Here is a 144,179-nt window from a genome sequence, read left to right as displayed (position 1 = left end):
CCAGCAGGAACTGCTGCCTGGTTTTGAATCCTCCCATGAGGCTGCTGCTGGTCTTCTCCATGGGTCAGAGAAGCAGGTGACAAGCTCCACCAATCATAGCTCAGCACATGCCCCTCTGACCTTTTGTGGTGTCTCATGGGACTTACTCATCTCCCAGTAATGCACTGCACTTATTCAGTACATTCAGAGGGTCCCTGGCACCTCTCTCAAAGTTTAGGGGGGCGGAGCAAAACACCCCCTTGACCCCCCTATTCCAGCACCTATGTTTGCAACCAAACTAACTGGTGCAGACCTGCATTCGACTTTAGCTGCTACTTTGCATGTGCTCAAATTTGGGGCTTTTTATTTAACTAATTTTACACCTGCAATTTGGGGCACAATTGGGGTAAAATTCTTAGTCAAACTCACAACATGTAATAGATCCTAGTTAGAATGACTATTATATATTTCCTTCCAAAATATTTTTCTTTAAGCGTTTAATAAAATATGGGTATTGACTACCCTACCCAAGAGTAATACGTAGCTGCATATATTTGTATAAAACATCACAGTGATATCAAATATTATTCATATCCATTAAAATAGTGGGCGTTGTATTAAGGGGGTTGGGTATGATATCCCGGCAGTCGGGATGCCTGCTGTCAAAATGGCGACAGCGTCATCCCGATGCTCGGAATCCCGACGGGTCCGGTAAGTATACTAATGCTCCCCCTTTCTCCCCCTAACCCTCTTTTCTTGCACCCCAAACCTCCCCACCCTGCACCCTCCCCATTAGTGCCTAACCCTCCCCTCTTGATGCCTAACCGTCCCCCCTTAGGGCCTAACCCCCCCAGTGGTTCCTAACCCCCCCAGAGGTACCTAACCCTAACCTCCCCCCCAAAGCCTAACCCCACGGTGGTGCCTAATGCTAACCCTCCCCCCATGGCTAACAGCTAAGGGCGCTCCGCTTACCTTCGATCGGGATGCTGTCTGTCAGGATTCCAGCATTGGTGTGTAGGCTGGCTGTCTGCATTTTGACTACATCCCGTATTATCCGTGAGGTCACAGCTTTCATTAATTGAATGATTACATTTTAATTCCTAAAGGGTGGCAAAGAAGACGCAACCAAACAATCATCTCACACTCCCCGTGTGGGAGGCACTTAGTCTGATTCTGAGTGGAATGCAATGTGGCTGTATTTGCGTAGTGCCGCTGAAGCCAGGTTTACTACCTTACGCTAATGCAAGAATCTGAACGGCTAATGGGAGTATCCGTATAGCTTCACGCGGGAAGTCACACCGCCCACTGTTTCTCCAACCACAGCTGCAACCATCATCACTAGTTTTGCCACTTGCATCCATCAGACACAGGCTTCCCTTCGCTGTACAAGCATCTCAGAATAGCACGTAAATCTAGCTGCATTCTCACGACATGCCCACGAGGCAGATCTTTTTCATGCTACTGCCCACCTGCCACCCTGAAACATCCATTTCATGCAAAGAGAGAATTAGCCAAGATTAGTTTGACTCAGAATTGACAGGAGATGCTCAAAAATGCGTCAGTTGATTTCTGTTCATACTCAGTATGCTAGACCAGGCTATTTGCAGCCATATAAAGAGCTATAGATCTATTATCTGCTATCTTTGACGAAGTCGGGCACTAAATCTTGAGAGGGAATCGGAGCATCAGCCTACAGTGTGCGAGCTGTTGCCAGTTCCAATCCCGCATCACAAGAGGATTGAAACACCAGGTTACGGTGTGGAAGCTGCTGGCAGCACTGTCCCCTTTCACTACCACAAGGCACTTATGGAGATTAACAGGATAGCACATCACCAGACTCCTATCTAGAAACGTGATAATTAACTATCCTGCAGAGGGATCTACAACATATGGGCACTGCCATCAACTTGGCAAACCTGTATTACAAAGGACTACTGGTCATGGCCTCTCTGCGGACAGGGAACGGCCAGAGCACTACAGAACATGAACCACGCAAGGGGCTGATTTTTCAGTTGCACACGAAGTGGCTATAAATGCCCACATACTAGATGTTTTGGAAAGACAGTTCTGACAGTTCCGAATAGGTTGGAGTCGAGATACGCAAAAATGCGTAAATCACATTAACACATACGTTGTATACAAAAACTCACCTTTGCGAGTGGACAAAGATCCTTCCGACTCAGAATCAACGGCAAATGTGAGTAATGCGGCTGCATTAAAGTTTTCCAATGTGCACATTCAACATCTACCACTGAAAATATCAACCACTTCACTAAGATCTTCTCCCCTCTGGGGTTTTACAACAAGTTATAGTTCTGGACAGGGAGGTCTATTCATGAAGCAGAGAAGAGCCCTGTTTAGCTGAAATAGGGCTCTTCTCTGCTTCGTGCAACTCATGGAGCAAGTTACCGTGGGGAGGGTATTCCTTCTCCAGCGGTGTACCCGCTCCATGCCTGCATCGCATCACCATACTTTTGTACGGATCACCATACTTTTCTGACAGAGCGCTCGCTCTGAATCAGGGCGTCTTTTTTTTTTTATGGAGCGGCCTCCTGGCCGCTCGTATTGCTGTGGGTTGCCACCTGCAGCTAATGCTGACAAGTGTCTCGTCGCAAGCCCGATGGTCGCGATGGTCTTGACCGTCGTGACCATCGGGCTTGCGACGAGACCCTTGTGGTAGGGTCTCGTGGCCGCAAGCCAGAGAGCTTTCGGCTCAAACAGCCAAAAGCTCTCCCACTGACATCACTTGTGATGTCAGTGGGGCCGCCCCCAGACGGTAGGCGTTCTCATGGGAACGCCTCCGTCTGGGCAGCCACCCCCCCTGCCCGCCCACCAAAGGGGGCATGCTGTCACTCAACATCGACAACACGCCCCCTTTGGTGCGAAACCCAGAGCGACGGATTGCCCGTCGCTATCCGGGTCTCGCGCATGCGCACAACGGAGCCGGCTCCGTCGTGCGCATGTGCTATGGGCCACCATCGACCCAGTTGCGAGTGCTCAGCGCTTGCAATCGGATCTGAATCAGGCCCAGAGTTTATTCTGATTCTTTTTGCGGCCTGAAATTATTTTTTTCTGAGCCTACTCTTGGCCTCATATGATTTGGACACCTACAACCCTTCCAGTTTATCAGTGGGTAGGAGCAGGGCCAAATTAACAATGGGGCGGATGGACCTCCAGGCCTCTACATAAAAATAGGCCCATCATCATGACCTCATGATGATGACCAGCGCCCAACTGCCCACATGGTCTGCCTTAAATTCTAAATATTAACGTTGTATTTCTATTTTCCTCATAAAGTTTCTATGGTGAGAGCAATTCATAGAAAAACGGAAAGCTTAGTAATGTAGTGACCTGCTGGTCACGGATTAATAGGGTTTTTATCTCAGTTTCCACACACATATATTTACAATTATTGTATCATTATATATACATCAATTAATTATAAATGTAATTTTTTTTATTATAAATATATATATGATACATTAAAGTTAACTAGACTGTAGTGTGCACATTATATGTGTGGGGAAACTGAGATAAAAACCCTATTAATCTGTGACCGGGAGGTCATAATATTGCTGCAGCAATGGCTGCTGGTCTAGGAAAGGGACTGGAGCCAGGACCAGGTATCGGATTGAAAGAAATTCGCACAGGAAGACCTGCTTCCCGCTGCTTCGCAGAGGACCACGAGGAGAAGAATGGACCGCCAGAGCCCTCGTTTTCGGACTGCATCACAAGAAAGGTAATTGTATATGAATTCCTACTATACAAATTACAAAGCTATATATCGCTATGAAGAGATGTCACGTGCGGTGAGGTTACTGGCTGGGAAACAACACATGAAGATGGGTCTGAGGGCTGGGAGCCTGTCTCACCCCCTACTCACTGTAACTCTCCCCTCAATACACTAAGCTTCAGTATCCATTGATTCTCCTACATGCATCACTGTCTTCTCTTGCTGCTGCTGACAGCTCTGATGTCTAAACACTGCAGGGCACTTCCTGGTCACATAACAAATCCAGTGTCCATCAGCGCTCAAGGCATGCCAACCATACTCAAAGGCATGCCTCTATTAGCTCTCTTTCTGTGCAGCTTACTGCCTGTTGTGTGACCCCGCCCCCAGCTCTGCGAGCAGTGTCTGTCTATACAGAAGAGAGGCTGAGCTGTTGCTGCCTCAACTCTCGTCTCCCTGCAGTCCCTGGGAGCTCCACAAAGCTGGTGAGTGTTAACTATAAAAATTATTACAATAAACAAAGAAGATGTTTATAAGTTATAAATATCTTCTTTGTATTATTCTAATCATTTTATATCAAATCTCAGGAGTATGACAGAGGAGGCTCCGCCTCCCCTGACTGCACGTCTCTGCAAAATATAGTAAAAAGTTTACATACATCTACATGATAAGACCCCTTAGGGCAGGGATGGGGAACCTCCTGCCCGGGGGCCATATAAGGCTCTCGGAATCATTTGGTCTGGCCCTCTGAGCTTTTTTCTGCTAGCCTCATCTGGCTAGCAGGGTGCCTAGAATGGCACTCAGCAGCCAGAATCTATGCAGCAGTGCTGCCTGGAGCGTCCTTAGGATGCATCAGATGGTGACACCACTACCCTTACAGCTCCTCGGAGCATCCTCAGGATGCTCCGGGCATTGCTGTAATCACTGGTGAATGTGGCCCCGCCCCCATGTGACGGCCCACAGAGGGGTGTGGTCTACACCGGGCCTGCGAATAATGTTATATATATCAAAATGGCACTCGACAGAAAAAAGGTTCCCCACTCCTGCCTTAGGGTGATATTGGGTCTGCTTTAGTAGTGATGAGTGTAGGGTTGACATGCCCATATAGCACTGGCCACACCTACACAGCACTGGTCACAGCTTCTCACAATAGGCCCTTGATAATTTTCAGCCAGGGCTGGATTAAGTCTTTGGTGGGCCTGGGGCACTTATGTCAGCAGGGCCGGACCCCTCATGTAAGCACCGCCTCCACTCATTATCTGGCCCTCCCCAAATTGTCATCCTTCCCACCCTCAGTCGTCCCCACAGTGCAGCAGTGTGATCGGGTGGGGGGGAGGGGGAGCTGAGATAGGGGGGCCCCGGGCATAGCACCCCTGTGCATCCCTTATTTCGTCTATGTCTTCAGCTCCAGGATGATGTGGTCCTTAATCCGCCATAGACTGGAGATACCCATTACTTCTGACCAGCAGCTCTGCTTTTGGACAATTGAAACAGCACATCAGCATTCCTTAAAACAGGGGTCAGTGAGCTGTCTAACTCAGTGTTCTTCTTTCAAATAGCATTTATTTAATTGGCAGACTGCACTGAGGCCCTGATTCAGAGCCGGACGCTCTGACAGAGCGCTCGCTCTGAATCAGGGCCGTCCTTCCTGATTTTAGAGCGGCCTCCTGGCCGCTCGCATAGCTGTGGGTGACCACCCACAGGTATAGCGAGCGACCAAAAAGATGGTCGCGATGGTCAAGACCATCGCGACCATCGGGCTTGCGTCTGCCGCAAGCCCTGGAGTGCTTTTGGCTCTATCAGAGCCAAAAGCACTCCCACTGACATCTCTTGTGATGTCAGTGGGGCCGGCCTCAGACGGTAGGCATTCCCATGGGAACGCCTCCGTCTGGCCAGCCACGCCCCCGGCACGCCCACCAAAGGGGGCGTGCTGTCACTCACCATCGACAGCAAGCCCCCTTTGTAGCGAGACCCACAGCGACGGCTTGCCCGTCGCTATCTGGGTCTCGCGCATGCGCACGACGGAGCCGGGTCCGTCGTGCGCATGCACACTTGCCCAACATCGACCCGCTTGCGAGCACTCAGCGCTCGCGAGTTGGTCTGAATCAGGCCCTGAGTGTTGCAACTGGCAGGTTGATGTAATAATTCATGTCCATGATCTAACTCTGACTGATAAATGTGCAATGCTTATTCATCGGCCAGTACAGAAAGGACAATACAATGTTTGGAATAACTCTACACCCCATGCCTTTTACTGATTGGATAGGACACTGTTTACAAATTGTTCTTATAATTAATGCATTACTAGGTCCAACTTAATCACAGTAATGATAACCGTGGAGGAATTTTTTTAATGATATCCATGCATGCTAAAAATACTTACATGTCTCTATAGAAGATTTACATGTAGTATAGCAATTGAGATCTAGCCTCAGCTCTATACCTGTCGTATACAGTATGTTTACAGAAACACCATGTGTACATCAGAAATGCAATAGTTAATACAATGCGTAACACAGTGTCAGTCAGATCCCTAGATCACTACAAGACATGATGTCCCACACCCTATAATGCAATAATGAGTGATAGGTTGTCACCGCTCTCCCACTGCCTGTAGGTGCTGTCTGTAGGACAGGTTCTGCAAGTAATGCAGGTATACTGGCTTGATGACATATCAATAACTGCACAGATATCTTCCTAGAATTCTTTTATAGAAAATGTATAAACCCTTCACCCTTTTGCAACAATTAGTACATATCAACAGTCATTTGTAAAACTCCAACATACACGTCAGCTGGAAAAGCATTAACAGACTGCACAGCACAGCCCTGCCAGCCTCTGTTGTACTGTATGCTACAACAGGTTTCATTCAGACACTTGCTTAACACAGCTCAGACCACGTCGCTATGATGAAGCATACATTCAACAAAAGGGGCTAATGCAGAGTGAGTCCTTCATATATTTCGCCATCACCAATTCCAGTTGTGGATATTTATTCATTTGTTGCCCAGTACTGTGGGACAAATCACTTCATAGCACGCATATGAATTGATTCACTTAATACTGTATGTATATGTGTGTATGTATGTACTGTATGTTGTTTTTATATCATATGACTTCAATATATTAATTAGTATTGCAAGACATTAAAATCTTAAAATCAAGAGTACCCTTGTCTTATAAAGTACTATTCCTGCTCTCCTTTTCTTTCTGCAGAGTACTACACAAGTTGGCGTGGCATATTTTGCGTGTTTTCAGACTGCGAATATCCAGATTGTAAATACACACAGATCATACTTACCGACTCTCTTGGAACGTCCGGGAGACTTCTAAATCTCAGGTGACTTTCCCAAACATCCATAATTGGAGTTGTCCTTAGGTTGCCCGCTGCCACACAATCCTGAGTTAAGTGGGCAGTCCGGGTGACTAGATTTGTACGATTAGTACGATTTGTGCTGAATAGCACCATTGTGGACCCACCCTGGGTTTAAAGACGCCCCACTGCACCACCTACCTGGCTATTGCCACTCCCCACAGACCTCTTACCTGGCAGTCCGTAAGCCTCCCGAACCTTCCCCAGAGAGGACAGCTAGGATGTTGGCAAGTATGACGCAAATGCACAATTGCAGAGTAGAACACAATTAGATTTACTAAAGCTACTAGAAATTAAAAGTGGTGGTATTGCCCATAGCAACCAATCAGGTTCTGTCTATCATATTCTAGGATGCAACAGAGAAATGATAGCTATAATTTGATTGGCTGCTATGGGCAACAGCACAGCTTTTCTTTTTTTAGTAGCTTTTTTAAAATCTACCCCATAGACTCTTACGGCCATAGAGGTGGAACGGGTGTCTGAAGGGGTGTTCCCACATAGGCAATGTACTGTAAGGGTGTGTTCACGCACAGTCAAGGGTAGCAGGAGCGCTGTTTCAGGTGGTGGATTGGAGTCAGAAGGTACACACTGAAGAATAAGCACACAGAGGAAGCTATTGTTCCACATTGTTCTGACGGTGTGCTAGTGACAGGTGCAGCTTTAAATAAGGTGCTCTTGCAGGGGATAGGAGAGAGCAGTCATGTGAGCACAGCAGTCAGTGACTGGATTTTAACAATCAGCTGATCCGATCTATCATGGCGGCATCCATGCACCTTAGGAAAGTGCAGAGGATTGCCCACCTTATAGAAGCACCACCAAACAGGGTACAGTATGAGTGGCTTAGTCCCTGGTCTGTGACATACATGTTGCATTTTGTTACACCTTTGTTCATTTTTTTTTTGTCAACTCAATTTTTAAAAGGGGCATTTTCTTTATTTTTCACAAAACTGAAGCTGAATTTTCAGTGTGGGCATTCCCAATCACAGACTGTATTTTATGTCTAGTCTGTATTTCCTTGCACGAATGCGTCCTCTCAATATGTTATGTGTGTCATGATTAACATCCTGTACTTGATAATAGTGTAATTAATATATACCCCCATTTATCATCGATATTAAACACCAATGAAACTTTTCGTTTAGTATAACTGTGATACAAACGAATAATTTACTGGTATTTTACAAAACTTCCCCCTTCAGTGAGATCCCGCAAAGTCCTCGTCCTCAGCTAGGTCCTCTGCTGGGCTGCTGGCTCCGGTGTTATGTGCTTGCGCATGACATGGGGACCCGGCAGTGCCTTGAAGGCTTCGGCAATGGGGACTGCATCACTATTGCCATCTAAAAGATGGTGAGAGCAATGCTTGACAAACAACGGTAATCTTAACCTTGTTAAATCTAGAAACCTAGCATAACCCCTTTAGCGAGCGCTAAAGGGGGGTTATGCATCGTTGATAAATGGGGGCAATCAGACTTCCTCACATATAAGACTATATACAACTCTTACCGTAATGCTCTGGACGCTGCCAAACCAACATATTTTCAATCTCTAATCTCTGCTCAAGCCTCTAACCCCAAGTGACTTTTTAATACATTTAAACTGCTTCTTACTCCTCCCTCATCCACCTGCTACTATCTGTGCACAAGATCTTGCTTCCTATTTCAAGGACAAGATTGATAAGATCCGAAATGAAATGGTATGCTCTTCCTCAGCCAGTGACCTGCTCAATTCCCTACATGCGCCCTCCGGCACATTCTCTTCATTAGACCCTACAAATGAAGATGAAGTATCTACACTCTTCTCATCCTCCTACTCTACTACATCTCCTCTTGATCATATACTCTCACAAATCATTAAAGCTCTGTCTCCTGTGCTCATCCCAACCCTAACTAAAATCTGTAATCTGTCTCTCTCTACTGGCATCTTTCCATCACTGTTCAAGTATGCAGTGATTACTCCCATTATGAAAAAACTAAATTCTGACCCTAAGGGGTAAATTTACTAAGAATCGAGATAGGTCGAGATGACCATCTCGGGTGATTTATTCATTTTTTATGAATTCTCATTGGCTGGGACCCACGTGGTCTTAGCCAATGAGAGGCTACTCCACGTGGGTCCCAGCCAATGAGCGGCCATTAATGTAAGCCACCGCTGATTGGCTGACGTCCCGGCAATAATGAGAGCTCAAGCCCTGAGTTCTCATTATTGTTACTGTATCAACATGCTGATGCGTGTTGATACAGAGTATTCGGGCCCCTCTGGATTACTGCGGAGAACATCATGGGACAAAAGGTGAGTGTTGGAGCTTTTTTTTACAGGTACTTCCATTGGATACTGTACGTTGACAAGGGGAGGTGAACATCTGGGACCAGGTGAGTATGTATGTGTATGTATGTAATTAATAAAATTTATTTTCACGGTGTGTGTTGTGTTATTTTTACACATTTCTTTACAGGTGAACTACACTTACCATTGAGCCCTTAATGCCCCGCATGCTGGTACTTGTGGTTCTCCAAGTACCAGCATTCGGGGGAGGCTTGCTGGGACCTGTAGTTCCACTGTATAGACCAGTGATGGGGAACCTCAGGCCCGGGGCCGTATAAGGCCCTCTGAGTCATTTGGTCTGGCCCTCAGAGCTTTTCTCTGCTAGCCTCATCTGGCTAGCAGGGTGCCTAGAATGGCACACTGCAGCCAGAATCTATGCAGCAGTGCTGCCTGTAGAGTCCTTAGAATGCTTCAGACGGTCACGCAGCTGCCCTTACAGCTCCCCAGAGCATCCTCAGGATGCCCCGGGCATTACTGTAATCACCAGTGATTGTGGCGCCGCCCCTTGTAACATCATGCAGAGAGGGGGTGTGGTCTGCACCAGGCCCGCGAATAATGTTATATATATCAAAATGGCCCTCTGCAGAAAAAAGGTTTCCTTGTATAGACAATGTGAAATATTCTACACAATACACAGACACTATCAACCCACCGCCCAGGGGTGGGCGGGGATAGCCCTGGGCTATCAGCCTAGGCCAGGGGTGCCCTGGAGAGAGTGACCCCTTTATTGGGGAGGTCCCCAACTCCCCAGGGATCCCTGGCCTGGGCTGACTAGCGGTCAGGGCTGATGCTGCGGCTGGGGGTCCCGGTGAAAGGGCACCCCTGGCTGTGGCATCAGTCCCCCGTTAGAAAGGGTCCAGGGCTGGTTTTAAATGTACGGGGTACCTCATGCCAATTTTTGTCTCCGTATATTTAAAACCAGCTCTGTCCCTGCTGCCTGGTGCTGGTTCTTAAATTACAGTGGAATCCTACACATTTTGTTCGCTGTAATTTTAAGAACCAGGACTGGCTGGCAAGTCCGGGGCTGGTTAGTCCTTTGGGGGGGGGACCTCACGTCATTTAAAAAAAAAAAAACATTAAACTCTTTTTTACAAGTCTTAACACACAAGCAGCAAGCACATATCTCACTGATATGTGCAGGCTGCTAGCTCAGGAGAGATTTGCAGAGAGAAAACACTGCAATCTCGGGTTAGTAATCTCGTACAAAACGAGTTACTAGGTAGAGATATCTTGTTCTGCTTCACCATCGGCAAACTCGTTTAACCTCAAATCGCCTGTTGGTAAATTTGGAATAAAAAAAGGGATTAAATCACCCGAGCTTTGGCGAGTTCCAGCAAGATGAATCACTTTGCAAATCGGGACCATCTTGAATCTTATTAAATTTACCCCTAACACTCTCTCAAATTACCAACCCATCTCCCATGCCCTTCCAAGTTACTTGAGAGACTTGTCTACACCCGCCTCACACACTTTCTTAAATCACACAAATTCTTGGACCCACTGCAGTCCAGATTTCATTCCCAACACAGAGACAGCACTGGCTAGGGTAGTAAATGATCCGGTCACTGCCAAGGCTAAAAACCATTACTCACTTCTAATTCTTCTACATCTCTCTGCTGCTTTTGACACTGTTGACCACTCACTTCTCATGCAAACACTGTAATCCCTAGGTTTTAAGGACACAGCTCTTTCTTGGTTCTTGTCCTACCTATCTAATCGCTATTTCACTGTTAATTTTTCTGATTCTGTCTCCTCCTCGCTACCTCTATCAGTTGGAGTACCGCAAGGCTCAGCCTTAGGTCCTCTACTATTTTCAATCTATACCACTTCTCTTGACAAACTAATCAACTCTTTTGGGTTTCAGTACCATCTGTATGCGGATGATTCTCATATCTACCTATTCGTCCCAGATTTATCACCATCTGTATTGGTCCGCGTTACTGAATGTCTTTTTGCCATTTCATTTTGGATGTCATCTCGCCACCTCAAACTTAATATTTCTAAAATAGAATTAATTATATTACCACTTGCCGATGATAGTTACCAACCTGATCCCTATATCATCGTTGATAACTCAACAATCCACCCTGCCCAACAAGCTCTCTGCCTAGGCGTCATCCTTGACTCTGAACTGTCCTTTGTTCCCCACATTCCATCTGTCTCCAAATCATGTTACATACATCTAAAAACCATATCCAAAATTCGTCCTTATCTCACACAAGACACTGGAAAATCTCTAATCCATTCACTCATTATTTCCTGCATTGACTATTGCAATAGTCTTCTTACTGGTCTTCCCAAAAACAGGGTCTCACCATACCAATCCATTATGAATGCAGCTGGGAGGCTGATCTTCCTTGCCAAACGTTCATCGTCTGCTGCTTCGCTTTGTCAGTCCCTCCATTGGTTGCCGGTTTTCTACCATATTCAATACAAAATACTTTTACTCACAGATAAGGCTATTAACCAAACCACACCAAAATACATCTCTTCACTCATCTCAAAATATCTCCCAACTCGACCTCTCCACTCAGCACAAGATCTGCATCTCTCATCCCCATGCATTACTTGCTCCCATTCACGGTTACAGGACTTTTTCGGGCTGCACCCACTCTGTGTAATGCCCTACCACGCACAATAAGACTTTCCTCTAGTCTCCAAACCTTCAAGCGTTCCCTGAAAACACACCTCTTCAGGCAAGCTTATCAGATTCCAGAACCGCCCACATAACCTTCATAGCTGCCATATCTACTTACATCCCCATTCACAGTCCACACATAACCTCACATATTGTCTTTCTTTCACATCCTCCTGACATTTGGCTGACATTCCTGTGTGATTGGATCATTCAGCCCACCTAGAAACTCTGCTTTCTGGTTGGACCAAAATGCAATATATAGGACCTATCCTTGTGTATCAATGCCTATTTCCCTATAGATTGTAAGCTTGCGAGCAGGGACTTCCTACCTATAATTCTATCTGTTATTACCCAGTTTTGTTCTATTAATGTTTCCAATTGTAAAAGGCAATGGAATATGTTGCACTATATAAGAAACTGTTAACAAATAAATGTATAATATACTGCATATGGAATGAGACATAGGTGTGCCAGTGGGTGGCTTAACTACTAGAATTGATTCACAACGCACTAGTAAGGCTGGTATAGCTGACAGTTTGAGGCATGAAACACTATGGGGTCTATTTACTAAGACGTAAATGGAGATAAAGTGAACAGAGTTAAGGTACCAGCCAATCAGTTCCTAACTGTTTTGTCACAGACTGTGTTTGAAAAATGAGTGGATTGGCTGGTAATTTATCTCCAGTCACTTTATCTCTATCCAAAGCTTAGTAAATAGACCCCTGTTAAACGGGACCAGAACACCTGGATTTCAGGGAAGAAGCATAAGTGTTCCAGGGAGCCAAAGGATCCAATTGGTAAGCAATGTGAAGTTCTGGCACCCAAGAGGTATATATATCCTGCAGTAAAAATTAGGTGACTGGCTATTGGTATTGTGATCACGTGACCTCAATTTAGAAAGAGACATGCACATGTGGCCTTGGAAGCTAGGTGGCGGTGGTGGGGTGAGGGGAGCTCGTACCAGTGAGACCCCAGCAGACTGTCAGGTTGGGGCCTACGATCGGCCATTACCTCAGCGCCGGCTTCCCCTGACCTCTTGAGCGGTCAGACGCCAGGTGCAGCGGCAAATGACGCACTGAGGATTATGCCTGAGTTCTGCTAGGACATCCATGTGCTGCTCAGTGATTTGGTTCCTGCAGTAACCATTATGGATGCAGCCATGACAGTCTACATCACCTGATTAGCCTTTACCCATTGGTAGCATTGGTTGCTGTCAGCTGACACTGTCCTCCAATGGACTGCTACCATGGGGTATTTAGCCGGGCTCTTGACAACAGGAAATTGTCTGTATAGTGTTGTTACTTCCAGTGAATACTTGCTGTTGCAGCATTCCAGGTTCCAAGCTCCTTTATTCTAGTGGTATATTCCTGGTGTTTATCCATGGTGTGTGTACTCAGTACGTCATCTGAGTACTATCTCTTAAGTGTCATACTCCTGTGCTAGTTCTGCGTCTGGAACCACAGTGTGTGTACCCAGTACGTCATCCGAGTATCATCTCCTAAATGTCTTTCTCCTGTGCCAGTTCTGTGTGTATTCAGTACGTAATCAAAGTACCATCTCCTAAGTGTCATTCTCCTGTACTAGCTCTGCGTCTGGATCCACAGTGTGTGTACTCAGTACGTCATCCGAGTACCATCTCCTAAATGTCATTCTACTTTGCCAGTTCTGTGTGTATTCAGTACGTCATCCGAGTACCATCGGCTAAGTGTCATTCTCCTGTGCCAGGTCTGCATCTGGATCCACAGTGTGTGTACTCAGTACATCATCCGAGTACTATCTTCTAGTGCCATTCTCCTGTGCTAGCTCTGTGTCTGGATCAACAGTGTAGGTACTCAGTATGTCACCCAAGTGCAAACTCCTAGTATCGTTCTCCAGCGCTTTTCCTGCGATTGTGTTCTTCCATTTCCCACCTTTACCGTATACCTGTCCAAAGAGCTGCGACCTGCTTGCTGGGTGCAGCTTATACGTAAATCTCAATTGGAGGGGTCACTGGTGAACACCTCCCAGTAAGTTAGACTCCACGTCTTTGGTCAGGTCTAGCTGACATCCAGTACTTGTGTATGAGGAAGGCATATATCCAGGCCCCTCGCCTCCAGTTCTTTTCCCAATCCCTCAGTAGAGGATCTCCATAGTCCAAATGTGACACAAACAGCATGTTGTACCCAGGTAAATGTATCGGGAGGTGCAGCAAGTGACACCTCACTTATAAATCTTAATATGGGAATCTGCCTAGATGGTATCTGTGGCTGAACAGCAGGTGGTGAGGAGGTTGGCATGTGGCCACTTAGCTTCATGCTCCTCAGACTTCAGTGGTGGTGTTTAGTCCATTTCCTCAGGCTAATCTACCATGTGGGTGCTTCTTCTTTACCCAAGACAAGAAACAACATGAAAGCAATTGTGTCATGTGTCTTCCTAAAGCATTCTTTTATGATTTCTGCCTATTTACTTGTCTTTAAGTTTTCACACACATAATTTATTATTCTCTCACTGTATCTGTCATCCATTATGTATCTAGAACCATTACGGTGGGATACTGTTCTGCTAAAAAATATTTTAAATGCTAAAATGATTATTATGCAAAACATAGTATAGTAACAGAGGGGTAAGGCACTGTATAATGTAAAGTACATGTGGATTAGTTGTTTTCAAGATTGTGCAAAATACACAGCCTTACTTTTTAGATATTGGAAAATGGTTTTACATAGAGATTAGTAAGTGACTCCGGGCCTGATTCAGTACGGATCGCAACTGCAAAGACCGCTGCGATTACGCACGCAGTCTCACTGCGATGATATGCTAATCCACTGCGATCGATATGCCGTCTCAGCACAATATAAGGACGCCCACCTTACCTTACACACATCTATAATGTTTAGCAAGACTGGGAAAACATCAGTAACATTGAGTACCATTGCAGCCTGACGCACACTTGCACAAGCTCTGACCTTACTTAGAAATTGCTAACCTTATCGCACACAGTGAAAGCCCAAGCTGCATAGGGCATCGCAGTGGCTAATTTATGCACGCCTCTGCAACGGATTTCAAACGCACTGGCACGCCTGTGTTTCACCGACCACCCCCATCACCTCCCCCGAATATATATATTCACTCTCATAGCTCAAGCACTTCAATATGACAGAAAAATAGATTATTATGTCACTATGCTGCAATCATCACAACACCATGTGATTTACACTAGCTCTTAAGGAGGGAGTAAATAGATGGAATTAAATTGTTCCTTTTTTATACACCATGGAGGCAGCCATTTTGGGGCTTCATGGATAAGTCACATCAACAGTTTAAAATAAAGATGTGCGGGTTCAGTTTTGCTCGGATTTGCTCTGTTCTTTTCATCAAAATTATCGCAAGTTCGGATTAGTTCGGATTTATTTGATTGGCTATCCAAAACACATGATAGCCAATAAAATGCAGTTTTTGAGATCCAAACATATCCGAGTAAAACCGAACCCACACATCTCTAGTTTAATATGGATCGATACACTACTTCCTCATGAATAAATGGTTTAGCCTACAACATACAGTAGCTGTATATGAGGGTGTGATATGTATTACCACTGGCCGCTGCCCGACAAAGGGGGAAATCCCGATCGTCCTAAAGGTAAGTATCAACTAACCTAACCCCCCTAACCCTCCTCCCCCCCTGTGCCTAACCCTAACCGCCCCTTTCCCGCTGCCTAAACCTAAGTTCCCCAGGGTAGTGCCTAACCCTCCCTCTTCCTAGCCTAACCATAACCTCCTGGGAGGGGGGGGTGCCTAACCCTTCCTCCCCCTAGCCTAACCTCCCTGGGGGGTGCCTAACCCTAAGTCCCCCCCGGGAGCCCTAAACCTAACCCCAAAACCGCCCCCCCACCCACCCCCACGCAGCTGTCCGCCTCGGTGCCCGGCATCACTTCGATGGGAAGTGATGCCGGGCGCTGGTCTCCCGGCGTCGGTAAAATGACAGGCGTCTAAATTTAGACGCCTGTCATTCAACTCTCGCCGGGATTAAGTAGTCTGGAAGCCGGCGGTCGGCATTTAGACCGTCGGCTTCCAGACTACATCCCGTATATGACAGGTGTGCTAAATGGCCATTATAAGATCAATTATGTTTAATTAATTGCCTTCTAAAAGACCTGTCTCTGGCAATTACATGGTTAAGATTTATAGCTCAGCACAGCTACAGACACTAGCTGTAAACACCTTTAAATCCAAGCGTCGCTCCTGCCACTTGCTCAGGTGTCACCTAGGTGTGTCTCACAGGGCTTGGATTGGCTGCTGATCTGTTATTATTCAAGCGACTGAGAGACAATTTGCATTGGCTTAGAGAAAGTATGCATTGTAAAATACACTCCCTCTACTATGTGATGCAGTAATATAACATGCTTTATAAACATGTCCCTGACCTACTGCATTTTGATTGGTAAGGGCAAAACCTGTCAAGGTGTACAGTCTCGTATAGTTATCAGTAACTTGCACTGAAAGATTATGCAGATCATATCAGTATACTTTAACCAGTGGATAATAAATATGCTCTACTAAAAAATCTGAGGGAATTACTATACATCCAAAGCATTAAAGGCTTGTACATCATGCTAAACTGACAGGATATAGGCACAAGCATGTCATGGCTGTAATATGTGAAGAGTATAGCTAATTTAGAGTAAAATGGGATTGTAGAAGCCTGCGAGATAAAGGCGTCTTACTGCTCTAATACTTAGGCATGGTTTCTATAAATTACTATTACAACCTTTCAATAAAATCAATGTATTTTTTTTCTTCAAAAAGTGAGAGGTTAAGCAATGCTGCATTCATATATTTATCAGTTACCAGCTGTTGCCCGCGGCTTTGCCCATGATGAGATTGCTTCTGCCAGCATTTGTTTTTATTTAAGGTGTTCTAGGTGTATAGTTTTGCATAGGGCTCTGTCGTGGGAGTGGCCCCCATTGATCAGCAGCGCTATACAGACTGGTGGCAGCAGCGCCTTCACCCACCACTCACACCAATGTCACTGTGTGCCCTGTGCAGACTGCTATGTAGCCTTTCCTATTCACCCACCACTCACACCAATGTCACTGTGTGCCCTGTGCACAGACTGCTATGTATCCTATCCTATTCATACACCACTCACACCAATGTCACTGTGTGCCCTGTGCACAGACTGCTATGTATCCTATCCAACTCACCCACCACTCACACCAGTGTCACTGTGTACCCTGTGCACATACTGCTATGTAACCTAACCTATTCACCCACCACTCACACCAATGTCACTGTGTACCCTGTGCACAGAATGCTATGTAACCTATCCTATTCACCCACCACTCACACCAATGTCACTGTGTGCCCTGTGCACAGACTGCTATGTAGCCTATCCTATTCACCCACCACTTACACCAATGTCACTGTGTGCCCTATGCACAGAATGCTATGTAGCCTCTCCTATTCACCCACCACTCACACCAATGTCACTGTGTGCCCTGTGCACAGACTGCTATATAACCTCTCCTATTCACCTACCACTCACACCAATGTCACTGTGTGCCCTGTGCACAGACTGCTATGTAGCCTATCCTATTCACCCACCACTCACGCCAATGTCACTGTGTGCCCTGTGCACAGACTGCTATGTAGCCTGTCCTATTCACCCACCACTCACACCAATGTCACTGTGTGCCCTGTGCACAGACTGCTATGTAACCTCTCCTATTCACCCACCACTCACACCAATGTCACTATGTACCCTGTGCACAGACTGCCATGTATCCTATCCTATTTACCCACCTCTCACACCAATGTCACTGTGTGCCCTGTGCACAGACTGCTATGTTACCTATCCTATTCACCCACCACTCACACCAATGTCACTGTGTACAGACTGCTATGTATCCTATCCTATTCACCCACCTCTCACACCAATGTCACTGTGTACCCTGTGCACAGACTGCTATGTATCCTATCCTATTCACCCACCACTCACACCAATGTCACTGTGTACCCTGTGCACAGACTGCTATGTAGCCTATCCTATTCAATTGAACGTAGGTCCAAATCAACTCTCCCTCACCCCTTACCGGCCGTGCACATGGGGCCACACCTATCTCTTGCATTGATGATGTCAATAAATTTTGTTTTTGTTATTGCTCAGCTCTAACTTGACGGATAGAGATGAAACAAAGTGCAGGTTATTTCTAGGCGTTTCAGCTACAAAATGATGCCGTTTCAATGAAAACCGGTTTATTCGTTTTTGCGCCAAATTGGAGCAAACAGACAGACACAATGGGTCAAATGTAATAGGGTGAGAGTTTAGAAAAGTGAGAGTTTCTGACACTTTTTAAACTTTGCCAATGTAATAGTGTCCAAAAACAAAGTAACAGAGCGAACTTGCATGTTTTTTTAGACTTAAAAAACTCTCACGATTTAAAATCTCATTCAGATGTTTTCCCATTTTGAAGATGAAACTCAACCATTGTGAGAGTTTACTCTCACCCTATTACATTTGGCCCATTGTTCTTATTATATTAGTATAGATTACTGCTGTGCACAAAGGGTACATAAATGGACATGTAACCAATGGTGTTGATTTTGTAAATGGTGTCAGGTTTAGAAATTCTTGTGGACCTGGGGATGATGCTGGAGTTGGATCAGTGGTGGAACCACTATGCAGGAAGCTAAGCGGGCGAATGTAGGTTTTACTCCTGATATGGACTGGAGACGAGATGGTAAGCAACAGTGAGTAGAAGTCTGAATCTGGAACCAGGGTCTAGAACTACAATAAGTGAGGTGGATAAGGATAGGAAGCACTGATAACCAGGCTAAAACTGGTAAGGCAATATGAATGCTGGGCTGGAATTGGTTAACAACATGGATGCTGGGCTGGGACCGGCTAACACTCACAGGTACCGGGCTGGGACTGGTTAATGATATGGATCCCGGGCTGGGATCGGCTAATTGTCACAGGTACCGGGCTGGGACCGGCTAATGCTCTGGAACCAATAGCAATAGATACTATTTAGGACCCACTGGGTCTGCGGGCAGCTGAGGAGAACTCGCAAGTGCCACTGAAGCAGAAGAAACTGTACAAGGTCCAAGGGAACAGCAGGCAGCAGCAGGAACAGAACCAGAGAGAGCAGATACAGAGTCCACAGGAATAGACTTGTGATCTGGAGCCACAGGACGCAGGATATGTCCAGCATTGCACTGGTAACTTGTGAGTGCTCCAGGAAGGCCTGTTATACCACTTGCTGAACTGGGATTGGTAGCCTGGATCACATGACCAGGTACTGTTGCATGATTGGTTGTTTGATGGTCAACTGACCTAATCCAACATGGCTGCATCCAGTGCACAGAACTAGAGGGAAAAGTGCTGGAGACAGAGCAGGCCTGAACTCTAGAGCACTGTGCAGCTGCCATAGAGCTGCAGGAATGCCAGGACCCATGCCAGAGGAAAGTCACCCATCTTACAGGTAAGTGACGGGGAGCCAGCTGCCGAGTCCTGACAAATGGGCTGTAAATTCATGGTTACAGATCTTACCATAGTTGGCACTACAACCCAGGAACACCTGTAGGAAGTTTACAGAGAAGAACAATACTGACAACTGGTGAAAATATTGCAAAAGGGGCAGCTGTTGTTGTATCTGCAGTTATAGGAAGAATTCCCTTAGCAATGAGCAAGCACCTACTAATCAAAACGCCATGACATTGCTGTTTGTGAATTTGGCAGTGCTTTGTATAGTCTAGAATATATTTATAGGTCATAAACTAATTTCATATAGATGAGGAACATGACATTGTATACAACTACCTGCAATGCCTTCAAAATTTACTACAGCGCTTTTATAATGGTTCCTCAGTTCCGCCAAGACCAGATTTGGCCTTCAGAAATGCCTGGGGCACATGAGACAACGGTGCCCGCCTGCACACCTCCAACCCTCTTCTCACTAGCACAGCCCCCACTCTCCATCCGGCCTGCCCCCCACTCGTCATCCATTCACCTCTCCATCCATTCTCCAGCCCTTAGAAAATGCACAGGTCTACACAGTGCAGCAGTGTGCTCTGGATGAGTTCCACTGATCCTGACCAATCAACTGATAGATCCAGCACCAATAGTTAACTAATGGATGATAATTGACAAGTAGTTTTAAAGGAATAAATCAAATACATTATAGTTTTTTAATTGTCAAACTGCATTACCCTTGCTTTATTTCCATACCAATGTTACTAGACTCTTCTTATTTATACACTAGAGTCACGGAAATGTATACTTTATATATTACCTTAAGCATTTGGCTGAGATCTGATCGCTGTTTATACATGCCATCCATTATTGTACTGATTAAACACTCCCGCATTTCACATGTGGTTTTCCTGTGTTATCTGGAGTTATTCTACTTAACGTTTCACACTAAAGCAAACCATATACTGTATTTTTAAACAGAATGACAAACACACTGGCCTTCATTTAGAGTTAGAAGCAAATGAAAAAGAGGGAACATAAAAGGAGCAACTTGCACCTTGGTAAAACCATGTTGTACTGCAGATGGGACTGATAAAAACTGTGCAGAGAGACAGACAATGGAGATTTCCGTCCTATCTAACACGCTCACTTAGATTTAGACGTAAAATAGAAAACTTTTGGGATGATTATAAGATTAACAATTCAACTCATGAATCTGACAATCCACTCCTGTTTTGGCAGGCCTCCAAATCTGCATTACGAGGAAATATACTATCATACGCCACTTATACACGAAAGGAATTTTACTAAATCCTTTATAGCAACCCAGAGGGAGTTAACTGAAACTTACCAAAATTACAAAGACACTCCCACATCCAATCATAAAACTGAATATCTTCAGAAGAAAACACAATTTGATGAGGTTCATATATATATATATATATATATATATATATATATATATATATATATATATATATTTATATATTGTGATACCCCCATGTGATTTCTATCCTGTTGGTATTCCCCTTTTTTATGCAACCCTTTATTTGATTATTAAAAAAGAAAGAAAAACCATTTTCAAAAAAAGAAACCTCAGTTTTTTTTATTGGATTAACTGAGGACTCCGGGTGACATAAGGAATTCTTGCACAAAGATACCTTTATGGGATTGCTATTTTCTAGCAAAGTGTGAGTTGGGGTACGCAACCTCTATTATGGTTCAAAGATACCTTTATGGGAATAATATCCGTATATCCAATGCGAGTTTGGGTACGATATTCAAGTTGTTTTAAAAAGATACCTTTATGGGAATAATATCCTTATATCCAATGCGAGTTTGGGTATGATATTCAAGTTGTTTTAAAAAGTTAACTTTATGGGATTATCATCTTTATATGAAGTGTGAGTTTGGGTATGCCATCTAAGCAGCCTTAAAGATACCTTTATAGGATTTTAAACCATGATTATGCTGTGAGTTTGGGGTATGCCCAATATTGATATCATTAACGAAGTTGAAGTCTCCTTAAGTCTTACTTTACTGGGTTGTCAAAGATACTGCTATATATTGGTTTACCTCACTAGAATTGTGAGTAGGTTACACGATTTTTTTTATATTGGAGAATAAAATTTCTGTTTTTAATTTATTGGGGAATCATTACATGAACGTACTACACATTGGTTTTGTTTCATTGCTTTTATTATATCGACTGACCGAACAGCACTCAAGGACTCCCTAAAACAAGAGATAAACCCATCCACCTAACATACGGACGTCACATCACGTACCATAACACCAAGTGATGTATTAGTATTATATGTCAATTCAGGTGCTTGTCTTTAGTGCCATTTGGTTGTGTCTTTTCCTACTTTGTTGTTGACTTATTGTAAACTTTGAATTAGGGTGATATTCATTCTTGGAAAATTGACTAAACCTTGGCAGCTTGTGCGCCTATTAGATAATCCTCCATTTTCCTTTTTTGTGTAATATTGTTGTCACCCACGTTTCACCACATCATAGATAACGAACAAAGAATCGGACTTGTGCAAAAGAGCAGTCCGATCCACGTAGATCCTCAAGGGATGAACCACATCCAAGGAATGCGAAGATGGCCGGTACACTGCCAAAACTGAAACCACAATAAGCTGGTTGATATGAAATGATGAAACCACCTTCGGCAAGAAATGAGAGTGAGTACGGAGCTCTGCACGATCCTCATGAAAAACCAGATAAGGAGAGCGACACAACAGAGCGCCAAGCTCTGAAACTCTCCTAGCCAAGGCCAAAAGAAGCACCATCTTCCAAGAAAAGTACTTCAAATCAACCATTTCCAATGATTCAAAAACAGATGACTGAATAAAAGACAGCACAAGGTTGAGATCCCAAGGAGCCTTCGGGGGAACAAATGCAGGTTGAAGACGGAGGACCCCCTGCAAAAACGTCTGTACATTGGGAAGCAAAGAAAATGGACAAGAGAGATATCTGAACATTCAAAGATCCCAAACGAAGGCCAGCATCGAAACCCGACTGAAGAAAACCAAAGAGATGTTCCAGGCAAAAAGACGAGGAATGAAAGCCTAGTCTTTCACACCATGCCACGTAAGCCTTCCAAATCCGATGGTAGGGGGCTGAAGTCACTGGTTTCCTAGCCCTGTGCATTGTAGGAATAACCGCACGTGAAATGCCTTTACGCCTCAACAGCGCAGTTTCAACAGCCATGCTGTCAAACGCAGCCACTGTAAGGCAGGGTAGCGTAACGGACCCTGTTGAAGGAGGTCTGGATGGAGGGGCAGCGGCCAAGGGTCTGCTGCAAGAAGCATCCACAGATCTGAGTACCAGGCCCTGCGTGGCCAGTTCGGAGCCACCAGAATGACTGTGACCCTCTCCCTTTTGATACTCTTCAGCACTCGAGGAAGAAGAGGAATTGGTGGGAACAGATACACAAACTGGAATAGCCACGGCACTGTCAGTGCATCCACTGCCTCCACTTCTGGCTCCCAGGTGCAGGAGCAGTAACAAGGAAGTTGATGGTTGTATCTGGACACCATGAGATCTATCTGAGTCCTGCTCCATAGCTGAACCAGCTGCTGGAAAACCTGAGTATGCAGAGCCTATTCCCCCAGATGGAAATCCTGGCAACTGATGTAATCTGCTTCCCAGTTGTCGACTCCTGGGATGAATACTGACGACAATGCTGCAGTGTGTCTTTCCGCCCAACGGAGTATGCGAGTGACTTCCCACATAGTGCTGCGACTTCTTGTTCCTCACTGTCGATTGATGTACGTCACCACATTGCATTGCATTGTCCAACTGGACTCGAATGGCTAGCCCTCGTAGTAGCGAAAATGACTCCCACAGGGCATTGTACACTTTATTGGAAGAAGTGTTTCCTGACATGACCAATTGCCCTGGTAATGATGTCCCAGAACCACTGCCCCCCAGCCTAAAACTGGCGTCCGTCGATCCAATCCCGAAACGCTGACTGGCCAAAATATGGCTGGACTGCAACCACCAACGGAAGGAAATGCGCATCTCGGAAGAAAGATGGACTAGCGGTGCATGTGCAGATGGGACCCTGACCACTGGGACAAGAGATCCAGCTGGAAGGTCTGAGAGTGAAAATTACTGAACTCTAAGGCCACCACCATCTTTCCTAATAGTCAGATGTAGAGATGTACCAACACCCACTGAGGCCTGGGAACTAGTCGGACTAACTCCTGGATCACCATGGCTTTGTCCTCCGGCAGAAACACCTTCTTTAGATTGGTGTCCAAAATCATCCCCAGGAACTGGAGGCGTTGTGATGGACCAACTGAGACTTTGGAAAATTTATAATCCAACCGTGTTGCAACAGGAGGGGGTACATTACCGATACATCGTGAAGTAATCTTTCAGATCATCCAGATATGGTATTATGGTTACTCCTGAAGCCGAAGAAGTGCAACCATGATCACCTCGACTTTTGTGAAGACCCTAGGGGCCGAAGAGAGTCCGAATTGGAGAGCTAGAAACTGATAATGAGACCCCTGAATTGTGAATCTAAGAAATGCCTGATGTGGTTCCCAGATAGGAATGCGTAAGTATACATCCTTGATATCCAATGACACCAGAAATTCCCCTGGTTCCAAGCTCGCAATCGCTTAACGTTTTAAAGATTCAAGATGGAATCCCAATGCTAAGTGAAGATTTGAAGACTTTAGGTTAAAATTTGGCCGCACAGAGCCGTCCGACTTTGGGACCACAAAAATGTTTTAATAGAAACCCTCCTTGTGCTGGTGAAGTGGAACTGGCACGAGAACCTCTGAATCCAGGAGCTTGGTGAAGTGAAGTGGGCAGAATGCGGGAGAAATGCCTACCCTACCGGTGGTGCGGGGGGTTACCCGAAAAATCGGGAGCCTCCCGCGACTTCCGGGAGAGTAGGTATGTATGGTTTACTCTGGCTGGCTGGCTTGCGAGCCTAGCAAACTGGGTATGTCCACGCAGTCCCTGGGCTGGCCACTCCCGGAAAAGGGGGCATACACGCCCCCGCACCGCCCCTTAAATGCCGCTGCCTGTGAATCAGGCAGAGGCATTCAAGGGCTTGCGTGTGTCTTACAGGACCCATTCTGCACACTCGTAGAATGGGTTCTGCGCATACCAATTTCCCGATAATCGGGAATTTGCATTCAGCAGTGCACCTGCGTGCGTCCACTGCTGAATCAGGCCCATAATCGGCTGAGGTTTCTGTGGTACAGAGAACTAGAGAGAACAGTTTCCCTTCTTGTCAGATACATGTCTCCCTTCTTGTGCATTTATCTCATTTCCTTTATGGATTAATAAGTCATTAGCCTGTAATCTTACACACTGAGGAGAGATAAGAATAGACAGGCTACAGGCTGGCACATGAACAAGGTTTTGACATTCACGATATCTCAAACTGTCAGGATTGGCAACAGAGACTGGGATAGAAACAGTGACATTTGTGATTGTTTATATTGGTTGCCATGACATTCCTCTGACTTCAGTGTTTCTCAAGTGCCGAGTATCTCCATCAGTGCTGAGAAAGCTAACGACTACACTGTGGGATTGGTCACTGCCTGTTTATAAGGCTGCCTGCACATTCACTGAATGATTGTCACAGAGTTAGCTCGGGGTATTCAAGAAAGCTTGGGAGAGATAAAATAGTGAAAGATAAAGGGATCTATGTCCTAAGCCTTGGATAGAGATAAAGTGCACGGATATAAAGTATCCTGTCACTTTACAGGCTGTGTTTGAAAATTTACAGTTAGGAGCTGATTGGTTGGTACTTTAGTTCTGTCCACTTTATCTCTCTCCAAGGTTTAGTAGTAGTACATAGACCCCAAACTACCAACTAATCTTCTCCTAACGGGCCTCATTTATCAATGAGTTTTATCATTCACAATGAGTGATGAGTTGTAAATGATAAAACTCATTGATAATTGAATCCCTGTGTTTGAAAAATGACAGGATGCTGATTGGTTGGTGCTTTATCTTTCACAATTTTATCCCTCTCCAAGCTTTCATGAGTACCTGCATTGTGCTCTCTGTATGAGATTGAAGTCTACTCAGTTTGAATCTGTTTATTTTGACCATACTTGTCTGCTTCACACCCTGACCTCTGCTTCTTCCAACTATTCCTTGTCTGCCACATACAGTATACCAGTGGTTCTCAAACTCGGCCCTCAGGACCCCACACAGGTCACGTTTTCCAGGTCACCCAGCAGGTGCACATGTGTATTCATTACTCACTGACACATTTTAAAAGGTCACAGGTGGCTATAATTATTTCACTTTTGATTCTGTGAAGAGACTTGGAAAACATGCACTGTGTGGGGTCATGAGGACTGAGTTTGAGAACCTGTGCAGTATACTGATATCTGTCTGTTTTGCTTATCCTTGAATGCCGCTACTCCTTCCTAATCACGGTTTGTGAACCCAGCGATTTGTTAGCCGATTTTAGATTATATCTGATTGTTCTTACTGTTTTTATTACTTTGTCCTCTATTATTCTATCTGTAGGTCCCATTATTTATTATAGATATATACTATAAACACAAAAGACCTGGGGGTAAATGTAATAGCTTGCGGACTGCAGGCATCAGCAAGTTCCGTGCGAGACTGCCCAATGTTTTAAAATAGCAGTCATTTAAAAGGCAAAATCAACCATAAAGGCATATTTTACAATACATTATATACAGTATTCTTCTTTTATTTTTGGGTTCAACCACAACGTATAGTGAAGTATATCTGAGTGAAGTTACATTGTCACTCGTCAGTGGGCACTAGAATGTATAATAAGGAAATCTCATGGAGACCCGCATGTGTACAGCGGAGGACGCTCTGAGAGGGGATGTAGTTATAATAACAACGTGCGGCATCCCGGCTGAAGAGATCCCAGTGCCGGAATGCCACTACCCGGCTAGAAGACCGGCACCGGAATACCAACAGGAGGTGACATCTCGACACCGGAATCCCGAATGTAAGTATAGCAGGGCTGGTTAGGACATAGCCGCGTGGGGGGATGGGTTAAGTTTAGCCGTCACGGATTTAGGGTTAGGCTAAGGGAGGGGGAGATTAGGGTTAGGTACTCCCAGGGGTGGGTTAGGCACCACTGGGGGGGGGTTAGGTTTAGGCAGTAAGGGGTTAGGTTCAGGCACCAAGGGAGGAGGGTTAGGTTTAGGCAAAAACGGGGAGGGTTAGGATAGGGTGGGGGGAGGGTTAGGGGGAGAAGGGGGGAGGGTAGGTACAGTATGCTTACCAACCCTTGTCGGGATTCTGAGCATCAGGAAGCCACTGTCGGTATATTGACAGCAGGCATCCCGACTGCCGGGATTACATGCCCATTCCCTCTGAGAGACCTCTACTCAGTGAATACTGAGCCTATAGCAGATTGACAGAAAGATGTTTCCCTATGCCCTATACCAGTGGTTCCCAAATTGGGTGCTGCGGCACCCTGGGGTGACTCTGAGCCCTTGCAGGGGTGCCTCGGGTTGGTGGTCTAATACCAAATACAATTTTTTACCAGTGTGATAGGCAGAACCAGTGCTAATGGCTGCCAATAAAAAAATATGTGGACAAAAAGAAGCACAGCCCTGTCACCCACCACATAGCTGAACCTAAGGGTGACAGATAAGCACAAATTACTACATTTCATTTTTGTTGAATTTCTCAGTAAGAAACTTTTAGCGCAGAGTTGCCATGGAAAAAATGCTGACACTCTAGGGCGCCGTGATATGAAAAAATTTGGGAACTACTGCCCTATACCAAGGGTGGCCAACCCAGTCCACAAGGGATACGTCATTACGAATGGTCACATTTTCAAACATGTGGTGCATTAATTTCTAACCGACACATTGTACAGATCCACAGGTGGTCTGGAAAACATGAACTGTTAGGCTGGGTACACACTGACCGACATATCGGGAGTTCAATTGAACTGCCGATATATCGTTTGTGTGTCGGTCAGTGTATATAGATGTTATGTCTGAACTACGTAGTTTACAGACATATCATGTCGGCTGTGCAGCACAGCCGATGGCAGATATATCTGCACATCGTGCTGTGTGTACGGGCGGTCAGACGACCATCAGTACACTTGCTGCAGAGGCCATCGGGGACAGGGGCACGAGGCAACCACCGGCCAGATGGCAGTGATGGTTGTTCAGTGAGTATGAACAACCAGAGCCGTAACTAGACTTTTTGGTGCCCTATGCCAGAGAGAGCATTGGCGCCCCCCCTCCCCCCCCAATTTTTTAAATAGGGACATAAGATAGTGCACCTGAAAAAGGGGCATGGTCTATAAGGAAGGGCCTGGGAAGAGATAGGGGAGGTCAAGAGATGCTGAAGATAAAATAAGAGGAAGCTACATGTGCGAATGATAATAAACAGGTCGCACCACCCTAGTTACGGCCCTGTGAACAACCATCAGCAGCAGATCAGTCAATCTGCAGATATATCTTTCAAGTGTGTACCCAGCTTTAGGTGTCCTTGAGGACCGATTTGGCCAGCCCTACCCTATACAAAATAGACTTTATAAGAAAATAATAAGTAGGCCTAACAAAGTTACAATAATGGTAGGTAAATGTATTCCTTGGCCCTTTGGTTCCTGGTTTCCAAAATAAGTGATGAGGAAAAGGAGGATACAGTCTATAAACTCAGAGGTTTTTCCTGTTTCCAGTCGGCTCAGCCTTATAAAGGAAACGGTATGAAATACCGGCAGCGCCTGGCCGACCAAAGCAGAGTTCCCGGCAGCGGAAGCCCGACAGCGCTGGAAATCCCGATCGTCGATAGGTAAGTACTGACTAACCTAAGCCCCTAACCCTCCTTAGGGGTGCCTAACACTAACCTCCCCCCCAAGTGCCTAACCCTAATCCCCCCTCTAAGTGCCTAACCCCCACCCCTTTCCCACTGCCTAAACCTAAGTCCCTCGGGGGGGGGTGCCTAACCCTCCCTCCCCCTAGCCCAGTGTTGGCTAACCTTGACACTCCAGCTGTTGTGGAACTATATATCCCAGCATGCCCTGCCACTGTTTTAGCATGCCCTAATAGCAAAACTGTAGCAGTGCATGCTGGGTTATGTAGTTCCATAACAGCTGGAGTGTCAAGGTTAGCCAACACTGCCCTAGCCTAACCCTAAGTCCCCCCCCGGGTGCCCTAAACCTAACCCCCCCCCCCCCCCCCCGGCGGCTGTCCGCTCGCGGTGCCCGGCATCCCTTCGGTCGGGATGCCGGGCGCCGGTCTCCCGGCGTCGGGGAAATGTCAGGCGTCTACATCTAGACGCCCAGCATTTCACCCTCGCCGGGATATGACAGTCGGGAAGCCGGCTGCCGGTATTAAGGCAGCCGGCTTCCCAATTGTATACCCTTATAAACCAGTGTTGTCACCAGGGCTGTAGGAGAAAGGTAATTTAAAAAATCTAATCCAACACACATCTAACTAGTTAAATTATTATACGATACTTAACACAATGTGGTTTTAAAAGAGTATGATCTGTGCGCTGTAAAACAGTGTTCTTGTTACACAATTTTATGCCTTTTCCTCTTCACAATGACATGGCTTATTTAATATTTATCAAATATATCAATAATTCAAATGATTGCACATCACTGTACAAATTGCATTTTTACATCACAAAATACATTGTTATCGATTCTTAAGCCCCCAGGCTCAAAGCTCTACTTAGTAGGGAAAACAATGGTTAGCAGCATATGCCAGGACAGGAATACATTCCTAGGCCTCTGACACTGGCTGGTTTCCTAATTGGCCGTAGAAAGCACACGGAACTTTCTCTGCCAAACGGGCTAGGTGACAGCACAACTTGTCTTCTCCCACGGTGATTAACTTTTTAGCATCTTTTGACACGATTATTGTGTTTGAATGAAATTTAAAGCAATTGATACAGGACAGCAGATAAAACAACCTTTACAGTATGTAAAGACAGAGGGCCTGATTCAGACCCGCTCGCGAGCACTGAGCGTCGCAAGCGGGTCGATGTTGGGCCAGTGCGCATGCGCACGACGGACCTGGCTCCGTCGTGCACATGCGCGAGACCCGGATAGCAACGGGCAAGCCGTCGCTATGGGTCTCGCTACAAAGGGGGCGTGCTGTCGATGGTGAGTGTCAGAACACCCCCTTTGGTGGGCGTGCCAGAGGCGTGGCTGGCCAGACGGAGGCGTTCCCATGGGAACGCCTACCATCTGGGGCCGGCCCCACTGACATCACAAGTGATGTCAGTGGGAGTGCTTTTGGCTCTGATAGAGCCAAAAGCACTCCAGGGCTTGCGGCAGACGAGACCCTACCACAAGGCTCTCGTCGCAAGCCTGATGGTCGCGATGGTCTTGACCATCACGACCATCTTTTTGGCCGCTCGCTATAGCTGTGGGTGGTTACCCACAGCTATGCGAGCAGCCAGGAGGCCGCTCTAAAATCAGGAAGGACGGCCCTGATTCAGAGCGAGCGCTCTTTCAGAGCGTCCGGCTCTGAATCAGGGCCAGAATACACTAAGTAGACTGCTCAACCTGAAATGAAAGATTTGGAGGTCTATGTACTTATGTACGATATATCGTTCAGTCGTTCAATTTATCTGTTGGATAGCCCGAGTGCCCTAGGGATTCAACCCTGTATTGAGCAGGCTGAGGCAAATTCATACTATTAAAGGGGGACCCCACTCTGGGAGTCTCCGTCATATTGTGAGCAGCCCAGCAAAATAAGAGACACATATCTGGACATGTGGGCAAGTTTAACTAGGCCAGATGGTTAGGAATCAGTTGCGGTTCTAAGGATGGGCAAGTTGGGCTATCGACCGGGGCAAATGCGGCCTGAGGTTACGCCCGCAGTCACCCCACCGGCTGTGTCTAATCTGACGGCGCCCACCCGTCATATTTACAAACGGAGGCGGCCACAGCGCCATTTTTCCCTTTCACTGGGAGTCTCAATTTTCCAGAATGCCCGGCTTAACGTTATCACGCCGCGTGGTCATCATGCATGGCATTCTGAGAGCGGCCACGGGAAAGAGAGTAGCAGTAGCAAGGAGGAGGGCCCTGCAGAATTAGACAAATGGCGCCCCCCCCTCCCGTGCAGTGCGCAGGGCCGTTTTTAGAATTGTATTTTGCAGCCATGGCCCCGCCCCCTGAGCTCAGCGCGCCAATAGAAACTTTCACCCTGAGCTCAGCAAAGTCTAGAACCGGCCCTGTTAGGAAGGTATGTGTGTTATACTTGTCTGCATGCTCTTAAGGTGAGTACACACCTAGCAAATATATCTGCAGATGATGGTCGTTCATATACACTGAATGACCATCAACTCCCAGGCAGCCGCGGGTCCGCCTCTCTCCCCACGGCTGATCGCCCGTACACACTTGCCGATGGTCAGATATATCTGTCCATTGGGTGCAGCACAGCCGTCATGATAAGTCTGTGAAAGACGTCGTTCACAGACATATCGCTGGTATATATATTGGCCGATCAATTGATCAGTCAGTATATGTCAGTGTGTACCCAGCTTTAGTGTACTCTACTTGCATGCCTCCCATACACCTTTTTAGGCACAGGGTGCTGCAAGGTGTGACAGGAGTTTTACGAGCCACACTCAGACTTACTTCTAACGGCAACCCAGGGCCTAATTGTGTGTTTTAATGTCTCAATAACTGCAACATGTTTTTTATAATCTCCTTGTAATATTTAATATGCTCACGTTTGGAAAGCCTGGTGTTTGTTCCCTTGCACACCTGCCTGTGGCTTGGAATCTGTAGCAATAAAAGGCTGTTGCAGCAACAGGAGAGATGGAATTTTTTATATTTCCTCATGAAAGGTGGCAACATTATTCACTGCAAAACATAGGGTTTTTTTTCTTCATTATTCCGCCATTTACAGGAAGCCTGTGAAAATATGTGTGGTAGAAGCCACAATAAATAGACAAGTGTAAAAGAAAATGAATGAGCTTTGAGGAAGTCAGTCAGCCATTTTAAAATAAATACCAGCCTTTACTTCCTATTAGTGCCAAATTCTGACGTATCATTGTTGAAAAACAAATCCCATTACTTATCTGTTTATTTTAGGAATTTTTTTTTCAAAGAAATTAGCATTACTACTTACCTTTTGCAGGGCCAAAAACCAAGACCTAGAAACTGGAAGAGATGCCGATTAGGAGTAAAGCTAACCGTATACAGTATGTGGCAGTATGGCCTGATTTCCATGTGTGTATCCATAGTTGCAAATGTGTCTGGAAGGAAACTTCTCTTCACCTGAGAGTTCAGCCATCTTCCGGCGACTCTAAAGGCGCACATCCACTAGGCGATATTAATTAGCGTTTGCACGATTGCGACGTCGTAATAGTGCAATTGCTCATAAATCATGGACTATAATGTCGGAAATGACCAGCGATACACACTCCCGCTAGTCGTTTCCGACATCAATCAGCGCCCGAGCATGCCGGTCAATCTACCGATAACGACAGATTGGCCATATTCGGGGATGAGGGAGGGTGTCTACACTGAACGACGTTCAGTGTAGGCACTGCAGGGGATGGGGAACGACTGTACGATTACGATGTGGTAATCGTAATGTCTTTCCTTAGTCGCCTAGTGGATGTGCGGCTTAACAGAGGGAGGTGAACCAGTGCTTTCCCCCGAGAGCTGAACAACCAGATCTTGTCTTGATTACCGGTAAGCCACCCACGTGTGTGGTAAAATGGAATGATGCTCAATTCTCTGCATTGACAGACAGGATCCATGGCACTCCTCATTAAGAGGTAACCGGAATGGTTTGTAACCTCCAAGAGATAAGGGGAGTCCAGGATCCCTTTAACGGAAAACAAAAGACCACAAAGGGTCATCCTATACCTGGACACACCAAGTATAATCTGATGAAGCGGGATATGACCTGCAATACAAGTCATGCTCAAGAAAATGGAATGCTATTTATCAATTATTTGGCACTAATAAAACTTTTTAATCACCCAATATACGGCTAGAAAATATTTACAATTTCCTTCGCCCAAGAGTTCAATTTAGTCTATTCAATTCTCTATGTAACTGGTCCTAGGGGGAGATGTAGCACTAAGCCTTGGAGAGAGATAATGTACCAACCAATCAGCTTCTGTCATTTTACAGACTGTGCTTGCAAAATGACAGAAGCTGATTGGTTGGTACTTTATCTCTCAGAGTGTTGATATGTCTCCCCTACATGTGGGTACTTTGAAGCTGTCCATACAAAGCTAGATGTTGATTATTCTATTTTATCACATTATTCAATCACTGTAGGCAGGTGTTAGCTCATCACAACAAAATCTAATTGGATTTGATAATCTTGTAAAATTATGATTTAATCAGAGTGCTGACAGATCAGATGGACAGGCTGAGTGCTGCAATTTAGATGTCCAGCACAGTACTTGAAGAACCAAGTCAGGGCAATTTGGCCTTCCATGTGTACAGTGGATAAAGGCCCTTATACAGAGTTGCACATACGCCTGTTGGCGGATCGTATGTTGCTCGCACACTGTGGATGTTCTGGAATCAAGCATACACAACACAAGTACACATTGCAATTGCATCTACATTTACGCCTGAAGAGGAGTATCTGGGTAGTAATGGGGCATTTTAACAGGTAGAGCTCAGAGAGGACATGTCAACGCAACTAAGGGCTATGAAGAATTGAATAGAATTGTATAGTATAAGCTGATGCAAGTGCAAACTGATGGTGATGACAAGCAACCAACAAACTGTATGGATAGGAGGCATACACTCTACAAGATACGCACAGCTCCACATACAAGCTAATACAAGAAAAATTTCACATGCAATATGTGAGCACATATAGCAGATCCATGTCCAGTCAATAAAAGTATATGTAAAGCCTGAAATCAAGATAAATGTCACCTGTTTTTCCACCTTTAATGTGATTTTGCAATCATCGAAATGGCTTGTCCGTGACCAGATTGTCTGGTTCTGACCCAGCTTGTCGACTACGATTGTACGCCTCTTTCGTACACCACTGTAGCCAGAGTACACCAGCACATGTACTAGGGAACCTAGCGTGAGGGCAGCGACCTGCATGTCAGACGCAGCTAAGTCCAAACCTCCTTGCGGGGGGCCCTGGTGAAAATCGCTGGCACGTTAGACTCCGTGCCTCAGTACTAGGTCTTGCCAATCCCGAAACACAGGCCAACATCCAATACCCATCCATGAGTTGTGACATGGAAGAAGTAAAGCTACGTACACACGTTCAGATAAAGTGAACGATTTAAATGATGACTATAAGAATCTTATCGTTATCATGTTCATAGAGTTTTGATGATCCGTGTCGGGATCCTTGGGTCTAACTGCAATGTAGGTGAAGCGAGGAGACCTTATGGGATACTTGCTCATGGAGCGAGTATTAAACAGCCAGAGAACACTAGTGATTTTGGATGAAATCCTTTGACCAGGAGCTGCGCCAGGAGACAGAACTGGAATCTACAAACAAGAAACCTTGAAAAGTTTGTGGTGAACTCAACCCTGCGACCTGACCGCAGGCACACAGAGTTGAAACCTACTACTGGAGCTCAGGAAACCCCCACCGCTGAAACTCAGAACAGTATAGTACTGGGCCTGGAATCAACAACTCAGAGACTCTTCCCTGGAACTGGAATCCAGACTCTGAACTCAGCAGCTGAAAAAACAGAAATGGGGAACTCAGGACTGTCAACTGACACACAGTTGCCCAACTTGGAACCCACACCCTGATCGACAGCACCAACTGGTCCTGCGAGATCGATCCAGCACTAGCTACATAACCCCCAGAACAGGGAAACCTGCCCCTAACCAGCCGTATAGTGTGTAACTGGTGACCTCTACGGACAGCTTGTGGCAGTAAGGACAAGACCTCCAGAGCAGATGAAAAGTCCAGGGACTCCTGAAGCAACTGCTGGGGCACCCAGGACCCAGATACTTGCAGAGACTGGACATGCACAACACTGACCCAAGATGGAGCAGAGTACTAGGAGATTGCATGACAGGGACAGTGCAGAATGCAACTAGAGCCCTGGAGCTAAGAATAATCCTCATGAAGAAAACATGTTGTTCTGGCAAAGGACTGAACCCCAGGGCTGGTTTAAATAGGGTGCTGTGAGTGTCCATAGGTGGAGCAGATCAGGTGATCATGGCTGCTGTACACTGTGAGAATCAGTGAGTCACCTGACCGAATCAAATATGGCCATGTCCATGTTTGCCAGGAGATTGTTTACAATTGCTGCTGCAGTAACTAGATGATGCTTCAGATCACCACGGCTTCATCAAGTTGGTGTCTGACCCTTTTGCATTTCCATCAGGGTTGGACAGATTTTTACAACCGCTTGAGCAACAGCCAATTTTATTCAGTTCAAAGATGCAATGCTCTCCATTGCTCTGAGGGTCGACACTAGATTTAGAAACACTCTAATAATTCATGCGGGGAGGTTAGAGAAGGAATAGCCACCACCTAAATTTCCAACAAGATAAAAGAGACATCATGCTGTATAAGTTGTATTTTAAATGAATTTTATACCCTGAAAAATTAGTTAAAATATTACCATCCACTTATCCAAAATGTTAGCAGAATTTTGTTCAAAACAGTAATTTTCTCCACATTTGGTAAATGGGTTATCTCAAGAGGCAAAATTGGCAGAGCCAACATACTACCAACTGCGTTGAAATTAAATTCCCTGCTGTACCAGAGTTTAAAAAGGCAGGTAGAGTGATGGACCTGGCTGACAGAGTGTAATGAGGCTGGAAGAGTTGCCATGACCAGAAGACGACACGGATGTAACTTCGACCGTTCTGAACCAGTCAGGACTTTGCGTTTCCCGGATGATTAGAGAATAGGCAATAATGATTTCAAACCGCCTTTTATGCTCTTCCAGGGAGAGGCAGCAGCTTCCCAGTTGCATAAACTCCTCTGGCAACAGTTGTGGAGACAGAAACCGCGCTGCCAGTCTAATGATGGTGCTAGGTCTTTTCTCCCTTTCTTGAAGGCGTTCTCAAAAACAGATTTCTACTCTGTAGCTTAAGGATATCAGGTCTTCTAGAGAGACCAGCAATTCCTGGGAGGCTAAATCAGTCTGAAAGACCTTGCCAAATGTTGTGACAAGAGCGTATTATTCCACCTGAGTTCCAATGCAAGCGTGCATTATTGCACCACATATTGACTCACCATCCAGGTCTCCCATTAGTGGCTCTGACTTCTAGAAGAGAGTGTAGTTATGAAGAAATGAGTGATAATGCTCCCATAGAGTGAGGCCCAGACAAAAGCTTGAACTGCGATTGTGTATGTAACTTTGTTTTTATTTATATTTTGGTAGGGAAGCTGCCAGGATGCAGGTGCATTGCACAGTGATTGAGGAGTGGGAAGTTGAAAATTATATGCAGCTGCAGGAACAGGAGTTAATTCAAGAGCTACGGCAAGGGGAACTGCATTAGACAGCTTGTGCTAGAGGATTTTAAAATGGGTCAAGAGCCCTTGCAAAAATTGTTTCAACTTGAGTGTACCTGTGTAACCTCTTGTTTCTCCATTCAAACAGTGAGAAGCTGACACCTAGGTTGGATTTACTAAAACTTCTAAAACAGACAAGTGGTTGTGTTGCCCATAGCAACCAATCAGATCCTAGCTATGATTTCTCTGTTGCATTCTAGAAAATGATAGACATAATTGATGGCTACGGGCACCTTCACCACTTGTCTCTTTCAGAAGCTTTAGTAAATCGTCCCTCTAATTCCCTACGTAATTATTTGTGACCAGATCTTACAATACGGAACTCACTATAGTTCCCATGCAATCGGTGTTACATAAAGCAACCAGATAAGGATAGCTGGACACCAGGCACTGAAAGAGGATTACAGGCACTAGGTACAGTGGGAGCCAAGCAGGGTCCAAGTAGCAGAGTTATTCAAGACTGAATATCTGACACCTAACCTGTGCGCCAAGCAGACTAAATAGCATGTGAAATTAATGGGAAGGAAGGCCATAAAAGACATTGCCTTCATGCGACAGAGTACAAGATAGCAGAAGGGATAGAGCCGGAATTGGCCAGGAGGCCACTGCTCATCGGCACTAGCGAGAAGAATAGATCGGTGCGATTTACTGTCATGCACCCGCCCTGCTAGTGTACTTCCTGGGGTCTGTCACGTGACACTAATAAGTGGAGAAAATGTGCGTAACAGGTGGTAAAAAAAAACAAAAAAAAACTCAAGCGTCTGACCGTTTAAACGCCATTTGACGGACGTGCATATATTAGCCATTGCGATTGCCTTAAGAGTATGAGAGCTCTCTGTGTGTCATGAGACCTGCAGTGTTTGTGGCTGCTTAGACTTGACTTATAGCTGCGTGACTGCCCGATGTGCGTTGATAGTACCGATGTTTTTATATACGTTATAAAATGGATACGAGAGCGTCCCTATACTCGACTATGCTTTGGAAGGCATTACCATATTGTAGCAACTGCGATCCGCGAGAGTATGCAGTTGCGAATGCATTAGTGTAAATCCATGAATCAGACCCAGTATTCGTTTAGGTGTGTACGCACTTATGGACCCAAGGTAGTTCTGGGTTTTTTATTTTCACTTTTTTTCCTAAAAATTATGTATTTGTTTGTATTCATCTGCATTTTGTTGTTCAGAAGGTCACAAAGTAACCCATGTCTGGAGGTTTATGTTTCACTGATAATTCAGTTTTTGGAACAAATGACCAATGACAGGGATCTGCAATAAACAAATTCACCTTATGTGAAAAGAGTTAAAAAGGAGACACAAATAAATAAAAGCCAAACTGAAAACGGTTTTATTTTAGTTTAAAAAGAAAAATATTTAAAACTTCTAAAAACCTCTTGCTACATTTTAATTTCACAGAAATCATTGTAATTGCTGAGCACGGCTGGATCTACGCAGGAGATGACGGTACTGGGTGCCAGGGACTCTCCTAGAGGGAGTTTTACTTGGAACGATAGACCTGTCCTCTCCATTTTCCCATTAGACAGGCTGGCTCTAGATCTAGTGAAATTACACTAAAAACATCTTCTCACCCAAGCACACCATAAGACCTGGCACCTAAATACAAAACAACAAATTTGCCTTACTTATCTACTAACAGACCTCACTGACTTTTTAATAAATATTTTCTAGCATTAGTATTATGAACTTCTTAATAAATAAAGTTATCAAGTGGAGCAGCACGGTGGCGCAAAGGTTACCATTGCTACCTCTCAACATCAGGGTCATGGGACCGATTCAAATCAATTTAGGCTGTAATAGGGCAAGGTCAGAATAATTATATTGAATAGCAAATAAGCACACCCAAGATGGCTGACTTGCCATCTGTAATACTGTAAAGTGCTTTGAATTCTATTGGGAGAAAAGTGCTATATAAATTATGAATTATTATTATTTAAGCGCATTTCAGTAGTTCTAGTTTTGCATTCCATTTTACCAAAGACTAGTAAAAAAAAAATCCTGTTAGTATTCACGGGTTCCTATACCCACAAGACACATTGTCATTTTATCATGGGTTAACTAACATTTAGTCGATCAGATTATTGCTATAAATATTGTACAATGACCTACATATATTAAATGGCTGTACTTAGTGTAGGGGCACATTGGTGAACAATATACAGTGGCTGTAACTAGCCAAGGACAGGACATAAACATATTATGCTACAAATTAATTCCCTTTCATCTTGCTCTACAGAGTACACATTTATCTATAATGCAGTGACACCTTGCGGTCACTGGTTTCCTTTGACAATTACTGATAGCTAATGATGCAAGATTGTAATGTATATTCCTATGGGTGTCATTCAGAGCCACCCAGTGGCCAGTTTGTATAATGCATTACAAATTATTTCAAGTACAGCTGGATACTGCACAGAGCATACAGCAACTTTTTTGTTACCTGTGTCTAGTGCAAGTACAATTCTGTTTGTATTATTTCTGCAATAAGTCTGCTCCATTGCGAACACACGATTAATAACACATTCTGGCAGCAGCAGAACCCTGAGTGTTTTACTCCTAGTTATCAGCAGTTCTGAACTGTAGAGTACCATGTCCCTATGAAGCACTGCTCCCTTTAGGCAGAATATGGAGGATACTTCTCCCCTTTCAAGTATAAAAATTTAGATGGTTGATCTTATTAGTCATCTCCTGCGGAGTATCAAAGCCTACTCAGATCTCAACCAGAGCAGCCTGCAGTGGGTGGAATGTGCGGGTCCAAACTCTGCAGGTTTCTCTGGCAATACCATGGTTATTAAACATAACAGCCAGCCCCTCTGAGCGAACACAAACCAGGGGAGGGGTCCAAAAAAAAGACTGGGCTCAGAGTCGCTCATCCCCACGTCAGTCCTTGGCAGCGGTTTCCTGGCTCTGCGTGTTCCACATGCCTCTCTTGGAGTGATAGTAGTGGAAGAAGTTTCTCAGACGCAGTCGCTCAACCTCTAACCCATTTTGCAGCACCCTGCGGGAAGTTACAGAGACACAGCTGAAGTTAATGGGAGGAAGTGATTTGAATTCAAACATGTTGTTTTTATCTTGATTTAAAAAAAACAAAAAACAAAAAACAGTTCGGTAAGACAGGTGAGGTATAAGACGGTTCATGTATACCTGTCATCAACAATCAGTGGTAGCAGCTACTGTATTTTGTGGGTTAGACCAAAAATTGTGGGATCTCTCATCTGATAACATATTAGGTCTGGATGTCAGAACTTCAGGCTAACAAAGTAACTTATTGAGGCTGTTCATTGAGAACGTCACACACAGACATTACCAAGTGCCTCCTTCCACAAGTCACTGTGAGGAGCACTGCTTAACAATCTAATAAGGGTGTGTGCAAGGGGAAGGGTGAGGAAAGACAGGGCTAATTAAATATAGTTTAGTAAGTCTTAGGCAAGGTTCTCCCAATTACATAAACTTATTTGAATTAATGCAATGTTTATCACTATTTTTTTTTACAATATTTATCAATTTTACTAATCTATGTAATGGTTCCCATACCTGTATATCAAAGGTTTAAATTATTTTGCTTAAACCTCAGACATCTCTTCATGTAATTTTATTTTTCTAAAACAATACACCACGTATTCCATTAACCGAATACGCAGAGCGAGTAGCAGGGCTTCAGACGGCGGCGTCTCACAGGTGAGTATGATAATATTGTTCTAATGATGTGTGGTGGTTATATAAATGTTTATTGTGTTTGTCATTCTGCATTACTTGTCCCTGAAGACGGGGGGGGTCACCCCGAAACGTCGTAGGAATAAAGGATGCTATTTTATATTCATAACAGAGTCTGCTGAGTGCCGCCTCTCTATTGCCTTCTATTTATGGGGATTATTTCCTAAGGAAGGCACTGCAGCAAGATGAGTTTTTTTTTTTGTCCTTGGAGTGCTGGGTAATTTTTGGTATACATATACACACACACACACACATACACACACACACTATATATTATAAATATACGCACACACACACAAGTATTGTGATAGGATCACTGGTAAAGTGGTCTGTGGCAGGTACATTTGTCCCAGATTCCTGTCTTTTGTGTTTTAAACCCCCAGGAGAAAGTCTGCAGTGTAGCAGGCTTGAGTTTCGGCTTTTTGAAAAGCCGGTTTGGGACCTGGGGGTTGTGGGTGAGAGGAGAGGGAGGGCTCCACCCACGGCCACTCCAGGTTTTGATTCTCTTAGCCTGGTAACAGGCTTGTTAGGGTTTTCCACCTGAGAGTGGCCAATATAAGCCTAGTGTGTTGAGGGCTGATTGTCTCACCTGGGAGAGCAGGCAGGGAGTTTGCTCAGAGACACTTGGAAACCTAACCGTGAGTGTTGTGCTGTGCTTTTGTTGCTGGCGAGGGCATTAGGCCCTGCCAGGTTCTGGTAATGAGGGAACTACCTGTGAAGTTAGTGCCCCGACAGGGCTAGGATTTATATTTATGTTTTCTTTATGTTTCTGACATTGTACAATAAAGACTGGCGCCGACCAGCTTGTACTTGCATCCAGACTGGTGTGCTGCTTCCCTGCTGCTGTGTGTGTGTGTAAGGAAGGAGTCCTCTACCCAGGAGAGGGACCCCCTAACCTAACTGTGTCACAATATGGTGGAGAATGCGGGCACCCACACACACTGAAGTTGCAGCAAGAGGAAAACTTTCCATTTAAAAATTAAAGGGACAGACACCCAATTTGTGAGTGTGGAAATAACACTGTGTCCTTGGAGTCCCATAGAGGAGGCGTCAGCCAATGCTCAGAGAGGCAAGGTTCAGCTTCCAACCTACACCCCAGGACAAAATGGAGGACATTATTAAGGCCTTGCTCCAAGCTACAGCAGCTCAGCAGGAATCTACCAGGGCTCAGCAGGAAGCTACCAGGGCTCAGCAGGAGACTAACAAACTTCAGCAGGAATCCGCCAGGCAACAACAGGTCGCCATTGAGGAAACCCGCCAGGCCTTAGCGGAAAACAGCCAGGCCATAAGAGACGTGGTACAGCACCTGGTCGCCCGGCCCAGAGATGTTAATACTGGTCCTCCCACCACCACTCACTCCGTACGAGCCAGTCACTTCCTCCAAAAGATGACTTCGGGCGATGATGTGGAGGCCTATCTCGCCGCATTTGAAAGAACGGCCGAAAGGGAGAGTTGGCCCAAGGAGCAGTGGGCAAGTCTGGTGGCACCTTTTTTGTCTGGGGAGCCACAAAAAGCATATTTCGACTTATGCCTGGCTGATGCCAAGGACTATAAAAAACTAAAACAGGAGATCCTAACTCGCTTGGGAGTCACCACCTTTGTTCGTGCCCAACGGGTCCACCGCTGGGAGTTCCATAAAGGACAAGCCTCCACGTTCACAGATGCATGACCTCGTCCATCTGTCCTCAAAATGGCTACAGCCAGAGACGCTGACGGGACCACAGATCGTGGAAAGGGTCGTGATGGACCGGTACCTGCGATCATTACCTGTGACTCTGCGCAAGTTGGTGAGCCATGCAGACCCTAAGTCTGCGGACCAGTTGGTCGAGCTGGTGGAGAGGTACGTGGCGGCTGAGGAGCTGATGAGTATGCCCCACCGAGCCCCGATGGCGCACCGGCGAACTCCCAGAGACACTGGTAAGACTGTTCCAGGGGAGAAGGGTGCTGGGCGGTGGAATGTACCTAAGACTGAGGGTGTAGAACCTGGAGACAGGCCTGCCAGGCCGGGAAGGTTCTTGCCCCGTAAACGACTAGACATTAATATGACTCAGTGTTTCCGATGTGGTGGCTTCGGCCATATTGCCGCTAATTGTGCACTTACAACTGAACCTATGCAATGTGATACTGCTCATGTCTACCGCAGGGGATCTTTCTTTGCACAGATAGCCTGTACGGCTGACCGGCAGGCTGAGACTGATAAGCACATGTGTGTACTCACTGTAGATGGCAACCGAGTAGAGGCACTGTTAGACTCTGGTAGCTTGGTGACACTTATAAAAGCTGAGCTGGTGAACCCCTTGAGGCATACAGGGAAAACTTGTTGGTGTGACCTGCATACATGGGGATACTCGATATTATGTTACGGCCGAGGTGAACATCGAGACACCATGTGGCTCTGCTATAGTTTCTGTGGGTTTGGTGCATGGTCTGGTGTACGATGCAATATTGGGGAGAGACTTTGCTCACTTCTGGAAGTTGTGGGAAAGCCGTTTTGTTCCAGAGGTGAACAACCCCGATCCATTTGAGAAGGTTGTCGATGTAGTGGAGGAGGGAGTTTCTTCTGAGTCAGAGTTATTCCCTTTTTCTACTATGATTGGCGAACTAGAGAATGAGGAACGTGACGGTGGCCCGCCAACTGATGTGCCTCCCATTTAGGTGGGAAGTGTTGTTGGGCCAGGTGATCGTCTGCCTGATTTAGAGGTCAGAAGAGAGGTCTTTGCCGTCGAGCAGTTGAATGACCCTACTTTGGTAAAAGCCAGGGAGAATGTAAAAGTAGTTGATGGTAAACCCGTAGACCCCGATAGTCCTTTGTCCTATCCCCACATGGCAATGTGTCAGGATTTGTTATATCAGGTGACTAAGAAGGGGGAAGATGTTGTGGAACAACTAATAGTTCCCAAAGCCTACAGAAGAACAGTGTTGGATCTGGCCCATGGTCATATAACGGCAGGCCATCTAGGGGTAGAGAAAACCACTGAGCGAATAATGCAGAGGTTTTTCTGGCCCGGGCTTCATAAAGAGGTATCTGACTTTTGCGCATCCTGCCCTGAGTGTCAGTATCATGCTCCCAGGCCACATTTTAAGGGTCCCCTAGTTCCATTGCCTATCGTAGAGGTGCCGTTTGAAAGAATAGCGATGGATTTGGTTGGACCCTTAATGAAGTCTGCCAGGGGACACCAGTATATTCTGGTCATAATGGATTACGCTACCAGGTACCCGGAAGCGATCCCGTTGCGCAATACGTCAACCAAGACCATTGCCAGAGAGCTAGTTCATGTCTTTAGCAGGCTGGGTATACCTAAGGAGATACTAACTGACCAGGGTACACCGTTTATGTCCAAAGTCATGAAAGAGTTATGCCGCCTGTTCAAAATCGAACAGTTAAGAACTTCGGTTTATCACCCCCAAACCGATGGGCTGGTCGAGAGGTTTAACAAGACGTTAAAACACATGCTTAGGAAAGTGGTCGACAAGGATGGTAGGGATTGGGACTACTTATTGCCGTATTTATTGTTGGCCATAAAAGAAGTTCCCCAGTCCTCCACCGGGTTTTCACCCTTCGACTTGTTGTATGGGAGACACCCAAGGGGGTTACTAGACATTGCCAAAGACATGGGAGGGGCAGTCTAGTCCTTACAAAATGGTGATTGAGTATGTTTCTAAAATGCAGGAGAGAATTACTGCGGTAATGCCGATAGTGAAAGAGCACCTGGAACAGGCTCAACAGGCACAGCAGAGGGTATATAACCGCAATTCTCGGTTACGCAGCTTTGCTCCTGGGGACAGAGTGTTAAGTATTTGTTCCCACTGTGGAAAATAAACTTTTGGCTAAATGGCAAGGGCCCTTTGAAATCTTAGAAAGAGTGGGGCAGGTCAATTACAAAGTTTACCAGCCGGGGAAAAGAAAGCCGGAACAGATATACCATATAAATCTGTTAAAGCCCTGGAAAGATAGAACGGTACTGTCGGCCGTCCGAGACCCTCCAGTAAGTCCAGGGCCCTTAGTTCCCGAAGTGACAGTGGCAAAAACCCTGTCGGCAATTCAACAACAAGAGGTCAAGGAGTTTCTGATTAGAAATAGGGTGCTGTTCTCTGACGTACCTGGGAAAACCTCGGTCATTAAACATGACATCATCACTGACCCAGGGGTTAAAGTTAATCTAAAGCCCTATAGGTTACCAGAAGCACAAAGAGAATCGGTGTCGAAAGAAATTAAAAATATGCTAGAGTTAGGGGTTATTGAAGAATCACATAGTGAATGGTCAAGTCCCATTGTGTTGATTCCAAAGCCCGACGGGAGTGTGCGTTTCTGCAATGACTTCCGAAAGTTGAACAGTGTTTCAAAATTCGATGCCTACCCGATGCCAAGAGTGGATGAACTGACTGAGAGACTAGGGACGGCAAGGTATTTAACCACTCTTGACCTAACCAAAGGGTATTGGCAAGTACCGTTAACCGAGAGCGCCAAACAAAAGACAGCTTTTTCAGCGCCAGAGGGCTTCTTCCAGTACAAGATGTTGCCCTTCGGGCTACATGGGGCACCTGCTACCTTCCAAAGAATGATGGACAGGATTCTAAGGCCCCATAGACGGTATGCGGCTGCTTATCTGGATGACGTGGTCATTCATAGTCCTGATTGGCAGTCTCACTTACCCAGGGTACAAGCAGTGTTGGACTCCATCTATAAGGCAGGTTTGACAGCCAACCCAAAAAAGTGTTGTCTAGGCATGGAGGAAGTAAAATATCTGGGATACACCATTGGCAGAGGCCTGATAAAGCCTCAGCTCAATAAAGTTGATGCCATACAAAACTGGCCACGGCCTCTGAATAAGAAGCAGGTGAGAGCCTTCTTGGGAATTACGGGGTACTACAGGAGGTTTATACCCAACTTTGCCACCATGGCAGTCCCACTGACTGACCTGACCAAAGGCAAACAAAAAGTCATGGTAGAATGGAGTCCTGAGGCAGAGAAAGCTTTTCAGGAGTTGAAAGTAGCGTTGTGTTCCCAACCAGTCCTGATGACTCCTAATTTTGAAAGGGAATTCATAGTACAAACCGATGCATCAGAAGTAGGTATAGGAGCGGTCCTGTCCCAGAACAAGGAGGGTGAGGAACACCCTATTTTCTATCTTAGCAGAAAGTTGAATGTACATGAGAGAAACTATGCCACAGTGGAGAAGGAGGCGTTGGCCATAAAGTGGGCGTTAGAGGCTCTCAGGTACTACTTGGTCGGAAGAAAGTTCAAATTGATCACTGACCATGCCCCTCTGAAGTGGATGTCTGAAAATAAGGACAGTAATGTGAGAATTACAAGATGGTTCTTGGCGTTACAAACTTTTACATTTTCAGTGGAACACAGGCCAGGAAGCCAGCTGGCCAATGCTGACGCGTTGTCACGCGTTCATTGTTTGGGGGCTTCAGTTGTTCCGCCCCACAGGTCGAAACAAAGGGGGGGGATATGTGATAGGATCACTGGAAAAGTGGTCTGTGGCAGGTACATTTGTCCCAGATTCCTGTCTTTTGTGTTTTAAACCCCCAGGAGAAAGTCTGCAGTGTAGCAGGCTTGAGTTTCGGCTTTTTGAAAAGCCGGTTTGGGACCTGGGGGTTGTGGGTGAGAGGAGAGGGAGGGCTCCACCCACGGCCACTCCAGGTTTTGATTCTCTTAGCCTGGTAACAGGCTTGTTAGGGTTTTCCACCTGAGAGTGGCCAATATAAGCCTAGTGTGTTGAGGGCTGATTGTCTCACCTGGGAGAGCAGGCAGGGAGTTTGCTCAGAGACACTTGGAAACCTAACCGTGAGTGTTGTGCTGTGCTTTTGTTGCTGGCGAGGGCATTAGGCCCTGCCAGGTTCTGGTAGTGAGGGAACTACCTGTGAAGTTAGTGCCCCGACAGGGCTAGGATTTATATTTATGTTTTCTTTATGTTTCTGACATTGTACAATAAAGACTGGCGCCGACCAGCTTGTACTTGCATCCAGACTGGTGTGCTGCTTCCCTGCTGCTGTGTGTGTGTGTAAGGAAGGAGTCCTCTACCCAGGAGAGGGACCCCCTAACCTAACTGTGTCACAATATATATATACATATATATATATATATATATGTACACACACACACACACACACACACACACATATATATATATACAGATACACATACACACACAATAGAAGGTGCGACACTCCAGGCATAGAATAATAAAGTCATAGGACGACAACGTGCATTAACGTTTCAGTTTTTACTTACACGGTTTTTAATATGTGTATTTATTTTTAAATTTTTTCAACTGCTTCTAAATAGTTGAAAAGAAAGGTCACCAACGGCCTGGTGCGGAGATCTGAGTGTGCCAGCGACTGACGGATGACCACACCTCAGCAATCATGTTCCTCTTATTGATTTTGGCACCTGATTTGGCATTAGCCAGGGTGGGTTAGTAATTTGCTGCCCAGCTACAAAGGCTTCCATTTCTCATTGCTCTCTGATAATAGGTATGTGCCAAATAGAATACAGCCTTCAAAAAGTGAGCTCAAGGGCTTGTGTACAAAAGGTATTCATGTTCGCTGAATCCATTATTCACAGGGGAATGAATGAAAGAAGTTCAAACAGGTTTCATTGTCCTCTATGGAGAAATGTTGGTACAGTACACAGGATAAAAAACATGAAGCATCGTGGCCAGGAGACATCCCCCCGTGAAGTCTGTAACAGAACCTCTGTACACAGCAGAGCTGAACGTAAAGTTGCTCCAGTAGAGATGCATCTGCATGCTTGAGTTTCCATGTCTCCATTTCCATGCAGCCTTAAGCCTAGTGTATAAAGGTGTCTGGAGCACAGGTGAGAGAGTCATCACCATCAACTCCACACCTTGCACCCTGTTTATGTAGACACAAAGGGCCCGATTCTGAGGCACACACACAATCCACACGGAGCAGCGTCTATTTGCAAGTTTATGCAAGTAGCACATATACTCCTTCCCTGGTGTACATCAGTTTGGCTGAATGTGCAAGGACTGAAACGCCCACAGTTTTCAGAATTTTTTGCGCATTTGCGTAAAAAAAAAAAAAAAATGGACTCAACTATGTGAAGATCGGCATTGCGTGCGACAGACTCAAGAGATATTCACAATCCATATAACGCAAAATAAAACGCATCTCTCAGTGGAGTCCCTAACATGTGCTTACATGCCTTTACTGTATCGTACTTGCAACCCACTACGCTTGGAGGGGCATATCAAAGGAATTCACATGCAAGCTCCATATACATGTAACTCACAATGTATGCAAGTTGCGGGAATACATAGTGTCTGACACCTCCTTCTGCGTTTGCATTTTAAATGGACGGAATTGCATAGCTGCTTAGAAAGACAGCTCTACACAACGATCAAATCAGTTTTCACTAAGGCTGGAGAAGGTAAGGGAATTACATACAATGTCTTCACTAGCGCTGGATTGCCTGGACATTAGTGTCAATTAAAATAGAACAATCACACTAAGGGGAGTAATAAGGGGAGTATTTGAATGGACAACCCCTTTAAGCAGGAGAGCTAAAACAATTAAATCATGGCAAAACTGCAATTAGTATTGGCTCTCTGCAAATGATGTTACACAAGGCTGATTTGAATCTGTGATGGGTGACGTTTCACCCAACATAATGTAAATGCCTGCTGAAAAGACCTTGTCAGAGAAGTGTTGGGTTTGGTCAGCAGGGAAGCTGTGCGTCCTTTTTCCCCTCTAATCATCCCATTAGGGGAGGAAAATGTTTCAGGTTTCATGTCCAGAGCTATTCATTTATTCTGCATTTCCCCCTCATGGTAAACCCTGTCTTAACGCGCGCTAACCCATAGTTTCCGCACAAGATGCTGGAATCTGTGGGTTTCCTCGCACATTAAATGCAGATTCTGCATTTTAATGTGAATTGTTCCTCGCAGCTCCTGAAGTCGTGAGGAAGCGTCTGCCCTTTAGAGCTTAGCCCATGGGGTTCCTAGAGCAAATTACATTGGGCAGCGTGTTCAATTAGCTGCGGGGTAAATCCTGCACCTAATTGAAAACCCCCTTTAGGCTGGTTCCAAAGAGTTTGGTATGGGAAGACAGACAGACACACACACAGACATCTATATCTCACCTGTCTAGCAGCTCCCAGTCCTCTCCTCCCCAGCGGTCCTTAAACTCCTCAGTATTCATACCACCGATACGATCAAAATCTGATTTGTAAATCCCAAATAGGCCAAAGCCATTTACTTCCCAGTAGCCTGCATGGATAAACAGACAGCATGGGAAAAGAAGGTCATTATGAAATATAGGGGACAAGTATTTCACAGGCAGGAGGAGGAAGAGTATTATATAGTGAGGCAATCTTGTGGAATCAGGCGAGGCTTGTGGAAAGCAGAGGCCGGCGTATTTATACTTCTACAGACTATCCTAACAGTTTAAACATAACAGCGTTTGTTGAGCAGTGCAGAGTCAGTTATTTGTTATGGTCTTACCTTTGGGATGTAATGGAGAGCTCCCACAGCTGAGCCTCATTACGATAGGGGCAAAGGCTAGACGTCCCTCTACGCAATGTTTCCTTACACTGTCCAGCACAGAGAGAGGGAAGTGTATGTGCAGGTCACACAGGAACACAATGCTATGATTGTCCTGCAAAGACACACAAATTAAATGTACGACAGTCACCTGTATGTAAAGTAATTATTATTAAACCCACTAATGAGCCCCTTGCAGCATCTTCCTCTAACCTGTATAGTATCAACTCCCGCTTGTAGTCCTGCCGACCGCTCAAAATTTCCACTTTTCTTCAGATACTGATAACTAAGAAGGAAATATACAGTTAATAAAAGTAGAGAATTGTACCATCCCCGGACTGTGCAAGGAACAGAGCATTTCACCTGCCACAGTGAGCGGGGCTGTACACAATGGTATTCTGGGCCTGATCCAGAGCTGTGCGCTCATGCAAATGTATATGAGACTTTTGCTGCTTAGCAATTGCTCAATTATGCTAATGCATCAGCCAGCGGAATTTGTATTGAGATGCCAACCGGAGCCCTTGAACACAAACGCAGCATTGTATGCAGGTCCTGAAAACATCGACTCCTCGGTTCACTCAGAATGGCCGTGTTTTTCCAAGACACTGGAGCTTTGTTCTTTGCGCAGGCTATCGCAGACGCTGGCTAGTACACACCCTGGAAACGCCCCAGCACGCCCGCATTTTGGTCAGCACACTCCGTATCCACCCACAAAACGATCTCATCCTGTCAATCAATTGCGAGTGATCCTCACGGTGAGCGCGATCACAATTCATTCGCCAAGTGAGCAATGCAGCTGTGACACATGCTCAGACCACTGGTAAATCGCTCAACTGCGTGAAAATCGGTTTGGTTTTCACTCGGATCTTCCCACCAAGTTCTGGTCTCAGAAAGATGCAAAATATCATAATAGTCCATGAAAGATGACGTTTTGCCTCGTTCGGAGATCCAAACTTGGCGGGAAGATCCGAGCCAAAACCGAACCTCTCATCCCTAGTTTGCAATCCTCATGAACGTACTATAACATTTCATTTAGCAAATGAATACCCCGCCCAAGTGTTGTCAGGATGATGTATCAAGCTTCCTGCATATTTATATAGCGATCAGGTACCCTCTCTTTTTCCCCTATTTCCTAGTGCACAATGTAACTTCCTATCTGGGAGAGATCCTGTGTCTCTGCAATGCCGCAGGAAACCACTTTATCCACCGTTAATGTCACTAATACAGCTTAAACGTCTTTCTTCCTATCACTTATAAAGGGCTTAGCCACTCACCACTACCATCAGGCAAATGAGTGGCAGCAGCACAGGTTAATACTGTGTTACTAATATACCTTTCTGCAATTGTATCTCCCTCATATTGCTATGGGCACTCATTGGATTATAGTCAGGGTACGCTCCTGCAATATTATCAGGTCCCTTACCACTGACTTCATCCAACAGCTGATGCTCAAAGTACTTATTCCCCCCCCTGGTTGTGTGGATAGAACGCTCACATGTTATTCACTACTGGCTATAATGATATGCAGCAGCTGCTACCCAGCCACTGTGTAAAGGGAGTAGTCTATATCCTTATATAATTCTACTTATTTTTCTGAAAATAATTTGTTTTGGGTACCTGAAGCAGATTTTTTGCTGTCCTTTGATGCACACATTTACCTCAGGAGACATGTTATTCATATTTATGACTGAAATTTCTCCTGAATACAGCAACATACGCTGTTATGCTTTTGTCACTGTGACTACTAAGGGGTCTATTTACTAAGCAGTGTTAGGAGAAGTAAAAAGTGAAGCGTGAAAAGTGATAAGGTGCCAGCCAATCAGCTCCCAACTGTCATTTTTCAAACACAGTCTGTGACATGGCAGTTAGGAGCTGATTGGCTGGCACCTTATCACTTCACTTATCACTTTTCACTCTTCCTAACACTGCTTCGTAAATAGACCACTAATAGGGGTATTCAATATGGGTGTTTTTTGTGTTAATATCGCACTTTTTATCGTTTTTGCGTTAATATCACTTGTTTTAGTTTTACACTGTATTCAATATCAAAGACTTATCGCAGTTTTGAAAAGTCTTTGATAAAAAACGGTGATAACTTTTCACCATTGAATAGGTGTCGAAAAAAAGTGCAGAATTGGGGTTTAGGGGTGCAGGCTTAAAAAAAATATCCTGCACCCCTGAGATTGACATTTAAAAAAGAACGGTGTCAAAAAAAAGTTTAAAAAAAAATAGGGACACCACAAAAAATTTATAAAAAAATTGGGGTGCAAAAAAAAAAAAAAAAGGGAAAAAATTGTTAAACAATAGGCAAATAGGTTCAGGGCTATTCTGCATGTATGCGGCAGGTGTTTTCTAGAATAGAATTATAGCGGCAGGTGCACAAATGCAGAATTTTTAAAAACTTACTTTAGGGACATCAAAATATGCTAGTACCCATTTTCATGTACCCCAAATTTGATGGGACCACTTAAAAAACCGAAAAAAATAACCTAAGTGCTCTTCTGCATCACTTCTTCAATGTCGGGGAAAAAAGCACCTGCTGCTGCTATTTAATTCCCCGACTTTCAATTAAAGGCTAAGACGGGGGTACCCATAGTTATCCCTCATGTTTTTACAACTTTAGGGGGGTCTTACAATTATTTTAAGGAAACATTCGTAACTTTACGCAAATCCAACTTCGGAGTTTCCCGTTTTTGTTAATTTTATATTGAATACGTGGATAAGCGGGAGCACGCACCAGACTTAACGCAGAAAAAAAACTCCGATATGAAACGTTAACTTCGGCAGTGAAGTTAACGTTTCATATTGAATACCCCTTGTGACACAGTTAGGTTAGGGGGTCCCTCTCCTGGGTAGAGGACTCCTTCCTTACACACACACAGCAGCAGGGAAGCAGCACACCAGTCTGGATGCAAGTACAAGCTGGTCGGCGCCAGTCTTTATTGTACAATGTCAGAAATATAAAGAAAACATAAATATAAATCCTAGCCCTGTCGGGGCACTAACTTCACAGGTAGTTCCCTCACTACCAGAACCTGGCAGGGCCTAATGCCCTCGCCAGCAACAAAAGCACAGCACAACACTCACGGTTAGGTTTCCAAGTGTCTCTGAGCAAACTCCCTGCCTGCTCTCCCAGGTGAGACAATCAGCCCTCAACACACTAGGCTTATATTGGCCACTCTCAGGTGGAAACCCTAACAAGCCTGTTACCAGGCTGCGAGAACCAAAACCTGGAGTGGCCGTGGGTGGAGCCCTCCCTCTCCTCTCACCCACAACCCCCAGGTCCCAAACCGGCTTTTCAAAAAGCCGAGACTCAAGCCTGCTACACTGCAGACTTTCTCCTGGGGGTTTAAAACACATAAGACAGGAATCTGGGACAAATGTACCTGCCACAGACCACTTTACCAATGATCCTATCACACCCTCTATATGTGATAACTGAACATTACTGTAACTGCTGATTGGTCATTGTACCTTTATTTGTGGTAAACCTTGAGCAATAATTGGTTATTACACCGTGATTGTGGTATATCTTGAGCAATAATTGGTTATTACACCGTGATTGTGGTATATCTTGAGCAATAATTGGTTATTATACCGTGATTGTGGTATATCTTGAGCAATAATTGGTTATTATACCATGACTGTTGAATTATCATTTTGTTATATTTCACCAGCTTTCTCTTATGTGAAATGATTCTTTTAACTTTCTCTTTTTTATAAGGATCTGCTTCTGATGTGTGAAATGTGGCAGTTATTTCTTAATACATATCCAATAAAGGATATGTTTTAGATGTAATATTTCAATTGAGTGCCCCCAAAACAATGAGAGTTTCTTTTTCTCCCGAGACGTTCTACTAATGTGAATACACTCTCGGGGGAGCACCTTCACTTGTGTTATTATATTACCCTGATTAGGTTTCCTGTACAGTAATACTGTGGAATTTATATCTCTATCATCTTGTGTTCAAGTTTTTTTCCTCCATTTCCCTTTTCCTGGCATTCATGGTGGGGAAATCACCTGAATATCATCAGGCATGCTGGTAATGTGTGTCTGGACATGACTGCATCTTCCAACCACATTAACTAGAGAACAAGTTGTTAGCATAACCGTTAAAAGGTAGAGGAGAATTGCTAAAAATACTTACACTAGAAATAAAAAGGAGCACTGCTAGTGTAGCAGGGCTGAGTGTACCAGTGCGGTCACTCACCCTGCTACTAGGCATCCTCACCCTCCACGCCTGGATGGTGGGGGTGCCTTGGGGCAGCGGGAGCCCCGGGCATCAGAGTGGGGTGGGATCCGGAGAGATCCCAGCCCCGTTCGAGAGTGTGGCGGGGTCCATCCGCAAGCCGGCCGGCCAGGATCGGTCCTGATCCTGCCCCCCATCCGGCGCAGCGGGCGTGGAGGTAGCGGCGGATTGCCGCCGCTACTCCACGTGCGTGATGGCGAGTCTGAATCTTGGGGGATTCAGACTCAGCCAATCAGCACGAGCCCCTTTGAATGTGGCGCCGATTGTGAACCAATCAGGGCTCACAGATCGGCAGCCAGCAGGGGATGGCCACGGCGAGCCAATCGTAGCTCGCCGCGTCATCACCCCGCCCCTGGCGTCGGCTTGAATTAGCTGGCGCGAGGAGGGGAGGAGAGGTGCGACGGCCGGGACGGAGCGCGGAAGAGCTCCCGAAGACAGGAGAACGAAGACGCCGGACGAAGAGCCGTAGACCGGCGCCCACCAGGAGTGAAGACGGAGAAGGCGCCGGAGGCCCTGGGGCAGCAGTGTGCGACGCAAAAGAGCCAGCCCCGGCCACTGCTGCCCAGGTGAAGACTGCAGGAAGCCCGAAGGTGGCGGAAGTTGTTCCACCTCCGGCGAAGACCACCCGGAGGATGGGCCAGGCTCATCTCAGCCAAAGGCCCCAGGATTGGTAAGTCTTTTATACCTCCCTAGACCACCAGGAGTCGGTGCTAGGCCGTGGATCATAGTAATTCGGCGCTAGGCCGTGTCTCATTGTAATGCGGCGCTAGGCCGTGGGCACTGTAATTCGGCGCTAGGCCGTGGGTATTGTAATTCAGCGCTAGGCCGTGGGTCACTGTAATTCGGCGCTAGGCCGTGTCTCATTGTAATTCGGCGCTAGGCCGTGTCTCATTGTAATTCGGCGCTAGGCCGTGGATCAAAGTAATTCGGCGCTAGGCCGTGTCTCATTGTAATGCGGCGCTAGGCCGTGGGCACTAATTCGGCGCTAGGCCGTGGGTCACTGTAATTCGGCGCTAGGCCGTGGGTCACTGTAATTCGGCGCTAGGCCGTGTCTCATTGTAATTCGGCGCTAGGCCGTGTCTCAGTGTAATTCGCCGCTAGGCCGTGGGTACTGTAATCCGGCGCTAGGCCGTGGGTCATAGTAATTCGGCGCTAGGCCGTGTCTCATTGTAATCCGGCGCTAGGCCGTGGGTACTGTAATTCGCCGCTAGGCCGTGTCTCATTGTAATTCGGCGCTAGGCCGTGGGTCATGTTAATTTGGCGCTAGGTCGAAGGAGTTGTTGCTGTCGACGATAGGCCATGATCATTGAAATGCAGCGCTAGGCCTTGGACAAGGAACAGTCAGGCTAGGCCGCAGGTAGGCAAGGGCATAAGGCCCCAGAGGCATTGTTCGGAAATTGGCCAGACGGTCAGGCCCCCATCAAAGGTAGACCGGGCTGGGACCAGGACGTTATCCCCCTCAGTCAGGCCCCCATTAAAGGTAGGCTGTTGGTAAGTCGCTGTATCCCCCACAGTCAGGCCCCCATTAAAGGTAGGCAGTGGTAAGGCATCTGTTATTGTATTGGGTCCTGTGCGGGCTCTTGCTGTTGTATTCATCTACAGGTGCTGAGATCAGGACTCATCCAGCAAAGGGACAAGATTATTTTCGGTGAGCGTAATTGTTTTGTGTGCTGTTTGTGTTGTGTGTCACCCAACTTCCCTTTTCCCTGTCGGGCGTTTTCGTTCGGGGTACACCCTTGTGCTTGGCACGTAGGTGTAGCCAGTCTGAGGCCTAAAGTGCCAATGATGACCATCCACTGATCCCAGTGGAGGTCACCCTGTCTCAGCACCTTGTTCTTTTCCAGGGCCAGGAGTGGAAACCCAGTTCGACTGTCCGCGTCCGACCTATGTTCCAGGACCGTCGACGGGAGCGCCCTCGGTGACCTGAAGGTGAGAGTCTGGGAGTCAGGAGGTAAGTGTCCTAGTCCACCGGCACCGCAGCCGAGGTTGCACACTTACAGTTCAGGGGGACCCCCCCCCCCCCACCTCTTACACTAACACATACATTCAGGTGCATAACTATTGGAACATTGACAGAATTTTCATATTTTGGCCTCTGGTCACCACCACAATGGCTTTGAAATGAAACAAACAAGATGTGCTTTAACTGCAGACTTTCAGAAGTAATTTGAGGGTAATTACATCCAAGTCAGGTGAATGTTGTAGGAATTACAACGGTTTCTATATGTGCCTCACACTTTTTAAGGTGCCAAAAGTAATGGGACAAACGAAACAATCCTAAATCTAACTTTCACTTTTTAATACTTTGTTGCAAATCCTTTGCAGGCAATTATAGCCTGAAGTCTGGAACGCATAGACATCACCAGACGCTGGGTTTCATCCCTGGTGAAGCTCTGCCAGGCCTCTACTGCAAATGTCTTCAGTTCCTGCTTGTTCTTGGGGCATTTTCCCTTCAGTTTTGTCTTCATCAAGTGAAATGCATGCTCAATCAGATTCAGGTCAGGGGATTGACTTGGCATTGCATAACATTCCACTTTTTAGCCTTAAAAAACTCTTTGGTTGCTTTTGCAGCATGCTTCAGGTCATTGTCCATCTGCACTGTGAAGCGCCGTTCAATGAGTTCTGAAGCATTTGACTGAATATGAGCATATAATATTGCCCGAAACACTTCAGAATTCATTCTGCTGCTTTTGTCAGCAGTCACATCATCAATAAATACAAGGGAACCAGTTCCATTGGCAGCCATACATGCCCACGCCATGACACTACCACCACCATGCTTCACTGATGAGGTGGTATGTTTTGGATCATGAGCAGTTCCTTTCCTTCTCCATACTCTTCTCTTCCCATCACTCTGGTACAACTTGATCTTTGTCTCATCTGTCCATAGGATGTTATTCCAGAACTATAATGGCTTTTTTAGATGTTGTTTGACAAACTCTAATCTGGTCTTTCTGTTTTTGTGGCTCACCAATGGTTTACATCTTGTGGTGAACTCTCTATATTCACTCTTGTGAAGTCTTCTCTTGATTGTTGACTTTGACACATATACAACTACCTCCTGGAGAGTGTTCTTGATTTGGCCAACTGTTGTGAATGGGTTTTTCTTCACCAGGGAAATAATTCTTTTGTCATCCACCACAGTTGTTTTCCGTGGTCTTCCGGGTCTTTTGGTGTTGCTGAGCTCTCCGGTGCGTTCTTTCTTTTTAAGAACGTTCCAAACAGTTGATTTGGCCACACCTAATGTTTTTGCCATCTCTCTGATGGGTTTGTTTTGATTACTCAGCCTAATGATGGCTTGCTTTACTGATAGTGACAGCTCTTTGAATCTCATATTAAGAGTCGACAGCAACTGATTCCAAATGCAAATGTCACACCTAGAATCAACTCCAGACCTTTTACCTGCTTAATTGATAATGAAATAACGAGGGAATAGCCCACACCTGTCCATGAAATAGCTTTTGAGTTGATAGTCCCATTACTTTTGGCCCCTTAAAAAGTGGGAGGCACATATAGATACCGTTGTAATTCCTACACCGTTCACCTGATTTGGATGTAATTGCCCTCAAATTAAATCTGAAAGTCTGCAGTTAAAGCACATCTTGTTTGTTTCATTTCAAAGCCATTGTGGTGGTGAATAGAGGCCAAAATATGAAAATTCTGTCAATGTCCCAATATTTATGCACCTGACTGTATATTATAGCATAAGACAATCAAGTTATGACTAGGATAACTCTTCCCAGAATGTATGTATTAGTTATATTGGCAAGGCAAAGTATTGATAACCTACTGTTGGTACCCAGATACACAAGAGCGACAATTTTACAAATTATAATTGAGCAATCTAATTCTTAAACAAAGTTATAACTGAATGTCTGCATACACCGAAATAATCAAATTATGATAAACAAGATATGTTGCCCATGTGCTTAAAAAAGCAGTTTAAAGAGCAAGTAAAGCTACTATTTTGCTTCATATACAAAAAAAGTGTGTGTGTTACAGAGCTGAATAATATACATGAGGTAACTGGCGTGTTTACACTTAACTAATGATGGCAAAAATAATTACCTGCTGCAGAGAAGGCACAGAAATTATGTTAGGAGTAGGGGCTTCTGTAAGTAGAGAAACAGAGTTTGACTGACACCTTTGCAGTCTTGTTGTGCATATAGGATTGGTGACTTTATAGACAGTGGTAGGGACAATGATGTCACAGTTAACTCAAATGCCAGCAAAATCAGCCTTTTAACGTCTATGAGATTCTATCAGGACACTGGGGCTGATTCTGCAGTGCACATAAGTGCAATGCTGAACACAGATTCCAGGTCATTGGGAATCTGCGTGTGCGCAGGACCCGTTCGGCGCATGTGCAGAACAGGTCCTGCGTGATCACACGCAGAGCAGCAGCAGCAGACTGTCAGTGATTGACAGTCTGCTGCAGTTTGAGGGCGGGGAGGGGGCGTTTCCCCAGCCGACCGAGTAACACACAGATGATCTGATGCTGCGTCCAAGGACGCAGCTCGGATCAATAATGCATGCAGGAGGTGTGACGCCTACAGCTGCATTACCATACTACAGCTATCGCAGCTACTAACATGGTAGCAGCTGCGATAGCGCCTCTTTCCGCAGCTGAATCACCCCCACTGTCCTAAAGATAAGGCAGTACCCCATATTTGCCTAGTCTCCCGGGACGTACAAGACACTCCAGAATCCTGGGTGGCTCTCCCGTGGGCAAGTTTCTCAGGGGCGTAACTAGAACTTTCTGGGCCCCATAGCAACATTTTTAAGGGCCCCCCCTAACTTAGGTCTTACACAATAACCACAGTAGTTCCCCTAAAACATTAAATGCCCACTGTAATGGTGCCCCTTACGCAGTGCCCCCAGTAGTGAGCCCCCTGTAGTTGCCCCCAGTAATGAGCCCCCTGTAATGCCCCCAGTAGTGAGCCCCGTAATGCCCCCAGTAGAGAGCCCCTTGTAATTGCCCCCAGTAGTGAGCCCCCTGTAATGCCCCCAATAGTGAGCCCCTTGTAGCTGCCCCCAGTAGTGAGCCCTGTGTAGCTGCCCCCAGTAGTGACCTCCTGTAGCTGCCCCCAGTAGTGACCCCCTGTAGCTGCCCCCAGTAGTGAGCCCCCAGTAGTGACCCCCTGTAGCTGCCCCCAGTAACTGCCCCAGTAGTGACCCCCTGTAGCTGCCCCCAGTAGTGACCCCCTGTAGCTTCCCCCAGTAGTGAGCCCCCTGTAGTGAGCCCCCAGTAGCTGCCCCCAGTAGTGACCCCATGTAGCTTCCCCCAATAGTGAGCCCCCAGTAGCTGCCCCCTGTAGTGAGCCCTCTGTAATGCCCCCAGTAGTGAGATCCCAGTAACTTCCCCCCGTGGGCGCGGGCGCGGGCGCACACACAAAACAAACAAACAAAAAAACTTACCTTATCCCCGCTCCTGTGAAGCCGCCGACCGCTCCGTCGCCCGCTCCTCGGCACTATGAGAGACGTCATGACGTCACTCCCATAGTGCACTGCGGGACCCAGAAGACGGAGCTCATTCCTGAGCTCCGTCCCCGGTGTCCGCTCCTCGGCACTATGAGAGTGACGTCATGACGTCACTCCCATAGTGCATTGCGGGACCCGGAAGACGGAGTGAGCTCCGTCCTCCGGCTGCCGCCGGGGGTTTGAGTAGGAGTCGGGCGTCCGCTGGTAACACAATCTCAGCGGGCGCCCGGCATATGGAAAGTGCAGGGGGTGCGATCGCTGGGCCGGTGGGCCCCTTAAGCCGCCGGGCCCCATAGCAACCGCACCCCCTGCACCCTCCATAGTTACGCCACTGGCCGTTGTGGCTCCATCCCACACTTTACAATGCCGGTAATCGTATGGTGGGGGCGGGACCACGATCAGGATGTCATGCCCCTGCACTGACCATTTAGCTGCATCACACCCTCCACCCTCCTGTTCCGGAGGGGGACAGCCAAAATGTTGGCAAGTATGTAATAACATAGTAATGTGAACAATAAAGGAGCGCTTGTGAAGTGTGTATGAAATGTCAATAAATAAGTGTAAAATAATAATAAATAGAGAAGTAAAACCAAAATTGAAAGAAATTAATAAATAAAAGAATAAGTAAAATGAAAAAGTAAAAAAATAAAAGGAATGCTGAAACACTTAAAAAAATGACAAAGTGCAAATACTTGCACAGACTATGTTTAAGCTCTTTTGAGGAGTAAGTGCGGGAGTCGGGCGGCGGGGTTCTGGATGAGAACTCTGGAGCAGTGCTGTGTGCACAATGTTGTAAAGACACTGGAGGTGGCTGCTATCTGTCCTATGCTCACCTTTAGTCTTCTGGTATCTGTCACTTTCCTTCTTTCTCCCGGAGAGGTCCGGCCCTTCTTCCCCGTCGGTACTGTCCGTATGGCCGGACGTGTCGGAGCGGATGGCCGCGTCACTTCCGGTTTGTAGGTTGCCGAATCTCACAGTATCAAATGCGTTTCGTGTAGTCAAACACTTTGTCAAGGATACTGCTTGATAAGATCCCTTTTTATGCATTACATTTTGAAAAACTTCATTAGTAAAAAACGGAAGTCTTTGGGCAGATCATTTTGGAATTAATTTTTTCCATCAACCCCACCGTACCAGAAACTCTGATAGAGGATGAAAAATTCTGTGCACAATTCCTCAGATTGGAAAAAAACTATACACAAGAATGCAAATTATGGTGGGAAGTCACTACACTTACAAAGTACTTGGATAATAACCTCATCTCCAGAGTTCTGAGATTACAAAAAAATCCTACATTCGAAACATTACACAGGGACTTCTTCAATAAGTGGAACGAAGAACTGGACACATGCTCTAGAAATGTACTCAAACTAAATCATAGAAGACTAACAATTATGTCTAGATAACACCAATTAAATAATGAAAACTACAGAGAAAAAATTTGAACTTCTTCACAACATGAAAGATTTTAAAAACCTCATAAAAATGAGCAACAAAAAAATTGCGGGGATAGAGGACAACATCATACAACAAAAACAGTAAACAATTTCAGAGGGATATAAAAAAAAAAAAATTACACACTATCCAATACAAAACATATGAGAAGAACGAATAATTGGAAACACCAGAAACAAAAAAGACCCCAACACAATCGGCAATCACAGAATGAATGGATCCGATCAACACAATAAAACAACACAGCCAAACAGAAATTAACCACTAATCAAGAATAAACCTGCCACAACAAGAAAACAAAAGAAAATAGCAACCCTATGACAACAAACACTTTTTCTATCGCAACAATCCTCATCACAACCATATCAACTGATAAAATAATAAATCAGATTGGGAACATAGACAGCCATAGCAGAAGAAAGACAACAAGTACAATCATTAATAGACAATATAGAAACTAATAAAACAGACAAGACAACATACAAACATGGAGAAGAATCCAAGGAAAAGAAATCTGGTAGATGATCAGGATCAGTAAGAAGAAATCGACAACGATTTATTAAATTTAATACAGGGAGATGCCAAACCACCAGAAAAAACAAAGACAATACAGAAAAAAATTTAAGTCAACACCAACCAAGAGAAGCACACGAGGAAAGAAGAGCAAAAAACCTGAACCAACAATAGAATCCAATGCAAAACAGACCATCTTCAATTTAAGCCTGAAATCTCTTGGCCAAGATCAAAGCATGGGCAGCACAGACGGTGTAATGGTTAGCGTTACTGCCTCACAGCACTGAGGTCGTGGGTTCGATTCCCACCACGGCTCTAACTGTGTGGAGTTTGTATATTCTCCCTGTGCTTGCGTGGGTTTCCTCCAGGTACTCCAGTTTCCTCCCACACTCCAAAAATATACTGTTAGGTTAATTGGCTCCAAAACATAAAATTAACCCTAGTATGTATGTGTGTGAGCATGTGATAGGGAATAAGCACCACTGGGGCAGGGACTGATGTGAATGGCCAACTATTCTCTGTACAGTGTTGCGGAATATGTGTTTGCTATATAAATAACTGGTAATAAATAAATAACCAACTTATTGAAGGACTAAAATTTGCTCCCCATTCAACCACCAATAAATTTGATGTTTACATCAATGTACAAAAATTTGTGCACAAACTATGCATTAAGAAGTTCTTTAATAAGGATCCTTCAACAAAACCCACGGATACAAATTACATATACCAACATACAGGGTTTAAACCAAACTCAAAGTTTTACCCTGCACATATAATAAGGACCACACGTGGAGACGTTCCAAAAACTTATAGAAGAAGAAGATATATAAAATCTTACTGAAAATGGCAAACGAAAGTTTAACCTCACATCCCGCAAGAAACAAGCCCTCAAGGAATTGAAGGAAGACAAATCGCTGGTGATGAAACCAGCTGACAAGGGAGGCGGTCTAGTGGTTCTAAGTCGAGAACAATATGATGAAGAAGCGAAAAACCATCAGACACAGACACGTACAGAAAATTACCATCAGACCCTACCAAGAAATTCTAAGCACAATTAAATGCACATTTTTATGAAGACCTATTGATGGGAATCATTAACAAGAAAGAACATGAATACATAACAATAAAAAATCCAAAGACACCAACATTCTACCATTTGCCAAAAATTCAGAAGAACACAGAAAAACCACCCAGTTGAGCAATTATCTCAGGAATTGGATCCCTCACCTCACACCTATCTTGCTACATTGACCATTTTTTGCAGCCATTAGTTCAAAAACAAAAAAGCTATTTAAAAAGTACACAATACACATTCTTCAAATACTAGACACTATAGAATGGAAAGAGTCATACACACTCTGTACAAGTGACGCTAGATCACTTTACACCTGTATACAATACACTTTAGGATGTGACCATACAAGACATTACCTCTCCACACAAATAGACATACCAAATCAACAAGTGAATTTCATCATGGAACAAATAGAATACATACTGAGCAATAACTATTTTTTGTACAATGGGGAATTCTTTCTACAAACTAAGGGGACCGCAATGGGCACATCATTTGCGCCCAGTTACGCAAACCTATTCATCGCAAAATGGGAGGACGATGCTATCTGGTGCAATAACAATTTTGTGAAAACCTTATCTGCTGCCACAGGTACATCGACGATCTGTTTTTTGTCTGGCAAGGACAACAAAAAGAACTAGAAGAATTTATCATACACATGAACAAATACAAAGTTAGCCTTGAGTTTACTACATCCACGAGCAAAGAAAAATTCACCTTCCTTGACTTTGAAATCTTTATTGAGAACAATACAATCATCCCAAAAACCCATATACAGTAAAAGAGGTTGATGGAAACAACTTCCTTCCGTACAGCAGCAACCACCACAGAAAGTGGCTAAACAACATTCCCGGAGGACAGCTAAGAAGGATTAAAAAGAACTGTACTAAAGAAGAAACTTTTCAAAAACAAAGCCAAGAGATGAAAGAAAAAATCCTGAAAAAAGGATATGGAGACCAACTACTGGATAAAGAAATAGAAAAGGTGACGTATCTCAACAGAAAAGAGATGATGATTATTTACACAGAAAAAAAAAACAAAAACGAAACATTACCGACAGCTTTCATCACACAATTCAGTTCAAACCATAACCCCGATTGAAGAGATCATCAAGAGAAACTAGCATATTTTACTATTGGATGGAGATCTCCGAAAGATCATTCCACAAAATCCCAAAATAATATACAGACGCGCCAAAACATTAAAACAAGAACTGACACAGTTTCATTCCGACAGAAAAGAAAGAAGAAAACACGAACAGACACATCAGGCTTCCATACTTGTCTCAATTGCATGGCATGCAGAACAACGGACAGGAAAATTACTAAACCAATGCTAAAAATCGAGTCAATAAGGAATATGAGATTAAACAACCTCTTTCCTGTGAATCCGAAGGGGTGATCTACTTGCTGGAATACTCCTGCGCCTCACAATACGTGGGACAAACAAAAATGAAGATGAAAACACGCATAGCTGAACATATTTACAACATAAAAAGGGGGCTGGCTGCGCACAGCGTATCACAACATTTTACTGAAGCCCACAGGAAAAAGCCCCAAGGACTGAAATACACTGCCATCCAGAAAATTATTCCTCACTGGAGAGGACGAGATTTGGTGACACAACTCAAAAAAACAGAGACAAAATGGATTTATACATTAAATACTTTAAGACTGAAAGGCTTAAACATAGACATAGAACTCAATGCCTTTCTATAACATCCTATAAATCTGGTCAATATTAACCTTCACCAGCCCTTACCACTTTAACCTAGTATCAATCATATCTGAATCACACACACAAGAAGTTGCAAACCTGTATACATTCCTATTTACGATTATTATCTTTATGTTTATTTTAAATATATCTTTATTTATAAATTTTATTATTTCATATGATCTACACCTTTATCTTAATTTATATTTTCTTGCTGCTTTTATAAAAAAAAAAAGATCCTCCCAAGGACTTCCGTTTTTTACTAAAAGTCTTTCAAAATTTTACGCATAAAAAGAGATCACCAACATCAAGCAGTATCCTTGACAAAGTGCTTGACTACATGAAACGCGTTGGTTACTGGGAGATCCGGCAGTTGCAAACCGGAAGTGATACAGCTGCCCGCTCCGACACTTCCGGCCATACGCGTCAGGGTAAAAGGACCGGACCTCTCCGGGAGAAAGAAGGAACATGACCACTGCCAGAAGACCAAAGGTGAGCATAGGGACAGATAGCAGCCACCTCCAGTGTCTTCACAACATCGTGTACATGGCACTGCTCCAGAGTTCTCATCCAGAACCCCGTCGCCCGGCTCCCGCACTTACTCCTCAAAAGAGCTTAAACATAGTATGTGCAAATACTTGCACTATTTGTAATTTTTTAAGTGTTTCAGCATTCCTTTTATTTTTTTACTTTTTCATTTTACTTAATCTTTTATTTATTAAATTTCTTTCTTTCTTTTTGTTTTTACTTATCTATTTATTATTATTTTACACTTATTTATTGACATTTCATACACACTTCACAAGTGCTCCTTTATTATTCGCTTTACTTGCAAACCTACCAGGAGCTGCTGACAATTTAGCGCGGCACACGTACTCTTTTTAGATGTAATAACATAGATAGAGTGGGGATGTAATACTTTACTTCAAAGAGATCTGCAGATAAATGTTAGTGTAACACTGAATAATGTATTTTGCCTCTATGGTTAACATCTGAAGATTTTCAATTTGGGGGTTTATTGAATTTTTGATTGCTTAATTATAATTCAATCTGCCCAAATTCAGAAAAAAAAATTGTTTTAGGTAATCAAACATGGTTGGTACATCTAAACACTTTTTCGATTTAGATTACTTTATGGCACTTTATTTGTGTGCCATATACACAATGATAGCCATATAATCTAACGGATTATGACCAATCGCTTTTACACGTTGCATGTGTGCATATTCTAAAACAGTAACAAACTGTAACACATAACTATAAAACAGATATTCTCCAGGACTACTCCTATGCTGCTCCTATCCACTGGAATGCCCTCCCATGCTCTATCAGACCTGTTCTCCTCAGGGCCTTTTTGAGCGCTAATCCTGGCACTTTTCTTACACCAACCGGCACCCAGGGCCTCCCGGACTTAGAGTACTGCACGGAGCTGCCCCTGCCCGAAATAGGATGCAAACCCCCCCCCCCCACTCTGCCTCAACCCTGGCTTGCGGAATTCACAGCACACGGACAGATGGAGTCTGCCCAGTGGCGTATCTATAATGGGTCCAGGGAGTGAGTGGACACGGGCCAAGGAGGACCCTCACCGCACACCCTGCCCATTTCTTCAACACTCACCTCTCTGAAGTCCCAGCGGGAAAATGCTGTGACGGCCATTTTCCCACCATTTTGTGTGTGCGCAGTAGGAAAATAAATTAAAAATCATTGGGAAAATGGCTGCCCTCCGTTTACCCAGAGACCTGCACATGCACAGTAGACTCTGGCACAGCGCCAGAGAGTCTACTAGTGCTCACTAATGCGCTGCCGGCTAGAGAGGAGGGGGCCTGGCCGAAGACTGCACATGGGCCCCCTCCTCTCTCGATACACCCCTGTCCAAAACAGCAAGGGGGAGGAAGAGGACAGAGGTTTGGAAAACACAGGCTGTGCTCTCTGCATTGCCCCCCCCAGCTACCTCATATTTGTAACTTTCAGTAAAACCATTTACAAGGGCTGCCCAACAAACAACTCCACTGGTGAGGGGACCCATATAAATAAATACATTATCTGGACAGGATGAGGATGATACAAATAGCTTGGATTTATAGACAAACCAATTGCTTGTCTATGTAACTAGTATTGTAGTTCATGTAAATCGATTGATATCGCTTATTGAGACATTTTTTACATGCTTTTGACATGATTTAAAATTAAAATGACTCTTTAAGAGGCAATGATTAGCAGCAGATTGCAATGGATAACGACAACGAAATACATCTGGAACAGAGACAGACAACCAGGAGCCAGCCCTATGGGACAGTCAGTATGGGTCCTTTCCTACTTAATGTATTTATTAGTGATATATTATGTCTGGAGGAGAATATAGTATTAAAGGCACTACACTGGAAATCACAAGAAGACAAGATGAGGTTATATCTAAGCAAGCACAACAGCAAGGTAATAGGTAGAGCCAGTAGGGTAACGGATGATATAAAAAACAGCTCTAACAGTTCAGTTCGGGGAAGATCACCTATGGAAGGATTGTAACAAACTGCAACGAGTGATATTCTTGTTATCACTTGTTACTAATCTTAAATTGTGCTCCAACCAATCAGCTCCTGTCATTTTTCAAACACATGACAGTTATGAGCTGATTGGTTGGAACACCATTTAAGATTAATAACAAGTGATAACGAGAATATCACTTGCTGATAAATCTGGGCCTACAGTAGGCAATACAAAGAGAGAGATGGTACATAGCATAAAAACAAAACATATGAAGATAAGATGAAAGATTTTCACCCTCTGCCAACATCATAATGTTTAATGCGCTGCTATGTTGTTAACCCTGCTAACATGAGGGATCACAGCATTATTTATGCAAAAAGATGCATTTCTGAAAGGAATTAAGCTGGTAGAGTTTAATTTAATATGTCTGAATCAGGCCCACTGTTACCGACACACTGATGCTAATGTGCACTAAACAATAGCATCTCAGATCTAGCGCACCTTAGAAAATGAAAGCACGGGTCTAATTATTTGTTAATGTTTGGTGCAATTTTGCACTTACAGCTGCATTACCACACAGGTTCTCCTAAGTGCCCCTTGCACCTAACCGGAGTTCTGGAGGCTGCTACCTGCAGCTATAGAAAATACACCAAATACAGAGACGGCACATTCATTGTGCTATGCAAATAGTCATTTGGAGGTCTAAATTGGAGGCCTAATCACAAGCCAAAATCTCTTGCCAACAAACCGGAAATGTAAAACATCTGCCAAGTAAAATAATAAATGGAACCTTAGTAATTTTACACTTGTCCAATTTAGACAACAGATACAGAGCAAAATAAACAGTTGCTGATATATTATTGTATAACATACAGATAAGCACCTTGGCAATTTTGCACGGCGCAAGGCCTGCTCTACATCCATATCCTCACTGTCGTAATCCACCAGAATGAGGCTGAACTGGTCATCGTGAGACTTCAAGTACAAGTTCTCAAGGTCGGTGATCAGCTGCTGAACCCAGCGAGCCTGGTTCTTGACTGCAATGAGATATAAAGAAAATAGGTTCAATGATGGGCTATTAAAAAATTATATTTCATTAAATAGATATAGGCAATGATAACCTTGTTTATTTGCATAACTGTATTTATTAATTGTCTGTGGCACAATATCCTTTGCAAGGTGAAATGAAATGGCAGTCATATGCAACAGGACAGTGAGTAGGGCACCAGTGGAATGCACACGGATCCCAGCATACAGGTGTCCTCATGCACCTAGCTCAACACACCATACGGCGCGAGTGAGCTGCCCTGAGCGGTGTAGCCTAGCAACCTTTTAGTTACACCAAATAGCATGGGCACCAAATAGTTACATATTTTGCCCAGCAGCCCAGGCCTTCCTCTGGCGATACCCTGCCCTCAGCCCGGGCTATTCAATTATGATAACAAGTCCCAGGCAGGAGCAAGGAGAAAGAGAGGGAGAAGTAAGACAGACACAGACACAGACACACACACACACACACACACAGTGTTCGGAGAACCGGTACTAAAGGAACAAGACCCCGCAAGCCAAGTGCATTAGGCTGGGCGCCCTGTGCCCGCTATGGAATCAAAGAAAAGGATTTGACCAGGTAAGAACATAAATCTCCTATTCTTCCTCCACTAGACGGCACAGAGAGATAATGGGATGTTCCAAAACTGTCCCGCTATGGGTGGGGATGCTCCTGAGCGGTGCTAAGATCCATTTGCCTGAAGGAGGCGCCCAAAGACACGAAGGTGTCAAACGCATATAATCGAAGAAAAGTGTGGGCAAAAGACCGAGTGGCAGCCTTACAAAGCTGCTCCGCTGAAGCACCATGTCGAGCTGCCGCCGAGTAGGCGTAATGGATAGTCAAGCAGAGGCACCTGGCCAAAGTCTGTTTGGAAGCCGGCCAGCCCAGATTTATGGACATCTCTAGTCCTGTCCACATAACTGTAGAGATCCCACACCACATCCAGAGAGTCTGGATCATTGAAAGATTGTACCACAATCTTTTGGTTGATATGGAACAGAGAAACCACAGTAGGGAGGTAACACACAGTCCTGAGAACCACCCGATCCCAATGAAAAATAAGAAAGGGGGGAGTGACAAGACAATGCGTTCAAGTTGGAAACCCACTGGGCCGTTGCGATTGCAAGTAAGAAGACAGTCTTGCATGTAAGCCACCTAATGTCCACAGTGTGCAAAGGCTCTAAAGGAGACAACTGGAGAGCCCGAAGAGCCAAAGGACAAATCCCATGGGGTAACAGGAGGAACAAACGGGGGCTGTACAGTACATGTAGGACGCCTTGATTAAATGTCCGTATGTCTGGTAGGAGAGCAATCTGCCATTCAAAGAGGAGACCTGCACCTTCAAGGAAGAAAGTCAGAGGCCTAAATCTAAAACTGCTTGCAAAAAGGAATGCACTCATGCAAGCCAGAATGACCTTTGACTGAAACCCCTGGCCAATCACCAGGCAAAGCATTTCCGCCAAATGCGGTGATAGATTCTAGTTGAAGAAGGTTTTTTGGGCACTAAGCATGGTAGATGACCTTCCTGGAGAATCCCTTCGTCCTCAGTATGGAAGTTTCAAAAGCCACCCTGTCAAAGCGAGGCGGACTAGGTCAGGATGGAAGCACGGGCCTGGAGATAGAAGATCTGGCCAGAGGGGCAGGGGCAGAGAAGCATCAATGGAGAGGCCTAGAAGATCAGCGTATCACACCCACCACGGACAATTCGGAGCCATCAGGATCATTGTGTCTCCTTCCAACTTGAACTTGCAGTGAATCGATGGATCATTGAGAGTGACAGAAAGTAGATGAGCGGAAACGTACATGACACTGCCAGAGCGTCTACCAGGAGAGCTCCGGGATGCCTGGTAGGAGCGAAGGAAACCGCCCCCAAGAAGTCTGGTGTTGGTGGTAAGCAAGACCCAGTCCTGGATCCAAAAGGGACGGTCCCTGTTCAGGTGTGACTGATATTGCCACGACAGGGGGGGGGGGGGGGGGAGTGCTGTACTTCCCGCGAGACAATTATCTGTGCCTTGAGGTTCAGATAAGACTTGTCCTCTTCAACTGGAGATCCTCGGCAGATGCAACAAGAGTGAAACTGGGCATACTCTACCATATCGAACATGGAGACCAAGGAACTGAAAATCTGCATGCAGGAATGGATCAACACATGACGATGACTGAGGAATGTGCAAACCTTGGACTGCAGGGACTAAATCGTGACTGCAGGAAGGAAGACTTAATATCCTGGAGTCCAGCTGGACTCTTAAGTGTAACATCACCTGAGAAGACATCAACATAGGATTTTCGCCATCCGGAGACTGGGCCAGGGGAAGGAGGTCGTCGAGACAAAGGCAATATCCTGACAGATGCGCTACCATGACTGCCTTCGTGAAAACATGAGGAGCCATGGACAGCCCAAATGGTAAGGCCCGAAACTGGTAATCATCAGACCGAACTGCAAATCTGAGGAAGTGCTGGTGACTGACACGGATGGGAATGTGCAAATACACAACCTGGATATCCAAGGATGCCATGAAATCCCCCGACTCTAGAGCTAGAATAATGGGTAGCAACAAACTGTCGGTTTCTGGACTAGGAAGAGGTTGGCATAGAAACCCGTAACTCTTTGAGACGGGTGAGCGGAATGATAACCTTGAAGGCTAGGAGGGAGTGAACGGACTGAGAGCTTTTTGAAAGAAAAAAAGTACACCTTATGCGCATAGATCAGGGTGCAGCTATTTCACAAAAAGGTTACAACCAACCCAATAAATATGCAAACAATATAAAAAGATGTGAAGGAGCGCTCCCAAATTAGGGAAAAAGTCTGTACCAGTCCAGCAAGTCTCTGATATGTTTCATTCAATTCAATTCCAGATCCAAATATGCATTAGGACCCAACAACATTCCACAGCAATGCTTCAGTCACTTTGATATACTTATGTCGAAGGACCTCAAATAAATCATAAATATACAGTCAGGTGCATAAATATTGGGACATTGACAGAATTTTCATATTTTGGCCTCTGGTCACCACCACAATGGCTTTGAAATGAAACAAACAAGATGTGCTTTAACTGCAGACTTTCAGATTTAATATAAGGGTAATTACATCCAAATCAGGTGAACGGTGTAGGAATTACAACGGTTTCTATATGTGCCTCACACTTTTTAAGGGGCCAAAAGTAATGGGACAAACTAAGCAATCCTAAATCTAACTTTCACTTTTTAATACTTTGTTGCAAAATCCTTTGCAGGCAATTACAGCCTTAAGTCTGGAACGCATAGACATCACCAGACGCTGGGTTTCATCCCTGGTGATGCTCTGCCAGGCCTCTACTGCAAAGGTCTTCAGTTCCTGCTTGTTCTTGGGGCATTTTCCCTTCAGTTTTATCTTCATCAAGTGAAATGCGTGCTCAATCGGATTCAGGTCAGGGGATTGACTTGGCCATTGCATAACATTCCACTTTTTAGCCTTAAAAAACTCTTTGGTTGCTTTTGCAGTATGCTTCGGGTCATTGTCCATCTGCACTGTGAAGCGCCGTCCAATGAGTTCTGAAGCATTTGACTGAATATGAGCATATAATATTGCCCGAAACACTTCAGAATTCATTCTGCTGCTTTTGTCAGCAGTCACATCATCACTAAATACAAGGGAACCAGTTCCATTGGCAGCCATACATGCCCACGCCATGACACTACCACCACCATGCTTCACTGATGAGGTGGTATGTTTTGGATCATGAGCAGTTCCTTTCCTTCTCCATACTCTTCTCTTCCCATCACTCTGGTACAAGTTGATCTTTGACTCATCTGTCCATAGGATGTTGTTCCAGAACTGTAATGGCTTTTTTAGATGTTGTTTGGCAAACTCTAATCTGGTCTTTCTGTTTTTGTGGCTCACCAATGGTTTACATCTTGTGATGAACCCTCTATATTCACTCTTGTGAAGTCTTCTCTTGATTGTTGACTTTGACACATATACACCTACCTCCTGGAGAGTGTTATTGATTTGGCCAACTGTTGTAAAGGGGTTTTTCTTCACCAGGGAAATAATTCTTCTGTCATCCACCACAGTTGTTTTCCGTGGTCTTCCGGGTCTTTTGGTGTTGCTGAGCTCTCCGATGCATTCTTTCTTTTTAAGAATGTTCCAAACAGTTGATTTGGCCACACCTAATGTTTTTGCTATCTCTCTGATGGGTTTGTTTTAATTTTTCAGCCTAATGATGGCTTGCTTCACTGATAGTGACAGCTCTTTGGATCTCATATTGAGAGTCGACAGCAACTGATTCCAAATGCAAATGTCACACCTAGAATCAACTCCAGACCTTTTACCTGCTTAATTGATAATGAAATAATGAGGGAATAGCCCACACCTGTCCATGAAATAGCTTTTGAGTTAATAGTTCCATTACTTTTGGCCCCTTAAAAAGTGGGAGGCACATATAGAAACCGTTGTAATTCCTACACCGTTCACCTGATTTGGATGTAATTACCCTCAAATTAAATCTGCAAGTCTGCAGTTAAAGCACATCTTGTTTGTTTCATTTCAAAGCCATTGTGGTGGTGAATAGAGGCCAAAATATGAAAATTCTGTCAATGGCCCAATATTTATGCACCTGACTGTATACTTCTCATAGTGTAAAACTGTACAATTTATTCCATGTTAAAAATAATGTTAAAACATACTTCCATTTCATATAGTGATAATAAAAAAATTATGATAAAAATGGCTGGGTACCAACTTGGGCCTTAAGGCACTAAGGGTCTGATTCAGACCCGCTCGCTAGATGCGCATGCAAATTTGTCAAAGTGACGCCACGGGAAGCGATCGCTCGCCAAGGCATAAGCACGCCCAACATGTCTTAGCGAGCGGCCACTTTCTGTATGCGTACGCCCAATCGCACATGCAGAGCTGCCCACCAGCAGCACGTCATCTCCAGGAAGTGTATTAAAACACTGGTACATCGAGCACCATCGGATGTGAACACAGCGCTTGAGGTAGCTTTACCCTACCGTAAGCATTGCGAGGTAATCAGTGTAAAAAAAAGGCAAGTGACGTGTACTATGACGCTGCCTGTTAATTATGCATGCCTCTAAAATGGTCTTGAAACACTCAGGCACGCCTGCGTTCGCTTCTCCAACCCCCCGTTTTTAGTGTCCTGCCCCTATTACCACCCACAAACGGCCTCTCCTGTCACTCATTACCCTGGGCTGCCTTTGCTGGGCGAGCGAGAGGGTTGCGATCGCAGTGTGTAGTTCGCGCATGCGCAGAACGAAGCTTGCGCATGCGCGTACACAGAACATGGGCCGCTTGCAAATGCACAGCGCGAGCAAGCGGCTCTGAATAAGGTCCTAAGACAGCATGTAAGCAAGAGTCACGGGGCAAATCACCTCCATGCTGTAGATGGTCCACCTCAGAGGTCCCAAGAAAGGATAGCAGCTCCTGTACTCCACCTACACAGTTCGATTCTTAAAAGTCTTTATCAAGGTGTATTATACAGGTTGACAAATTTCTCTTATGTACCCCTAGCCACTTCTTCATCACTTATGGCGAGTAGGGCTACACATTCTCATTATTACCTGATCAACATAAATCTGTATATATTATGTAAATAGGCTTTTCTCGTGCATCCATTGCACGTATCCCTAATCCAGAGAAAATTAACCACTGCTGGTAACACTTCGGAAAAGTCAGTGCATATCCCCGAGAGACTACACCTCTGACCCAGACGTCAGTCGTGGTCCTTATCCAATCCTGTGCAAAAAACAAAAGCCAGCCTTCCCACACTGGGGTCCCCCAGGTGGAGGCCCACTCATCATGCAGCAGGCTTGACGGTTGGCTTGGGAGTGGGACATCTAGTCAACCAAGGCAGCTTACCTTAGATTCCTTGGAGGAGGATCCCTGAAATCTAGAAGATGCCTGGCCTGACCTTTCTCTGTGGATGAAAGGAACGTTCTGGCCCAGGGAGGAGCTTCTGAAGGAAGAAATGCCGACTTGGACGCTGCCACTGTAGCGATTATCTTTTCCAATTCCTGACCACATAAGATGTTTCCTAAATAAGGGAGCGTGTCCAACGCCTTCTTGGAATCAGAGTCAGCGCACTAGGAAAGCAGCCAGGAGAGCTCTCTTGTCCGCATTGTAGATGCCAACATTTTCGAAGTTAAGACCCCTGTGTCAACGGGCGATTCACCCAAGTAGGAGCTCGCATTCCTAATGTGCTCCACTAGAGACAATAATTCCTCTCTGCTATTACCAGAACAGAGACAATCATCCAATTCCTCCGGCCAGCGGCTTACAGCTTTAGCCACCCACGCTGATGCAAGGGCTGTGCCTGCAATAGCACCCGCATGGGAATACGCAGTTTTAAGGAAGGTCTCTAGCTTCCTATCGCTTAGATATTTAAGGGAAGCTGTATTTGGAAGAGGAAGGATAGATAATCTAACCAGACAGACAATGTGGGCATCAACCGGAGGAGGGGATTCCCAATTGGCCCGCTCCTTGACTGGATAGAACAAAGCCATGCACTTAGAAAACTTGAAAACGCCTATTTGGGTGAGCCTATGCCTCCTCAAGGAGGTCATCAAGCTGTGCAGAAGCAGGGGACTCAATCGTCACCCTCTTCGGACGCTTGAATACCGGAGCTTTGGACTTAGGAGTCTGCTCAAAATCCTCGATCTGCCCTCATAAGTGCCTTGACAACTACCTGTGACAAGGAATCCTCAAGCACTGAGGAAGTCTCAATGATGGAGTCGACTGAGAGGTTAGCATTGTGTTCTAAGGAAATCCCGGAATCATAACCCCCACCATACAAGGTTGTAGAGCTCAATCCCTGGCCAGCATCTGCTGGAAAGATGCAGACACTTGTGCCAGTCCCTATATGGATTGGGTAAACGACTGTTCCCACAGAGGATCTACTGCAGATGGTAGTGGATGCAGTGAAGGGAGATGGCCAGAAACAGGGAGCATACCCCGTAGCTAGATTGGCAGGGAGAGCAGAGCCGGGGTGGGGTGGAAACCTGGAAACAAACGGTGATATTTCCTGTGTCAATGTCGAAACCCAAGTCGGTTCTTGACTGGATGCCGCAGTTGAAGTAGCCTCCCTCCTGCTAGCCATGAAACAATGGACACAGAGGCCATCATGGTCTGGGTCCTGGGGAGAGAGGACATTAGCACAGAAGGACCCACCTCCTTGGGAGCTTTGTACTTTTTGGAACACATTGTAATGCATTCCAAGATGTCCCCACACACAAAAGCTAATGTTGTGGTGTGACAGGGGATTGCAAATAGCAGCAAGCGGCACCAATGACAACAAATGGGGCTGCAAAGGATTCAGATATAAAAGTAAATCAAAACAGAAGATGTCCCAGCAGCGGTATCCGAATGGGGCAGCAAATGGCAGGGCACAACTAGTCACGCAGCAGAAGTCACACACACTCATTGCAGAATACATTAGGCAAATACTGCTGAACAGTCCAGCCAGCACCAGGAAGGAGCTTAATATACATAGCCGCTGGGAGCAATGTATATGTGGGGACCAGAGCCCAAGCTTCACTCCCTGTGGAGCTGAAACAGGCACGGTGTCTAAAATGTCTGCTCAGTATTCCTGAGGAGGTGCAGAGAGAGGAGGAGTGTGCCTGAGGCAGGCTGTCACTCTGTGCGAGCACGCCTGAGGGTGGGGGAGGAGCTAACAGAATGATGCTACCTCCCCCACTGATGTAAACCCCCTGGGCCTGGCTGTCACCACTTTAACTGTGTCCTGTTTCAAAGTGTCCTGGTGGTCCAGTTTATGCCAGCAGCACTGGTGGTTTCCTACACCGGCGGTGTAAGGCCATGAGTGTGGCTCCCTGCCAGCAACAGGAGGACCACTTAATAGCAGCCCCCGAAAAATGTTGGGCTGTTGAGAAAATGTGTGTAACCATTTGGTGCCCAGACTCTCTCCTCTCCAGGCTATACTCATCGTCTCCATGGGCCGCGTAGTGGAGGAAGAAGAAATGGGTGTTTGTGTGCAGTAATCAAGCGACCAAGTGAATGCACAGAACTGTTTCATGTCATAGGAGTGTAGTGGCAACGTGTCCTGGTTTCCATGCTTGACAATAGCGTGCGGATGGAAAACACCTATTTCAGTAGGATCTTTTGCACACAGCATGAGGTGGGCACAAGTCCAGATACTAATGATGATGGCTGTGGGTACAGGCTTAAAAATAGTGGACAGGATAGGCTTCAATATGCAGACACACAGATTTTTAGTATACACGGGCGGAATCTCATGTTAACATAATGAGGTAGCAGGCTACAGCTGTATCCGACTCAGAATCAGGACCAATATGGTAAAGTGTTTGCATGGGACTGACTACCTAACACTTTTAGAACATGTGCTTGCCAGACCTTTGATTGTTTAGGAAAACAAGAGATATGGTAAGAACTTACCTTTGTTATCTCTGTTTCTACGAAGTCCATAGGGTCCACAGGGTTGACCTTGGGGTATAGCTTGGATCTGGATCCATGGGCACCATACAGTTAAAGCTTTAGCTCCCAGGATGCACTTGGGTCCATCCTCCTCTATACCCCACCCCCGAGCCACAGGCACCTCAGTTGGTAAGCAGCCCAGGCCGAAGGAGGAGACTAAACAGAGAGAAGGAAGACTGGAACACACAAGAAACCATACTCACAGAAATGGGAGACAGAAAACCGGTGACCAGCCACACAGCCCATATGAAGCCAGGTGCGTCAGGGAGGGCGCCCTGTGGACCCTATGGACTACGTAGAAACAGAGATAACAAAGATAAGTTCTTACCATATCTCTTGTTTTCTACTTCAGGGTCCATAGGGGGTCCACAGGGTTGACCTTGGGGATGTCCCAAAGCAGTTCAACTAAGGGCGGGGAGGCTCCTGTGCAGAAAGGAGAATCCTGCGCCCGAAAGATGCATCCTGAGAGGCAAAGGTGTCATACGCATAAAACCTCAAAAACGTCTTAATGGAAGACCAAGTGGCTGCCTTGCACAGCTGAACAGCGGAGGCACCACGTCTAGCAGCCCAAGAAGGACCCACAGACCGAAAAATTAACAAGGGGGGACTACAGGAAAGTGCCCCCAACTCAGATACCCTCCTGGCCGAAGCAATTGCCAGGAGAAACACAGTCTTAAGTGTTAACCACTTGAGGTCAACTGACTCAAGAGGCTCAAAGGGAGGTCCCTGCAGGACCCGAAGAACCACCGCCAAGTCCCAAGGAGCCACTGGAGGCACAAAGGGAGGCTGGATTCTAAGAACACCTTGGAAAAAGGTGTGAACGTCAGGCAGTGTAGCGATTCTACATTGGAACCACACAGACAGAGCCGATACATGAACCTTCAGGGAAGCAAGACGTAAGCCCAGGTCAAGACCTGACTGCAAAAATGCCAAAATCCTAGAAACCCTGAACACCTGAGGATCAAAGTTTCTGGACTCACACCACTGAAAGTAAGTGTGCCACACTCTGTGGTAAATCCGTGCAGAGGCAGGCTTACGCGCCCTCAGCATGGTACTAATGACAGAGCTTGGAAAGCCGCGGGACCTTAAGATGGCTGTCTCAAGAGCCCTGCCGTCAAAGACAGCCGACCCAGATCTGGTAAAGGCAGGGCCCCTGAGACAGCAGGTCCTGGCGCTGAGGCAGAAGGAACAGAGCGTCTACGGACCAGCTCCTGAGATCGGAGTACCAAGGATGTCTGGGCCACACTGGAGCCACCAGCAGAAACGTGCCCCCGTCCTGTTTGATTTTTCTGAGTACCCGAGGTAGCAGGGAGATCGGAGGGAACAGGTACGCTAGGTGAAATGTCCATTTCACCAACAGCGCGTCCACCAGACTTGCGCCTGCGTCCCTTGTCCTTGAGCCGTACACGGGTAACTTGTAATTGTGACGGGAGGCCATCAGGTCCAACACCGGCAGTCCCCATTTGTCCACGAGAAGTTGAAACACCTCTGAGTGAAGCGACCATTCCCCGGGATGCACGTTGTGACGGCTGAGGAAGTCTGCCTCCCAATTGAGGACTCCCGGGATGAAGACTGCCGAGATTGCTGGAAGGTGGCACTCCGCCCAAGCCAGGATCTGAGACACCTCTAACATCGCAGCCCAACTGCGAGTTCCTCCCTGGTGATTTATGTATGCCACCGTGGTGGCGTGGTCTGATTGCACCTGAACTGCTCTTCCGTGAAGAACGGTGCCTGACGACAGTAGAGCCTGGGTACACTGCCCGCAGCTCTAACACGTTTATGGGAAGAGCTGCTTCTTCCGCAGACCACTGGCCCTGAAGAGACAACGAGCCGATCACTGCTCCCCAACCCCGGAGACTGGCATCTGTCGTGAGCAGAACCCAGTCCGGGATCCAAAAGGGACGACCCTCGATGAGATGATCTGTCTGAAGCCACCAATTCAGGGACAGGCGCACCACCGGAGACAACACCAGCCACTGAGTCCGGATCCGGTGAGGTAATCCGTTCCATTCGGAAAGAATCTGCCCCTGCAGGGGCCTTAAATGAAATTGAGAAAATTCCACCATGTCGAATGCCGACACCATGGACCCTAGAACTCTCATGGCCGAGTGTACCGACACTCTGCGACTGCCCAGGCAACTGTGTATACGCAGTTGTAGGGAGGTAACCTTTTCTGGAGTCAAGAAGATCCGCTGTTGACGAGAATCCAGGAGAGCTCCCAAATGGACCATCCTCTGTGATGGGATCAGAGAGGACTTCTTCCAATTTATTAACCACCCGTGTGCTTGTAGACAAGCAATGGTCAGATGGAGAAGAAGTACCTTCGGGGAGCCTGCTAGCAGAAGAAGATCGTCCAGATACGGCAACAGTCGTATAACCTGGTTCCGAAGGTGGGCGGCCATGATTGCCATCACCTTGGTGAATACCCTCGGAGCCATAGACAGGCCAAAGGGCAACGCCCGAAACTGGTAGTGACTTTGCAGTATAGCAAACCTGAGATACCGCTGGTGTACAGGTGCTATAGGCACATGGAGGTAGGCGTCCTGGATATCCAGGGAGACCATGTAATCCCTGAGTTCCATCGCCAGAATGATGGAGCGCAGAGTTTCCATCCTGAACTTGGGAACTCTGAGATACTTGTTCAGAGACTTCAAATTGAGAATAGGGCGATGAGAACCATTGGGTTCTGTACCAGGAACAGAGTAGAGTAGTACCCCGTCCCACGTTGTAACTGTGGAACAGGAACAATGACCCCTGCTTGCAGCAAGGACTCTATAGCTTCCTGAATCTGCAAAGCCTTGGTCTCGTCCAGAGAAGGACTCGTGCAAAAAAAACTGGTGGGGCGGCCTGAGCCGAAAGGATAGGGCGTACCCCTGGGAGACTACTGCTCGAACCCAGGCATCCGTGGTGGTAGTGTGCCAACACTGGGCGAATTGAATAAGTCGGCCTCCGACTCTGGGGTCCCAGAGAGGGAGGCCCGTCCCATCAGGCAGCAGGTTTATCTTCCTGCTTGGAAGAAGGGCGCCTGGCACTCCACGCTCGCTTTTTAGGCTTAGGAGCGACCTTGGTTGCCGACTGCCTCGGAAAGGAGTGACCCTTGGCCTTACCTTGAACCCGACAGGACCGAAAGGCAGAGCTCCTCACTTTAGCCGGCGTAGAAGCCGAAGGGAGGAAGGGTGCCTTGGATTTAGCCAGAGTATCTACTATCTTGTCCAAGTCAGGACCAAATAGCAATTCTCCATTAAAAGGCAAAGCCTCCAGGCCCTTTTTAGAGTTAGCATCAGCCTTCCAAGACCTCAGCCACAAGGACCGGCGAGCAGACACCGCTGTAGCCGAAACGTTAGAGGTCAACAGACTGGTATCCAACGATGCCTCCCCAATATAGGAAGCAGCATCTCTCATCTGTCCTACCAGCGCTCTCTGCATCTCCAGAGCATCTTCGGGAAAAGTATCTTCCAAAGCGTTGGCCCAGCTCTCGATGGCCTTAGCCACCCATGAGATGGCCATGGACGGGCGAGCCACTGCCCCTGATAGAGAGTAAATGGATTTCAATGCAGTCTCCACTTTCCTGTCTGTGGGATCTTTCAAAGAAGAAATAGACAGTAAAGGCAGCGTAGCACTTTTAATTAAGCGGGTGACATGGGAATCCACCGCAGGTGGGGTTTCCCATTTCCTGCAATAATAATCAGGAAAAGGGTAGTTAGAAACCAACCTTTTCTGTGGTAGGAATTTCTTACTAGGCAGCTGCCAAGCTACCGCCATATGATCCGCCAATTGATCAGACAGAGGAAAAACACTTGAAGTAACCTTAACCTTTTTAAAGTTAGGATACTTAGGCTTAGGCGCCGGGGCATCCTCCTCTATATGAAGGATGGCTCGCACCGCCTTAACTAATGCCAGCACATTAATGGAGGACCTAGTTTCCACCTCCTGACCTGCAGCCTCAGAGTCAGAGTCCTCAAGAATCTCTCCATCGTCTGAGGACACTTCAGAGTCCGACAATTGCGCCATCAATGTACTAACGACATGACGCTTGGACGCCTTCTGCGGCATATCACTTTGTAACATCGACTGAAAAGCCGAAGATGTGGCCGCAAGGCTCTGTACCGAGCTGGAGAGTACCTCCACCCAGGGAGGATTAGTCGCCTGAGGGAAACTCTGAAAAGGCACAACAAACTGTTGCGTCACCGGGGGGGGGGGGAGCTGTACGTACACAGGCATCCCCGTATAGGGACCTACAGTCTGGGACCCAGGTGGAGACTGCAGTATTTGCGGAATACCCGGGGAATGGGGGATGGTGTGCTGGGGCAACGCCCTAGGAGGGACTGTCGGGACCGATAAACGGTCAGCAATCGACACTAGCACCTGTGAAAACATCGCCCATGGAGGGTCCTGTGACATAGGGGTTTTAGTAGGGTCAGGTACCAGCCGCCACCGCCCGCACAGACCATCCTGAGATAGATCCTCCCTATTAAATCCTGCAGAACAGCGTCTGCAGGAAACCAACACAGGGGTCCCAGAGTGCTCTACCTCCTCATCAGACATGATACAGTAAATACACAGGAATTACTTATCACGGAAAGCAGTATGGTATTAACACCTGCGCACTCTCAAGTGTGCAATACAACAGTTCACAATATGGCACACAACTGTATGTGACTGACCTCACCAATACTTGTTTTATACAAGTGAGGTCCGTAGAAAAACCCTCCCCCACACACCTTAGGGCCGTAGGAGAAGGAAAGGGATAGGTATAAGCTGACAGCAAGTAGAAATAAATCACAGACAGGCAGCACTAGCAAAAGTCACATACAATGCAGAAAGATATACTCACTGCAGAAAGATATACTTACTGCACCTTCCGCTAAACTCAACCACCCAGATTCAGTGTCTGGGAGGGCTATAGCGCTGTGTACACTGTCCTACAACAGGGGAGAGGTACACAGGGGGACCGGTCCACATGTACAGCCTGAGAGATCTGCGTTGTGCCACTGGAGAAAATGGCCGCCGGAGACCTCAGAGGAGGAGTGGCCGAAGATAGGAGCAGCTCAGCGATGCCAGATACAGAGCAGAAAGGCACACTGAGCTGAGGGGAGGAGCCATAATACAGGGAAAGCTGCCTCCCCCGGCTAGCTATTAACCCCAGGGTTGGTGGTCCCGCTTCCAGCTTACTACCCTGGTGGTCTAGTGTTCACACGGGGTATGCCTCAATGGAGGGGGAGCCCGCCGCCACCGCTAGAGCCTCCGGTCTGTCCCCAGAGACCAGGAGGCATCTGACTGCATTTTTAAAGTATCCGCGGGCCGCCAAAAAAACGGCGACTCTCGGCTTACCTGAATCACGTATGTCCGGCAGCAGTCAAGGGAGTCCCCAGAGCCCGGCTAGTACAGACTCTGGGGTCCTGCCGCGATCCCCAGATCTGTACTGGCGTCGCGGCGCCAGCGAGAAGAACTTGCGTCAGCGCGGACGTCTAACAGACAGTCTGATGCTGGCGCTTAGTTAAAAAAGTGTAAAAAGTTAGAAAATAATAAAATCTTCTTCTTTAAAAGAAAGCTTTAGGGGCTGCTCCTGCAGCCCCCCTGCAACAGGTGACCGACTTCGGCCGGGCACCAAACTAAACTGAGGTGCCTGTGGCTCGGGGCGGGGTATAGAGGAGGATAGACCCAAGTGCATCCTGGGAGCTAAAGCTTTAACTGTATGGTGCCCATGGATCCAGATCCAAGCTATACCCCAAGGTCAACCCTGTGGACCCCCTATGGACCCTGAAGTAGAAAAAGCACTACATTTTGTAGGCACTTTGGCACACAGGCATAATGATAGACTGAAAATGAAGGAAATTACAGTCTTAATTAATGAAAAGGAAAAATAAAAAGGAGACAGGGGTATTATGGGAAAAGACAGACCCGAACTCTAAGCCACGGACGCACGCTATGGCCGATAATCGCCCGTTTGCGCATGCTTCAATATGCGCAAGTCACTCACTGTGCTAGGGAATTGTGCACTCGTAATAAACAGACTGGACGCTAATTTGAGTGACAGATAGTGCCGTTTGTGGGTGGTAACAGGGGAAGGTGCTTGTGAACGGAGGAGTGGATGTGCGAACGCATGCGTGTCTGGGCGTCTAAACGGCGTTTTATGAGTGTGCATAATTAGCAAAGAAGCGTCATTGTACACGTCACTTGGTTGTATATTAGACAGCACTGATCGCAGTGCTTGAGGTGGGGTAGGGTCTACCTCAAGTGCTGCGTGCAGCTCCGATGGCTCTCGATGTAACCGATTAATCACACACCTCCTGGAGATGACGTGTGCTAAGAAACAAAAGTGGGCGTGTTTATATTGGCGTGCGTTCGCTCTGCCGTCGATCTCTAAGGCATAGAGGGCGTCCTTCCACCAGACAGTGCGATCGCAGCATTTGCATACCCGGCCCCTTTTGGCTGCGTGAGAGCGCAGCTTACCGTCGACCCCAGAGTTCATAACTGATGGGTTTATTCCAGAACATATACTATGTGCATAGAAGCTCCTGCTACACATAGCCAAGGCTGCAGCATCAACTTTTAAATAAACATGGAGACACAGAGCTGGAACAGAGAGGAACTGAGGAGGAAAATCTAAAACCATTAATCCCTATTGACCTGTGTTTTGCTACAACTGCTATACATTGCTTAGAAACACAGAACTCAACACCAGAAATGAATGAATCACCCAACCTATTCTAATTTCCTATATATTTCTACCCCAGGCATCTGTACTTCGCTGGCTGACTGCATTGCCCCCACAGTACTCTGTAAAGGTCGTCTTGGATTGTTTTTAGACGCAGAGAGAGAAAATGACTTATGGGTTTATTCCAGAACGTAGAGTATGTGCATGGAAGCTCCAGCTAAATAAAACGTGACTTTCCATTTGTCAGAGCCAAGGCATACAAAGAGCAATGTACTATTCGTTGCTTGCCTACACAAGCTTTTCAAATAATAATAAAAAAACAAAGTAACAGACTACTTCTCAATACAGATGTTGTACATTAGCACTCAAGAAACTATATATCACCATCTAGACATATAGCACATAATACTACTACCCCTTAAAATCATCACCATTCCAAGAACCTTCTATCTATAGATAGGTAGATTTCTTCAGCCTCCCGATATAGCATGCACTAGTAAAGTGTACTAAAAGTGTAGTAAAGTGCACTTGTGTTATACTGTTAGTACAAACATTATACCACTTTACCAAAATCTTGTTCCACTGCTGATACCAGAATCTTTAAGGATCTAGCAATTTGGCACTATTAAAGCATAGACCTCCCGCAAAACACTGCTGAGAGACTACACTAGTACCCTGATTGCTGCAAGACAGCACAGGCTCAATTTGATTAATTTTTCTTACCAAACATTTAAACCCAAGAAACCATCCAATAACACACAATAGTAGTGCAGCTAATGGTGTCCTGATGACTAATGAAAAACACCATATGGCCTCTTCCTCTCGGCTTCCAACACCCCAAAGGCTAAACAACTAACCACCCACCTGTCTTTCAACAAGAGACAGAAAATAAAGAAGGATAAAACATGGTTATCTTGCAAATAAATTACATTCAGCATTGCGGAGTAAAGAATTCAAAGAAACTTTACACTACACTCACCAGGCACTACAAAGTGCACCGTAGCCCGAGGATTCCAGCTCAGACTGACAGGCCGGCACAGGATTGGTTTACTGTAGATGGAAGGACTGGGAGAAATTTCAGGCGGTTCAGCGGGAGGGCTTTCATCACTGTCGCCACCTGTGCCACGGTGCAGGAGGAGATAAACGTACTCTGCCAGTCTCACTTTCTTACGGCCTCGTTCCTCCAGCTCCAGCTCTAGGAGGTACCGGTTACCTCGAGCGGAGTCACGCCGCTTCTCCACGTTGATTATACGAAGCAAAGTATAAATGCTGCAAAGGAAGACACATAGAAAACATAAGAAATAGGAGGAAGTAGCGTAAAATGAATAAAATGCTTGTAAACGTAGGCTAATGTGAAGATAACATGAAAACTGTGAATAAAACATATAGAAGAATAAGTACAGAGAGAAAACCCAAAACAATATGTACCGTACAAGATATGAAATAAGCTACTGAATATAGACAAAGTCTATCCAAGCAAGCGTTTCTCTCACCCTCCATTCTTCTCATTGAGTTTTTCCATGTACTGAGCCACCACGTCTACAGTTTCCGCTTCGGAGAGTTGCAAGTTACCACTCACATTGCAGCGAAGATCATTCCAGTCCGACCTCAGCATCTCAAAATCTACATTTCCAACACTAAACGTACGCTGCCAATTGATGGCATCCTCAGGCCATGCTTGCCGCGGCTCTGCATCCTCATAGCTATAGTCCTGCAGCTCTTCTGCTGGGGCTTCTGAAGACAAGCTGAGGGAGGGAGGGCCACCAGGAAGACTAGGTGAGGTAGGGAGGGATATTCCAGGGACTTCAGTCTGGCCTTCCCAACTGAAAAGTCCAAGTTCTGAGGTATCAGGTGGAGTCCATGGTCTAAATCTTTCCCCATGAGGAACTTTTGGGGGTGTAGGGATATGAGAGTGCTCACGAAGTCTGGATGTTCTACGGGGTTTAGGTTTAGGCAACAACACCCCTGGGAAGACATGACCTCGATTCTTTCGAACTCCAGAGAGAAGACGTGTCACATACACTTTATCTGATTCTTGTTTTTTTGCAACCCCAGATTTGTCCTTAGATTTCGGTTTTACTTTTTCCTCTCTGGTGGTGACCTCTAACTTGCTTTCCTCACTAGGCCTTACTTCTAGATTGTCCGGTTTCTCTGCAACTTCTGATCTCAAATACATTTGTTTCTCTAACTTCCCATGTCTATTTCTCTCTCTGACCCTTGGTCTATTATCCGACTTCTTCCCTTTTGTCCTAGGAGCAATATCACCATCTTCTCTGACCTTTGTTCTGTAAGTAGATTTCCCCACAGTGGGTTCTGGATCATCTTTCATTCCCGGTGTTAATGGTTTCCTATGCCCCCGGCGTGCAGCTGGTGGGCTTTCCCTAGGTGCCCACAACAGAGTCCTCAACGGGGCCCTTGTGCTGTCATTCGTCATAGGCATAGATTCTAAAGAATTATTGTAAGGGATATTGGTGTGCCCATGACCAACAGTGCTGGGTGACATGGCACCAATGGTCTCCTCTTCTCGGATCATTTTTTTCTTCTGTGAGGCACCTGGCATCAGTGACTCCTCCTCATCTTCATCCATGAAGTCTGGCAAAGGAAAGAAGAGTCAGGAATTTAGGCAAGATCAGAAGAAGAAGAGGATAAGGAAAGCTTTGGAGATTAAGGGGCCTATTTACCAAGTCTTGGATGAAGATAAAGTGAACAGATATAAAGTACCAGCCAATTAGCTCCTAACTGCTATGTCATAGGCTGTGTTTGAAAAATGAAAGTTAAGAGCTGGTTGGCTGGTACTTTATCTCCGTCCACGGCTTAGTAAACAGACCCCTAATTGTTTAAAAAAGATAAAGATAAGCAGTGGCGGAACTCCAGTCCAGACGCCTGGAGGCAAGAACCCTTCCCATAGTTTGAACTAGTAAGTGTGTGTGTGTATGTCATATAGATGTCACAGTAAAGGGATAAATGAGTCTGCACGTATTTTTCATAGCAGAGCAGTTCCCTGTGTGAAATGTGGAAAGCAGTGCAGAATTTAGAGCACAGTGACAGAGAGATATTATGTACATACGCTGATGGTTAAAAAACAGAAATGGCATCTGGGGAGAATCCTCATCATCCATCTTCATATATTTATAGAATCCAAACCTTGAACAGAAGATCACACTAATTAAAATGTGCTGTTTGTGAGATAGAAATGACAAGAAGCATGAAGAGAACAGGGCAAAGGTTTCAGAATGTGCTCAGTTTGAGGTGGGAGCGAGCAACGCAGAGAACACTGTGGCAGAGCTGGGAGACGGGTTGGGGGAAAATCATACGGAAGAATAGAACTTACTTCTCCAAGTAAACTGGGGACTCTCGATAGAAACATTTGTTTTCGGTTTCCATATGGGTAAGACGAGTAAAATCATTTGGGTAGACAAAAGTAAGGTACACCTACATACAATAAAAACACATAATTAAGAACACAGATGGGAAAAGATATAGGGGCAGATGTACTAAGCTCTAAAAAGTTATAAACTAGAGAGTGATAAAGTACCAACCAAATCAGCTCCCGTCATATTTCAAACACAGGGCCCCATTTATTTACAATGCATAACCACTATAGCGCTTATGTCATCCTTTCTGTATTCAACAAACTGCAATAATCTAAGATTACCGCTGTTTGTCACAGCATTGTTCTCGCCATCTTTTGGTGGCGAGAGCGATGCGGTCCCCATTGATGGCAATGGTGACCTGGCTCTTCCCTTCCGGCTTCAGCAAAGCCTTCCAGACACTGCCGGGTCCCCGCCAAGCTCTTGCGTCACGCACATGCGCAGACGGACCGTCGCGCATGCGCATTACACAGAAGCTCGTCACTGGCAGCGTTAGGCTGCCATCAAGTGAGCGGAGAACCTCACTGATGAGGACTTCGTTGGACCTCGTCAGAGGGGTAAGTATTGATAAATACCAGTGGCATTTTCGTTTATTAATCACAGTGAAGGACGCTGGTGTTTAGCTCCATTAATAAATGGGGCCACAGCCTGTAACATGAGCAGTTAGGAGCTGAGTGGCTAGTAGTCTATCACTCTCTAATGTATTACTTTCCAGAACTTAGTACATTCTCCCCCATATTAGCAAAATAAACTAGTAGAGAGCACATTACTGCTGGGGGCTGAAACGATATACACTAGGCCCTGAGCTAACCGCTATAATAATGTTATTAGGTGAAGTAGTGCTACGTTCAATGTGATCAATGCTATTCTGTATCTACTTACAAACTGCAGGCCTTGGTAACGTGCAATGGGAAAATCCTTCACCACATACGTGGGGTTGTATGCACAGGGGACCAGCACATTCTCCACTCTGGATTCTTCAATCATAGGGGCTGGAGAGAGATGTCCACATTAATAATAACGTTCCACGCAGGAGATGGCGACACACTATCTAAGGCTCTGGGATAAGAGTCTACTGTGACGGGTTTTCAACTGCACCGATTTCAATGCAATTTGTCCGTTTGCGAAGCCTTATTGGTGCGTGGCGGCATTACCATTGCTATCATGTGTGACACTTACTTATATAGAACGTGTCTCGGGGGTCCTGTCTTAAGATATCCACCGTGGGTTCTTCTCTGGCCAAACGATGGTTGATCACACTGGAGAGCGTGCGTGGGATGTGGGCGATCTCATTCATTTTGAAAGCGGTTTCATCTGACAAGTAATTAAAATAGTCAAATGCTCTTTTGCAAATTAAAAATACTGCAAATGTAAAGTCCATACACCATGTACTTACCTGTGTATAGAGACAAGTGTGAGGCGTCCAGAATCTCAAACTTCATGCTTGGGAAAGACAGACGCCACTAAAAATGAAAACATTCAAAATATTAACACAGTAAAGGTAATTGTAGGATGACCTTGACCCATGCTGTGATTTAGCTACATGCTCCAGTCCTTACTCCAGTGATTCCCAAACTGGGTGCCGCGGGGCACTTACAGGGATGTCACAAGTTGGTGGTCCAGAATCAAATTTAAATATTTATAATCAATGTGATTGGCAGCCACTAGCGCTCGTTTCCCTGTCATAAAATATGTGGACAAACAGAAGCGCCATATAACTGAAACTATGGAAGACAAAGTACAATTTACTTAATTTAATATTTTTGACTGAATTTCACAATAACAAACCTTTGGGCCTAGGGGGTATATTCAATTGCCTGTGTTAAATATTTTTTCTTGCGGAGCAAGAAATTCTGCCCAGCTGTGGGGTCTTTGCTATTCTGCAAGAATTTTAGCCACAGTCATTTATATAGACACCCCCCTAATGATCAATTAGAAGTTTTTAATTAGCTTAATTGGGCCAATAATTACATTTCACTATTGGGGTATTATGCTGCAAAGTGCAGAATAATTGGTTAAAAGATGTGGGACAGGTATATGAGATTGTTAAATGGATGGGACAGGTTTTTTATTTTTTATTTTATTCATCAGCAATAATACATTACTCATCATATCAAAAGACGAAATAAATAGAACAAAGACCTATTAAAAAGGTATATGTATAAAGGTAATTAAATCAGAAAAACATTTCCATCAAAAAGACAAGAGCCAAACGTGGCTCATTACAGGCAGAGCAATCCAAAGGGACAGGTGTTTTTAACCTTGCAGGTGGGAGTTACAGGTGTTTTTTTTAAACATTTTTAAAGTGGCTTCAAATGACTAAAGTATCAACTTATTAGAAAAATAGATTTTTTATAATTTTTTCAGCCAAGTGCAAAATATTTTTTCTTTGGGATAGAAATAGACCTCTATACTGTTATCCAATAATTGTGTGAAGTTTTTTAGGGTACAGGCTGATTCCCCAATTATATTTAAATTTCCTGTGGGTTTATGCAGAAAACATTATTGTGCACATTGGACAGCGCAAGAATCGGGTGTGTCAAGCTTTGCAAAAAAAACCTTGCGGCCAATTAAATATGCCTATAAAAAGGGGATAACAGGTGACAAGAGGAGAGGCAGGCACATAAAAGGGGTATTCATATCTTATTTTGCACCGTAATACATTACAATAATTCATATATTTAATATAGCCATCAGGAGCATCAGTCACTTTGATTAGTGTGTTGCAGGTGATGCAAACTACAAGCAGTCTCATGAAACCCCCAGTTTGAGCCAAGATACTAAAAGCTGTGCTGGAAACAAATAGCGGGTAGCTGTTGCACAAGAATAATATGAGATATGGTAAGAACTTACCCTTGTTATCTCTATTTCTACGAAGTCCATAGGGTTCCACAGGATACCTTGGGGTATAGGTGTGACGTCAGTCGCAGGGCACCAAAGAGTTAAGCTTTCAGCCTCCCAGGATGCACTAGGTCCCCTCCTATACCCCGCCCCCGAGCCAAGGCACCTCAGTTAGTTACCAAGCCATAGGCCGGAGGAGGAGAAGGAAGAGAGAGAACAAAGATCTGGACACATACAAGAATCACATTCTCACCAGAGGGAGACGGAAAACCGGTGACCAGAGCAAAGCCCATCTGCAGCACAGGTGCGACAGGGCGGGAGTCCTGTGGAACCCTATGGACTTCGTAGAAATAGAGATAACAAGGGTAAGTTCTTACCATATCTCATATTTTCTACTTCAGGGTCCATAGGGTATCCACAGGATACCTTGGGGATGTCCCAAAGCAGTATCCTTTAAGGGTGGGGACGCTCCTGTGCAGAAAGGAGAATCCGCCGCCCGAAGGAAGCATCCTGAGAGGCGAAGGTGTCAAACCTGTAATACCTCACGAAGGTATGGACAGAAGACCACGTAGCAGCCTTGCAGATCTGAACTGCCGAGGCACCACGTCGAGCTGCCCACGAAGGACCCACAGACCTAGTGGAATGAGCCTTCAGAGAAGGAGGGACCGGTAGGCCTTCATGAAGATAAGCTTCAGAAATAGCCATACGGATCCAGGCTGCCAAAGTTTGCTTTGAAGCAGGCCAACCCTTTTTACGGAAGCCAAAGAGGACAAACAAAGCGTCCGACTTCCTAAACGAAGAAGTGCGGTCAACATAAGTCCTTAAGGCCCGCACAACATCCAAAGAGGCCTCACCCACGGAAAGACCCGGTGAGTTAAAGGCCGGAACAACTATTTCCTCGTTAATATGAAACAACTTTGGGAAGAAACTCGGGCCGAGTGCGGAGCACTGCCCTGTTCCCATAAAAAACCAAGAAAGGGGGTCTACAAGAAAGAGCCCCTAACTCAGAAACACGTCTGGCCGAAGCAATGGCCAGAAGGAAAACAGTCTTAGCTGTTAGCCATTTAAGATCCACTGAGCCCAGTGGTTCAAACGGCAGTCCTTGGAGAGCCCTCAGGACCACAGCCAAATCCCAAGGCGCCACAGGTGGAACAAAGGGCGGCTGAATGCGGAGAACACCCTGCATAAAGGTGCGCACATCCGGGATTGTAGCAATCCTACGGTGAAACCAGACAGATAGGGCCGAAACCTGTACCTTCAAAGAAGCAAGGCGAAGCCCATGATCTAGTCCCACTTGCAGGAAGGCGAGAATCCGAGACAGACGAAACTCCCGCGGTGCATAACCTCTCGGTCGACACCACTGGAAGAACGTATGCCACACGCGATGGTATATCCTCGCGGAAGACGGTTTCCGAGCTCGTAACATGGTCCGCACCACCGAGCTGGAAAACCCCCGGGACCTCAGCATGGCCGTCTCAACAGCCACGCCGTCAAAGACAGCCGAGTCAGGTCCGGGTGAAGGCAAGGACCCTGAGACAGAAGGTCCGGTCGTAGCGGCAACCGCAGAGGAATGTCCACGGACAGACCCTGAAGGTCTGAGAACCAGTGCCGTCTGGGCCACGCGGGAGCTATCAACAGGAGCGTCCCTCCTTCCTGTTTGAATTTCCGGATTACCCGTGGAAGAAGGGAGACCGGAGGGAACAGGTATGCGAACCGGAACGTCCACCGGACGGACAGAGCATCCACCAGAGACGCCCCTTCGTCTCTTGTGCGAGACCCGTACACCGGCAACTTGTTGTTGTGCCGGGACGCCATGAGGTCGATTTCTGGAAGACCCCACCTGTCCACCAGTAGTTGAAAAACGTCCGGGTGCAGGGACCATTCCCCCGGATGAACGTCCTGGCGACTTAGAAAGTCCGCCTCCCAATTGAGCACTCCCGGGATGAAGACCGCTGATATGGCCGGAAGATTGCGCTCCGCCCAAACCAGGATCCGAGAGACCTCTACGAGAGCCGCCCGACTGCGAGTTCCTCCTTGCCTGTTTATGTAGGCCACGGTGGTAGCGTTGTCCGACTGGACCTGCACCGGGCGACCCTGGAGAAACCGCTGTGCCTGCTGGAGAGCATTGAAGACCGCACGGAGTTCCAAGATATTTATTGGAAGCTCCGCTTCTGTCGGCGTCCACCTGCCCTGGAACAAGTGTGGACCCGAAACTGCTCCCCAGCCCCGAAGACTGGCGTCCGTTGTCAACAGGACCCAATTTGGAACCCAGAACGGACGTCCCTTGTTGAGGTGGGTCGTCTGTAACCACCACGTAAGGGACAGGCGAACCTCCTGGGTGAGCACAATCGTCTGGGACTTCAGAGACTGAGTCAGCCCGTTCCACTTGGACAGGATCAGGTGCTGCAGAGGTCTGGAGTGAAACTGGGCGTATTCCACCATGTCGAACACCGACACCATGGAGCCCAGTAACCTCATCGCCGAGTGTAAGGACACCCGGCGGCTGTGCAGACAACTGCGCACCCTTGACTGTAAAGCAGAGATCTTGTCCTCCGTCACGAAGATCCTTTGCTGTCCCGAGTCCAATAAGGCTCCAAGATGCAGAATCCTCCGAGACGGGATTAGAGTGGACTTCTGCCAGTTGATTAGCCAGCCGTGCCGTTGCAGCAGTGCAATGGTCAGGTCCAAGTGGCGTAACAGGAGCTCTGGAGATCCTGCCACCAATAACAGGTCGTCCAAATACGGCAACATGCGGACTCCCTGCAGCCGCAGAGAAGCCGCCATGACCGCCATCACCTTGGTGAAAACACGTGGTGCTGTTGCCAGGCCAAAAGGTAACGCCCGAAACTGGAAGTGGTCGCTGCTGATTGCAAACCTGAGGAACTGTTGATGGCGCCAAAGAATAGGGACATGCAGGTAAGCGTCCTGTATGTCCAATGACACCAAGTAGTCCCCAGGTTCCAGCGCCAGAATGATGGACCGTAGGGTCTCCATCCGAAACTTCGGGACCCGCAAAGACTTGTTGAGTGCTTTGAGGTTGAGAATCGGACGATATGACCCATTGGGTTTCTGTACCAAAAATAGATTTGAATAGAAACCCTGGCCCCTCTGGGAGAATGGAACCGCCACTATAACTCCAGCCTGGAGCATAGTGTGCAATACCTTCCGCAGCTCCGTAGCCTTGTTCCGGTCTGATGGGAGACCCGTGGTGAAGAAGCGAGCCGGGGGTCTGTGCCGGAAGGAGAGGGCGTATCCGTGGGAAACCACCTCCAGAACCCAAGTGTCTGTCGTAGTGGTCGACCAACACTGGGCGAACTGTAGCAGGCGGCCTCCCACCCTGGGATCCCCCAAAGGGAGGCCCGGACCGTCAGGCCGCAGGCTTGTCATCTGGCTTGGGGGCCGGACGTCTGGTAATCCATGCCTGCTTCCGGGGCTTGACCGATTTCTTAGGGCCAGCCTGTCGAGGAAACGACTGTGGTTTGGGCCTGCCCTGGGCCCTAGATGACCGAAAGGACGATGGTCCCGAACCAGAAGGAGCAGCGGCCGACGGGAGACAGGCAGATTTGGCTGCCGCCAGCGTGGCCACAATCTTATCCAGATCCGGACCGAAGAGAACTTCTCCGGTAAACGGCAACGCTTCCAGACCTTTCTTGGAATCTGCGTCCGCCTTCCAGGATCGCAGCCACAAGGTGCGACGAGCAGCTACCGCTGCTGAAGAAATTCTAGACACCAGAGTACTAATGTCTAGAGCCGCCTCGTTGATGTAGGTGGCCGAATCACGGAGATTGCCAATCAACTCCGCCTGATCGGCCGGACAGTCGGATTCAAAAGAAGCCTCTAATGAATCCGCCCAGCGCTCCATCGCTCTGGCAACCCAGCAAATGGCCATAGCCGGCCGTGCTGCCCCCCCTGCAAGGGAATAAGCGGACTTCAGGCAGATTTCTACCTTGCGGTCCGTAGCATCCTTAAGGGAGGACATGGATGGCATCGGCAATGTGGCACTACGGACAAGACGGGTCACGTGAGAATCCACCTGTGGAGGGGATTCCCACTTCGCAAAATAATTATCCGCGAACGGATAAGCCACCGCCAGGCGTCTCTGCGGCTGGTATCTTTTGCCAGGTTGTTTCCACGCCTCCTCTAAATGGTCCACCAACTGACCCGAAAGAGGAAAGACTGTGGCATCGCCCTTCACATCTTTGAAAAAGGCATACTTAGATTTAGCCGCTGGGGGAACTTCGTCCTCAATCACCAAGGCTGTGCGGACCGCCCGAATAAGTCCAGGAATATATACTTTGGACTTAGCATCAGCGTCCTTAGTATGGAGAGGTTCCTGATCGTAAGGATCTAGAATCTCCCCATCATCAGACGTCCCTTCGTCATCCTCATAAGGAGCGGACAGAGACGCCACCGGCCTTTTATGAGACCGCATCACAGACTCCCCTTGCAACACATCCGACAAGTGCTGTACAGAACTCGTCAGGGAGTTAACCCACGCTGGCTCCTGAGAACCCGGGAGCGGGGAAATAGGGAGACTGTGGGGTACCACCAATTGTCGTGGGAACCCCTGCATGGGTGACGACACCACAGACTGCTGGGACAAACCCATCGGAGTAAACGCGGGCTGCGGAGCTAACTGGCCCACTAAAGCTGTTAACGCCTGAGCGAAACAAGCCCAGGGCGGCTCCTGTACCGGTGCTGTAACCGTAATAGGCCGCGCCATGGACAAACACTGCCGGCAAAGGCCCTCCGCGCTACCCTCCCCCTCCGCTAACGGTACTTTGCACGTGGTACACTGTAGCCGGAGGGGAAAATCACTTTCAGACATGATGGCACCACGTACGTGACCTCTCTCACCAATTAAGTATTAAATAGGCGAGAGACCACCCTGCAGCACCGCACCGCAAGGGCTTTAGCAGAAAGAACAGGGACAGTAATAAAGCTGACAGTTTAGAGAAGAAAAGATTACAAGCAGCAGCGCTAGCACAGTCACATACAATGCAGAAAAATAACAATTCCTGCACTAACAGCGCTGATCACTCAACTACACAGACACAGGGCCTGGTAGGACACAGCGCTGCATACACAGACCTGACCACAGCGGAGGAGAGGTATGCGGGGGGACCCAGACCACGATGCTTCCTTCTAGCGCTTCCAGCAGCGTTCACCATGCGTTCTGGAGAAGATGGCCGCCGAGGAGCAGAGAGGAGGCTGGCCTGGGGGAGGAGCGCTGCCACAGGACCAGTCGGCAGCATGCAGAGAGGGCTGTGTGCAGCGGGGGAGGCGCCGGCTGTGAGACAGGGAAGGCGCGCTCCCCTGGCATGCATTTAACCCCTGGGACGCCGCAGCGCTACCGCTCTGCTGCGGTCCGCTGTCCCAGGGGGTAGTGGAAGCGCAGGTTGGTCGCCTGGCTCCACGCTGCAGCCAGTCCCCAGGGAGCCCCCTGCCTGGGGACTTAGGACCATGTGATCAGCGGGGACCCACCGCGGGACCCCGCTGCTTACCTCTGTCCCCCTTGAATCCGGCCATGGTCCGGAGCATCTGGGGTCACCACTAGCTGTGACCCCAGACGCCCACCAGCATCCCCGGATCAGTACCGGCGTTCTGGTACCGGCGGGGTGTAGGGAAGACAGCATGGACGTCAGGACTGACTGTCCATGCTGTTCATCCAGTTGTGCAGCCACAGCTGCATGAAGAATAAGCTTCAGGGGCTCTTCTAGCCCCCACTCCAACAGGTGCACCCGACTCCGGCCGGGCACCAAACTAAACTGAGGTGCCTTGGCTCGGGGGCGGGGTATAGGAGGGGGACCTAGTGCATCCTGGGAGGCTGAAAGCTTAACTCTTTGGTGCCCTGCGACTGACGTCACACCTATACCCCAAGGTATCCTGTGGATACCCTATGGACCCTGAAGTAGAAATTGGTCTTTGATCTGCAGTTTAACCAGAGGAAGAAATTTCTTCCCATGGCAGGAGTACCAATGCAAGGGAATATTCCTTAAAAGCATTGCTATTTGTTCCATAAACTCTTTCAAATACAGAGTACATGGCTGCAACAACAACTAGCACACTGCTGCTGCCACAATACATGTGGTCAGTTATATGACATGTACAAGAAATTAAGTTAAAAGTCATCTGGAGGAGGACAAATCATTTAAGGGAACTATTTTCTGTGACAGAGTTTCCATTTCTCCCCCCATTACATATGGACTGTTTAATGCTTGGATTATGATACTCACTGCTACTTCCACATGATCGGAGCCTCTATCATCCTGCTTGTGTAGAAGCTCAAAGTAATAACGTCGGGAACTCATCAATCTGACAGATAGAAAATACACAGTACATAGAGCATTAATATCTCTGCCCATTGTATACAACCACATCCCTTATAGATTGTACACTTATATAAACAGGGCTTTCTCCCTTTTGTCTTCACTACATAATTATGCTAACTGCAGACTGTTTCTTGCTGTTTTCTTGTATGGTGCTACAGAACTGTTATACTACATTTAGGGGCTAAGGGCCTGATTCAGCAAGGATCGCTAATTGCAAAGCTGCACGCAGGCTATAGATATACGATGTATGCACGCAGGCTATAGATATATGATGTATGCACGCAGGCTATAGATATATGATGTATGCACGCAGGCTATAAATAAATGATGTATGCACGTAGGCTACAAAATATATGATGTATGCATGCAGGCAGCTTTGCAATTGTGATCCTTGCTATTATGCAATTACAGCAGGAGGTGTATGACTCCCCTGCTGCATTTGCGTTTCAGCACTGCGGTCAGAGGTCGCATGCTGGGATCACCATTGTGACCATTGGTGGTCGATGGTCGCGATGGTGGATGTCGCCGGGCCTCGGCCAGCTGGGTAAGCCTCAGCTTACTCAGGATGGCCAGCTTGCGAGCCCAGGTCACTGCGTTGATGATGGACTGGGCACGCCCCCGTTTCCAAGAACGCCCGCCAACCCCTCCCCTGCAATGCCTCTGCCTGTCAATCATACAGAGGCATTCAAGGGTCTGCGTGCGTCGTAGAATGGGTCCTGCGCACGCGCAGATTCCCGATAAATCGGGATTCTGCGATCAGCTCTAACAGCCTTGCGCCCGGCACTTTAGTCAGAGAATGCCGGTTCTCGCGACACCCAGGTTAAGTAACGAGAACCGTCATTCTCGGACTTAACTTGTAACAGTCGGACTAAACAGCCCGCTGAATTGAATAGCTCCGGGACCAACTTCCCGGCGTTATTCAACTGAATTGAATCACCCCCAAGAAGTCACGGTTAGCAAACAAATTTCAACTTCACTCTCATACACAAACCAGTGGAAGACGCACACTAATTTATCAAGGGTAAAACTTTTATTTGTAATCCAGTAACATGTTGGGAGGACCCAACGTTCTGACAGAAGAGCAGCAGGTGCTGATCACAAGAGTGCAGAGAGCCATACACTGCATATGACAGCTCACCACAACAGCCAAGCATTGCATAGCCGCTAGCTAACTGGTATTTACATTGTAAAACCCCCACCATTCACATAGAGAGCTCCAGGACAGGATCTGTATTGTGTAGTGGTCACTGCATTATTCATCTGTTGCTAGAATTATCTCTGCACTATATATCTCTGTATTGTACAGTATGTCAGACACTAGAAAGCTCTTTCTATTTTAGATCAGTCACTAAAAAGGACTTTTGTACTGTAGTATTCACTAGAATATGCTCTACAACAGATGAGTGGTTACATACAGATGTGTCCTCGCTAGTCTTTGCTGCAGTCGCACCATACAACCCCTTTTGGCGTGCTGGTCTCATGAGACACTGTTAGTGCAGGGCATCTTTGCTAAAAACGTGTCTAAGTCGCAATGCGCACCAGGAGACTGCGCTAATTAATATGATATGCGACACTTGTATATCTGTGTGCGACTGAGTCTCAGAATCAGCATGCGAAGTGCTACCATACTACAGACGCAGTATTTCCGATATAATACAAGTGTTGCATTATGACAAAGGGCCATATTCAACTTAAAGCGAAAAGTCAGTTGCCGGACTTTTCGCTTTCATCCGAGGTTTTCAGGTCGGAAACTTATCGCGCCCGTCCCCGCATATCCCCGTATTCCGTTCCAAATCGGCGAAAACTGGACCCAGCAGAAACGAAAACGGCGAAAAAAAATCTTAGTAATTTTTGGGGAAATCAGCCTGACACCCCCCAAAAGATGCTCTGACATGGGGGTTCACTATGGGTACCCCTGCTAAAAGGTATTTGGTGTATTTAAATGGTCTCAATAGGTGCTATTTAGCAACCTTGAGCAAGTGGTGAAGAATAGTATTTAGTTATTTACCACTGGTTTTTTTTGGAAAAATAATTTGTCCCATCAAATTTGGGGTACATGAAAATGGGTGCAAACATATGTTAAAATCACTAAAGTCAAGCATTAAGAAGTGCAAAAAAAAAAACGCCGCACCTTCAGCAAACACCTGTAATCAACAAAACACCTCCCCCATACTGGCATAAACCCCCAAAGGCTATTTTGCTAGTTTTTGAATTTGTACCCACACTTTGAACTTTTTCGCCCACATTTTCAAAGTGCTTTTTTGGGGTGTCCTTTGTGGTTATTTTAAGAATTTGACGCAGTTCGCATCAAGGGGGGTGTACAAAGGGTGCAGAGTGGTTTCCGCACCTCTGCACCCCAAAACCGCAATTCTGCACTTTTTTCCGCCAGGTATTCATAGGCAAAACTTTTTCGCCTATTACATTGCATAGTGTTTTCACACCGGCGAAAAGACGCTACAATTGAATACGGGGATAAGTGAGAAATGAGAAAATGCCGTCGAGAACGGTTTTCGCTCCAAATTGAATATGGCCCTTAGACACATTTCAGCAAAGATGCCCAACATAGGCAGACCTGCATGGGACCTGTTGGCTCACTCATGCCAGGCATATCTCACTGCGTGGTGTATTGAGGTTTGATAAATATTTACACACACCTGGCACCATATTAGTGTGTAGTTTGTATGTTCTCCCTAACTTTGCGTGGGTTTCCCGTCATACTCCAAAAACATACTGATAGGTTGATTCTGACTAAAACTGACCACGCAGTGATAGGATTTTTAAATTGTCAACTCCAATTGGGCAGATGTGAAATACGAATATACTATCTACAGCTCTGTACAAACAATAATAATATAGAACAGTGTTGGATTATAGCTCTTTGACATATTCTACTGGCTGTGTAAACTCACCCTCCTCATAAAAAAGGTGAATGACACAAATCACTTAACTTCTGTCTGCACACTTCGGCCAATACATGCCAGCTCTCACCTGTTTAAGTGTAATATCATTAGCCAGAAACTTACAATATATGGAAAGTGGATAATTGTTACAGCATTTCTGTCATATACACAAATGTGATCATCAAATGCTTTCTACTCTATTTACCACGAGGAGCTCTACTGAACAAGACAACGAGGAGAGGAATGCCAGGGGCACTGGGGTGGGGGTTGTCCAATGTATTTTAGCAGACTTTCAGAATGGCTTTCCAGATCACAGAAAACCCTCCATATGGGAAAACAACCCAGGCATTCCGGATAATAGATCTGGTACTGGTACACCAAAGTCTGCATTTTACTGAGGTGAATAATATACAACTACGTTATTCACAGACATATCGCAACGGCTCAGGCTGCACAGCCGATGCCCAATAGATCTGCAGATATATTGGGGCATTGTGCTGTGTGTACAGGTGGTCTGCCGACCATTCATACACTTGCTGCAGAGGCTGCGGGTAGGGGGGTACGACACGCCCCCCGGCCGGTGGAACCCGCGGTCAGAAGACAGATGGTTGTTCAGTGTGTATGAACAACCATCATGTGCAGATGTACCTGTTGAGTGTGTACGCAGCTTTAGACCAGAAGGAGCAGGGTTCCCCACCAACACAGTAGAGATTATGGGTTTATGTTGTTGCCATCAGGTCTTTGGAGTTTGTTGGAGCAGAAAGCGACAAGGGGGAGAGAATGCAGCGGATGGAGCTTAGCGAGCTTATTCCTTGGCTGCAGTGCTTGTAGGGATAGAGCTTTCTCTAGAAAATTATATTTATCAGACAAAACTCATCTATCCTCCAGTTCCCAACGGCTTTACTGCATTGTACAAATGGGAAAAGCAGGACTGTTTTGGAGTATTTTTCTGGATTAACAAAAGATTAAGGGCCCCATTTACAAACGAAAAATAACCCCTTTAGTGATCGCTAAAGGGGTTATGCCAGGTTTCTGTATTTAGTAAACAGCAGTGATCTTAGATTACCGCTGTTTTTACAGCATCGCTCTCACCACCTTTTAGATGGCGAGAGCGATGCAGGCCTCATTTCCGGCAATGGAGACCAGGCGGTGCCTTTCCGGCTTCAGCGAAGCCTTCCAGGCACAGCCGGGTCTCCTTGTCGTGCACAGACGGACCGTCGCACATTCGCATAACACTGGAGGCTGGTCAGCGTTAGGTTGCCAGCTGCCCAGCGGAGGACCTGGCTGAGGCCTTCGACTTCGCGGGTCCTCGCCGGAGGGGTATTACTAAATAGCAGTGGAATTTTCGTTTGTATCAAAGTGATACTGGTATTTCGTTTTGTTTGTAAATAGGGCCCTAAGGGCCTCATTTACTAACGAGTTTAATCACCAAAATGAGTGGTAAATGTCATTGTGATAAATGGTGCTCCAGCCAATCAGCTCCCAACTGTCAACTTTTAGAAAAATGACAGTTGGGAGATGATTGGCTGGAGCACCATTTATCATACACAGTGATATTTATCACTCGTTTTGGTGATAAAACTCGTTAGTAAATGGGGGCCATAGTGTTAGGGATAGGGCTGTGATCACTAATGATCTAGCAGTGAAAGAATGGAGCCAATTATGTAAAATATTAAAAGACAAAAACACAACAAGGTTGTTATGAAAGTGTAACAAAGGCCCTGATTCAGAGCCGGACGCTCTGACAGAGCGCTCGCTCTGAATCAGGGCCGGGCTATTTTTTTTTGTAGAACGGCCTCCTGACCACCCACAGCTATAACGACCGGCCAGGAAGATGGTCGCGATGGTCAATACCATCGCGACCATCGTGCTTGCGACGAGACCATTGTGGTAGGGTCTCTTTGCCGCAAGCCCCAGAGAGATTTCAGCTCTAACAGAGCCGAAGTCTCTCCCACTGACATCACTCGTGATGTCAGTGGGGCCGGCCCCAAACATGGGAACGCCTCAGTTTGGGCAGCCACTTCCCCGGCCCGCCCACCAAAGGGGGCGTGCTGTCACTCAACATCGACAGCACGCCCCCTTTGGTTCGAGACCCGGAGCGACGGCTTGCCCGTCGCCATCCGGGTCGTGCGCATGCGCTCTGGGCCACCATCGACCCGGTTGTGAGCGCTCAGCGCTTGCGACCGGGTCTGAATCAGGCCCAGAGTCTCTCCCACATTCTGAGGAAAGGATTACCCTCCCTGTAGGCAGGGAGGAACCACACCCTTACCTCAATTAAGACCAGCTAAGGTATAAAAACCTGGTACGTTTAGTTAGTCAGTGGGAAATGTGAGGGAGAGGTTGCACCTTTAACAGCTCTCTCTATGCTGGACAATCTAAACCATGACTGTGATGTGAATACTCTGCTCCTTTGAACTGCTGTCTCACGTAAGCTAAACTATTGTTCCTGAACTATGGGCCTGATTCAGAGCCGGACGCTATTTGCGCTCGCTCGTTCAGAAAAAGGGGCTGGCTATTTAAATGAACCGTTCGCTCTTTGCGGTCTGTTCACGCCTCTATGTCTGAACGAGCGAACAAAACATGCGAACGTAATTTTGAAAAAAACGCCCCCTGGCCGCTCGCATCATACGTCATGTCCGCTATTTATTAGATTAATCGAGTACATCGAAAGGCATCTGAACTGCTCGCTATTCTTGTGGTTGGTTTTTCCTACCACAATCATGCGAGCAGTTCTGACTATAAAACAACCAAGTGACGTGGTCAATGACGCTGCTTTGTTAATTATGCACACCCTTAAAACACCCGTTTTGACCTTTAAGCACACCTGCGTTTGGATCTCCACTCCCCGTTTTCAAGCACCTTCCCCTGTTACCACCCACAAACGCCTCATTCTGTCACTCAAAATAGCAGACATTCGCTATTTAGCGAGCACACGATTTTCGGCCGCACTGACTGGTTCGCGCATGCGTATTAAAATCCGTACGCATGCGCAGTTGTGCGAACATCGGTAGGAACGAACGAGCGGCTCTGAATCAGGCCCTATGTTTGCCTTATGTAAGAAGTCATTACACTGACTCTGCCTTGTCCGGGGGGGACCTAGCTAGCAGGGCTCCGCACACCCCAGACTGCAGCCGGGACACAAAGGGACAGGTAAGGCGGGAACCCACGTCTATGTGCAGTCTTACCTCTGGTCTCAGGAGACAGACCGGAGGCGCTAATGTAGACAGCGGTTCGTCCGAGACTCCACTAGACCACCAGGGCATAACTTTATTGGCGCAGGGGATAGCTGAGGCCAGGGACCGCGTGGTTGATGTCAGCATAGGGGAGACGGTCCTCTCCCTGCGGCCCCTCCCCCAGCTCAGGGTGCCATTCCACTCCGGTCTTGCCGTCCCTGTGGGTGGTGACAGGGGTTAGTCGATGGAAACGGGGGAATGGTGGTGGGAACGCAGGCGTGCCTGAGCATCTTAACACCGTTTAAGAAGCGTGCATAATTAAGACACAGCCTCACATGGAGGAAAATCACACTGAAGCACTTGCTGTGCTTGCGGTAGGGTATGGTCAGCCACAGGTGCTGCGATCGCTTCCGATGGTCCTCAAAGTTACCGATTGTTGCCGATCCTGGAGATGACGCATAAGTGGGCGTCTTAAGACAGACTGCTGGGCGTCTGCATACACACTGCGATCGCATGCTAAGACATAGTGGGTGTGCTAATGCCTTGCGATTGCGAATTTGCATACTATCGCTGCGTGCGAACGCATCTAGCGAGCGGGTCTGAATCGAGCCCAGGATCCGGATCAGACCAAACACATGGAGAACATACAAACTCTGCACAGACAGTGCCTTAGTCAGCAACTAAACTCAGGGCAGTGAGGCAGAAATTTCTAGAGTAAAACTATTAAGCAGCTTCCCTGTTTATTCTTTCCTTCATATTCCCAAGTGCAATCAATGGCCTCAATGCTCCTTACCATCCACCTATTAACCATTCCTAAATGCAGGGATGGCTTCCACAGTTGTGCTGGTTAAAGGCGGACACCTGTCACTATCAGTTCCACTCGGCATATGCGCTAAGAGAATGATGAAAATCTGGGTACACAGAAAGCTTCACTGTGGAAATAAACATTGGTTACCAGGACCATACTGTCGCTGTGGGTGGAAGCCATCTGTTTTTGAGTAATGTATAGTGCAGATGGGGTATAGTAGGTATAATCACTTTGAGGACACAAGCAGCACAGTCAAAATATCTGCAGATATAACCAACGTTCCCCATTAATGATCTCCGGTATTTCAATTTGCAATAAATATTCTGAACAATATGTAAAACTTCCATTTGGAAACCTTCAAAGGCTCTCGTTAAGCCGGTTAATCCGGTGAGATTTCTGCCTGTACACAATACACAGGTCAGTTCCACTTGCACATAACAGCACTCAGTTATATAGTGGATTTGTAACTGAAGGAGTCATTATAAAACATTGGAGCAGATTATAGATAAGATACTGAAAACATAACAGTTTATATACAGCCCTAACCAGTTCCAGCATTCTGCACACAGATGTATATAACCGGATAATCGGCACAAGGTCATGATAATAATCAGCGCAGGAACCTGCACGCATCTGTGTGGTGTCAAAAGACGGTCAGTGTACGTGAAAATATATTTTACATATGCTCTCCCTCTCACTCCATCTGTATGACTCACATAATCACGCTAAGAGGATTTCCTGATTGTAAATAATACCTGGACAAGGGCAGAGGAAACATTGTACTATAAAGAAGTACAGGGAGGGGGAGGGGCAAGACAAAGGCACCACATATTCTGCAGTGCTTAGCAAAGGGTACAGTCCACTCTGAGGTTGGCAGAGACTCTCCGATCTCACTAACCACGGATCCTAATGATCTGAACACAGCCGCCCATGCCAAGGTAAATATGGAGATGAGTGCCCGACACCTCTGGAGCACCTCTACCAATATTGGTAAAGGGAATGAGAAGAAGGCGACAAATATAGGGAACTCTCACTTCATTGAGAACGATGTTCAATTTGTGGACTTAAGTTTACCAGGTATTAGCACCAACCCAACCCAATTATCTTCTCTGAAACTAGAGGAGGAATGTTTTGTGCTGCGCACAGCAGGGAACGATTTGGAACAATGTGATTGCTTAATGACAAGCAGACATGGGGTTGAATTTGCAGAACTGGGCACAGCTGGTTTCAACTCAGAATCATGTAATACGCTAATACTGGATGTAGAGTCTGTCAAGTCGGACGCAAAAGCGGTGTCTGGTGACAGCTTTCCTGTAAGAGCAGAGGATTCAACACAGGGAGGTGACGTCAATAAAGAACCAAGTGATTTATTGCTGGATGGCGAATCAGGGGAGCAAATAACAAATTACATCAACACAGATCAAGGTGACTCAAAAATGACCATAAATAGAAATTCCAGTGAGTCATCTACTTTAAGTGTGTGGTCTCTGGATCCAGTCACTTTTGACACAAGTCTAGTAACAAGTGATTCATTTATATTGGGTGTAGAGGAGATGAAGCCAGAAATGGACACTGGTGGAATACATTTGTGGTCATGCGATTCATCATCCCCAGACATGGAAACCGCAGACATCAATCTGGTGCTAATTGAATCACTGCAGCTCTCCTTGGTAAGCAACAACTCTCTAGTCCTGGGTGCAACAGGTGCAGGATCTATTTCTTTACATAAACCAAATGTTAATATGGCAGGCACAGACTGGCACTTGGGTTCAGTGCCTGTAAAGTGCTTGGAATTGGGTGCAGTGAATGTCGCATCACTAACATTGGGCACAGTTGGAATTAATGTCATCCCCATGGTAGCAGTTGGCACAATAGATTCAAACACTATCGCAAACAGCATAGGGGGGGTGCCAATGAAAACTCTCGACTGGGAGCCACTAAGCGCAGATTCTGTGACACAAGCTACAACTTTCACAGATTCTGTGAATGTTGATTCCATAACCCCAGAAGGGGTAAGAGAACGCTGGCACCCTCTGGAGGATCGTCTATATGTGCTGGGAGAATCCCTAGCAGCACTAGACAGAAAGCTCGAAAGGTTTGCCCCGCACCTCCAGGAAGTGGAAACCCCAGTCGGTGATGTGGAGTACTCACTCACACAACATGCAAGGCGCATCTATGACATCACCAACGAAAACGCTGCCTTGGCCCAGCGCATCCTGCTGCTCGAGGAGCAACTCAGAGGGGAGCAGCAGCATTTCTCGGGGAAAAGAATGGAACAGGAAACCTAAAAACAGACAATTTACATGAAAATATATTCTAGTAGTTAAAACATTAAGGGAACGGACAGACACATGCAGTATACCAAGATAGATTAGGGATTACGTAACTGTACAACTGTGTTCCTGCCATGTAAACAGAATAACCGTCCCATTGCAGTGCAGCCTGGACCTGCTCCTGCATTGAATACACCCAGAGCATGTAAAAGCCCTTGATACAACTATGCTTCATTTTTAAAATGACATCATACTTAACACCATTTAGACATATAGGGGGATATTTATCAAAGCTTGGAGGGTGATAAAATGGAGAGAGATAAAGTACCATCCAGTCAGCTTCTAACTGTCATTTTAAAGGCTTTGGGCCCGATTCAGAGATGGACGGAATTGCAGAGCAGCACACATGCGGCTGTGGAATTCCGTCCATCTTAAATGCTAATGAAGCAGGAGGTCTCTGAAGGAAACAAACACCTCCTTGCTGTAACTGCGATACCAGCACTGCGACCTGGGAATACCATGGCAACAGTTTGCCCCTTTGGCCAGGCTGTGGTAGCTGAAGCTTAAAGCAACCTGGCCGAGTCCTGGCAGCTACGAGGCCAGGAAATCTGCGTCCATTGATGCAAACCCCTCCCTCCTGTAAAAAGGGAAACACGCCCCCTTTTCTGGGATGGTTGCCAGCCACCACCCCACTCCACCCCCCAAAATGCCATACTGTGGTTTGGGAGGGGGGGGGGGAAGGGTTGTCTGCGCGCAAAATTGCAGGACCCATTCTGCACATGTGACCCCACACCATCGGAGATGTACGCTAACCATCAGGCCCTATGTTTGAAAAATTACAGTTAGGAGCCGATTGGGGGACATTTGTCAAAGTCTGGAGACAGAAAAAGTGGAGAGAAAGTTAGAAGTGGATTGGTTGGTACTATCAGTTTACAAGCTGTTTGAAAAATGACAGTTAGGAGATGATTGGTTGGTACATATCTCTCGCCAAGCTTTGATAAATCTCCCCCATAGTCTAGTAGGAGTTGTTACTGACAGTAGATGTACTTATTCTCAATGTATTGGTGCTGCAAACTAGTGGTTTAAATTCCCCTGTGCACTAGGATTACTGTAAATGACCTGTAACATTGGAAAAAGAAATATATATTCTAATACTTGCACATAATCTGCAAAGAATACATGGCCAACTGACTTTATTTTGAAACCATAGCTTTGATGTTCCCGAAATAATTATTTTGATAAGACTGACACCACCACAGCTCTCTTTCCTTTTATAGGGGACCTTTAACTGCCTGAGTCATTTCAAAGCTATTGGTAGTTACCATAGACAAACAGTAACTCCAGTATACCAGTGGGAATGGCGTTTCATCACCAAAGTCAGGGAGTAATTACAGTAGGTTTTTTAATAATAACTGTCATTTTTTTTTATTTTTAGAAATAGTGGAGTTAGTCTTTAAGGGAAATAACACGCTGTACTTTTAGGCAGAGAAATGTTCCGTGTAAACATAACACAAACATAACTGCTAGCGAAATCAGTCTGTTCATTTCATCCACTTTTTTTTGGAGGATTTTGCAGACGGGAAGTGCCGGTTATTGGAAAGATGAAAAATCCATATATTACAAGAAGAATATGTTCCTTCTTATATACAAAAAATACACTAGTAGTGCCTTTGTTCTTTGATATGGTAACAGAACTCCCTACTGTATGTGTGCTAAAATACTTAACAGAAAAGTACAATATATCCCTCCTTGCTGACTGCAAAATCCCTGGTGTGACCTCAGTGTAATCACAGGGATATGCACCCGCTACTGTTAAACAGAAGTACAATAGAAGTCACAGGGCATTTGTGTAGCTATAAAAATGCAGAAAGAACAGGCCAGTTTCCTTATGCGTAGACATAGACATTAAAACAAACACATGCTAACGCAGAATTCTAAATACTCTACGTATAAAACGGAGTTACAAGCAGCAGGTGTGCCTCTAATTGACTGAACAGACACATACATGGGAACTCTGGCTTTGCCAGTATGGGAAATAGACATTGTGGGGTATTCAAAAAACCAGAAGTCATGTCGGTACATGACTCATTTTGAAAGTATTCCGTGGTGAAAAGTCTAAATGTCACTGAAGGTAAAACACTAGAGGACAGAACAAGTAGCTCATGCAAGCAACTTGTGTAATATAAAAGAGTAATACAACCTTTACTCTAAAATAAAAGGGGAATTAGGAGTCACCACAGAATTCCATGACCTCTATAATTAAAGGTGACCTGCAGCCTCATGTCATTATATAAGGATGGGGCTCTTCTGCGACCTGATTCAGAGCCGCTCGGAAGCGGCCGCTCGTTCGCTCCGAGCGATGTTCGCACAACTGCGCATGCGTACGGGTTGTAATACGCATGCACGAACCAGTCATTGCGGTCGGAAATTGTGTGCTCGCAAAATAGCGAATGCCTGCTAATTTGAGTGACAGAATGAGGCGTTTGTGGGTGGTAACAGGGGAAGGTGCTTGAAAACGGGGAGTGGAGATCCGAACGCAGGCGTGCCAAACGGTCAAAACGGGCGTTTTAAGGGTGTGCATAATTAACAAAGCAGCGTCATCGACCACGTCACTTGGTTGTCTTTTAGCCTGAACTGCTCGCATAATTGCGGTAGGAAAATGCTACCACAAGCACTGCAAGCAGTTCATACGCCTCGATTAATCTAATAAATAGCGGAGATGACGTAGGATGCGAGCGGCCGGGGGGCGTTTTTTTAAAAATAGCGAGCGCATGTTTCGTTCGCTCGTTCAGACATAGAGACGTCAACAGACCGCAAAGAGCGAGCGCTCTATTTAAATATCCGGCCCCTTTTTCTGAACGAGCGAGCGCAAATAGCGTCCGGCTCTGAATCAGGCCCCTTGTTTCATCTCATCACCTGTTTCACATTTGTTTACAGTAACATTTTAGGAAATACTATGCTATAACTGAACGCACATAATAGTGTTGTGCAAGACTATGCCATTCATAGAGCACTAAGAATAGGAGAGGCTTACCAATTAATTTTGATGATTACATTAGTATTTATATAATCCATCATGTGCTGGTGAAGCACCGTGTGTGAGTAATATACACAAGTACTCATGTGTTTAACTAAAAATAACAACAACAACTGTATATTAATCATTCAGAGTAAAATGCACAAACCTCTAAGCCAGGGATGGAAAACCTCAGGCCCGGGGGCTGTATAAGGCCCGCGGAATAATTTGGTCTAGCCTTCAGAGCTTTTTTCTGCTAGCCTCATCTGGCTAGCAGGGTGCCTAGAATGCAGCAGTATCGCCTTAGGACGCTTCAGATTGTCACAACGCTGCCCTCACAGCTGCCCGGAGCCTCCTGGGGATGCTCTGGGCATTGCTGTAATCACCGGCGATCGTGACCCTGCCCCATGTGACGTCACACGGAGGGGCATGGCCTGCACCGGGCCCGCAAATAATGATATATATATATATATATATATATATATATATATATATCTCAAAATGGGCCTCAACAGAATAAAGTTTCCCCACCCCTGTTCTAGGCAAGTTTAAATTATGCAATTTCTGGACTGTAAAAAACAGTCAAGATTATCATCATGCAAAAACTTATATCTATTGTAAAAAAAAAAAAGGATCTGTACTGTGCCTACGCCAATAACTGACTACGACGCAATAAGCCGCAGCATGATTGACATGCAGCCGTTTGGGGGCAGGGCAGCACTGCGTGTGTTACCAAAAAACGGGGGTGCTTGGTTCCCTTTTTCAGAGTACGGAGGCCAGTGTCTGCGTCTATCGATGCAGATTTACTGGCCTCGCAAGCGGGCAGAGAGTGGCTATTCTAAGTAAGGTTAGGTTTACTCATATGGCCGATGCTGCAAACATTGCGATCGATGGTCGCAATGTTGATCTGATTCTGCATCTTCAGACGCAGGCATCGGATCCGAGATACCGGCAGGAGGAGTCTTTTTCTTTCAGGTGCCTCCTGCGGACATTAAAATATTTTTGCACAGCAGCTGCGTCCAAAGATACAGCTGCTGTACAAAGGTGTCCATCTCTGAATCAGGCCCACTTTTAATTTATCCTCCAATCACACAGCGAGTTCACCCTTATGTTGATTCAACACTCTTACTTTCTGCAAATTAGGTCGAGCCATTAGAAATCAACTATAGATCCTGCGTCTCATGTAGTACACTACATCATGGAGATACAATTCTCCCAGGTACACAGAAGAGAGAGAAAGAGATAGAAAATGGAGCTAGTGCACCACCACGTAGAAAGGAATCTATAACAAGCAGTGTGATAGATTGAACTAAAAAGAAACAGTTACAAAACAGCATAAAACAAACAAAGTGACATCAATCCTAGAATGTAGGATGGATGAGTTCTGTGGGGGGAAAAAAAAAGGACATCAAACACAAACTTGGATCCTTCCCAGACTGTCACCAGGAGATGTGCCAAATGCTCCTCTACAACGGAGTTCTCTCGTGATGATAAAAAAAGAACATTAAAATCCTCTCCTCACACGGCTTTGAGTATTATTATTATTTTTAATATAGTGATCTTCGATTACCTTATTGCACAGGTTCTCAAAATCCGTCCTCAGGACCCCAAACAGTGCATGTTTTCCAGGTCTCCTCACAGAATCACAAGTGAAATAATTAGCTCCACCTGTGGATCTTTTCAAATGTGTCAGTGAGTAATGACTACACCTGTGCAATGGCTGGGCGACATGGAAAACGTGGCCTGTGTGGGGTCCTGAGAACCGTGTTTGAGAACCACTGCCTTATTACATGCCTTACGTACACATACACACTGGTATTGTTTATACACTGTTCACTTCTGGAAAGTATATTTTGATCATATGCTTGCAACGGAATCAGTATGTAATACTAATCCCGACAGTGGAAGCCTGTCAGGGGTGAAGATTCCGATCGCTAATTTAGGCAACTAACCCTACCCCATTCCCTAACCCTGCTTTAGGGGTGCCTAACCCGAACCTCCCTCCCTAGTGCCTAAACCTAACCCCCCTTCTCCGCAGCCTAAACCTAAGTCTCCCTGGGAGGTGCTTAACCCCAACTTCCCCCCCGGGGGTGCCTAACCCCCCTTCCCCTAACCTAAACCTAACCCTTCCAGGGGGGTTCCTAACCCTAAGTCCCCCCGGGAGCCCTAAAACCTAACAATACACCCCCCCCTCCTCCGGGGATGGCTGTCCACGCCCGGCTTTCCTTTGTTTGGAATGCCGGGCGTCGGGCTCCCGATGCAGGTCTAATGACAGGCGTCGGGATTTCGACGCCTGTCATTAGTACCTTGCTGGGATTTCACAGTCGGGAAGCCGGTGGTTGGCACTTCGACCGTCGGCTTCCTGACTGCATCCCGCTTCCAACAATGTGCGCACATTAGAAAGTCTATCTTACCTGAAAGGTTTGGACACTTGAGAGCTATATTTTGTAAATTCCCCAGGAGCTGTCCATTCAGAACCAACCTAAATGTATAACAGATAAAAGATTAGCTTGCAAGTTTAGATCCGTGAGATCACATCAAAATCTGTTCTTTATATTTAAATGGAATATGCACAAGCATATTTACATATACGTTCCCATCCATGTGTAGTTTCTGTTCAAATAGGTACGATTTCTGAGAACTAATCAAAGATAGCTGGTAATGCTTTCGCAGCCGCTCTCGCAATAGTGATTACGGGAATATGGTAATTCTAAGCTCAGTCTCGTTTATGCGGGACGGTGCGATGGAGTGTACGAGCGGTGAAACACCGACATTCATGCTGCGTGGTCTGTGCATTTGCGATGGAGATTGTAAACACGCCAACATCTATGTAACATCGGTCGCACCATCAACATTTGCGGTAGCCTAGGGTCTACTCTAGCTACTCCCCTCAAATCCAACTAAACATGGCCTCTGAAGCATTGGACCGAAGCAGCATTCCCATAACACGTCCATGAAATGGATCCTTTTTTCTATCACTTTATGTCACTTACCAGTCTCCACCCTGAAACGCCCAGGGATCGCAAGCCCCCACTCAAAATGTTAGCGATTCCATACGCAATTACGAATGGCATTGCTCACACACACATGCGTACACAGTAATGGTGGGTACACACTGGGCGATATTACTGAGCGACTGCACGATTATGACATCGTAATCGCGCAGTCGCTCAGTAATAGTGCACTTTTACGTCGGAAACGACCAGCGATGCGCACTCCCACTGGTCGTTTCCGACATTGTCCATCGCCTGAACATGCAGCACAATCTGGCGACCTCGTCAGGTTGCTGCATGTCAGGGAATGGGGGAGAGAGCCCGGCGCTGAACGATATCGTTAATGATATCATTCAGCGGCTGTGCTCAATGTCATGAACGACATCGAGTACAGCCTGCCGGGGACACACTACACGATATCGCTCAGGGAGCATATCGTGTATTGTATACGCACCATAAGGGTTTGAGACTTTTTATCGCATGTGCAGTAGCAAACCATCGCTCAACTGGCCAACATCAGTGTTACGTTGCAGAGGGGGAAAGGGTAATAGGGTATGGGTACACTGCACTGGAGATTGATAATACTATAAATTACAATAGGACAAAAAGGACAAATAGGCCAACACCAGTGTTAGTTATAACCCAAGTATATTGAATAGTACATATAATAGCATTGTGTATATCCAAATAAAGGCAAAACAAAACCCCAAATAGGGTAGTTGACAATTTAACCTCACAGGCTAGTACCTTCCATCATTTTAATCACCCATATTAAAAAGGTCTCTTTCACATGCCGATTGTGAAATGGGCTCTTACAATCACAGTTAAGATCCTCTTGTCATATGCACAGTCGCTTGCAGATCTGGGCTTTTGAATTCAGAATTTGCAAATAGAAAATGTTATTTTAAAACAAATTTCTATCTATGTGGCTAATGGCTCCTAAGACACCATTTGTTGGATACTGAATATATCCTTTAAATAACAGATAGTTATTCCAACCCGATTTTGGCAAACCAAGAGACTATCACCCAATTATTGTGACAAAAGTCACTGACCACCAGACCGATGTGCTATTTTCTCAAGGTGAGATCTCATTGCAGTTTGCCAAGGGATTAGCAGATTGATCTCAGCACATCACATCCTGCTCTAATGGTGGCATGTCCACGGAAAACAGATTTTAACTTTATGAAATAAGAAGGAGCTTGCTTTTTACAAATAAGAATATATGTTTGATGATATTTTCATGCTATTATTGCCTCACAGAACATCAGTGGGATTGCACTTGTCATTTAAGTGGGGCTGAATATATAAAGACATATTTAAATGCAGAAAGAGACATGGTGACTGAGGGATACATTACACTTGTACATAAAAGCCTCTACCTGGCCCGATTATATCAACAGCTACTGTACATAGTGTTAGAAAGCCGACCAAAACACTATGCCAAACAAGTAAATAATTGGACATAATTTTTTATTGGCCGCTTTTCAAAGTTGCAGCGTCTTCGACGGTTTCGGCAGCGGGATATAAAGGGCTAATACTATTAATGACAAAACCAGACGTCACATAGTAATTTTATCTCTGGTTTTGTGGATTTGTCCTTTTGCTATGAAGCAAGTGTTCAATTTTACATCCTTCCACTCACCTTTCCTACATAAGCTACCAGCTGGGCACTGGATGGGCTGTCCTCTGTGCTAAGCCAAAACTCAGAGTTATCTTCTGAGGCCACTGCAAACTGAAAATCACCTGAAGGGGACAGAACAGAAGGTAAGAAAAACAAATTAACAGCCACCCCCCCTCTCCTCCCCCCCCCCCCCCCCAAATAAATACAGCCACTGCACATGGTCAGATAAAAAGGATGATATAAATGATATTGATATCATTTATATAGTCCTTTTTTTAACCCCTCCAACGACCAAACGACAGTCGATGCGCGGGCACGGATGGTCGATATAGATAATTACCTGTGCATGCAGGCCAACCTGGTCAATAGCGCCAGGCTAGCCTGTTTACTCTAAGGACCTTACGTCATTTGGAGGATGGTGCATGTTGCTGGATGTTCGATATCGAACATCCAGCACATGCAGGACGATCAGACAACGATATCTGATCGTTGTCTGATCGTCCCGTGCGTACGGGCAATTAGACAACCGATGTGTACAAACAATAAAATGCAGGATGACGAAAATTAATTTTCTATCTTAGGCCACTCTCTTATCTAGCTATTTTGTGGTCAAGAATTTTTATCGAAGAAGGATCCTATTTGTGGATTTAACAAAGTCCCACAGCTTTATTACACAACAGTAGTTCAAACAGATAATCACAGTGAGCTCACAAAGTGGTCTTAAGAATGAAAACACAACTTAAAAATTATATGAATAGAAAAAATAAAAAAGAGATAAAATAATTTGTGGCACCAATGCCAGCCATAGCATCAGTAAATGCCACTGTCCTCTTCCAACTCTCAATAAGGCTTATTGATTGTATCACACAAAACAAGCCCCAGAAAACAAGACTATTTTGTAATGGGATAAATTGATGAAGAACAGAGGAGTTTAAAGGGTCTATAGAATGAATTTCACCAGCCACACTCACCATCCTTGTAAGGGTGTATGTACCCGAATATCCTTAGCCCATAGTTCTTCCACTTGGGTGACACTGCCAGTTTGGTGACGGTGGTGCGAGTCTACATAAACGGACAGGCACCAAGTGGTGATTATTTTAGATAACAGAAAAGAAACAATCAAAAGTTAAACTGGGAGAAAGTACTTACATGAGGATACAGGGGGAAATGTAGATTTGTTTTCAGGTGGAGCACAGAACCACCACACCAGTCCTCAAACACGTGAAGATTCACTTTACCCTTATACTGTAGGAGAAAATAGATTTTTACAAAAGGAGTTATGTGATCCCTAATTATTTGGGACCTTTATCATATAGCCATACAGGATAGGCTAAAGCACCCACAGGACATCCACACTGAGCGCTGGGAGGGGAGTATCAGGTCATTCCATCTTCAGCACTGTGGCTGTGTAATAAATTTGGCACTTGACAGGAACCAACTGCCATAAACTGCACAAGCCCTGTGCTACTGCTCAAAGAGCTGGGAAAGGTTCAGTCTGGCGCTACTGTCAGCTCTCTGCTCTCCTTGCTGTCAGACACAGCTGAGTGGGAGCTGTGCACACGTAAGAGTGAGACCTACATACAGCTAACAAGGAAATGGGGGGGAGAGGAGAGAAACGTCAGCTAATAAAAAAGTGTAAGATTTAGAAAAGCAGTGAAAACCGAGAACGGGGGAGGTGTGTCAAACAAAACAAGCAGTAAGGAGCAGCGAGGTCATGAGTAAGGAATTATAAAGAGGAATACAGAACAAGTGAATAAAAAAAAAAGTCAAAAATGCTGGAACTCAATCAAAATATACAATACATGTTACTGTAAGGTCACCAATTCTCCATGGCCCTGCTGCACTCAAGGCTCTGTACCATCTTGCTTTGAAGAGTGCAGGGGATTGATTGAGTACAATATGAGGTCATATTGCAAATCACTAACCTTGTCATCCCATGGCAAGGGGGTGTCAGTAAGGTTGACCTCATCTAGGCTGGGGTGCAACCTGTGGCTTCTTCTCCAGCCCAGGGCATCCAACTGTGGGGATTAACAAGCGGTTTAATAAGACTCAAAACATGAAATTCCTCTCTAGACAGCTGATCCTGCAGATCTCACCGTGGGTATTTCTTCACTAGAGTCCCCTGTCTGTGGGTGAGGAGGAGAGGCCTGGACCCTCCCTGGTTTGTGAGCAGGATCTGTTCCTTCAAGTCTTTCTCCATCTGGTTATAAAGAGGAGCGTTATAACCTGTGCATGGTTACGTTAATGGAAAGCAAATGGATCCCTAGAGAAAGAGGCTTTCATATACCAATACACCATTGATTTTAAGGGGGTAATACAAGCTTATTTTGCAGATGCCTAGAGGCAGAGGAGAGGAGAAAATCTGCAGACCGATTACCAGTAAGATTACCATTTATAACACAAATGTTGTTTTTGCAAAGATAAACCAACCTCATCGACCACGTAGCTCTCTCTCCTAAAGATGCATTCCCATATCTTATTGTAGGCACAATGTCATTGGCTTGCAGAAAAATCCAGCTGGACCACATGACTCCTGAGTTACAAAATACTTTGTCCACTTCTGTGTTGATTGAATAACATTCCATATGTCAGGAGCATAATTGTGCGAAGCTGCACGCACAAACTTAGGAGCTCATTCAAACCCTCTTGCTAGGATGCAAACGCTCGTAGCTGGCCGATAGTCGCAATCTGCACATTGATCGTGTGTGCGAACCAGTACGAACGCTCGGGAAGCAATCGCTCGCTGCATAGACAGCCCAGCAGAGTGTGTGAGAAGAAGCCATTTGTGGGTGGTGACAGAGGCAGTCCACTAGAAACGGGGGAGTGGAGGTGCGCACGCAGGTGTGCCTGAGTGTTTCAACGCCGTTTCATAGGCGTGCATAATTAAAAAGCAGCATCACAGTACACGTCACTGGGTTGTATTTCACACTGAAGTGATCGCAGTGCTTACGGCAGGGTATAGTCAACCTCAAGCGCTGCGATCGCATCTGATGGTGGTCGATGTACCAATGTTTCATGCACTTCCAAGAGATGAAATGCACGAGTGGCCGCCTTATGAATGGTGGATGGGCATCTGCATACACTAAGTGATCGCACGCCAAGACATAGTGGGCGTGCTAATGCCTTGCCGTGCGATCACCTGCCTTGCTGGGCGTGCGCTGGATTTGTATACGCAGTGTGTGAGCAAACGCATCTAGCGAGAGGGTCTGAATGAGCTCCTCGGTGCAAACTGTGCTTTGCGGTAGAACAGGGTGTTTTACAGAGGAGCAGAGCTCCGTTGATGCTATTCCCCTATTGCTTTCCAATGCCCGGGAATGTCTTTCCACACTGTATTTGTAAATTTACATTTTGTAGCATTTACAGGGCTATATAGCAAAAATTATAGCAGTCTTTTAAGTTCTATTGTATGGTGTGGTTGGGATAGGACTGGAAACACACAGAATGAGGTGAAGATTAAGGGAAACTGTATTGAAAAATCCACTCATTTAAAAAGTGCTATTAGGGAAAATAGAATAAATAGTAAGTGGGAACAGGCTACAAAGTTATGGCATACGATAGGTTAAAGGACAAATACTCAATTGGCCTATACGCAATATTTAACTGGAGCCTATAAATATACTGACAGGGATCAGACACACATGAGCAATGCATGCTCAAGCAGTGTACAGTTAAACTATTCTGGAAACAAGGAGTTAATGAGGCAACCTAAACACATAGACAGTCTTTTCCTGGCACTCCAAGAGAATGTGAGCGTGCCCAGACTAAATAGAGACTGCTCTGAATGGAAGTCTTTCATCCCATGCCTCTTCAGTCCCAGTCTTAGAAACCTAAACCAGAGGCCGTGTAACCAATCGCTTCTCACTGAAGAGAAATCCTTATTCGGACTAAACTTAAAGCACTACTTTAAACAGCAGCACTATGAACATCACACGTATCAGAGGCAATAACCTACTACTACTGGTCAGGACAGCCTTGCTATCAGTCACTGTTAGAAAACTGAAGGTGAAACTTAAACAAGAAGCAAGTTCTAGCATTCTTCTCTATGGCACAACTAGTCGCTGCTTGCAGAGTACAGACAAACTTTACACCTCCCCCCGCAACTCTAAACTGCAATTTACACAATGCATATCCTTCACAGCATTCCCCGGCTGAAAATTGTCACTCATTTGCAATGGAGAACGGGAGACTTGAGAACAAACTCTGGTTTCAAGATTTGCTTTAGTTCTCTGTTGGATGTGTTTCCCGAAACCTATGCTTATGTTGTATATGCATGTGTGACCAAGTAACGTGTCCAGAAATTTGTAATCAAATTTGGATATTTGTATAAAAGGGTCATTTTATTACTATACATTCCTATATAGGTCACATAACCAGTATTACTCAGAAGATAAATTATGGTTTTGCTGGAACCTTGGATTATTGCTCCCAATGTTATAGATTATGTCAGTCAGAGAATCAGCAGGATATATATACAAAGTGCTAAGTGGGTCTCTCCTGGGTACACACACCCCTCTCTGTCAGTGTGTAGGGAGAACCCATAACCCCACCTCCTCCCTATTGCTTGACTCTTGCCAGCTGGAAGACCAGTACCTGACTCAGAATCAAAACTGGGCGGAGAAGGAAGGGGTAAGCCAAGTGAATACTGTAACTTAATGTAATAACAAGCTATTGATACCCCTAATTATAGGACCCCTCCCATCTGCTAGACCTCAGCCAAAATAAGCAGAAATCCAAAGTCAAATTATTCTGCTGAAAGATTCTCTCACCAAACAACGGTCTGCTATGTAAAATTGGATACGACGGTCCTGACATTATTACAGAACTGTTCTTTACATATTTTGTTGTCCTATAAACTAGTGGATCCCAAGCTCTGCTTAATCCCTCCTCCCAACTGTACAGGTGTTAAGGGCATCCATACTTAAGCACCACGATTAGTATGATCTAACCATCTGCGCTCAAGCATGGATAGCTTTAAAACCTGGATTAGGTGGGGGGCAAGGGAAACAGATTAAAAGTTATACATCAATTGACCATGGTTGCACAAATCAGATAACTACATCACTGCATTGATCTTTTATGCAAAAATATGTTAACAGCAAAAAATTCTAATTTGATTTCATGAGGATAAAAAGAGGACAGTTATGACAAGATGTTGCAGTGCAAGTAACAGATGACGGGGAAGTAGAAAAACAATTTACCTCTACTGTAGACGAAGGGTAGTCTAAGTGTTTTGCCCTGTCTTGCAAGGCTGATATGCAGGTAGGTAACCCAAACAGCTGAGGTAAGTAGCACCAGCAAGAGCAGCAGCTTAAATTGCCTACGGATCTTCTTCACTGGCAACCAAGGCATCCTGCCGGCATCATCACCAAGATCAGCGGTGGGGCCACGGACAGGGCTCCCTCACACACTTTTGGAGCACATCAAGCCAAAGGGGCTGTCAATGTGAGAGAGGAAACACGGTCAGATGCAAGAGCCAAACACCACAAAGGTTTCATTACAGGAGACAGTCATAAGGATCACAGCCACACACAATTTATGGAAAAATACACAAACTCTGTATATAACACAGGGTCATTGTACAGATGACTGAAAACTTTACAGAATCCATTAATTGTAAACCCTGATCATCCATGAGACTCTCAGTAGCACCTGTGGTCCTGACTTCTTCCAGAATCCAAAATAAATGTATAATCTAATCAAACTTGTACCGCCTAATATTTGGAGCCATTGCCACTAGAACTGCCCAATATTTGGGATAATGGCTTTGATTAATCTTCTGTCAGGCCAATTGGCATAGATGGGGGGGAACCTATGTCACTGAAATATCCTCCATAACTTATCCAGCACAAATGTCATTCACTGACAGCTTATAACTACATAGTGATAACAACCTTCATCCCTGCCCTTATACGAATAAGCTACATAGACTATGACAACACCACACCTTCGTGAGTGTGCACACAGCAGTGACAATGTGACGAGAGAGAGAGAGAGAGAGAGATGTGCCGGGTTCTGATACAATGTACAGTACAGAGACAGCTGATGCAAAGAGAGAGAGAGACATGGATGTGATACAATATAGCACACATACAGCTGATGCAGAGAGAGACTGCACTGTGATACACTAAAGAGACGTTCACATGATTGTCTCATTTATCCTAGGAAATTCATCCCGAGGCTCACTGATGTGATGCATTAGACAGCTCGCAGGCCCTCTGTCAGTCACCCCTCTCACCGAGTCCCAGGCAGTCTCGCTCTCTCTGGGTGTCCTTCTCTCTCCTCTGATACGTGACCTCCCTCACATGATTTCTGTGCTGTCAAGGGACCGCTGGCATTCCACAGGTGTCTCCCCGCTGAGGCGTCTCTTCCCTACTGGTGCCTGCAGCTGTCTGTTATCTCCCATTCCATGCTGTCTTCTTGCATCCAAGCTGAGCTCTCTGATTGCCTCACCAACACAGCTTCTCTCTAGATGTCTGAACCGGATCCGTCTCGAACTATTCGTGCTGCAGTCAGTATGATTTTCCTCTAAGCCTCTGGCTGTCTCTCTGCTCCCCCGGCTGTCTCTCGCTCGCTGTCTCCTCCAGAGCATCAACGCTGCAGTGCAACCGAGCTTGACACGGGACCACTTTAAACACTGGCAACGCTTCGTCCAATGAACGGGCCGGAGTTCGGAGGCTGTCCAATCAGACGCACATATTAACGGGACAGCGAGTGGCTAGGTTGCACCCGGCGTCTATCTCCACGCCAACGCGCGCACACCTTGCGGGATAAACCATTGTGTAAGGAGGGGCGAGGAGGCGCATCACTTGTACAGATGCGGTCACGTTTCAGATTGTTTGATGTTAGGAGGTGAATTATCTGTATTAGGAACTTATTTTATAGGTGTTTGTCACAGATCTCGGTGAGTACAGGTAATCATTTGGGTTTATCCCAAAATATGTGTTGTGAGGTCCCCTATGTTTTGTGATGGTTCGCTCTTAGTGGATGGAAGGAGCCTTTGTGTATGCAGGGATGCTCAGAGCTAATATAAGAGGATGCAGCATCAAGGATAAACTATGGGAACAAGCAATACAATTTAAAGAGGGAGATGTATCAAACCGAGATAAAGTGGAGAATTTGCCCCTAGTAGGGCTGGTGGCCATCGTTCGGTTAATCATCGATGGCGCCACCAAATATTAATATCGGTAATATGAAAATCATCGATGACTTGATATCTTGATGGTGGGGAACCTGCTGTGGCTCTCCAGCTGCTGTGGAACTACACATCACAGTTTTGGTGTTAGGGCATGTAAAAATTGTGGCAGGGAATGTTGGGATGTGTAGTTCCACAGCAGCTGGAGGGCCGTACATTCCCCACTCCAAAAAGTGATTGTGAAGCGTCGGGCTAATCACTGAAGGGGGGCGGGGTTTAGAGTGCCAAATGGGGAGGGTGGGGGCTAAGCTTAGTGCCCCCTGAGGCTCGAGCCAAGTAAAAAAAAAAAAAAAACATTACCACCTGACAGTCATCAATGGTGAAGAATTGTTGACCCTCGGTGGCAAAACCTAGCATCCAATTAGATTCTAAGGGGTCGATTTAATTAACTCGCCCCCGCATGCAAGGAGGGTGAGTTGCCTTTACAATGGTGTAGAAACGTCGGCAATGGCTGCCAAACTCGTTCCCCTCGCAGGCGAATTTGTACACAGCCCTACAGGCATATAGCCGCACTTACCCGCAGCCAGGGGTGTATTTATAATGGGTGCAGGGTGTGCGGTGCACCCGGGCCCCTGGGTCCTGAGGGGCCCACATCGCACCCCCTGCACCCTTATTTCTTTATACTTATCCTTCCACTGTCTCCAGAGTGCTTCTCTGCAGCGCCGGACCGCGTATGCGCAGAAAAGAAATCTCCAGAAATAAGGTGTGGGCGCCATTTTCCCAGAGACCCGCTCATGTGCAGTAGATTCTGGCATTAAGCCAAGATCTACCGCATTCTGTGTGCTGTCAGAGAGGAGGGCCCCCAAACGGAGGCTGCCTCATCTCTTAAGCCGCCCCTGCTCGCAGGCGCAATATGATTGTATGCGGGGGGGGTGAGTTAATTGAATCGACCCCTAACTGTCTTTTTGTGGACTGTGCTAGATAAGCGATAGCTAAAAGCTGGTTGTTTGCTATTGACAACTTTTTTCCACTTAATAAATCACAAAAAAAACCAAAACAATCCACTGGCGCTCCTAACAAAGCTGCACTCTGCCAAAGCTGGAATCACCAATCCCACATCTACAATAAAACACATATAATTGACAGTGTGTGAGCTAATTAATTGTCTCAAAGAAAATGTCCATACTGTATATACCACAGGCTCCTCTTCTTTACAGGGAGATCTTTAAATCAGGATACTCTGGGCCTGATTCAGACCCGGTCGCAAGCGCTGAGCGCTCGCAACCGGGTCGATGGTGGCCCAGAACGCATGCACATGACGGAGCAGGCTCCGTCGTGCGCATGCGCAAGACCCGGATAGCGACGGGCACTCCGTCGCTCCAGGGTCGCTCCAGGTCTTGCAACAAAGGGGGCGAGCTGTCGATGTTGAGTGACAGCACGCCCCCTTTGGTGGGCGGGCCGGGGGGGGCGGCTGCCCAAACGGAGGCGTTCCCATGAGAACGATTGTTTGGGGGTGGCCCCACTGACATCACAAGTGATGTCAGTGGAGAGCTTCCGGCTCTGTTAGAGCCGAAAGCTCTCTGGGGCTTGCGGCCACGAGACCCTACCACAAGGGTCTCGTCGCAAGCGCGATGGTCTTGACCATCGCGACCATCATCATGGCCACTAGCTGTAGCTGTGGGTGGTCACCCACAGCTATGCGAGCGGCCAGGAGGGCGTTCTAAAAAAACAAAAGCCCGGCCCTGATTCAGAGCGAGCGCTCTGTCAGAGCGACCGGGTCTGAATCAGGCCCTCTGTTCATATATACGTAAAAAACAGAGATAGCAATACTTGTAATGTCATTTTAAAACATTAACAACACCTCAGTGAGGGTTAATAGTATAAGAGATGTGTGCTCCATGATAGTTCCCTTTTACTCTCATACGGTGCACAAGCAGATATATATCAGATCACCATGTGAATATGATGAATATGTGAATGCTCACATTTATGCTTACATAAGCAATGCGATGAATCCTCACATAAAGGTCTCTTTAATTTTCATTCCTGTTACTCCTCTTGGATATATGCCCACTTTCAATCTCGGGAATAATGTAGAATATATTTTCTGTACAGTGGGCGAGGAGAGCCCCCCTGCTTCATGGTCCAACCACCGACCTGATTTCTCTGCTGCCAGAAGTCTGCTATCTCTCAAGAAGGTTTGACTCTTGGCATTTCTTTACTGGGTGCAGGGTGTGTGGGGTACGCGGGCCCCTGGGTCCAGGGAAGCCCATACAGCACACTCTGCACCCATATCAGTATTATACTTACCTCTCCAGAGTCCCGCGTCGGCCAGCGCTGCAGACTAATCACCAGGAAAATGGCTCGGTGGCCATTTTCATGGTTGTTTGCGCATGCGCATTAAAGATGTCTCCAGGAACATAGGGCCTGATTCAGACCCACTCGCGAGCGGACAAGTGGGTCGATGGTGTGCACTGCGCATGTGCGAGACGCGACGAGCGAAGGACTTTCCTTCGCTCGTTGTGTCTGATCAAAGGGGGCGTGCTGTCAATGTTGATTGACAGCACGCCCCCTTTGGTGGGCGTGCCGGGGTCGTGCCTGCCAGACGGAGGCGTTCCCAAGGGAACGCCTACCGTCAGAAGCCGGCCCCACTGACATCACTAGTGATGTCAGTGGGAGTGATTTTGGCTCTGATAGAGCCAAAATCACTCCTGGCCTTGCGGTTGAGAAACTCAACCGCAGGCTTCTGCTCGCACTGGCGATGGTCGCGATGGTCAAGACCATCACAACCATCCTGCACGCTCGTATAGGCTGTGGGTGGTGACCCACAGCTATACGAGCGTCCAGGAGGACGCTCCATATTTATGGAGGTGGGCCCTGATTCAGAGCGAGCGCTCTGGTCAGAGCGTCCGGCTCTGAATCAGGGCCATAGTGCAGATGCCATGTTCCCGGAGACCTGTGCATGAGCAGTACACTCTGGCACAAAGCCAGAGTGTACTGCGCTGCCCGAGAGGAGGTAAGGCTGCACTTGGGCCCCCTCCTCTCTTAAACTGTCCCTGGATTTACTCTTGTATGTGTGTAAACCGAATGTATAAAGTAAACAGGGTAACAGCAGGGTAATTGCTCACAGAATATATCCTTATCACAGTTAATATATATGAGGATAAAGCATGATACTGTATAAACCATACATGCCTACTCTCCCGGAAGTCGTGGGAGGCTCCCAATTTTTCGGGTAACCCCTCGCACCCCCGGTAGAGTAGCTATTTCTCCTGCATTCTGTCCACTTTCTAGTGAAGTGGGCAGAATAGGGAGAATTTCCGCAGCGATCGCGGGTTCCTGTGTAGGGGGCATGGCTTAATTACGTGATTCTTCGAGAATTGCATCTATTAGCCCTGCCCCCTATTTACATTTGCGCCAATCACACCAATTTACAGCAAAGGGCGCGAGGCTTAATGGTGCAAACCGTCAGGCTCTTGCCCCCATCGGAAACCCACCTGTTGTTCCTCTCCTAGCTTCTCCCGGGGAGGAGAAAAAAAAGTGGGCAAGAATGATATATAAACTCTATGCAGCACCACCAACACAGATACCAAACACCAAATGTGTATTATTTATCATACTGTTGCTGTTTCTTCTGTGATTCGGTTGGATAGGGTGAGTGTGTTTATGGGAGAGGTTCCCAAACGCGGTCCTTAAGGCTCCCCAACAATTCCAGTTTTAGAGATATCCATTGCTGAGCACCGGTGGTTAAATCAAATTGACTGAGGTACTAATTAGGGGCCTGATTCATAGCCGGACGCTCTGACCAGAGAGCTCGCTCTGAATCAGGGCCCACCTCCATAAATATGTCACCACCCACAGCATATACGAGCGTGCAGGATGATGGTCGCGATGGTCAGTGGGGCCGGCTTCTGACGGTAGGCCTCTTGGGAACGCCTCCGTCCGGGAGGCACGCCCCCGGCACGCCCACCAAAGGGGGCGTGCTGTCAATCAACATCGACAGCACGCCCCCTTTGATCAGACACTACGAGCGAAGGAAAGTCCTTCGCTCGTCGCGTCTCGCGCATGCGCACGACAGAGCTCCCTCCGTCGTGCGCATGCGCAGTGTAGACCATCGACCCACTTGCGAGCGGACAGCCGCTCGCGAGTGGGTCTGAATCAGGCCCTAAGTCACCTGATGTCAACCACGGTTATCTCTAAAACCTGAACTGTCGGGTAGCCTTGAGGACCGCGATTGGGAACCTCTGGTTTATGGAATTATTTGTGGTCCTTGCACCACAGGATACCATTATTTGGAAATTGATATATGTATAAGTCTCAGTTGGTGGCACTTAAAGCTTTTTATAATCACAGATAAATTGTTGCAGTATCCAAAGTGAAATAATATATCGTAAAATTTCCCTACAGGTGCCAATACTCATTTGTGGCGATGTGACATAATTAGTGCAGGACCCATCACTAAAGGCCCCTATACGCAGTGAGATTCAAAGTTGGTAAGATCAGTTGTACGATTTTCCTTGAAATTCTTCATAAGATCTGGTCAAATGGTGTACGATTGATCATTAAGATCATAGGATAAGATGCATAGAAGTGTGTCACATCGTACACGATCAGTTGAGATCTCTCTGCAAAACCATCTGATCTGAGATCCAACTAGACGATGGCGGGGACGCGCATCGGGGTCACAGAAGACTCGAAATACAACTATTTTCAAACGATTGGTCTGTCCAACCTGTAGAAACTGCCAAAATCATGTTAAAATTCGTCCCGTGTATGGCCACCTTTAGATACTGCTGTCACATCTTAGCTACGGGCAAGAGTACAAGAAGGCACACATAGGGTTAAATGTAATAGCCTGTGCAATGCAGGCATCAGCGAGTTTGTGGTGAGATTGCCTGATGTTTTAAAGAGACAAACATTTAGGGGCATATGTATCAAAGCTTGATGTGAGATAAAATTGTGAAATATATATCACCAACCAATCAGCTTCTAACTTACATTTTGCAGGCCGTGTTTAAGAAATGATAGTTTGGAGCTGATTGGTTGGTGATATATATTTCACAATTTTATCCCACAACAAGCTTTGATACATATGCCCTTAAAAGGCAAAACTAGGTTGATTTTGCATGGTTTTGCCTTTTAAATGAATGTCCCTTTAAAACATGAGACAGACTCGCTGGTAATTCGCTGATGCCTGCATCACACACACTATTACATCTACTCCATAGGGGTGTATTCATCAGCACTTAATTTCCACAAAAGTAAGAGAAAATTAAGAGTTTCACCTATTTATGTAGAAATTAAGGCCCTGATTCAAGGCCGGACGCTCTGAAAGAGCGCTCGCTCTGAATCAGGGCGGGTTTTTTTTTGTGCGGCCTCCTGGCCGCTCTCATAGCTGTGGGTGACCACCCAAAGCTATAGCGAGCGGCCATGATGATGGTTGCGATGGTCAAGACCATCGCGACCATCGGGCTTGTGGTAGGGTCTCGTGGGAACGCCTCCATTTGGGCAGCCACCCCCCTGGCTCCGTCGTATGCATGCGCTGTGGGCCACCATCAACCCGGTTGCGAGCGCTCAGCGCTTGCGATCGGATCTGAATCAGGCCCTAAGTGCCAGCGTGATTCATCATTCTTGTAACGCAGGAGATATAACTCTGGTTACAATTGTCCCCCAATAATTTCCACAGACCCCATACTATAGTATGGGGATGTGGAAATTATGAAATTCATCAAGTTCCAAAAAAAGCATTTTTTTCAGAACTTGACAGTGATACTGTACGCCAATTTGAGATGGCGTGCAGCACCCAATACAGCAGAGGAATCTGAAAAGATCCCTCCCTGCTTTGTCCTCTTACTTTACTGAAGCTGCCTCCAGGCTCCCCGAGCTCTCCTCCTGTGAGCCGGGAGCAAGGGAGAGGGCACTTCGGCAGTGGCGGGGGACTGCGCTGCGGGGCTGCGCTCTAGACTCCCACGGCAACTGCAGCTCTGTGGTGGAGGGGGGACAGGGAGGGGGGGTCAAGGGACAGGTAGTGGGGTCGGCTGCAGGGGAGCTAGGAGACAAGCAGGTGAGCGCACATGTTGGGAGGGGGGCTGGACTCCTCCTGCTGCTTCACTGTCTCTTCACAGTCTGTCTTCAAGCTGCGCATGCACATCTTCAAGACAGGCTGTGAAGAGACAGTAAAGCAGGAAAAATTTCCCCTTATTCCAAAAAGTTGTCTCCGCAAAAGGAGCAGCATTTCGGAAGTGATAATTAAGTATTGGAGGCATGATGAATGCCTCCAATACTAGGATTGAACTCGCAGCGAGTTCAATCCTTAAATATCACAGGGTATATTTTTCCCTTAATGAATAGACCCCATAGTGAGGTACCGTAAAAACATGAGGCATATCAAGTATGCTTGATGCAGTCAAATGTAAGTTTAAATAGAAAACATAAAGTAATTATAGACAGGCATAAAAATCACAATAAAGGTGGGATGCACTAAGCATCACTTTGGCGATGCGGTACATCCCCCCTGACTTCGGTTATATACCATGGTTCATGACTGCGGTATGTACAAAGGATATCGCGAAGGACAGCTCTCCCGATAACAGCTGTCCTTTGTGATGCTGCCGGGCAGAGGGACTTCCAGGTTTAACACCCAGAAAACCTTCTGCGCATGCGGGGTGTGCATGGGGACCAATCACAAACTGCAATCTCTTGACTGCAACTTCAGACTGGTCTTTCCGCTCTTCATTCTCTCACCCTGTTATTTTCATCCAGAGCTGTAATGGAAATAGTGAATTCTCGGGTATAGTGGTAGATAGTGCAGCTTTAATGCCGTTTGCATGCTACTCAGCAGGACTAACTGTTTAATATAGCCTAAGAGATTATAGGCTTAGCATCAAAGGTCCACTGGTGCTAATGAAATTAATAATGCGGTAAAGCATTCTGTTTATATTAAGGAAAGCAGAGATACCCTAGTTCACAGGTTCTCAAACTCGGTCCTCGGGACCCCAAACAGTGCATGTTTTCCAGGTCTCCTCACAGAATCACAAATTAAATAATTAGTACCACCTGTGGCTCTTTTAAAATGTGTCAGTGAGTAATGACCACCAGGGCCGTAGCTATAGCACAGGGCACCACAGGTCAGGGGGCACTGTCTGGGCCTGTCAAATTTCTGTTTATTATCATTCTTGCTTGTAGCTTCCTCTTATTTCATCCCCAGCATCTCCTGGCCTCTGCTATCTCTTACCTGGCCCTTCCCCATGAAGCCATGGCCCTTTTTTGGGTGCATTATGTCCCTTTGAAAAATGAGAGGGGCGCCAATGCTCTTTCTGGCACAGGGCACCAAAAAGTCTAGTCACGGCTCTGATGACCACACCTGTGCACCTGCTGGGAGACCTGAAAATGTGACCTGTGTGGGGTCCTGAGGACCGAGTTTGAGAACCACTGCCCTAGTTCATTATCGGCCATTTATGCCAATTTGTGTATATATATATATATATATATATATATATCTATATATATATATTAGGGGTGAGCGGGTTCGGATTTCTGAAATCTGAACCCCCCCGAGCACCCCCGATCCGAGGCAGATCCGAGTCAGGCTCGACTTTTCCCGCCTGACTCGGATCTGAAATCGAGGCAAAACGTCATCATCCCGCCTTCCGAGTCTCGCGGGTTTTGGATCCTATATAAGGTACCCGCGTCGGCGCCATTTTCTCACTCGGCTGTGGACAGTGAAGAGGGAGGGTGGGAGTTAGGGCTGGCTGGGCTGTGTAGTGTAGTGTAGTGCAGAGTAGTGTTGTGCTGTGCTGTGCTGCGCTGTGCTGCTGTTGTCCACTACTTCAAAGTCCATAGGGGCTGGCTGTGTTGTGCTGTGCTGCTGTTGTTAATAGGGGCTGTGTCCACTACTTCAAAGTCCATAGGGGCTGGCTGGACTGTGTTGTGCAGTCAGTTCTCCATAGGGGCTGTGTCCACTCCAAAGTCCTGTGCAGTGTCCCAGTCCTAAAGGGGTGCTGTAGTGTTGTCCAGGGGGTGCTCTGTCCATCAGGGGTGCTCCCCCCAAGTGCTAAAAAAATAATATTTTTTGTGTGTTTGTGAATTGTGTGCGCAGTAGCCGCACGTGCATCAACAAAGTAGTGCCAAGCGTGCGCCTGTGTCATAAGTAAAGGGCTGGCTGGCTTGGCCGTTAAAGGGTGCTGTAACCCCCAAAGTACACTCCAGTCCAAACCAAAAAAAAAATTATTTTCTGTGTTTGTGAATTGTGTGCGCAGTAGCCGCACGTGCATCAACAAAGTAGTGCCAAGCGTGCGCCTGTGTCATAAGTAAAGGGCCGGCTGGCTTGACCGTTAAAGGGTGCTGTAACCCCCAAAGTACACTCCAGTCCAAACCAAAAAAATATATATTTTCTGTGTTTGTGAATTGTGTGCGCAGTAGCCGCACGTGCATCAACAAAGTAGTGCCAAGCGTGCACCTGTGTCATAAGTAAAGGGCCGGCTGGCTTGACCGTTAAAGGGTGCTGTAACCCCCAAAGTACACTCCAGTCCAAACCAAAAAAAAAAATATTTTCTGTGTTTGTGAATTGTGTGCGCAGTAGCCGCACGTGCATCAACAAAGTAGTGCCAAGCGTGCGCCTGTGTCATAAGTAAAGGGCCGGCTGGCTTGACCGTTAAAGGGTGCTGTAACCCCCAAAGTACACTCCAGTCCAAACCAAAAAAATATATATTTTCTGTGTTTGTGAATTGTGTGCGCAGTAGCCGCACGTGCATCAACAAAGTAGTGCCAAGCGTGCACCTGTGTCATAAGTAAAGGGCCGGCTGGCTTGACCGTTAAAGGGTGCTGTAACCCCCAAAGTACACTCCAGTCCAAACCAAAAAAATATATATTTTCTGTGTTTGTGAATTGTGTGCGCAGTAGCCGCACGTGCATCAACAAAGTAGTGCCAAGCGTGCGCCTGTGTCATAAGTAAAGGGCCGGCTGGCTTGACCGTTAAAGGGTGCTGTAACCCCCAAAGTACACTCCAGTCCAAACCAAAAAAAAAAATATTTTCTGTGTTTGTGAATTGTGTGCGCAGTAGCAGCACGTGCTTCAACAAAGTAGTGCCAAGCGTGCGCCTGTGTCATAAGTAAAGGGCCGGCTGGCTTGACCGTTAAAGGGTGCTGTAACCCCCAAAGTACACTCCAGTCCAAACCGAAAAAAAAAAATATTTTCTGTGTTTGTGAATTGTGTGCGCAGTAGCCGCACGTGCATCAACAAAGTAGTGCCAAGCGTGCGCCTGTGTCATAAGTAAAGGGCCGGCTGGCTTGACCGTTAAAGGGTGCTGTAACCCCCAAAGTACACTCCAGTCCAAACCAAAAAAAAAATTATTTTCTGTGTTTGTGAATTGTGTGCGCAGTAGCCGCACGTGCATCAACAAAGTAGTGCCAAGCGTGCGCCTGTGTCATAAGTAAAGGGCCGGCTGGCTTGACCGTTAAAGGGTGCTGTAACCCCCAAAGTACACTCCAAACCAAAAAAAATTTTTTTCTGTGTTTGTGAATTGTGTGCACAGTAGCCGCACGTGCATCAACAAAGTAGTGCCAAGCGTGCGCCTGTGTCATAAGTAAAGGGCCGGCTGGCTTGACCGTTAAAGGGTGCTGTAACCCCCAAAGTACACTCCAAACCAAATAACAAAATATTTTTTCTATGTTTGTGAATTGTGTGCGCAGTAGCCGCACGTGCATCAACAAAGTAGTGCCAAGCGTGCGCCTGTGTCATAAGTAAAGGGCCGGCTGGCTTGACCGTTAAAGGGTGCTGTAACCCCCAAAGTACACTCCAGTCCAAACCAAAAAAATTAATATTTTCTGTGTTTGTGACTTGTGTGCACTGTGGCTGCACGTGCATCAACAAAGGAGCAGCGCCAAGCGTGCGCCTGTGTCCCATAAGTAAAGAGCCGGCTGGCTCATTTCTTAAAGGGTGGTGTAACCCACAAAGTGCACTACTCTCCAGCAAAAATAAAAAAATATTTTCTGTGTTTGTGTGTGCTTTAGCCGCACGTATATATCAATATAACATAAATGGAGGACCAAACTTTCTCCGAAAAAAATAAAATAGGGAAAGATCAAGAACCACTTCCTCCTAGTGCTGTTGCTGCTGCTGGGAGTTGTTCATCATCCCAGAGAGGAAGTAGGAACATCACTACTGTTACTAAACAATTGACCCTCCAACAGTCCCTAGCGATGAGGATGAAGCACGACAGCAGTCATCCTGAAGCAAAACGTATAACTGAGGCCTTGACTGCTATGTTGGTGTTAGACGTGCGTCCGGTATCCGCCATTAGTGCAGTGGGATTTAGACAATTGATGGAGGTAGTGTGTCCCCGGTTCCAAATCCCGTCTAGATTCCACCTGCATCCTCAAAGCAGCAGCGACAAGCGTGCGTCTGTCTGTTAAAGGGTGGTGACACCCTCAAAGTGTGCTACACAAACAATAAAAATATTGTTCTTTTTTTTTCGGTCTTTGTGAAATGTGTGGGCTGTAGCCGCACCTGCATCCTTAAAGCAGCAGCGACAAGCGTGCGTCTGTCTGTTAAAGGGTGGTGACACCCTCAAAATGTGCTACACAAACAATAAAAATATTGTTCTTTTTTTTTCTGTCTTTGTGAATTGTGTGGGCTGTAGCCGCACTTGCATCCTCAAAGCAGCAGCGACAAGCGTGCGTCTGTCTGTTAAAGGGTGGTGACACCCTCAAAGTGTGCTACACAAACAATAAAAATATTCTTATTTTTTCTGTCTTTGTGAATTGTGTGGGCTGTAGCCGCACTTGCATCCTTAAAGCAGCAGCGACAAGCGTGCGTCTGTCTGTTAAAGGATTACATCGGTGACAGCATCCAAGTAGACTACCTGTACTGGCAGGAAAAAGAAGCAATTTGGAGGTCCTTGTACAAACTGGCTCTATTTTACCTGAGTTGCCCCCCCTCCAGTGTGTACTCCGAAAGAGTGTTTAGTGCAGCCGGGAACCTTGTCAGCAAAAGGCGTAGGAGGTTGCTTCCACAAAATGTGGAGAAGATGATGTTCATAAAATGAATTATCAACTCTTCCAGGGAGACCAGCCTCCAGAACGTACAGAGGGACCTGTGGTTGTGGATTCCAGCGGGGACGAATTAATACTCTGTGAGGATGTACACACTGAAGAGGGTGAGGAATCGGTGGATGAGGAGGATGAGGATGACATCTTGCCTCCGTAGAGCCAGTTTGTGCAGGGACAGATTAATTGCCAGCTTGTTTTGTGGGGGCCCAAACGAACCAATCATTTCAGCCACAGTTGTGTGGCAGACCCTGGCGCTGAAATGATTGGTTTGTTAAAGTGTGCATGTCCTGTTTATACAACATAAGGGTGGGTGGGAGGGCCCAAGGACAATTCCATCTTGCACCTCTTTTTTTTCTTTGCATTATGTACAGTTTGGGGCCTAGTTTTTCAAACTGCCATCCTGTCTGCCACTGCAGTTTCACGCCTAGATGGATCACGTGTTTGTGCCGCCCACTCGTGTCGCTTAGCATAGTCATCCAGCTACCTCGGTGCAACCTTTTGGACATAAAAACACTATTGTGAGGTGTGAGGTGTTCAGAATAGACTGGAAATGAGTGGAAATTAAGGTTATTGAGGTTAATAATAGCATAGGAGCAGAAAAACCTACAAATTCTGTGATTTTAGCTGTTTTTATGCTTTTTTTCAAAAAAATACAGATCCAAAACCCAGAACCCAAAACACGGAAGGGTGGTTTTGGCAAAACCAATCCAGATCCAAAACACGAAGAAAGATCCAGATCCAAAACCAAAACACAAAACACGAAAAGTGGCCGGTGCACACCCCTAATATATATATATATATATATAATCATATGCTTCATGTTTAACATTTTATATTGTGTCATTCAGGGGCGGTTTAAGAGAGAAAGGGGCCCGTGTGCAGACTACTCCGTGTGTGCCCCCTCCTCTCTGTGGTGCAGTACACTGTCATTGTGCCAGAGTCTACTGCACACGCGCAGGTCTCCGGTAACATGGCGCCTTCGCCTTGGTACCGGGGACACCACTTCTGCGTATGCGCAGATTTCTGGGAAAATGGCCGCCGTGCCATTTTCCTGATGATTAGAGAGGTAAGTATTAAACGTGGGTGCAGGGTGTGCGTTGTGGACCGCCCTGGTGCACCGCACAACCTACACCCAATGGTATCATTCCAATGTCTCATTCAGCCTTAAGCTGGCCATACACAGTGCAATGCGACGGGGGATCCGACGTCCGACATATCGGGCGTGCCCCACACACGGTGCGATTGGGTGGCTGACTGCCCAATATGCTGGCTCCCCCTTCCTGCATGGGATCGCACATCACATCCCCTGATCGACTGAACCTGCAGTAAGATCTGGAGTTGCGATGTTCGACACCACTGGTGCGCGCACCATCCAATATCATGCCCATACACTGTACGATAGAGCAGCCAAATCGCACCAATCCGTCGGATCGGCTGATTTATCGCACCATGTATGGGGCACTCTTAGTCTTCTTTATGTAATTTAATGTATATACAGTATTTGATATTTACTAAACTGAAAAGATACCCTGTCAGTATTATGATTATGCTAATGACTTCTTGTTTTAGATACAGTCAGATACAATTTACTAAAGGTCTATTTTGGTCGATTTTGGATTGTGCGATTTGGCAGCTAGTTTGTAAATAAGAGATTTACTAAGGTCCAAAGCCCTCATTCAGAGTCGATCGCAAGAAGCTTCGAAGCTTCGGTTACCGACAGCTACAACCTGGCGCTAGCCTATCCCCACAGCAGGGACAGCACTGTCCCTGCTGGGGCTGCTGCCGGCTCCAGGCTGCACGCGGGGATCTCGCGATACTTGCGAGATCCTGCGCATGCTCAATGGAGCCGGCTGGGACTGAGAAACAGCGCATCAGCACTAGGCTGATGCGCTGCTGTCTCTAACGGGTAGCGCCGGAGGGGGGAGTTAACGCTTCCTGCTTCGCTTCGGTAAAGAGGCGAAGCGGGAAGCGTTATAGCGGCACGTTAAGTGCCGCTATAATACATCTACCCCATTAACTTTTACACCTCTTGGTAGTAAACATATTCATGTATGCAGTACAGTAGTGTGTATCTTCCCCACTGGTATAGGTGACCACATATTTTTTTTTAGGTAGTCTGCAATTTCTTTATTGCCTTCTACAGTTCCGCCCCTCAGTTTTTAGCCTAAAGGTGCCCATCCACTAGAAGATAGGCAAAAGACTGCACGATTGCGACACTGTAATCTTGCAGTCTATTGTCAGTCTGTGATGTGCCTACACTGAACGAGCAGTCTGCACATCAATCATCTGCAAACATGTTGAACCTGATGATATCGTCAGGTTGTACAACATATTTGCCCGATGATAGATGTCTAAATGACCAGCAGGAGTGCGCATCGCTGGTCATTTTAGAAATTTTTTTAAGCGATGTGAGAGCGATTTTCAAACGATTATTGAACGATTTAACGATATTGTTATCGTTCAATCGCTCAATTTAATCGTCTAGTGGATGTGTGCCTTTACTGTCACTCCCTTTATTTTAATTTCTTTCACAACTGAACAAATTACTATTTGTTACTGTTTTTTACTGACTATGCAATAGTTTCTTCTATTTGCATTATAGCATGGCTTATTGTCTATTTAATCTCTTTTAGATTAGCTATAATGCACATTTTTACCCTCTTCTGATTGGATCTGTCTATATTTACATTTTAATATTCTGAGCACTTGTATCAACTCCATCTTTCTTGGAGAACCTTCCTTTTGCTGTTACATAACTTGCACTAAGTTTGATTGCATTAGTATTGTACATTCTACTTCATTGCACTGTTCCTGCTCTCCACCTATCAGTTTTATTTTACTAAAGTCAGTTTTTCTGCAATGTAAAACCTTCATTTGGAGCAGTCCTGCTTTACTGATGTCTGATTATTATACCACATACTAACCCCAAGTTCCTCCTCCCGACACGTCATACTACTGTATGTCTACATTTAGGAGAACTAAATTGAGGATTGCTTACTTTCATGTTGATTCCTTAACTAATTGCTTGAGAGTTGCCTCACGCAAGCGACTACCTCTGGCTAATTTAGCAGCTGAGAGATTCCAGTTCGCATCAGGCATACTGAAATCTCCTATTAGCATCGCTTCACTTTTCATTGATGATATTTCAGTGGTTTCATCTACTAACAAGTTATTCAATGTCTCATCGTGTCATGGTGGGCAATACATTATTCCATCTGCTAAACCTGTTTCACTAGTGTCTAGGGTTATGTATATATGGTCTATCCTGTCTGCAGTGTGGGATGCAGTCACCATGTCTATTGATATAACCTATTGGGTGGAACATGGGTGGTCAGAAAAGGTGTCAAGTAGAATATGAAAGTGGATGTTAGGCCACACAGATCTCCTTAACCAGGATGCTGGGTTTATTGGTAATACCAGTAACAGCGGTAACATAGACAGATGCAAGGTAACAGATAGCAGCTGTATATAGCAGGTAACAGTGGTACACCTATGAGGAGCCATGTACTGTGCATCCACACCCTATTGTGACATTCTATACAGTATTGATGGCGCCAGCTGCACTTGAGCAGTAGCTTGGCAGTGGCGTATACAGGTCGGTGATTGGACCTCTTAATATTGATATTTGAAACGCTGACTTCCTGAAGAAGGGTTAGGCTGTGGTTGGAGGTTTAGGGATAGGCTGTGGTGGTGTGTGTGGGGGGGGGGGGCGGGTTTGAGGTAGATTTAGAGTTGGGGTGATGGTGAGCATTAGGGTTAAAGATAGGACTTAAGGTGCCCATCCACTAGCAGACATAAAAACGACTGCACGATTACGACATTGTAATCGTGCAGTCGTTTGTCAGTCTGTGTTGAGCCTGCATTGAACGAGCAGTCGTACAGTGCAGGCTCATCAATCATCTGCAAACATGCTCAACCTGACGTTATCGTCAGGTTGACCAGCATGTTTCCACAATGATAGATGTCTAAACAACCAGCAGGCATGCGCATCGCTGGTCGTTTTAGACATTTTTGCAAACGATTTGCGAATGATTGAATGATCGTTATCGTTCAATCACTCAACTTAATCTTCTAGTGCAGGGCTCAACAAATCCTGGGGTCCAGGTCGCCATGGCTACCAGATTTTGCAGTGAGGGAGGAAGCAGATCCTCATCAGTTCTGGTGGAGATTCATGCCTATAGTATTGCGGTGTTCATATCATGCACAGGAGTGCATGTGCTGAGTTTTGCCTACGGTGACTGCTGTGCCTGTGTCCATCCCAGCCTGCACTGACGACTCCTCTCCATCCTGGCCTTCTCTGATCCCTGCTGTCTGTCCCAGTCTACACTGATTCTCCGGTACGTCCGGGCTGTCTACTGTCTCATATCTCCGGCTGCATAGAGCTCTCCAGTAGTAGGCGTAGCCAGGGATTGTGGAGCGGCTTCAAATAGATAGCGGTGTGACCACGAGGAGAGGGGGGTTTTGTTGTACTTTCTGGCACTGTTATTTTATGTGAAATGTGGTCCGTTATTACTGGAGGGTGGGGAGTGGAGCAGGGGAGCTGTGCAGAGCAGTGAGAGGGCCTCCATTTTACTGTATCCATTCAACTGTGACCATTTTGTGGACTAGTATAGTGTGGATAACAAGTGCATAACACACAGAGCTGTACTCTTCACTCACTCCTGTAATATTTTTGGGGGGGGACAGTGGTCTGGCTCCTACACTTTCATCCTGGCTCCTAGATTTTAGGAAAATTGTCAAGCCCTGGTCTAGTGGATGGGCACCTTTAGTGTACCAGAACTCCGCATCCTCTGACACCACCGGACCCAGACGACACCGCTGTGCAGCCGGATCTGAACAGAGGTAAGGGGTCGCCGCACCCCCGGGACCCACTGTTTTGTCGACATTCTAAACTTGCCGACATTTCATCAGTGTTAACATGCTTAATGTCAACACGGTCAATGTCAACATGCTAAACATGTCAACGTACTGCAGGTCGACATTAGGGCTATGTTGAAATTCTCATGGTGACATGACAAAATATACCAAACCCCTGCAGTGCCCTGTAGTAAAGATGTTTTTTTTTAGGAAATCCTGTACATATAAAGCACTTTCCTATTCTATCCTTTCTAAACAAAGTATAGTCGGGAGCTTTCAGCAGACAGCATATAACTTGTACTGTTCTCCTGAACCTGTTACCATTACCACTACACTATTCATCATCTTTAGGAGGTGACAAATGTACTATTTTTTTCCGTAGCAGCTCTTACCTACCGTAAATAACCAACCACTAATGAAATGTTAGGACTCCACACTAAGGGGTCTATTCATCCTCACTTAGGGCCTGATTCAGACCCACTCGCGAGCGGCTGTCCACTCGCAAGTGGGTCGATGTTATGGACTGAGCATGCGCACGAGGGAGGGAGCTCCGTCGTGCGCATGCGCCAGACGCGACGAGCGAAGGAAAGTCCTTCGCTCGTTGTGTCCGATCAAAGGGGGCGTGCTGTCAATGTTGATTGACAGCACGTCCCCTTTGGTGGGCGTGCCGGGGGCGTGCCTCCCTGACGGGGGCGTTCCCCAGTGGGAGTGATTTTGGCTCTGATAGAGCCAAAATCACTCCGGAGCTTGCGGTTGAAAACCTCAACCGCAGGCTCCGACTCGCAATTTCGATGGTCGCGATGGTCTCGACCATCGCGGCCATCACAATGCACGCTCGTATAGCCTGTGGGTGGTGACCCACAGCTATACGAGCGTCCAGGAGGACGCTCCATGAAAATGGAGCCCGGCCCTCATTCAGAGCGTGCGCTCTGCTCAGAGCGTACGGCTCTGAATGAGGGCCTTAATTTCTGAAAAGCAGGTGAAAATGAACATTTTCACCTACTTTTGTATTAAGGATCAGGGCTATTCATTATAAAGGTAATGCAGGAGAGGGGCCACTGAGGGGGCAGATGCATACTTGGGGATAGAGGGGGACAAAGGCACACTTGGGAAACTTCCGCCACTTTGCGCCTCTATTACTGTGCAGTATGACAGGTACAATGGACGCTGCAGGAGAAAGGAGGACAGTTGCGGGCAGGGAATAGGAGGACCCGATGGTTAGACTGAGGTCACCATCCTCCTATTACACACCTCGAGTACCTTTGCCGTTGAGTGAACCATGCGCGGATCTCCCCGCCGCTGATATTTGCTGCATATACCATACAAGTAGCGCTCTTTCTATACCTTCAGTCGGTGATCTACACTGCCAGCTCCAGGCTTGTGCACGGCTGTAAACTCCCCATCGCCTGATGAGTGCTCCCTCCTAACAGTGCAGGGTAAACCATCAACCATAATCATAATGAAATAACAACACAGAGGCTTGTGTAAGGGGAAAGGGAGGTCAGCTTTATTTCTTTTTAAACAATTTAATGTATAACTGAACTAACAGAAGAAGAAAGAGAGACAGACAAAGTATGGTGGCGCAGAAAGAACGGCCCCACAATGCAAGATCACTAACTGCTACTCACACCCATCTTCTAAATGGGCGGAGAGCAGCCAGCCCATTACCACACCCAAGGTATCCACCTCCCACCCCAATGACACGACGTGAGGCCCACCTGGTTAGGTGGTTGCCGCTGACCCCAGTAGGGTAGAATCAGCCTAAGCCATGTATTAGAAGGGAGACCACCTCAAGCTCTAAAGACAGATGGCGACTGCTACCGTTCTTTCCTGCCACAAGAAAAGCCTACACAAAACAACTCAATGAATAAGGGAGGGATGGCAGGAAACAGCCGACCAGAGAAATTTCTATGAAATGGCTGCCAAGCAGAAACTCTGATATAGCACTGACCCACCCTCTGCCAATCCTATAGGCTAACCAAACCTAACCCCACCCCACAACACTACCTCACTAAGGGGTCTATTTATCAAGCAGTGAAAAGTATGGAGAAGTGAACCAGTGGAGAAGTTGCCCATAGCAACCAATCAGCTCCTACTTATTATTTTATATACTGTACTTCATAAATGCTACTTGAAAGCTGATTGGTTGCTATGAGCAACCTCTCCACTGGTTCACTTCTCCACACTTTTTGCTGCTTGACAAATAGACCCCTAAACAACTAGCCCCTTCTTGTCCAGAGGCTGACACCCACAGGCTCAGGTGTTTAATTACCTCCATGCATATGAAATGCACTCCATCCTACTTCCGATGGAAAAATCTTGCTGCAGGTGCAGCTTCACCAGCGCTCTCCTACATCTAGAGCTGGTGAGTTACACTGCATCATTATTGTGTATTATCACTGCAGCTATTGGATTCACACTGTATTTGGCACCGATAACTGAATAACAGTGGTACAACAAGATCGGCACCCCCACATCAGATTTGTCACGCCTCTTCCCAATTAGACCACCCCCCTTTTTTGGTTGCACATCTTGTGTCCCTATTTGAAAAATGAAGGGGGCGGGGTATCAATGCTGTTTCTGGCCCAGGATCACCAAAAATCTAGTTACTGTATGGCTGTACCTGGCAGCAAACTACTGATTAGTCACAGGCAGCATCATCTACGTGCTGCGGGTCCCCCTCTAAGCCCGCACCCAGTAAATTAGTATGGGCTGTACTCCCCTGATGGCGGCTCTGGCTGTGGATACCAGTTTCAGGTGTCTGCTGCTGCACAGAAGCAGCCAAACATTGGATAGGCAATGGGAAGTTGCATCCGAACACTGGCAATCATCGAATACCTGAAAAAGTACTTCCATTGAATCAGAAGCATTGAACGTTTTTAACCATCGGTTTCCGATGTCAATCCCAACCCAGCGTGACAGAATCCAGATAAACACTGTAATGTAGGATAGAACAATATCTGTCACAAGATATATCAGTATATTTTAATAATACACTCACTATGTATCATATAAACAATCAGAAAATTATTTTGTGATTGTTACAAGTCGCGGTCACAACTTGAATCCTTCTAACAGGTTGCCCAGACAGGACGGGGTTACTTCAGTTGTTCCTGTTGCTAGGCAATCGGCACGCCTCAGGAAGTGATGTGTTAACCAGTGCAAACCTGATTGGGACTTCAGCCTATTTATACTCACTGTACTATTGCAGCTGTGCTGACTACAGCGTGTCTGTGAGTTTCATCGGCTTGGCTGCATGGTCAGTTTGTTTGTTTCTCCTCGTGATACAGCTCATCAACTTCCATACGGCTTTCCAGCAGCACTAAGCAGCCTCCATGCTGCCATCAGCTCATCAGCTCCCATACGGCTTTCCAGCTGCACCAAGCAGCCCCCGTGCTGCCATCGGCTCATCAGCTTCCATACGGTTTCCTAGCCACACCAAGCAGCCCCCGTGCTGCCATCGGCTCATCAACGTCCATACGGTTTCCAGCCGCACCAAGCAGCCGCCGTGCTGTCATCAGCTCATCATCCTTCATACGGCTCCCAAACCACAGTCAACACCTAGACTGTTTACTAATGGCTATTGCTGCACCATCGGCACTATTGCCACACCATCGGCACAATTGCCGCATCATCAGCTCCCAAAGCCATTGCCAAAACCTAGACTGTTTACTAACGGCTATTGCCGCACCATCGGCACAATTGCTGCACCATCGGTACTATTGCCGCGCCATCGGTACAATTGCTGCACCATCGGCAGTTTTTCTGTACCATCGGTTCCCGAGGTCATTGTCTAGACTTTCTCTATTTCACCAACAGCAATTGCCGCACCATTGGTCAAATATCCACTTTTCTTTCCTCAAAGCCTTACTATCTCCTGCATCTGTTCCAACTGTACATTTCATCTATTGAATTCGCTTGTACCTCCATGTGAGCCGCTACTACCCCGAGCATAAGTTCAGGCAGCCGCCTAAGTACCAGTGAACATATCCAAGTTCTAAGGGAACAACGGGCGGTTGTTATTGGTGAAGATCTCGCTAGCCGGGTTTTTAGGGTCTCACATGGAGTAGGCATTGGGATTCATAACATTATAGTTGGCCCGCTTACACAGGTACACTTGGATATAGATACAGAAAGAGTCATGTCGGACTTATAGCTTCTGCTATCATGGAGCAGGGATAGAATCTTGCCCAGGTGCTTGCAGCCCAGATCCAAACTCTCACTCAGAAAGTTCAGGAACTCACTATACGAGTTGAAGAAAACTGTTCTCCTGTGCATGCAGCTTATCATCTTGAACCAAAGATGAATTTACCAGATGGGTTTTCTGGGGATCGCAAGCAGGTTTTAAAATATCGTGAAATTTGCAAGCTCTATTTCCAACTTCGTCCGGTCTCTTCAGGGACACAGTTACAACAAGTGGGACTGGTAATCTCTCTCCTACAGGGGGATCCACAGACTTGGGCCTTCGGACTGCCTTCAACCCATGCAGCATTACAGACCGTTGAGGCTTTCTTTACGGCCTTGGGCCTATTATATGATGACCCGGACTGTGCTGCTTTGGCTGAGTCCAAATTGCGTGCCTTCAAACAGGGGCCCTGATTCAGAGCCGCTCGCTCTGAATCAGGGCTGGGCTATTTTTTTTTTGAACGGCCTCCTGGCCGCTCGCATAGCTGTGGGTGACCACCCACAGCTATAGCGAGCGGCCAGGAAGATTGTCACGATGGTCAAGACCATCGCAACCATCGGGCTTGCGATGAGTCCCTTGTGGTAGGGTCTCGTTGCCGCAAGCCCTAGAGAGATTTTGGCTCTAACAGAGCCGAAATCTCTCCCACTGACATCCCACTTTTGGCTTATCTAATGCCCCAGCTGTTCTCCAGGATTTGATTAATGACATTCTTCGTGAGTTTTTGGGAGTATTCATTAATCTGGACGACATTCTAATTTTTCCCCAATCGCTGAATCAGCATCATCAGCACGTACGTCAAATTCTTAAAAAACTGCGGGAGAACCATCTGTAAGCCAAGTTGGAGAAATGTGACTTTGACGTCACTCAGGTTTCTTTTCTGGGATATACCATCTCGTCCCAGGGATTTTCAATGGATCATGGAAAAGTCGAGGCTATACTTAAGTGGGACCAACCAACTTCCCTTAAAGCCATCCAGCGGTTCCTCGGCTTTTCTAATTACTATCGCCGATTCATTAAATCCTTTTCCAGCATTGTGGCACCCATTGTAAATATGACCAAAAAAGGAGCGGATACTTTAAATTGGCCAATCGAGGCAATCCAGTCTTTTAAAACTCTCAAAGTCACTTTCACTCAAGCACCCGTCCTTCGACATCCTGATCCTGACCTTCCTTTTATCCTAAAGGTAGATGCCTCTGAAGTAGGAGCTGGAGCCATTTTGTCACAGAAAGACCCGGAGGATGGTAAGTTGCACCCGTGTGCATTCTTTTCTCGGAAATTCTCCTCCGCTGAATGCAATTATGATGTGGGTAATCGAGAATTAGTAGCTATTAAATGAGCTTTCGAGGACTGGAGACACTGGCTGGAAGGGGCCAAACACTGAATATTGGTTCTTGCATGTTGGGCATTATTTTTTACCCGGTTCAAATACCTCATCTTCCGTCCTGGTTCCAAGAACATCAAGGCTGACACTCTATCCAGGAGTTTTGGACCAATTCAACAGACATCCAGGTCAGAGGAAGCTATCATTCCTGACTCTTTTTTCCATTGTGCCCTCACCCGAAATCTGGCAGATCTTATTCGGACATGTTAATCAGAATCACCTTCGGAGAAGCCTTCTGGTCGATTTGTTTGTTCCAGAGAAGTTTAGAAGAGCAGTTCTGCTGGATTTTTACGCTTATCGAGTTTCTGGTCATCCAGGCATCAGTAAGACCTTAGAATTACTCTCCCGCTCTGTTTGGTGGCCGTCTTTGACCAAAGATGTGCGTGAATTTGTCTTGGTATGTGCCCGTAATAAGACACCTCAGACAGCTCCTTCTGGTCTGTTACATCCACTTTCCATACCTGGACCCACATCGCCATGGATTTCATCGTTGACCTCCCAATATCTGCTCGATGTTCCGTTATCTGGACAGTGGTGAACCGGTTTAGTAAAATGGCACACTTCATACCATTACAAAAACATCCTTCTGCTAAGGAACTTTCCAGTCTGTTTCTTCAACAAAATTTTCGGGTATCTCTCTGCTCAGGTCTGATGACAAACATCGGAGATTGTGTGGTTTTAAGAAGGATTATTTGGTTTGGCTCTCCACCAAAAACATCCAGCTCCATCAACCCACGCAGAAGTTGGGTCCCAGGTTTATTGGCCCATTCCAAATTATTTCACAGGTGAACCCGGTAGCCTTCAAACGTCAATTACCCAACTCTCTCCGTATCAATAATACCTTTCGTTGTTCCTTGCTCAAACCGGTCTTCTCTTCAGTCAAGTTCAAACCCAGGTTTTCATCCAGGCCTGCTTCAGTTATGGTCCGCGGTCAGCACGAGTTCATAGTGGAGAGAATCTTGGACTCTAGAATTTCCAGGGGTCGTCTGCAATTCTTAGTCCACTGGAAGGCCTATGGTCCGGAGGAACGTTCCTGATTTTGCATTACATGCTGCCAGGTTGAGAAGATGTTTATTTCGGAATTTTCCAGATAAACCAGGTTCTGGGGATTCTTCAACCCGCGGCAAGGGGGGGTACTGTTACAAGTCACTGTTACATGTCCAGTCCAGGACTTGTACATGGCTCAAGATTCTCCTGATCCTGTTCCATCAGGACCTGCCACCAGGAGATCCGGACGTCTGAGACCTGGGCTGGGTTCCTTCCATGTCACCTGATGAGTCCTTCCTCTATTTAAACTCACTGAACTTTTGCTGCCTCGCCGGCTATAGCGTTTACTTCAGCGCTCAGCTCTGCTGCATGGTCAGCATTATTTACTTGCTACAAGTCCTCCGTGTCTCCTCCAACTGCTTGGCCGCTCCAGGACACACTTCCTCTCGGCTGCCCTCGTGCTGCCTCCAGCTCCTAGCTGCAGCACCAGCTGTTGTCTGCTCTCGGCTGACACAGAGGGTGTACTCAGCTTCCTGACCGACTTCCCCGGCAACTCCTGCAGCTCTGCCATTCCAGCCTCCGTCTGTACCCGGTTCCATCATCGGCACTCAGCCGCCGCAGTACCAGCAGCGCCTCCAGGACATCGGCTATCATCACAGCTCCTGCATCCTCGTGCTGTCATCGGCTCCTCAAGCTGCAGCACCCATCGCTTTCCAGCACCATCAGCCGTACCATCGGTCCAGTGGCAGTCATCATCGGCTTATTAGCCGCATCATCAGCCCATTGGCCGCAACATCGACCGACTGGTCAAAGCATCGGCTCACCAGCAGCAACTTAGGCCCATTGGCCTTCATCATCGGCTTATTAGTCGCATCATCGGCCCATTGGCCACAACATCGATTCACTGGTCACAACATCGGCTCACCAGCCGCAACTTAGGCCCGTTGGTCTTCATCATCGGCTCATTCGCCGCATCATCGGCTGCAACATCGACCCACCGGTAAAAGCATCGGCTCACCAGCCGCAACATTGGCCCATCGCCACTTTCATCGGCTCATTAGCCACAACAACGGCCCAGTGGCTGCACCATCGGCACTATTGCCGCACCATCGGCACATTTGCCGCATCATTGGCTTCCAAAGCCATTTCCAAAGACTAGACTGTTTACTAACGGTTATTGCCGCACCATCGGTACAATTGATGTACCATCGATACAATTGCTGCACCATCGGCAGGTTTTCCGCACCATCTATTTTACCAACAGCAATTGCCGCACTATCGATACTATTGCCACATCATCGGCTGCTGTGCTACTTTAAACCACTTCAAGTCATACCATTGGTCAAATATCCATTCTTCTTTTCCTCAAAGGATCACTATCACCTGCATCTGTTCCAACTGTACATTTCATCTAGTAGCTCCATGTGAGCCGCTACTACCCCGAGCATAAGTCCAGGCGGCCGCCTAAGTACCGGTGAACGTATCCAAGTTCTAAGAGAACAACGGCCGGTTATTGGTGAAGATCTCACTAGCCGGGTTCTTGTGGTCTCACATGGAGTAGGCATTGGTATTTGTAACAGTTTTATATGGGTGTTCTTGATAGTGGTGAAACTAGGGGGGACGGGGAAGGGTGCTGACTGGGCATGAGTCCTGGAGGATGAATGTGGGGGTTACCAGCAGGGGCATCAATCAGAGGTTGATTGCACATGGGTACTGTGTTGGGATTAACAGCATGTAGCTGCATGGGAGATGGGGGGCATACTACTGCATAATCTCCGGATATGAGGCTGCATTCTGCAGACAGTCTCTTACTGAATACTTCTTTTTCTCCACTTGCTGAATATAGTGCCCACTGAGTTATGAATGGCATCTTTTACTTAGGGATAGATATCAGAAACTGATGATTAGTAACCATCAATGTCCAGTGGGATCCCTCCCAGCACCCCTGCACATGCTCAGAAGGACGCCGGAGGGGCTTCTGGGTCATAGATCTGGAAGTCCCTCCATTGCAAAGGGTTGCTCTTGCCAACAGAGTGATCCTTTGCGGTGATCGGCATGCATACCGGCGTTACCAATGCTGGCATGCATGCGATGACTGGTGGAATGTATCACATCGCGAGTGCGGTGGAATGCATCCCGCCCAGTGCCTGTGAATTAGTTAGCATCAGTTATCTCTAGTCTTTGAATTGGTTAGTATCAGTTATTTCTCACTGTAAGTGAATTGGGGCCTGATTCATCAAGGATTGCAATAGCGATTACACACGCAGTCTCACTGTGATAGTATGCTAATCCATTGCGATTGCTATGGCATCGCAGCATAATGCCCACTTTACCTTCCATCCGTAATGTTTAGCAAGACTGCGAAACCATCGGTACCACCGAGTACCATCGCAGCCTCACGCACACTTGCACAAGCTCTGACCTTTCTCAGTAATTGCTAACTTCATGGCATGCTATGAGTCCTCAGGCTGCGTACAGCATCGCAGTAGCTAATTTATTGCATGCCCCTGTAACAATGTTCAAACGCACTCGAACGCCTGCGTTTCGCCGACCAACCCCCATCACCACCCACAAACAGCACTTCAAGTCGATCACTATGATTAATCTGCATAGTCTTGATCACAGTGGCCGGTTTGTGCACGTGCACTCCGTTGCATACACATGTGCAGAACGCAACAATCGCCCAATTGCGTGCGTAAATCGCAGTTGCGATTGGTAGTGAATCAGGCCCTTGGTTAGCATCAGTTATCTCTGCTGTAAACTGGTTAGCATCAGTTATCTCTCACTGTCTGTGACTTGGTTAGCATCAGTTGTCTCTCACGGTCTATGAATTGGTTATCATCAGTTATCTCTCACTGTCTGTGAATTGGTTAGCATCAGTTATCTCTGGTCTGTAAACTGGTTAGCATCAGTTATCTCTCACTGTCTGTGACTTGGTTAGCATCAGTTATCTCTCACTGTCTGTGAATTGGTTATCATCAGTTATCTCTGGTCTGTAAACTGGTTAGCATCAGTTATCTCTCACTGTCTGTGACTTGGTTAGCATCAGTTATCTCTCACTGTCTGTAAACTGGTTAGCATCAGTTATCTCTCACTATCTGTGACTTGGTTAGCATCAGTTATCTCTGGTCTGTAAACTGGTTAGCATCAGTTATCTCTCACTGTCTGTAAACTGGTTAGCATCAGTTATCTCTCACTATCTGTGACTTGGTTAGCATCAGTTATCTCTCACTGTCTGTGAATTGGTTAGCATCAGTTATCTCTGGTCTGTAAACTGGTAAGCATCAGTTATCTCTCACTGTCTGTAAACTGGTTAGCATCAGTTATCTCTCACTGTCTATGAATTGGTTAGCATAAGCTATTTCTCACTGTCTGTGAATTGGTTAGCATCAGTTATCTCTGGTCTGTAAACTGGTTAGCATCAGTTATCTCTCACTGTCTGTAAACTGGTTAGCATCAGTTATCTCTCACTGTCTGTGACTTGGTTAGCATCAGTTATCTCTCACTGTCTGTGAATTGGTTAGCATCAGTTATCTCTGGTCTGTAAACTGGTTAGCATCAGTTATCTCTCACTGTCTGTAAACTGGTTAGCATCAGTTATCTCTGGTCTGTAAACTGGTTAGCATCAGTTATCTCTCACTGTCTGTGACTTGGTTAGCATCAGTTATCTCTCACTGTCTGTGAATTGGTTATCATCAGTTATCTCTGGTCTGTAAACTGGTTAGCATCAGTTATCTCTCACTGTCTGTGACTTGGTTAGCATCAGTTATCTCTCACTGTCTGTAAACTGGTTAGCATCAGTTATCTCTCACTATCTGTGACTTGGTTAGCATCAGTTATCTCTGGTCTGTAAACTGGTTAGCATCAGTTATCTCTCACTGTCTGTAAACTGGTTAGCATCAGTTATCTCTCACTATCTGTGACTTGGTTAGCATCAGTTATCTCTCACT

The 144,179-nt window shown here is 46.3% G+C and overlaps 1 protein-coding gene across 2 annotated transcripts; it reads right to left on the bottom strand.

Moving 5' to 3' along the window:
- Positions 1-37,262: 37,262 nt before the first annotated feature.
- On the bottom strand, positions 37,263-117,248 carry B4GALNT4 (beta-1,4-N-acetyl-galactosaminyltransferase 4). Of its 2 annotated transcripts, none has more exons than XM_088458140.1 (21): positions 116,874-117,248; positions 115,837-116,072; positions 112,735-112,838; positions 112,564-112,656; positions 111,788-111,883; positions 111,610-111,700; positions 110,660-110,760; positions 108,436-108,503; positions 93,756-93,834; positions 86,075-86,141; positions 85,858-85,992; positions 85,561-85,670; positions 84,639-84,739; positions 84,375-84,451; positions 82,801-83,899; positions 82,287-82,576; positions 66,036-66,189; positions 48,389-48,461; positions 48,137-48,290; positions 47,776-47,902; positions 37,263-38,946 (listed from the first exon to the last, which is right to left on the bottom strand). In XM_088458140.1, exons 2-21 carry the CDS (start codon positions 115,985-115,987, stop codon positions 38,829-38,831), a joined length of 3,288 nt encoding a protein of 1,095 aa, XP_088314266.1. In that variant the 5' UTR covers positions 115,988-116,072; positions 116,874-117,248; the 3' UTR covers positions 37,263-38,828. The 2 variants fall into 2 exon arrangements, with proteins under 2 accessions (XP_088314266.1, XP_088314267.1); XM_088458141.1 differs by lacking the exon at positions 116,874-117,248 and adding an exon at positions 116,730-116,779.
- Between the last annotated feature and the right edge of the window lie 26,931 nt (positions 117,249-144,179).

Source organism: Taudactylus pleione, unplaced genomic scaffold, assembly GCF_031769625.1.
Source record: "Taudactylus pleione unplaced genomic scaffold, aTauple2 ptg000810l, whole genome shotgun sequence".
Lineage (NCBI taxonomy): Eukaryota > Metazoa > Chordata > Amphibia > Anura > Myobatrachidae > Taudactylus > Taudactylus pleione.
This window is presented reverse-complemented; position numbering and strand designations above follow the sequence as displayed.

What these genes read in the sequence shown, in the direction of transcription:
- B4GALNT4 (XM_088458140.1), bottom strand. Translation starts at nt 115,987, where the DNA reads ATGCCTTGGTTGCCAGTGAAGAAGATCCGTAGGCAATTTAAGCTGCTG. An exon ending in CCGAGACACGTTCTATATAA is followed by an intron (nt 85,671 to 85,857) that starts GTAAGTGTCACA and finishes ATCTCTCTCCAG; the next exon opens with CCCCTATGATTGAAGAATCC. An exon ending in TCCCCAGTTTACTTGGAGAA is followed by an intron (nt 84,452 to 84,638) that starts GTAAGTTCTATT and finishes CTTCTGTTCAAG; the next exon opens with GTTTGGATTCTATAAATATA.